This window comes from Acomys russatus, chromosome 20 (genome assembly GCF_903995435.1).
Source record: "Acomys russatus chromosome 20, mAcoRus1.1, whole genome shotgun sequence".
NCBI lineage: Eukaryota > Metazoa > Chordata > Mammalia > Rodentia > Muridae > Acomys > Acomys russatus.
In genome coordinates this window covers 6,330,424-6,474,602 of record NC_067156.1, presented here as the reverse complement: position 1 = coordinate 6,474,602, position 144,179 = coordinate 6,330,424, and positions in this window count along the sequence as shown.

The following is a 144,179-nucleotide window of genomic DNA, read 5'->3' as shown; positions in this document are numbered from 1 at the left end:
CACAAATCATGTAACTGTCAGTTTCTATTTGTTGTATTTTTCTGTGTGTGTGTTTGTGCATATATATTTTCAATATGTGGAATTAATATTCTTTCTGACATAAATTAAAACAAAACCTTAAGTTGTATAAAAATCACATCGAAAACGGTTGTAATTCTCTGAATTTACATCACTCTTTAGAACTAAAAGATTCTCTTCCTGATTATAGCCCAGGATAGACTAGACTTCAGTGCATATCCAGGACAACCTTGAAATTGCAGTGCTCCTCCTGCCTCGACTCCTTAGTGCTGAGATTTCAGGTGTAAGCTTCTTTCTCTCTCCTGCTCCTTCCACTTCCCACTTCCCAATTAAATCTCCATTCCTCTTTTCCACTTTTTTAATCATGAAAAATACCTATTTCATTTAGATTTTTCAATTTTGTGAAGTACAGACTTTGAAAGTAAGATGTAATGATTCTTTGGATTTCCTCAGTGTCTGTTGCAATGCCCCCCCCTAATTTCTAGTTTTGTTAATTTGAGTACAGTCTTTCTGCCTTTTGGTTAGTGTGACTAAAGGTTTGTCTACCTTGTTGATTTTCTCAAAGAACCAGCTCTTGGTTTCATTGAAACATGTATTGTACTTTTTGTTTCTAATTGATACCGTCCCAAAGTTTGATTATTTCCTGATTACTACTCCTCTTAGATTTGTTTGCCTCCTTTTGTTCTAGACCTTTCTGGTGTGCTGTTAAGTTGCTAGTAGATCTCTCCAATCTCTTTATGAAGGCATTTAATGCTATGAATGTCCCTCTTAGCACTTCTTTCATTTTGTCCTATAAATTTGAATATGTTGTGCTTTCATTTTCTTTTTTTCTTTTTTCTTTTTTGCAAATTCTTTTCTTTTCTTTTTAAAAAAATTTTTTTTATTAATTTATTCTTGTTACATCTCAATGGTTATCCCATCCCTTGTATCCTCCTAGTCATCCCTCCCTCCCTTTTTCCCCTTACTCCTCTCCCCTGTGACTGTAACTGAGGGGGACCTCCTCCCCCTTTATTTGCTCATAGGGTATCAAGTCTCTTCTTGGTAACCTGCTGTCCTTCCTCTGAGTGCCACCAGGTCTCCCCCTCCAGGGGACATGGTCAAATGTGAGGCATCAGAGTATGTGTGAAAGTCATATCCCACTCTCCATTCAACTGTGGAGAATGTCCTGTCCATTGGCTAGATCTGGGGAGGGGTTTGATGTTTACGGCCGGTATTGTCCTTTGCTGGTGCCTTAGTTTGAGTGGGACCCCTGGGCCCAAATCTGCCTATCTTAATGTTCTTCTTGTAGGTTTCTGGATTCTTCTACTTTGCTATTCTCCCATGCTTCTCTCATCTAGAGTCCCAATAGGATGTCCTCCCCTCTGTCCCAGTTTCCTGGTAAGTGAAGGCTTTCATGGGACATGCCCCTTGGGCTAGTATGCAGATATAAGTGAGTATATACCATTTGATTCTTTCTGCTTCTGGGTTAACTCACTCATTATGATCATTTCTGGCTGTGGACACTTTGGCCTGACCCAATGTGCTTTCATTTTCACTGACTTACAAAATCTGTAATTTCTTTATGTCTTCCCTGACCACTGAGTAGAGAGGTGTTTAGTTCCCATGAGTGGGTAGGCTTTCTGTTGTCACTGTTATTGTTGACATCTACCTTTAATTCATGGTGGTCTGATGGAATTCAAGGTGTTATTTCAATGTTCTTGTTTTGATTGAATTGTACTTTGTAACCAATTACAATTTTGGAGAAGGTTCTGTGAGGAAACTGAGAAGGTAAGTTCTTTTGTGTTTGTGTGAAAAAAAAATCTGTAGATATCTGTTCGGTCCATTTTTATTCATGATATCTGTTAGTTTCATTATTTCTCTGTTTGGTTTCTGTCTGGATGACCTGTTCATTGGTAAGAAGGGGGAGTTGAAGTTTCCCACTATTAATGTGTGGGTATCAATGTGTGATTTAAGCTTTAATGATGTTTCTTTTATGAATGTGGATGCCCTTGTATTTGGGGCATAGATGTTCATAATTGAAATGTCATCTTGGTAGATTTGTCCTTTAGTGGGTATGAAATGTCCTTCCTCATCTCTTTTGATTAAATTTGGCTGAAAGTCTATTTTATTAGATATGAGAATGGCTACTCCAGCTTGATTCTTGGATAAGTTTGCTTGCAAAATCTTTTTCCAGTTGAAATGTGTTTCTTGTATGTAGCAGAATATTGGTCCTGTTTATGCATCCATGCCTATCACCTGTATCCTTCTTGTCCCCTTCTATCCCCCTCCCCATTGTCCCTTTTTATTTTCCTGGTTTCTGTGATTACTTCAGGTTATATATTCACATCTGAATGTTTAGAGGTAGGAATTTCAGATAAGAAGGACATATCTTTCTGAGTTTAGATTAACTCTCTCAATATAAACTATTTTAGTCTCATCTACTCACCTGAAGTTTTCATGATTTCATTTTCTTTACAAATGAATAATATTCCATTGTGTATATGTGCCACATTTTCATTATTTACTTAATTGCTGAAGGACATTTAGTTGTTTGACTATATGTATCCTTTATCTCTCCCTCTCACTTTCCCTCTCATATGTATGTATATGTGTATATGTATACACATATATGTATATATGCATATGTGTGTGTGTATAATGAAGTTATGGCAGTTGAGCTGACAATGCTCCTTACACAAGCCATAGACCATCTAACAAAAAACTCCAATATCAGGAATGAGAAATCACTATACAAGTTGTTAGTCAGGGTTGTCCAAATGTTCCCCCAAATATAGGCTTTTGCTATTGAATTTTAAGGATGGGGGAGGGTGGGGGCGGGGCAGGGAGGGACAGGGTAGGGCGCGGGGCAGGGCGGGGCGGGGCAGAGGGCAGGGCAGGGCGGGCAGGGTAGGGGGCAGGGCAGGGCGGGACAGGGTAGGGGCGGGGCGGGGCAGGGGGAGGGGCAGGGGCAGGGCAGGGCTTAACCAATGTAACAAGTCTTCCTTGTTCTGATGCTTATCCTCGTTCTCATGTCTATTCAACTTCGCTAGAAATTCCATGAATTTATGCCCTGCTTCTACAGAAGGGGTGGGATGGTCTCTGCCTTGGAAATGGTGTTCTGTGTAAAGCAAGACTCCAAGAGGGAGATATAATAAGAGTGAAATGAATGTGGAGAGCATCTAACAGCTTTTCAAAACCTGTTTGTTATCCACGGACTGTGCAAGCCCAGACAATAGCTTTGAAAGGGGATCAACAAAGTCAGGGGGCAGGATCAAAGGTTACATGCATCAGAGCTTCAGCGTAACTCTGGACAACAGCCTCCCTGTTTCTCAGGCTTCAAGCATTGCTGTTATTGGCAATAATTAGGTATATGCAAAAGTTATAGCCACTTAAGTCTCCCCATTTCCTAGCCTTTCTGCTTAGGAGAGATTTACCTTATACACTATTTCTAGAGGCTCCTTCTTTGTTTATGCTGAAATAAACCCTCTGGGGTCATGAGCAGCATTTGGAGGAGCCCATCATTTATCTTAGGAGAAGGCCAAAGTGTTCTGTCTCAATTGAATTCTGTCCTAGAGGTACCTTAGACAGCATTGTCTCTGCCAAAAGTTGGCTATTTGTAAATTAAAAAGTAAGAGTGTACACAGGGTCATAATTCTTCTCTGTACCTATTTCTCCCAGTTACAATAATTTTTTTTTGTCTAGCAGAGCAAGAAAATAATATATACAGAGAGCTGGCATAACAAACTGAGCTGTCAGCATCCTGCATGTTAGCTAGGCAGTGGTACTTCCCTGCTATTGTATATTAAGTAAGTATGGAAGTAGAATGCTTGTCTCTGTGTAATACCATGGCATACCTTTCATAACTACCACAGAAAAGTGTCTTCTTACACAGACAGACAGTATCTTCTAAGTAGTGTCATGTTTCTATGTGAATCCTATGACATGGCAAATACTTTCACATTGTGTTGTTTGACACCACACAGTATGGTGACTGCAGTTGGTGAATTATTTATTATCACTTTAAAGGCAACAACCACCTGGACTCTGTGTGTGTGTGTGTGTGTGTGTGTGTGTGTGTGTGTGTGTTTAATATGCTGATGCATATATTTGTCATGAGTTTGTCATGTCACATGTATGCAGGTGCCTGTAGAAGTCAGAGGACAGCTTCTACTGTTGTTCCTTGAAAGTTGTCCACATTTTTTAGATACAGTCAGTGACTGGCCTGAGGCTGTTCTTGTGACTAGGCTGCATGGTTAGCCACAGAGATCTAGGGTTATATCTGTTACCTGGACAGGTCTGACATTACAACAGAAAGCAACTACACATACCTGTCTTCCTTCCTCCCTTCCTTCCTTTCTTTCTCCCTCCCTTCCTTCCATTCTTCCTTCCCTTTCCCCCCACTTCTCACTTTCTCCCTTGTGAATATGGGTTCTGGAGACTGAACTCAGGAACACATGTTAACAAGCAAGTGCTCTCCTGACTGACTTTCCTCCTAGAGTTCATCTTGATTTTCCTTTATCTTCTGTGTTCCATTTTCCTAATACATACACTAGAGCTCAATTGATGGACCATACACAAATTGCTTCCATCCACAGGGCCTCCACCTTGGGAAAACACTAGCAAATAAAAGCAGAAGAGCATACATCAGTGGTTCGCAACCTCTGGGTCCCAACCCCTTTGGGGATTGACAGACCCTTTCACAGGGGTAACATATGAGATCTGCTGCATATAAAATATTTACATTGTGATTCATAATGGCCACAAAGTTACAGTTATGAAGTAGCAGTGAAATAATTTTATGGTTGGGGTCACCACAACAGGAAGAACTGTATTAAAATATGGCAGCGCTAGGAAGGTTGAGAACCATTGGCATACATTTTGCCTCCCTAACTGATGCAACATGTGTGTATCAGGATTAGTCAGGATCTCATGCCTTGACTTAGTAGTAGGATGGATGCAAATGTGCTTTCTCATTTGTAGCACAGGCTGCTGGACAGTGGCTCTCAACATTGACCACACCTCAGGATTTGTTAAGGATCCTATTGAAGCCATAAGCTTCAAATCATTAAGAATGAGATTTACAAGGTAAGAGGTTCACAACTTTATGTACTTTGTAAACTTCTCAGGTATATTTTATGCATCTGAATAACCTTCGGCTTTTGTTTGGAAACCTTTAGATATGATGACTTTCAAGGTCATGTCTAGAGTTAATCATCCATGATTCTCAGTCAAAGAAATAAACAGGAAAAAAATTATAATACATAGCATGGGTTCCCAGGACTAATGTTTTGTCAGTGTGGGATAACCCAGTAGTGATGACTCTAACAGTGGTAACAGTGGTACCAAATGCTACCAGATATGCTTTAGGTACAGTATATTTGCTGTGTCCTGTAAACAGCCATGATAGAAGCTCTATAAGAGAACTATTGATATGCCTTGTTTCTCAGCTGTCTTGAAAATTTGGAGTGAGGATGGGGAAGAGGTTATGAAGTGGTAGAGAGAAAAGAGGGAGAGGAATAGGAGGTGGAGGAGGAGAAAGAGGAGGAGGAGAAAGAAAAGGATGACTAGGTCAAGTACTTGGAATCTGTCTGGTTCTATCATCCTTATTTTGATCCATTCAGTGCTCATGTCCTTACTGGATTCCCTCCAAAGCTACATCTGTTGCAAATACATGTAACTTTAGTATACAAAGAATAGGCTGTGGAACCCCTCAGCTCTTTGCTCTGCTCCACTTCAACAATCCACCTCCTTGCCCCACCCGACAGCATCACAAGAATAACTTCCCTACTTCTGTAACTTCCCCCACCACCTCCTCTGCCTACTTCACCCCATCCTGTGATGCCCATGTCACTTTTCAACTTTTGCAGGACACCAAGCTTTCTCATTACCAATTCCTACTCTTGGCTCCTCATGGCACTCTTTCTTCTGTATTGTGCAGTTATAATTAACCTCTTGGTGGGAACTTGCAGTTTTCCTGCTCCAGACACTACTGTATGTGCGATCACAGGTAGAACTATCACAAAAAGGACTATCTTCCTCCTCTTTGCCTGCATACAGTAATTTAATGGACATTACTTGGGGGACTACATAACACATACATCAGTGTCAATGTAAATTAATAACTTAAATTTCCAGTGAACTAGATGCAGCTTTTTTGGTTGGTTGCTACTCAGAAAAATTACCATTGAATTCCTTTCTCTATGTCTCCCCAATTCCTCAACACATTCATGAAGACAGCCTGGCAGCTTCAACTCATCCTCAGTTGATGGCTTTCTCTCAGAGCATCGACTATGAAAACATAACCACAGGATTAATATTCCTAAACATAATGCTCGTGCAGCGTCCTTTTCCACTTCACATAATCCATCTTCTCTTCCTTGCTCTAGGTAGGAGTCTACAATCAGCCTACAGGGACAGAGCAGCAGCTTCTGTCATTAAAACGAACTGACAGAAATGGATATCATGCTGTGCACATTTTTCACACTGGTGTTCCATCACTCAAGCATCTTTAGACATGGCCTTAGTTTACAGAATCTGCTCATTAGCCTACAGTCCCTCATTGGCACTGGTGTTTGTTCTCACCACTCCACAGAGATTGCTCTTTGCTTGCTTGATCAGTTTGGAATCATCTTTAAATTTACATTGATTTATTTTATCTGGGGTCTGAGCATTCTCTGGCATGTGTATAGAGGCCAGAAGACTATTGTATGTGTTCGTGGAAACAACTACCTGACCTGAGCTTAGCAGTTTTCTTTCCTTATCATTCATGTTTCAACTGAGACAGGCATGAAATGACCCCCCAGTTTCCATGGAATTTACTTTTAGCTTTTCTTACTTTCATTGGCTATACCTTCTCAGTCTTTCCTGGGTCTTGGCTTGCTTGATCCCTTTCCCTAGAGTAAGCTTCAAACATTTATCATTAAGCATTTCTATTCAAATGTCTAATGCCCACTTTAAGCTTATATTATAGATATTTTAAACTTTCTAGTGTGCTTCTGCACCTCTGATCTACCCTTTAAAAATATGTAACAACAATCAATTTTTTAAAAGGTCACTATTTTGAAAGAGAACAAGAAAGAGGAATATGGAAAGTTTGGAAGGAGAAAAAGAAAAGGGAAAATGACATAATAATATTGTCTCAAAAATAAAAGAACTAAATAATAAAATAAAACCCCGACATTCCAAGGCATTGTTTCTGACAGGTTCCACTTTCATTATTTCTCAAATTCAATTTATTAAGAAGTTCTGATGATGCTACCCCCAGGACACATCCCACAAGCCTCTCTCTCTTCTTCATCATCCAACTTATTTTAAAACCACTATTATTATCTCTCCCCCAGTCATCTGCAATAGCTTTTTAATTCGCCTCCCGGATCCAGGCTACATCCCACAACAATCCATTTCACGTTCAGCAGTGGTGACCTGCAGTAATGCCTGCTGTACAGTTCCCATTACATTTAAAATGCATTCAGTCTTCATGGCCTGATTTGTGAACATCGCCATGATTCAGCCCTGGCCAGCTCTCCATCCTCACATCATATATCACCCATCTCATTATCCACAAGTACATACTGACCTTCTTTCCATTTCCAACTCATTCTTCCCTCTAGTAATATATGCTGATGACTTCTTCATCAGGAAATGTCTTTTATATGTGTATCTTGTGTAGATATTTTTAAAGTGTCACGTTCTTAAAGCACTCTGAGCAAGACTGTCTGTTGTGTAATTATTTGCTTGCTTCTCAAACAGGAATCATGCCAGGGTAGATCCAACGGTATTGAATGAACTATGGGACCAAGCATGCATGAGGACCTGAGTGCCTCCACTCACAGAAAAAGCCCACTGTGATGGAGCATACTTTCCATCCCTGTGGTGAGGAAACAGTCACAGGGGATTACTGGGACTTCTTCCCAGCTATTCTTGCAAAATTGGCAAACTCTAAGATCAGCAAGACATCTTGCCTCAAAAAAGAGGTGAAGGACAATAGATGAAGAGAAGTGATTCTGACCTCTGGCCTTCACAGGCACAAGCACACACACACACGTGTATACACACAGAAACATACATATCACACACACATACAAGATAGGAATGTATAATTCAATAATTCATTGTGTCTTTATGGATAAGAATATTGTTACTTGAAAAGATGAAGTCATTCAGAGTCTTACAACTTGAGGATTGAATAACTAGATTGCACAACTAGAATGCAATCCCAGCCTTCTGTGACTGGTGCACGCTCACCCAACCACTGCAGTATCTTGCTGGAATTTTGTGGTGGGTCTATGTACTTTTCATTCCAGTCTCACTGTGGCTCTAATCTAGCCCCTTGTTTGCATTGACTAATTCTGCTGCTTTTTCTTTTTAATTCCCACCTTAGGAATTATGTTAATACCTCCTGGATTCTGGGTCTCCTTTTTATTTATTTCTTTAGTGATATATTCATTCCTTAACTTTACACTTATTAAGGATTAACTCTGTCTCAGACATGGATTCGATTCAGAGTTCTCCCTGTGATTAAATGCATCAGAAAAGGTATTTTCTACAACATATCAAGAGACAGTGCTGGTACCCCCAAAGCCAGACCCTAATGCACCTTTACTCTTCCAGTGGCTCAGCTTACCATTTCATGAAGGGGGGTTACTATTTGGCCTTGATTTGAAAGTTCCCAGGAAACCGATGGGAACTGCTCTGAGTCTTTCTACAAAGTGTACATGAACCGGCAGCTGTTCTTTGTTCTATCTATTCTCATCATGAACAGAATGAAAAGAGAAGTGTAAGAAAACTTCTAAGTGCTCCCAAACTTCCTCCGTGGAAAACCACCTCCATGCTGAGACAAACTTTGAGAAGTATGTCCTTTTAATGAAGTCCCATTAAAAGCATATACTCTGCACGGGTTGGCTTTTATGTATTTGTTTCCCATCTCTGCTGATTTCCCAAGGTACTTGTGTTCACAGGCGCTCTCCCTTTTCCTATCCTTCAATTCTTCCTGCCAAATGCATTCACTGAGGCCACAGGACAAAGATTTAGACAAATTGCTACCAGAGAAGCGAAATGATGCTTCAAAACAGCACAATAATTTGGAATCCTAGAGGGGGAACACATTGATTTTTTTTTGCACAGGGGGAGTTCATTTCTGTTATATTTGAGAAAATCACATCCAGTAATACAGAACAAGAAAAGAAAAAAGAGTAATGCATCCTTCTTTCTCATTTTTAAAAATACACCATTGGTAAAACATTAGTCCTTGGCAATTCTGTTAGGATTCGCCTTTCATTGTTTCAACAAATTTATGAGATTCTGCATTCTGAAATATGGTGAAATCCGAAGTTCATACTGTTTTATTTCACTGAAGCTAACCTACTGCTCTTCCCTGAGCATTCTGGAAATCCCTCTTCATAAGGACTAACATTCACTTTTAAAAATTTATGTTCTGGTAAGGACAAAGAGATGCATTTCATTGTGACTTTTCCATGTAAATCATTTGATTTGTCCATTTTCATGCCTCCCGCTACTCTTCACTGATCCCCAATCCCCCCATGTGCTGGTTCTCTTCCGCTACCCAACTATTATTCCCTCTGCTTTCATGGCATAAGAATTTCATCACACCCACAGCTTCCTATATATATGTTTATAATTTTTAATTTGTGTGTGTGTATGTGTGTGTGTGTGTGTGTGTGTGTGTGTGTGTGTGTATGAGCACACGTGTATGTGTACCAGCAGAGCTGAAAAGAGGGCAACAGGTTCCCAAGAGCATCCTAGCTTGAAGATGTTAATGACCTCTTAGATTGACAATTGTCAAAGACTCTCTGCTCTGCAAGCTGTCCTTCACTATGCTGATGAAGAGTTCTTTGCAGAAGTTTTTAAAAACATTTTAAGTAATAACACTTGTCAGTGTTTGGTAGTAGCTCCTGACCCATTGGGGACTTTTCAGAAATCCCTTGCTTTTGCCAACATTGTAGATGGTTTTGCCTGTGTTTTCCCTGGGAGTTTTAGTATGTGGGTAACTAATTTACTCAGATCCATTTGTTGAGAAGGCTGTTATTTTGTTGTTGTTCTAACACATGTTTTAAAGAAATATTCTATGGCTATAACTGTGGGGTATATTTCAGGTCCTCTACTTCATTGTTTGGTCTATTAATCTGATCGTGTGCCATGCTGTTTTGGTTACTATTGCACTATAATATCGTCTTTTTGGCAATGATAGGTTAGTATTCTAATGTTCTACATGCCTTTTATCCAGATAGAACTTTGCACATAATAAATGTGGCTTAGGACAGAAGTCCTCAAGGTTCAGAGTCTTTTTGTGGGTTTTTAAAAATAATATTTTCTTTTTAAAAATATATTTTATTAATTTATTCTTATTACATCTCAATGGTTATCCCATCCCTTGTATCCTCTCATTCCTCCCTCCCTCTCATTTTCCCTTTACTCCCCTCCCCATGACTGTGACTGAGGGGGACTTCCTCCTCCTGTATATGCTCATAGGGTATCAAGTCTCTTCTTGGTAGCCTGCTATCCTTCCTCTGAGTGCCACTAGGTCTCCCCATCCAGGGGACATGATCAAATTTGTGTTTTTTAACACATATTTTTTATTATAATTTATTTACATTACATCTCGATTCTAATCCCTTCGCTCTTATCTTCCTATTCACACCCCTTCCCTCCCTTTTCTCCCCTATTTCCCTCCCCTAGATCTCTTACCAGTGGGGTCCTCCTAGCCCACCATCTGACCAGAGCCTCTCAGCTGCCATCTGCACAGCCTGCATCCCCGTGCTCTGAGTTTCCACAGGGCTTCTCCACCAAGGGACAGTGATCAAATCACAGGCACCAGAGTTCCTGTCAGATGCAGTCCCTGCTCTCAAATAAAGCCTTTTGTTTCCTTCAGCCTTGCTCTTTCTCTTTCGAACTGCCTTGGCAATCTGGGGTGTGCTGTGCGTCTGGTTAAACTTTACAGCTGCTTTCACTAGCTCTGTCATTGAGATTTGGATGAAGATGTGTTGACTCTGTAGTTCACGTTCACCATTCGAATTCAGACAAATCCTAGAATATGCCTGTTGTTGTCCTCTGGTAGTGCGGTCCTCCTCGCGCTTGTGTGAGTGGAAGGTTGCACATAGCCAGGTCTTTCCCTCGGGCTCCCCCTCCTTTCTTTCTCTCCTTCCTCCTTTACAGACTCTCACACGAACTCTGGTGCCCCTTTTCTGACCATGTCCCCCGGATGGGGAGGCCTGGTGGCACTCAGAGGAAGGATAGCAAGTTACCAAGAAGAGACTTGATATTCTGAGAGCATATATAGGGGGAGGAGGTCTCCCTCAGTCACAGACATAGGGAAGGGGAGAAGGAGAGAAATGGGAGGGAGGGAAGAATGGGAGGAAACAGGGGAAGGGCTAACAATCGAGATGTAATATGAATAAATTAATAAAATTAAAGAATGAAAAAAAACAAAAAACAAAACTAATGTGGACTCCACGGCTCCCGGTTTATTCCTGGGAAGTTTGTTGCTGCTGCATGTATAGAAACGCTTCTAGTTTTGTTTTTGTGTCCTGCAGCTTTTACTGAAAGTGTTGTTTGGTTCTCCAAGGTTTCTAGTGGAGCTTTTGCTGTGCTTTAAGTCATTGTATCACAGGAGAGCAGTGGTGATCTAACTTCGTTTCCTATGCACACCTTTATATTTCTTTATCTCGATAAGAATTCCAGAACAGTATTTAATAATAGTGGAAAGAGTAGGTAAATTTTCCTCATTGCTGATTGTAGGGGAGATACTATCATTTCCCCCATGATGTCTTTAGGATGGCCATATATATTTTTTACTATGTTGAGGTATGATTTGTCCACTCCTAGGTTCTCCAAGGCTTTAAATAATGAAGGGATTTTGGACTGCCAAAAATCCCTTTTTGTGTCAATTCAAATTATTATGCAGTTTCTGCTCTAAAGTCTATATCTGTGTGGTCTAACATTTAATTACTTGCTTATGTTAAACCATCCTTGCATCTTTGAAACAAAATCAATGTTTTCATGTTTTATAATCTTTTTAGTTTGCCAACTGACTGTCTTCAGTGGAAGTAGATTTCAGATGTAAATTTCAGAAATGTGAATGATTTCAGTCCCAGGAGTTTTTCCTTCTAGGATAGCTGCAATATTAGGTGACCTGCAAATCCTGGTCTGCAATTACCACTCATACAATGTGCTTGGACATTTTTATATTGTCTGTGTATCATAAAATTTATGTTTTCTGTCAACTGAGTGAATCAAATAATGTCACAGTCTGTAAAGTGAGTGCATCCATCCTAAGCAGCAACACATAGGCTATGTGCTGAGGATGACAGAGCAACCAGACCAAAGTAATGTGGGTCTGTGCGAGTTGTAGGGCTTCTGTGGATAGTGGTGCCTCCTCTTACCTCCATATGATCTGTCCAGATTCTTATGCAAAAAGAAAACAACTACATGTTTGAAAATACAATTATTTTCATCTCTTATATCACACAAACTATTACCACAATGTATAATGAAATAATAATGTCAACTTATTTGGCTTCAATAAGCATTCCCCAAAATGCCTTATATTTATTCTTAAGTGTGCTTCAGATACTAAAAAAAAAAACAGGTTAATGATCGAAGTTAAAAATCAACACTGAGAGAAACTGCTGCCAATTTCGAATGTTTCCACCCTGATGCCCTTAATCTTCTGTGGCTTACTCTCAAAATTTAACAGCCCTAGAGTCCTGAGCTAAAGAACAATACATAAGAAAACGATTGGCTGGAGCATTTTACTGACAGCAGTTTTAATATCAATTGTAAGTGATATTGCCAATTGGCAAAAGAATAAAATGAAATCTAGAGTCAGCCTTGCCCTGAGAATAATTCTCTCAAACGTTGAAGTTCAAAGATTATGCGGCTAACCTGAGGCCTTAGACTTACTTTGAAATTGGAAATGGCAGTTGTACTATGAGGGCTGAAAAAGTAGTTTATGTAATTTTCAAGCTGCGAGAAAGCAATTATTTTCTCTAGTCAGAAAAAATTACACTAGGTGGTTTTTCGTTCTTGTTTTTCAAGCTAATGGCTTCCAGGTTTTCCAACTTCTAATATAGCCAGACTCAGTGTATTTTAATATTGGGAAAAGAATCAGTTCCTGGAAATTTTGGCAAGGAGTGTCTACGGGAGGTCTTGTAATAATAGGGATGAGTTATGAACAGTGCACCGCTGCAACACCATTTCCCAAAGCAAGTTCCAAGACATACAGGATACAGTATCTTAGGGCTGGATCCAAAGAATCTAAATATTCATGGAGATCCCCAAGAAACTTAGTTGCACAAACTCTTTAAAGATTAATAATGATGGTGATAATAGTTACCATTTACCAAACACATTTTAAGTGTTTATAGTATATGACTTAATTCTTATGTCATATCAATTCTACAGGTTACAAGCCACAATTTTTTAAACATGGAAATTAAGTACAGAGACTTGGAACAAATGAAAATCAGGCTTGAGACCCTTGGTTTTTGAGCTAGTTTCTCTGTGTAATAGCCCTGGCTGTCCTGGACTTGCTTTGTAGTCCAGGCTGGCCTCAAACCCACAGAGATCCACCTGCCTCTGCCTCCTGTGTGCTGGGATTAAAGTCATGCATTGCCAGGGCCAGTTTATAAATCTCTCTTATAATTTAAACAATTCCTAGGTCACTTATAATACTTAATACAAAAAATGCTATAAAGCTGTGTTTGGTGCTGCATGCCTTTAATTCCAGCATTCTGAGAGGCAGAGACAGGTGGATCACTGTGTGTTTGAGGCCACCATGGTCTACAAAGTGGGTTCATGTTGAAGGATGGTCTTATGTATTTTGATGCTAACTACTGCTTGCTGTCTGTGTGACCCACCTTTTGCTTAGTAAAAAGCCATCCCACCTGGGCAGGGCAAAGGAGATAGTTGGGGGTAGGAGAGAATGGAATTCTGGGAAGAAGAAAGGCCCCCACAAAACGAAAGGAGAGAGACCTGAAATGAAGAGAGGAAGGCTGCCATGGGTTAGATGGAGGAGAAGACATGGCTGGCTTGGATGGAGAATCTGGCCCAAATGAAGAACATGAGCAAATATATGGGATTATAGATGGGAGATAGCTTGAGAGAAGTTATTAGAAGCAGATGGCGTGGGATTGAGACAGGAATCCCATGCCTGAGGCCCAACTATGGATAGCAGTTTAGATTATTGATATTTGCCCTGCCCCAGGTTAACTAAGGCTATTTTAAAATATAACAAGTGTCTCTGTCTTGATTGATTGCTAGCCGGGCCTATAGGTAAGACAGATAATTTAAAAAATTTAATAAGTTCAGGTCAGCCAAGAATTCACAAATACACCCTGTCTCGAAAAACAAAGCAAAACAAAAATATATATATATAATAGTAATTTTCCCATATTGTTTCAAAAATAATGGCTGTAATAAAATATTTGTACGTGTCCAGCACAGATATAATTTTTTAGAATACCTTAGTGCACACTTTGCTTAATCTCTGGTTGTGGATTCTACAGATAATAGAGGGTCAACTGTTTTTATAAAAGCCATGTGAAAAAAAAAAGCCATGTGAATATTGTGTACTTATTGTCTCTGATGGCTAGATATGTTAGCTCTCTACAGGTGTTAAAGAGACAGAAAATGCAACACCTTTCATCAGTAAACTTGCAGTATAGGTGAAGAATGAGGAAATGTAGAGCACTGAGTCACTTGCCCGACAGCGCCAAGGAGGCTAACACCTCAAGAACCAGCTTGGACATGGTCTGTGTAAAGAGAAAAGAGGAAGGCGTTCCAAGCAGTTAATATCTGAGACACTTAATTGAATTTTGCCATCCTACCTACAGTTACTTATATTTAAATCATGAGCTAATGCATCATCCCAATTTTTAAGAAGCTTCCAAATAGAATCGTAACAGCTTATATAATGTTGTGTATAAATATGCCCATAAGAAATTACACTAACTGTTTGACATGTTAACATGTCTGCTTTATATTTACATTTTTAATTGGTATACATTCATTACTCACAGTGGTCTGTGTCATAACATAATTTCTAAGAAAACATATCATATACTTCTAAGACCTTGACTCTCCACCTCCTTTTTCTCGAACCTGCCCCATTCACAGTTCCCCGTCATTCTTCTAGGCTGTATAGCTCTATTTTTATTTTTTATTTTAATAAACTTTATGTATAGATATACATCTAAGATCCAGAGACTGGGGAGACAGCTTAGAGGTTAGGATCACTGGCCACTCTTCCAGTGGTCCATGGTTCAATTCCCAGTACCTACATGAAATCTCCCAGCCATCTATAACTCCAGTTCTAGGGGATCCATCACTATCTTTTAGCCTCTGCAGACACGGGCATACTTGCAGACAAAATACTAATACACATTAAATACACACACACACACACACACACACACACACACACATTAAAAGCTAGGGTCCATAAATGAGAGAAATTTGTCATTTGTCTTTCTGAGTCTGATTTATTTTGCTTAATTGATGATCGGAAGTGATAATACTTTTTCTATAAAGGACATGGCTTTTCTCTTTATGGATGAATAAAGTGCCATTGTGTATATGGATCCCATTTTCATTATCTATTTATCTGCTAGTGGACATTTGGGTTGACTCCTTAATTAGGCTATTATTAGTAGTGCTATAAGAAACAGATGTTCAAGTATCTCTTTATAAAATTGGATACACACCCTAGATTATTTCACGTGGTTATCCTATTTTTAGTTATTTTGTAGAAGAGTCATACTGAGTCCCATAGTGACTAAAACATACTACAGTTTCACTAGAAGCCCTTTTTTACAGCATCCTTGTCATCAGTTGTTGTTTTCTTAATGTCAACCATGTTGATTGACTTGGGGTGAGATGGAAGTTCAAAGTTACCTTAATTTGAATTTTTCTGGTGGTTAATGATGTTTGACATTTTTCTCGCATTGATTGGTCATTTTTACTTCATCATTAAATAAAATAATTTTATTAGTCCAATTATTAATTTGATGTTTTTGGTTTTCAGGTTTTAAGTATTTTGAGTCCTTTATGCATTCTAGATGTTAATCTTTTGTCAGATGCATAGATAGTAAAGATTCCATCAAACTGTCTCTTCATTCAAGTGTCTGTTTCCCCGTTTCCCTTTTTGGAGGAAACTTTGATGCTGGGCGATCTTACAGGTAAGCATGGCATCAATTGTTTTACTCCTATATATACAGTTGAATAAACTAAGATGTAAAAGACAAGTGATCATCCCAGGTACTTTTTTTACTTTTCCATTTGTCTCTCATAGTTAAGGGAGATAGTGTTATTGTTAGTAATCATCACTATGGAAATCTATTTTATATTGCACATTAGAAATAAAAGCTTTCCCATTTGGATACCCTTGATCTCCTTTTGTTGTCTTATTGCTCTGGCTAGAACTTCGAGTACTATATTGAAGAGATATGGAGAGAGTGGGCAGCCTTGCCTTGTTCCCGATTTTAGAGGAATTTCCTTGAGTATGTCACCATTTACTTTGATTTTGGCTATTGGCTTGCTGTATATAGCCTTTATTATGTTGAGGAAAGTGCCTTGTATCCCCGATCTCACTAAAACTTTAAACATGAATGGGTGTTGAATTTTATCAAATGCTTTCTCTGCATCCAAGGAGATGATCATGTGGTTTTTTATTTTCAGTTTGTTTATATGGTGGATTACATTGATGGATTTCCGTATATTAAACCATCCCTGCATGCCTGGAATGAAGCCTACTTGGTCATGATAAATGATATCTTTGATGTGTTCCTGTATTCGTTTTGCAAGTATTTTATTTAGTATTTTTGCATCTATGTTCATAAGAGAAATTGGTCTGAAATTCTCTTTCTTTGTTGAGTCTCTATGACTTTCTCACGTACTCTGGTGCCTCACATTTGACCATGTCCCCTGGAGGGGGAGACCTGGTGGCACTCAGAGGAAGGACAGCTGGTAGCCAAGAAGAGACTTGATACCCTATGAGAATATACAGGGAGAGGAAATCCCCCTCAGGAACAGTCATAGGGAAGGGGAATAATGGGAAAATGGGGGGGGGGAGGAATGGGAGGATACAAGGGATGGGATAACCATTGAGATGTAACAAGAATAAATTAATAAAAAAAATAAAATTAAAAAAAAAGAGAATATATTGTAACACTAACACTAATGATAAAAATAAAAAAGACTTGCTGGTCCATAAAAAAAAAAAGAAATAAAAGCTTTTAAAAATATATACTTGAAAAAAGAACACCTTCTTAAAGCCTTCTAGGAGCGCACTTTGGAAATGAATTATGTTTTTCTACCACTTCAGATTATTTGTTGCTCTGTTGCTTCCAGTTTAGAGTAGCCTGGGATTTACATTAACAAATAAAATGAGGACGAGATGTCACTTCCTATACATAGAGTGCAACTCCATGTCATCTCTATCTGGAAGAGGTTAATATCCTTTGCATGGTTAACATCACAGGATGCTGAGGAAAAAAAGATGTGAGGCATAGTCAACATCACAGGGTGCTGGGGAAAAACAATGTGAGTGTGACTCAGATCTCATTGTCATCTATTTCAGTGGTCAATTCCAGAAATCCTACAATGCACCAAAAGAATGACTGTTTCTTAATGAGAGCATTATTTGTTAAAGTCAAAATATGGGAACTTTTCACTTGAGTAATTTACTCATACTGTGAATTTAGAAATCTTTTACAGTGAACAGCATGGCTTAGGAAACTTGCTCCATCCTATAGATTAAATGAATAATAGCAAAAGTAAACAAGTCGTAATCTCAAGGAATGGGAAACTTAGAATGCTAGGAAAACTAGCAGAGAAATCAGCTAATGTATAGAAATCCAATCATTTGAAATGTAACACTATAAATGTTATGTTGACTCTATGAAAGAACAGTTGAAAGATTTATAATGTATGGAACAACTCGGCACACAGAGAGCTATTTGGTGGAGTATCAATAAAATTCATAAAGTTAACTTATAAAATATAAATATTACTCTACTTTTCTTCCATTTTTTACACCTAAGTTTGGTAAATGCATAGGAGATGTGAAATTCAGAATTTTGAATAGCACAGAGCTGAGAAAACCAGAATAGATGTTGGAATCCTAAGCAAGATCAGCAATGTAGAAGAATGAGTTGCTATTAACAAAAAGACACAATGGAAATGAATTTAACATGCTATTCCAGATTGGAGAAACATAAAACTATGTTTATGGAGCTACATTCACTAAGATTTTTTTTTTAGAAAAACACAATAATAATAACAACAACAACAACAACAACAACAACAACTCATGTATTGAGCATGCATGTCAGACACTATTACATGTAATTTGCATGTACTTAACTTAATCCTCACAATAATCATATTCAATGGTTCCTGTTGTTATTAATCTCATGTTGCAGATATGTAAATCAAGCTTTAAATAAGTTCTATGATCAAGGTCAAACTAGCTGGTCCTTGAGCCACCAAATTTGAAGCATGTGCTGGTTGTTATCAGAACAGAGTCTCTATGCCTTCATCTCTCAGTTGTACGTAAAATGAGTCTGTGGACACTTCATCATAATATAAAATACTAATAATATCTAAAAGTAGATTCTGAGCTCATTTTCAGACTTGCTAGAGTAAGATGTATTTAATCACTTCCTTATGAATAAATTTATGCAATCATTCCTAATTTCAAAAAGTTATAAAATTTTCAATAAAAGTTACAATGCTTCATGAATTATTTTTCTAAGTATGTTTGATGGACAAAAGTTCATGTCATTTACATTTCTAATAGAAACAATCCTTAATAAGATGTCATGATTTTTATGAAACCACTATTAATATCTCTGCTCAGTGACCTAGACATTTGGTTTAGCTTACACTGCATTTCTAGGACATTTGCCTTGTCATTCATTTGCTCTTCTCTATAGAGGGTGAACCAGCTCATTCACGGTAATTGACACAAAAGTATGTGTCTATCAAGTCTTTCAATATCAGGACCTATGTTTGCTGTTGTGACCATACAGTCAAATATACATTAAGGTAGAATTTTAAATTGTCTTACTTGTCTTCAGAACAGAATTTTGTTCTTTATCTTGGTGAGGATAAAGGATTTAAAGCATTGCAGACCTGTCTCATGTGACTATGTATTGCTGCCTTCCAACTATTAAGCACATTTGTATTGCACAGATGTGAGCAAGCAGTTGTTTGAACATGACCTTGTAAGATAAGTTCAAAACTGGTGTATTTTATCTGACAGTGTGATAAGGAATTCAAAAATATTGAGCGTCATAAAGCACAATATATTAACTTTGAAAGCACAGTTGGAATAAAGAATAAAGGCTGACTCTTATACATAAGAGTAACATCAAATACCCCAATTATAAAAACACGGAGATGTAAGGCAGTATTAAAAGGCCCAAAGTAGAGACCTCTGAACTTTGCTTTCAGCACTTTCTATCCTAAGTGCTCTTAGGAATAAAGAGATGTTTATGGGTGACAGGATAAATCATAGCTGCCTTTTTATTTTACTGTCTTCATTCCAAGCAGAAAAAGTTTAACTCAAGGAGGCTGAACATTTTAGTTGTGTGGAAAGAATTTTTTTCCAGGCCTTGGTCTTCAAAATAGTGATATCAAGAGAGCATTGAGGGGGAGAAAATTTGGTTCCTGTTCCTGGATATAAAATTGAAACCATGAAGCCAGACAGAGTGAAGACGCAACTATTTGTAGACACTTTGTGGAGTGGAGCAAGATTCAGAGATCTAAAAATATTGGGATGTGTATGAGAAGAACCCCACTTATCTATTCACTCTATAGTACTTATTGAAACATCCTGTGTATGTGCACATTTGAGTGCAAATGAGCATGCGCAGGTATACCTATAGAAGCTAGAGATTGACACTGAGGGTCTTCTCAGCTGCTTGCCATCTTATTTTGTGAAACAGAATTTCTCACTGATCCCACCACTCACCAATTTGACTAGAGTGTCTGGCCAGCAAGCCCAAGATACTCTCCTGTCTTTTCCTCTCTATCCTCTATGCCTGGCATTTTTACACAAGTGCAGGGACTTCAGGGACAAAAGCTCAGATTCTCATGCTTGAACAATAAGCAATTTACAGACTGAGCTGTCCCTACAAGCCCTATTTGTTAAAAAATCTTAAGTTACCAAGTTCTGATGTAGAAGTGAATGATGTATCACTAGTGAATCCATCAGTCACCAATCATTGCTCATGAGAAATTCAAATGTCAGCGGGAAATAACAGTTAATAAAGAACAGCAGTCATAAATAAACATGTAATAAAATTAACTACTTAAAAAGCATGGTAGTCAAGAGTACTGAGGAAGGTGAACATTTCAAATACAATTGTTGCAGCAGGCTTTGTTGAATCCTTCTCTTTGGAATAATAGGACTTCAGAAAAAAAAAACTTGAGACAAAAAGCTCAGCCATGGAAATATCCAAAGAAAATATACTGCTGAGAACATATCTAGGATTAGGCCTTTAAAAGGAACATTTTAATACTCTCCAAAAAAAAAAAAAAAAAAAAAAAAAAGACCAAAATGGAACATTCTGGTGTTTACTTTTATGGGAGATGGTGATAAGAAAGGTTTACTTTATTATTGGGAAAGGTAAAGCCACAGGATAGTTGCATATGATTACAAATGCATTATTGCTGGTTATACTGTATTTGCATTGTGAATGTGGAAGTGTTGAATTATAGGCTTATGTTGAAGCACAGACCACAGCATCATGCCATGGCTCTGGTTTTGTCTTAAAGTTTGAACAATTCTCCCTGAAGTTTGAAACGTAATCACCAAATCTATATTTTGGCAATATGTGCAGGTGGGGGGTAATTTGTAGCAGTAACTAGGATTAAAGGAAGCTAAACACCTGTGCCATCCCCCATGTTAACATTAGTGGTTTTGAGGGTCTTGCTTGTTTGCTTGTTTTGTTTTGTTTTGTTTTAAGAGGAAGCTGGGCATCTCACAGGCTTAGATTGCCTGGCCACATGCTGCCCTCATCCATGTTTGATACAGCAGTAGGACCTCGCTAGACGTGGCAGCAAGTGACAGCAGTAAGCTGAGGAGGATCATCCTCTCCTCCGGAGTCATGGGCATAATGAATACTCTGCATTTTTAAAACAGATATTTCTCTACCTTTGATATTTTGTATGTTAATGGGAAATGGATAAAGCCAATATGAGAAAGGATAAATTTAAATCCAGAATAAGGAAACTTCCACTTAGTCTCCAGGTTACATGGTGTTGACAGAAATCTGTCCATACCACATGTAGTAACAGCGACTGGAAAGAACATAGTGACTTGGAAAAGGACCACTATGCTAGTAACCATAGCAATGACGATGAAGTGTTTCCCCATCTCTGGATACCATAGCAGCGCCCCCCCCCCATCCCAGACCTCTTAATGTATGCCCCATAGAAGAGAGGAAAGCACTAATAATAACTGGATGTGTTTCCTTGCTAACTGTCGTATTGAATCTTATATGTTGAAATGTTATAAAGACACAGCCTATGTACACATGCTGATGACACATATGATACATAAGAAGGCGTTCAAAACACTGTTTGACCCTCTCCCAGCAACAACACTGGAAGAGCATGACCAGCAGCTAGACTTCTTTTTTAAAATATATTTTATAATTTATTCATATTACATCTCAATTGTTATCCCATCCCTTCTGTCCTCCCATTCCTCTCTCCCTCCCATTTTTCCCTTACTCGCCTCCCCTATGATTGTGACTGAGGGGGACCTCCTCCCCCTGTATATGCTCATAGGGTACAGTAGCTAGACTTCTAAGACCATGGTTGACTGTATCTGTTTTGTGTGGTACTCGGGCTTAATGGGCACAGCTCCCTTCCCTTAGCACAGTGATTGGTAATACATTCATGCTCTTTCTCGAAAATGCCACATGTTTTGTTGTTGTTGTTGTTGTTGTTGTTGTTGTTGTGTACAGAGTTGGCAAACTTTCCATGAAAGCCCAAACAATAGGTACACAGGGTTCATAGATTGTGGACACTCTGCCACCATGTATTCTTTGAAGTTGTTGTCATTCTTGTTTATTTTGTAGGAGTCTCCTACGGCCTTTACATTAGAAAATTCATCCTCAGCACAAGAACAAGTAACAATATTGCCCATGCCAGTTGTGCAGGATTGTGATACAGGCAGGCGACAACATGTTTACCCATTCTTCTATTGAGGAGCATTTATTTGCTCAGTGTCCAGTTTGGGGCCTGGCAACATTCTAGTAGGTGTCTTTTATCATAGAATTTTCCATTGGACTAAGCTTATGTTTAGGAATGAAATTGTGAGTTATGCAATGGGCCCTTGCTGCAGTTTAGCAGGCACCTTCTTAGATAGTAACACGCTTGAGTAGCTTCTGATCATTTCACGTGTCATTTTGAAATCGAATTAATGATAATCCAGTGTTAAAATGTGAAAATCACTAAATGTGATTCCTTATTTTAGTTTTTATTAGCTTATAAAGAATTAGGTTTCATTATGGCATATTTCCAAAGAAAATGTGTTCCTATTGTTTTGGTCCCACACTTCTGCACCCTCTCTGACCCCTTCCCTTGCTCTCGTCATCAGCACCAGCCCCCTGTGCTCTCACACATCTTGCATGCTCACACTTCATGTTGCCAAACAGAAGCTAAGGTGGTCCTCAGGAAGACAGGAGGGGGCTTATCTCCAAGACTGCTAATTTAAGATGGCTTGATCAAGAAGTCCTTTCCCAGCTTAACCCTTACCTGGGGCATGACATGGTTTCTGTTAATTTACTTTTTCTTGCCCTGTTTCCTTGTTCCTTTGCAAGTCACTGTCATCACAGAGCATGATTATACTGTCTAGTGCATAACCCAAAAAACAAAAGACACTCTCCTGAGAGTTTCATTTTATAAAACTAGTGAATTCTCCTGAAACACTCAAAATCTAAACTTAGTACCCAGATCCCTGGGCCCATGTAATTATGACTCCTAGTAGTGGAACTTCACAGACTTACACTTGAGTAAAATTTACTCACCCTTTGTTGTCAGTATATTTAAACAAATTATTACTCATATGCAAATGAAGCTTACTTACAATCACTGTAGTGGCGTAGGGGTGAATATTTAATCATGAGTTGATTTTTACTTATTTTTAAAATGAGATCAATTCACCAATAATCATTAGTTAATAATACTTACTTGAAGCTATTTGGTGTAGGAAACAGTATATATATATATATATATATATATATATATATATATATATATATATATATATATATATATATATATATATTTTACAACAAAATTGGAGTGTGCGGCATCTTGTGTTCTGCAAGCCCCTGTCTTTGTGGTAGTCAGTGGGCACCTGGTATTTCAGCGCTAATCGGCAGCCCCCGCGGCGCGCACAGCAGCCTGCACCCACTCAAGGGCAATCACAGGTAAGATTATTTGGCTATAATTAGACCAGCTCTCTTCAGTGATTCATTATTCTACTTTGCGCTTAAAAGCGACAAGCTCATCCTGATTTCTTCCATAGGGAGTCACAGAGTTGTGAACTAAACGAAAACTGTCAGCAATAACAATACCCAGATAGGAAAGAGGAGAGAATAGTGCCTGGTGTTCCTCCGTTCCCAAACTGCAAATTGCAAAGTAGACAAAGGCAGCCAAGCCTCTCTGCCTGCGCTGTTTAACAATGACCTTCATCCACTCCGCTCCCAAGGGAGAGTTGGCTGACAATTAAACCTTGAGAGCACTGCTGAACCTTCTCATGAAATTGCTTTTGGTCCTAGTTTCCTTTCACTTAAAAAAAAAAAAGAAGAAATACTGTAGTCATGAAATTCACGTGTTACATGAAACTCAGCTGGACACAGTCTCCTGTCGTGTATTTAGCATCTCAGTTTCTCAGCTCACAATGGAACTGAAACAAATATGTATCTGTGGTCACTGTCAAATGAATATGAGAAAGCACTTGCAATAAGAAATGTATCTGATGGTTTGCTAAAATCAGCTTTCACTAGGTGTTAACTATACTCTCAAATATACCATAAGCGTTGAACAGCCATGGTTGCAAAGACAGGGAGAATTAAAGAACCAGCATCTATACTGACATTCTACTAGAGCCAAGAACAGATGTCTTCAACCGTCATAGGGATACATGAAGGTTGGAATATTCTACATGCAGACTGTGATGTAGTGTCTTTGGTTAAGTGTCTAATACTCTTTGTTTCCACAAGACCCTCTTGCTGCATTATTGCCAGGCAGGGGAACAAAATCCTGAATAGCAAGAGTCTACAGGTGTGCTCAGTTGAACCTATAGCATGAGCCACTTCTGCTGCTTGGCAGTTTCTAGCAGCCACATTTAAAGTGAAAAATGAAGGTAATTTTCATGTTTTTCTTTGAAACCATCTATCTAAAATATTATTTTAGCATGTAAAGTTATGTGTGTGTTTATATAAAGATTGTGTGTGTGTGTGTGTGTGTGTGTGTGTGTGTGTGTGTGTGTGTGTGTGTATGCTGTGCCTTTAAAACCTGGTGTGTCCATAACATTGAAAAGTCACCTCAATTTGAACTTGAAGTTGTCAGTAAATCTCTAAGCCTACTGACTGCTGTTTTGGCGATATGCATCAAGTGGGTGAGTCTTACCATGAACCTCAAGATAGCCATGAACCCGGATAAAGGTATTCATTTGCTATTTATTCAAATGAGTTCTGTAAAGTTCACCAACATGCATTTAAGGAGTAGAATTTTACATATAGCTAATTATTCCAGCTTCACCATGAGAAGCTATTTAAAGGTGGGGGAAGTAAAGACAGGTAGTCACAACTAGTTTTGATATCACATCATGGGAGAAATTAAATATATATATGTATATATATATATGTATATCATTAAATGTTGTGAAGCATACACAGGCATCAGATCAGATATACTCTGGTAGGAAGCAGTAGTTAAAAGGAAGGAGAAGTGGTCTAAGAAGTAGACTAAGAAAGACAAGATGAAATGAAATGAGATTTCCCAGTGGAGCTATGGAGGGAAGACTGGGTTTGGAAGCTTCTGACGATGATGTACAGAGTTTGGGAAAGGAAAGTGGTCATCTTGGACTGTGCAATCTCACCAATAATTCAAGTAAAAGGACTTTTTCTTTGATTCTGCTCTAGAAAAAGTGCCATGCTAGAGTATACCATTGAAGTTTACATTTAAATCAGTATGTGATTTAAACTCAGTGACGAGAATCAGATTCACACTTTGTAGAGTGACATTTGTAGCACACTCTATTGACTCCTTGTTTCTTACCCCAGCAAAGCACAGGTTTGGCATGACTTGCTCTCTATAACTGTCCTATGGCATGCCTGTGTCATTTAGAGTCATTGATTTCTAATAGTTCAAATGACACTTTGTTTATTATAGATAAATGAGTAATTATTGGACACAAAAATAGATAGTAATATTAGTATTTCAATTGAGTTATCTGTTCATTCATTTATTCATATTCTCTTGATGTAAGGTTTGACTTATTCATAAAGAATGAATATATTAGTCTTTACCACTTTGAGATTTTTTTAATTAAAAATAATTGAAAGAGTTCATTACATTATGTTTTCCCTAGTTTTAATCCCCCTTCCCCCTTGACATGGCTTTGAGTCCACCTCTACTTTCTTCTTCTTTAAATTTATTTATTTATTTATTCATTTTACACCCCAATTGTAGCCTCCGGTCTCCTCTCACCCTGGGCCCACCCTCCCTCCTTTGTCCCCCCCTCCCCTATTCCTCAAAGAATGGGAGCCCCTCCCCCATCCTCCCACCCCAGCCCCTTGTCCTGGTGAGGCAACCCCACCAAGGAGTGAGTAATCAAAAAGCAGGCAAGAGAGTCCATGTCGTAGACAGCCCCCACTCCCATTCCTAGAGGACCCACATGAAGACTCAGCTGCCCATCTGCTACATCTGTGTAGGAGGCCTAGGTCCAGTCTATGCATGGTCCTTGGTTGGTGCATCAGTCTTTACAAGACCCACTGGACCAAGGTTTGTTTGCTCTGTTGGTCTTCTTGTGGAGCCCTTGTCACCTTTGAAGTTCTTCTATCCCTCTCCAAACTTTTCCACAAGACTCCCTATGTTTCACAAAATGTTTAACTGTCAGTCTTTGCATCTGTTTGGATTCAATGCTGGATGTTGCCTCTCAGAAGACAGCTATGCTAGGCTCCTGTCTGCAAGCATAGCAGAGTATCATTAATAGTGTCAGAATCTAGAAGCAACCTAACTGTCCCTCCACAGAAGAATGGATTAAGAAATTATGGTACATTTACACAATGAAATACTACTCAGCTATTAAAAACAAGAAAATCATGAAATTTGAAGGCAAATGGATGGAACTAGAAAAGATCATCTAGAGTGAGGCAACCTAGACTCAGAAAGACACACATGGTGTCACTTATAAATGGGTTTTAGCCATATAGTAAAGGATAAACATACTACAATTCATAGATTCAAAGAAGATTAAGTAACAAGGAGGACCCAAGGGAGGATGATGAGGTATCACTCAGAAGGGGAAATGAAATAGATGGATGTAGTGGTTGAAGAGAGGGAACAAGGTAGGAGAAGAAACATAGAGAGAAATGAGGGTGGAGATCAGACCTGAGGAGAACAGGGGCGGAGGAACAGAGGGCCTGCAGAGGGAAGAGAAACTGTGGGTGGAGGCATCTCTGTGACAAGCTGGTGACCTAGGACAGGGTAGGCTTATGGGAAGACATGAAGATGACTCTAGTTTTGACTTCCAGTTGGAGGGGCCATGGAGACTGAAGAGGACACCTAGACTGGACACCTAGTGGAGGAAGGACAACAGCAACCCACCTACAAAAACCTGGACCCAAAATACACCTGTCTATAAGATGTCCAGGGAAAAAGATACAGCAGAGATAGATGGAATGGCCAACCAGTGCCTAGCCCAACCTGAGACCCAGACCCACTCCATGAGAGTTTTTGCCTATTTTAATGGCATGTTTCATAGTCAAGATAAGTATCTGCTTATACCACAATAAAGGTTACATACTTGTGTTTACCATAACACAATCTAGTTAACTGCACAACTTCAAAAAATAAATTTGATTACAAAATTTTAATCTATGGTCATACCAAATTTTACTCAGTAGATAAATTCATAAATAATCTTCCGCCCTTTCATAAACTCACTCTAAAGTTACTCACATTTTCCAGAATCCTCCAGTCATTAACTGTGTATATATGTAACACTGGACCAGGAAGTAAAATTTATTATAAGCCCTCCCTAAAATTGATACTCTATTCATTTAAGACACCAGACAAATTAAATCTCTTCTGGCTGTTTTGTCCTATATACCACAGGTGATAAATAATTCCCGTAAAAGTTTTCAAATTGTGTTGTAAGTTTACTATTAAAATCTACCACACAATCAAGGTATACAGGCCATTTCATACACTGAGTGACTAAGATGGATTTGGGGATCTTGATTTAGTACCTATTTTTTTACTTAAAATGTTTCATAGAAAACAGTAAAAAAAAAAAAAAAGTGAGAAGGTAAATGAACTTTGTAGTTAGGCTGACAGTGCCGCTGCTAACCAAGGCTCTGTCCTTGGCTTGACAACATATCCCCTAAAGACAAGGCCCTATAGTAGACTCCAGTCAGTAACTGGTATCCCATCTCTTTTTTGCTCATGAGATAACACTCCAACTTTTTTTGCTTGGTTTAAAGACATCTGAGTAGACTTTTCAAATGTGCTTTTAGTCATGTCATCTACTGTTGTCAATGGATGCTCCATCCAATATATGGGTGAATGTCATAATCGCTCTTCTGTCTGTGGGCCCTGTTCACATGGTTTATAAAAATTACTTTTCAGCCAGGGTCTACTGCTTGGCTGCCCTTGAGAACTCCAGGGTTATGTTGTATTTAAAGAATTGTGTTGCTTCCTTAGCTTAATGGGTTATATTTTAGAAGTTCATGCTCCTCTCACCTAAAGTATACATTACTAAATGATCTCTTTTTAATTACTTTTCTGCTATGTCCATCACCTTGCTATAATGTCTCTTCATGCACAATTTGTTAGCTATTTTAATGAGGAAAATAAGCATGCCCTGGTCTTTCTTCTGAGCACGAGGATTGGCTGGGTCATTCAAAATTCACTAATAAGGGAAAGCTTCTGTCCATTTGGAAGCCTGCTAAAACAAAACAGAGAAACATCATAAATTGACAATTACAAAGAGAGAGAGTGGTCTAATTGTAAGTTAAGGCCATTTTCAATGTAGTCAGATAGAGCCAAAAGCCTCTAAGGAGTGTTCTTTTGATGTATCTCCTTGTCTCTGTCACTGCTCTAAACTTTATTACTATATTAATATGGTTCATAACAGTTATAGCTTTGATAGGTTACTTTTGATAAATGGACTTTAAAAAACAATTCTGTTAGACTACCTTAAATCTGCACAACATGGGGAAATCTTGTTATTTTTCTTCTCTCCTGTCATTTGGCATTTTTTAAAATATCCTGATATTATGATTTTCCATGCATTTCTAACCTATTTATATAACTAGTATATATTAATTGTAGAAATGTGTGATTGTCATACAAGCACACAATATATATTGATCGTACTAACCTCTTCCATTACCTTTTATTTTGTTTGTTTGTATGTCTGTTTGTTTTGAGACAGGGTCTTACTATATGGCTCAGCCTGTCCTAGAACTCCCTATGTAGACCAATCTGGCCTAGAACTCGCAGAGATCCTCCTGCCTCTGCACGAAAAGTGCTAGGGTTGAAAGTGTGCATTGTCTGTCTTTCCTTACCCTTTCTTAATTCCTTACATTTTCTCTCACTTTCTATTCCACACTTTCAGTAGATTTCTTTCTATTTTTCATGTGTTTCTCTCCTTAAATTCCATACATGAGAGTAAACATGTGATCCTTGATTTCTGAATTTGGTTTATTTTCCTTAACATGATGGTTTCCATTTCCATTTGTCTTCTTTCAAATAGTGTGGCTTGATCCTTTAAGATTGGGAGAATACCACTGTGTATTTGCCACAATATTTCTACCTATTCATGGTTTTTTGGAAACCTGGGCTGAGCATGCAGTACTGACCTTACACTGATTTCGTCCTGCATGATCTAGTTGATGTTGCTACCCAGAAGTGGATTGAGGTTGTTTTCTCTCCCACATCTGAATGTGTTAGTAGTTTGTAGAGTTGCTTTTTCCCTGCTTTCCTTGATATGGAAAGGCTCTCAGTGTGGTTTTAATTTGCACTTTGTTGATAGCGAAGAGGGTATAACATGTATCTACTGAGCATTTACTCTTCTTCTTTGAGACGACCAAAGTTCTCATGCTCATTTACTGAGTAGGGTGCACGGAACTTGAGCAGTTATGTATTTATGTCTCTTACCTATTGTTTATACTAACTTCTTGTCACATGGTTGCCTCTACTGATGTAAGTTCTCTCTTCACTGTAATTGTTTGTTTTTCGGGAATAAAACAAAGAACCCAGAAATCAACCTGTACCATTTCTTCAACAATGGTGAGACAAAAGCTAGATATTTATATGTAGAAGAATGAAATTAAATTCTTATTTCCTGTGTTGTACAAAAGTCAACTCAAAATTAAAGAACGATGATGTTGATGTAAGACAGAATTTAGAAACTATTAGTGGAAAGCATAAGAAAACACTTCAAGATGTAGGGAAAGGTCAGGAGCTTCTAAATAAGATTTTAGTCTTTTCAGTGACAATAAGAATAGGCTATTTTGTTTAAATAAAATTAAAATGTTTCTGTTGCCTTAGATGTATTTTCTTCTAAATAAATACAAACAAAATCAAAATCAGCACATATTTTTTCCTGTATTAAGATACAACTATTACCAATGTATTACTGAAAATATTTCTAAGACAATATACATATTATACACTAGGAATCTGACAGACAGGGCTAGAATATTGACATTTCTTTGATCTGCATGATTGCATAGACTTTTCTTGCTGTCTATAAGTTTGTAAATTGGGCACCAGCCCTGAGGGACGCAGCACTCTGTTTCTGCAAGGGAATCTATATGCTCAGTGCTGGGATTAAAGGTGTGCTGCACCATGCCCTGCTCTCACCTGGCTCTAAATTGTTTGTCTCTACATTATATTTGGACATCTTGATATTATAAATTCATTGAGATCCTCTGTCCCATTATTTTTCTTCAGAAGCAAAGTATAGATTTCTTATTAAATGTCAAAATTATATTCGTGTATCTTTAAGCTACCATTTGTTTAAATGCTGTCTGGAGGCAGCACTTAAAGTTATAAAAGGAACTTTGGATGGGCTTTCAAAGATTAACTTCCAACTCAGTGAGCCACTGTGAGTTCTTATTACTCAACATAATAATAGACTCTGCCTTATTGGGTCATTTGTTAGAATCATACCACTTCATTTGAACAATGCTGTTTCTAGTCATTCCTCAACCTCAGACTGGCCTTGGTGTGCAAACCATTTCTCTTAGTCACTCCTACTTAACTCTCGAGCTTATTCCATACAACAGCTAACCTGAACACTTCCCACTCATCCCTGCTCAGAGCTGCAGAATGCAGCCCTTCCCGTCTGCTTCAGTGGCGCAATCTGTGGAAGGCACAGTGCATATTTCCAGCTTTTGTAAGTCTCTGGCTTGACTCACTTTTCCAGCTCCCTCTTCCTGCGGTCTTGCTTTTTAGTCCACTCATTTCTCCACCATTCCTCTTCTCTGAAAACTTTTCTAAAACCTACTCCTTTGCATTATCACATATGTAGTGGTGACTCTCCTTTCAGTCAAAAGGCCACAGTGCCCTCTCTATTGAAATCAATGATGATCTTTACTTATTTCTTTCTAATCAGCCTTCTCATACCTTGCATACTAAGTTAGGGCTACAGACCTTTAATGTCTTTCCTCATTGTACGACCACTGACTACAATGTTCACGTTATGAAGAGCCAATAGAAACTATATTCTCGCTCTAATAAAACAGCTTCTGAGGTAGCAGTCTGTCTATCAGCATTCTTTCTTGTCCCTGAGAAACTGTTACATGAAATTCTGTGGGTCTTAGCGGCTACTGATTATCTACTTCTTCTCTCACTGCCTCTAAAACTGCTTTTGCCCTCTCTCCTATGCTAACTCCTTTTGTTTCCACTAACCCTGATGGTTATGCTAAGGATCAAGATTCAGGTCAGTGCATTTATTTCTTAACTTTCAGTGATCACAGTGATGTTTAGCTTTAATGGCCAACCTCACACAACCTAGAAATACAGAAAAAAGGAGGGATTGTCTACATGGGATTGGTCCCTGGCATGTCAGTGTGTGTTGCTGAGGTGGAAGTTGTCTTAATCAATTGTATTGTTGTGAAAAGGCCAAGCCCACTGTGGGCAGCACCACTACCTAGGCATGGAGTCCTGAACTGTGTAAGAATGGAAAAATCAAGCTGAGCACAAGCAAGCAAGTGAGCATGTGTGCATCCATTTCCCTGTGCTCTTTACTGTGGTTGTGATGGGAGTAGCTGTTTGATGTTCATGTCTTGATTCTTCACAATAAATTATAAGCTCATGTAAAGTCCCTTTTGCAGTAAATTGGTTTTTCTCATGGTATTTTGTCATAGTAACAAAACTGAAAAGTAGGAAATCACATTTCTTCTAATCATTCCCATATTTTTTTGTTCAAGTTTTCATCTTACTTTTTAAAAATTAACCCCTACATTTACATAGCACTTTACCTTTTAAACAGCTCATTATGCATTTACGTATCTATGCTTTATTGGCAAAATGAAATCTACTATGCTTTATATTGTAATGTACTCCTTGAATTTAATCTGATTCCCATTTTCACTTAAGAATTCAGTGTATTCTTATAATCTTCCATGAACATTTCAGTTTTATTTTTCCTTCAGTTGTTCCTCACACAAATAACAAAACTCTATTTAAAATCTGTGCCTCCAGCTAAGCAGCTAATTCCTTTTTAATCTGAGGTGTGGTAAATGTTGTCATTTTATATCATTACATAGAACAGATGTTCAAGTTTGTGTTTTTCTTGTTTGGGTTAGTCACCACAACCCGAAGCATCTGGAGGGAAAGGTTTCTTTGATCTCATAGGTTATATAGGTCACCATGCAGGGAAGGCAGGGTCGGAGCTAGCCAAGACCTTAGAGACAAGAGCTGAAGCAGAGCCCATAGAAGACCACTGCTTGGCTGGCTTGCTTGTTCTGGCTTACCCAGCCAGTTTTCTTAGACACGTCAGGCCTCCCTTCCTGGGAATGGTATATTCCACAGTGGGCTTGACCTTCCTGCATCAATTGGCAATTTTAAAAACTGGCTCCACAGACAAACAATCTGATGAAGGAAATTCTTCACTTGATGTTTCCTCTTTTCAAATTTGTCTAGATTTGTGTCAAGTCAACAATAAAACTAACTAGCAGATCAGGTAGAACCAAAAAGAAGAGAATCTTTCATCTTTAAAGAAAAAAAAATACTGTTATTTTAATTGTCACCCCCAAAGTCTTCCTTAATCTCTAGACAAGGATCGAAGTTCACTACAGTAAGCTTTCCTGAAGATTGCATCCTGTTTTGTGATGTGTTAATCATCCGTGTTCTACATTCAATAGAGCGAAGTGAGCTGATTGTTCCTGTGTGGGTGAGAGGAACATATTAACAGTAGGGACATCAATATTTCTTCTGTGACTAAGTGAAAGACTACGCTGAGAACTTTGCAAAGTCTTATGTTTAAACTTCACAGCTAGACCGTGCTATTTCTATTTGGTAACAAAGAAACTGAGATCCAGAGATCAGCTTCCACAGATTATTATTATTTTTTTAGTGTCCATCTTCCAACATTTATTTTAAGAGAAATAAATTACAGAAGATTGATATATGCGCTGAGAAAAGAGTTTTCTCTTTCATGTCTTTCTGGCTTTGTACTCTTTTAAAAATTTATTTATTTATTACTTCATTCACATTACATCTCAGTTGCTACCCCATCCCTTCCATCCTCCCACAAGCTTCCACAGAACTTACAGGGACTAAATGGCCAAGCTAAGGTTTGATTTTATATCTGTATACTTCCAAAACCTACGTTCCTCCTCACTGTGGGGAAAAGAACAGAGACTCGTGTTCACTGCAGGCCTTGATTTCAGCTGTGCCGTCATTGAGCTCTCTACTTTTTAACCTATCCAAATCTCAGCAGACTATAATGGACACACTCCCATACACACAACGTGGGTGTGAACATAGGTCCCTTATCATCCAAGACCTTCAGTCTTATTATATCTCAACCACTGTTCTTCAGGTGAATGAGTCGGACTTGAACTTCAGGGCAGTATCAATAGCTTCCATGCTTTGAAAGAAAAGCTGTTCTTTATATTATTTCAGAGGGAAAAAGTCTTATGTTGCTATAGTTTAAGTCACTTGGGATTTTAATTTATATGATCAGCTTTGGACAGACAATTGTGAAAATGCATATATTATGTTATATATTTCCTCTTGCTTTCTATGATACCTTAGGAAAATTAGTCACAGGCCGCCTACTTGTGTGTTAAATACTACACTAGTTACTGATGCACCCAGGTTTCCTACATACATCCTGAGGATGTTCTTTCACTTTAGCAAGGTGACTGCTGCCAGAGATACAAAATAAGAAAATGAGCCTAGTCTGCTGGCCTGTCATCTTGTTGGGGGCATGGCCTTGCAAACCTGGCATAATTTTTCTCATTTAATGGAGAAAAATGATTTTTTTCCTTCCCAGCTCACCATCTGCATGTAATGATACCTTTGCTGTCCTTGGGTGTTTTAATAATGATGTATTCCCCAAACAAATGATTAAAAATTTTAAAAGCTTGAAAATGTGTCAGCAAGTAAGTTAAATCCTACCAAACACATTGAAGAATTTGAAGAAAAGTAATTTAGCAGCTGGAAATTCCATTTATCTTTCCACCAAAAATTGCCTGTTAAAATTATTTATGGTATAGATGAAATTCATCTCTGTTTTCTAGTTATGATTTATTTTACTTTTATTTCTGTTACTGATAGAGAAGCACAAAATATTTGCTCTGTATGTTAAATAATATCAAACTAATATTATTTTATAAAATATAAAATTATTATTAAACATTCATATTCTAGCATTGAAAACAATGCACTTTGGCTAAATAAATTATTTTAATACGTAAGCAAACTAAAAATTAGGAAACTGAATAGTTGGCTAAATAATTTTGTGTATGTACGTACTGAGTGTGTAAATACATATCATATGTACATGTCTGTATGTTCGTGTGTGTGTGAATGCAGGTGCTCCCAAGAGAAGGTCAAAGGATACCTTCATGTGTCAGCCTACACCTTCACACTTTAAGGGCTGTGTTTCTTTGTTGTTTACTTCTTTATAAGGCAGAATAGCTGGTTCATTGGATCTCTATAATTCTCCTTTCTTTCTCTCCCATCTCCACATAGGCTGACAACCACATCATACTTCATGTCGGGGTACAGAATTCAAACCCAGGTCCGCTTATATTCTCCCAGCAAGCACTTTAGCCATAAAGAGATTTTTATGGTCCCAAAATAAGCAGTTTTAAAGAGAGGAGTCTCATGACTCCTGGAAGACCCTGATGGAGTGGAGCAAAGGAAGGAAGGTTTAAATTACAAGAAATTTGCATTTTTGTTTGTTTTGCTTTTTTTTTTTTTTCATTTGTTTGTTTGTTTTACTAACCTTTTATCAGCTGGCATTAAAGAGTAGACTTCAGATTTCCCGGGTCCCAGATCTACCTGCAACTCCAGAGAGAGTAGCCATCAGTGACTACCAGATGAGACCCCCTCTTCCAATTCCTTACCTTCTGGGTTCCTCTGGGCAAACACAACAGTGGTGAGATCTGCCCTGTGCCCTCTGCCAGCCAGTTCTGAGGCTTCAGCTCTACCTACAATCCCAAAGGCAAACAGCCATCAGAAAGTACCAATCAGGTCCCTCTGAGAAAACCCAGCAGCAGTGTGGTCTGCAACATGCCCTCTATGACCCAGTTCCCAGGCCCCAGACCTGCAATGCCAGAGGTCTACTGCCATCAGGAACCATAAGGTCTGCCAACACTAGGGACAACCAGATGGCTAAAGGCATTCAATGTAAGAACACACTCAATAAAACCCAAGGCAGTATGGCACGACCAGAACCTGGATATCCTACTACAACAAGCCTGGATACACTAACACACCTAAAGTGTAATATCTAATAAAATAGACTTTTAGCCAAAAGTAATCAAAATAGAGGGGGAAGGACACTATAGTCTCAGTGAAAGAAAAATCCACCAAGGTAACTGCTCAATTCTGAACATCTCTGCCCTCAATGCTAGGGCTCCCACATTTTAAAAGAAACATCAATGAGCCTTAAATCACACATTAAACAATATACATTAATAATGTGAGGCTTCACCACCATACTCTCACCAATGGACAGGTAAACAAGACAGAAACTAAATAGAGAAATAATAAAATTAACCCATATTATGAATCAAATGGACCTAACAGACATATACTGCACATTTCACCAAACACATATAACTTCTTCTCCACACCACACAGAACCTTCTCCAAAATTGACCACATAGTCAGTCACAAAGCAAATCTCACTACATACAAGAAGAGTGAAATAACTCGCTGTATCTTATTATACCAACATGGACTAAAGCTGGACCCCAACAAAATCAGAAACAAGAAAAAGTATACAAACTCATGGAAACTGAACTAATTTCTACTCAATGACCACTAGGTCAGGGAAGAAATAAAGAAAGAAATTAAAGGTTTTATAGACTTCAATAAAAATGAAGGTACAACACCCTCAAACTTATAAGACACAATAAAAACAATTCTAAAGCCAGGCATGGTGGCGCATGCCTTTAATCCCAGCACTCAGGAGGCAAAGGCTGGCCGATCATGGTGAGTTCAAGGCTAGCCTGGTCTACAAAGTGAGTCCAGGACAGCCAAGGCTACACAGAGAAACCCTGTCTCAAAAAACCTTTAAAAAAATGAAAACAAAACAAAACAAAAATTTTAAATTAAAAAAAAAAAACAATGCTAAGAGGAAAGTTCAAAGCACTATGTGTCTTCATAAAGAAGTCAGAGAGATCACATACTAACAACTTAAGAGCTCACCTGAGGATAAGATCTTTCCCATCTTGGTGAGTCTACAATTCTGAATATAAATCAGTATCTATCATAATTCATCTCTATCAACTTAAAACATCTATCTAGACCTAAAAACATCTTAACCCCCTAAACAAGTAAGCTTAATTGTGAAACTAAACTAGCTTGTCTCTGTATGTACTTTATTGTATTTATGTGCAATAATATAAATGTATATGTAACAAAGAAAAATAATAATTAAAAAAAGTTTTAAAGAGTTCACCTGAAAGCTCTAGAACAATAATAAACAAACACACCAAAGAAGAGTAGGTAGCAGAAATAATGAAACCCAGGGCAGAAATCAATAACTTAGAAACAAAAAGAACAATACAAAGAATCAATGAAACTAAAAGCTGATTCTTTGAGAAAATCAACAAAACAGACAAATCCTTAGCCACACTAACAAAAAGCATACAAATAATACTCAAATTAACAAAATCAGGAATTAAAAGGGGGAAATAACAACAGAAAGTGAGAAAATCCAAAGAATCATTTTGTCTTACTTCAAAACTGTATACTATACAAAACTGGAAAATCAAAATTAAAGAGACAATTTTCTTGATAGATTCCACTTACCAAAATTAAATCAAGTTCAGATTAACAATCTCAATACCCTATAACTCCTAAGGGAATAAAAGCAGTCATTAAAAGTCTCCCAACCCACCCTCACCCCCCCCCAAAAAAAAACCCAAACCAAACCAAACAAACAAATAAAAAATTCAGGGCCAAATAGTTTTAGCTCAGAATTCTACCAGTCTTTCAAAGGAGAGATAATACTAATACTCTTCAAACTATTCCGCAAAATAGAAACAGAAGCAACATTTCCAAACTCATTCTATGAGGCCACAGTTACTCTGATACTTAAACCACACAGAGATTCAACAAATAAATAGAATTTTAGAGAAATTTCCCTTATGAACATTGATAAAAAAATACTCAATAGAACACTAGCAAACCAAGTCCAAGAACAAATCAAAAACATCAACCACCGTGATCAAGTAGGTTTCAACTCTTGGTATGCAGTGATGGTTCAACAAAGGAAAATCCATCAATGTAATCCACTATATAAACAACCTGACAGAAAAAGGAACATATTATCATCTCATTAGATGTTGAAAAAGCCTTTGAAAAATTCCAACATCCCTTCATGGTAAAAGTCTTAGAGAGATTTGGGATATAATACCCATAACTAAACACAATGAAGGCGATGTACAATAAGCCTATAGCCAACATTGAATGAAATGGTAAGAAACTAAAAGCCATTCCACTAAAATCAGGAACAAGATAAGGCTGTATATTTTCTCCGTATCTACTCCACATAATACTTGAAGTTCTAGCTACTGCAATAAAAAAGGTAAATGAGATTAAGGGGATACAAATAGAAAAAGAAGAAGTCAAAGTATCTCTTTTTGAGATGGCATGATACTATGCGTAAGCATACATAAGTTCCACCAGAAAACTCTTACAGCTGATAAACACCTTCAGCAAAATGGCCTGATAGAAATTCAACTCAAACTAAATCAGTACCCCTCCTTTATTCAGATGGTGAATGGGCTGAGAAAGAAATCAGGGAAGCCACACCATTTACAATAGCAACAAATAATATAAAATTTCTAGTGTAACTCGACCAAAGCAAATAAAAGACTTGTATAACAAGAACTTTAAGTCTGAAGAAAGAAATTGAAGAAGATGGAAAGATCTCCCATGCTTATGGATCTGTAAGATTAACACATTAAAAATGACCATCTTACCAAAAGCAATCTACAGAATCAATGCAAGTCCCACCAAAATTCTGACATATTCTATACAGCCATTGAAAGAGAAAATTTGAACTTCATGAGAAAAAATTAAAAACCCAGGATAGAGAAAATAATCCTGCACAAAAGATCTTCTGGAGAGATCACCATCTCCAATTTAAAGTTGTATTACAATATCATAGTAATAAAAAAACCACATGATATTGCCATAAAAAATGAAGAGTAAATCAATACAATGGAATTTCAGACAAGTAAATAAACCCACACACCTATGGACACTTGAAAACCATGCAATGGGGGAAAAAGAAAGCATCTTCAACAATTGGCACAAGTCTAACTGGATGTCTGCATGTAGAAGAGTGCAAATAGATCTGTATTTGTCACCCTGCATAAAAGTTAAATCTAAGTGGATCAAAGACCTCAACATAAAAAACTGATGTTCTAAATCTAATAGAGAAGTAATAGAGAATAGCCTTGAACTCATGGTAGAAGGGACAACTTCCTGAAGAGAACAACAAAAGCTCAGGCTCTATGATCAACAGTTGATAAATTGGACCTCACAAAACTGAAAAGCTTCTTTAAGGCAAAGGACACTGTCAATAGAACAAAACAACACCCTACATACTGGGAAATTATCTTCACAATACATTCTGCCAAGGGCTTATATCCAAAATATATAAGGGACTCAAGAAATTAAACACCAACAAACCAAACAATCCAACATTTTGTGGGGAGGAAGGGTCTGAAACAGATTTCTTTATGTAGCCCTAGCTAGCCTCAAACTCACATAGCTCCGCCTACCGGAGTGCAGGGATTAAAGGCATGTGCCACCACGGCCCACCTTTCCTTGGATCTTAAATGAGACACTGAATGTGGTTTTCGAGCCATGCTGGCACCCTTAAATTTCCCTTAAGAAAAAAATCCAGACTGACTTACAAATTTGTATAGAAGAAACCAACCAACAGAAAAACCCAAATCCCCAAAATATTTGTAAGGTTAAAAAAAAAAAAAAAATCAAAGATGGAGGGCTTAGACTAGCAGGTTTCAAGACCTACCACAATGCCATGATGTGTTGCTTTGGCCTGAAGGAGATGTCCACCCTAAGACTTCAGAATTTGAATACTTGATCCCTACTTGTTGGCTGTTTGGGAATGATTAGGAAACATGGCCTCCCTGGAGGAACTTGTCACTGGGAGCTGGTTTCAGGGTTCAGAGGGCTTGCATCATTAGCTCTGTTAGCTTTCTGTTTATATTTGAGGTGTGAGCTTTCAGTTGCTGCTCCAGCGGACATGCCTGCTGCTTACTGCCACCATGGGGCACTACCATAATGGCCCCTTCCTGTTATAACTGTAAACCTCTAACTAACCCCTCCTTCGATAAGTTGTCTTGGTTATGGTGTTTTATCACAGCAATATAAAAGTAACAAAGCTGTGTTCTAGTCATCAGTATAGGCAAATAGGTCAAAGATAAGGAATAGAAAATATGAAAGTAACCTAACTCCACGGTCAGTACAGTGTTGCCACCAGCCACTCTTCATCAGAGTTAGAGACAAGCTAAGAGTGTCAGGGATGTAAATGTAGGGCTTTAGATTTGGCAATAGATTCTTATATATTATTTTTAAAAAGCAAAAAACCAAAAAGAGGCATGACCTGCTACATGAACATTAAATATTTTACTCTTGAAAAGTCATTATTAAAAAAATGGCAAAGCAGCTTATACAAATGGAAACAATATTTGCCTAGCAGGCATCAATAAGCATCTGGTATTCAGAATATAAAAAGTGCCCTTTGAGCTGGAGAAGTGGCTGAACATTTCAATGCCTGCTGTGTAATCATGAGGTTGGCATTTGGATCCTAGTACCCATTTAATAAACTGGGCCTCTGGCAAATACTTGTTCCTAGACAATCAAACACCCTCTTCTGGCCTTTATGCTCATACAGGCAAGTGCATGTGTTCAAACTCATGCATTTACTTACATGTACAAAAATACACAGATAAACAAACAAATGAACATATCAATAAAATCATTCTGGAAAAAGTCTCCTTGTGAGTCAGCCTGGGCATAGTGGTGCACATACCAAGGCCAGCATTCAGTAAAAGGACCACAAGTTTAAATCCATCTCTATCGCAAAATACAGGATCTCAAAAGGAAGTAGAGCAGGCAAAGAGAACATAGAGAGCTTAAACACAAGAACTCTTGTTTTAAAATAGTATGCTAAACACTTGAATACCTTATTCCCAAGGAATAAATTTACAAAACATTTGCTCACCCAAGTCTTGGGAACATTTCAGAAGAAAGGGCAGGGAGATTATAAGAACCAGGGGCCCAGGGAGTTTGCTGTGAGAGTATTGTCTCCTACTAATAGTAGAAGCTACATTCATAACATCTCAAAATCATGACTACCCAAATATGAGCTAAATAAGGATGACACCAATGGGTGTAAAAATGTGGCCAGGAGGAAAGGCCAATGAGACCTCAACCCTACACACAGAATTCTAAGCAGCTAAGGAAAGCTAGGAGTAGAAGAAATGGCCCTTTCCAGGAATGAACACACCAATTGGTCATCCCGTACCAACAAGTCAACACTGAAAACACAGAAACACACATACAAGTAACAAATGGATTAAACAGGATATTTTTAGTCTCTTTGTATATGTGTATGTTTCTCTGTGTGTGTATGTCTGTGAATGTGTGTGTGTGTGTGTCTTATGTATGTGTGTTTCTGTGAATGTGTCTGTGTGTTTTTGTGTGTGTTATTGTGTGTTTGTATGTCTGTGTCTGCTGGTGTGTCTGTGTTTGTATTTGTGTATCCGTGTATGTATGCTTCTGCGAATCTGTGTTTATGTATCTATGAATCTATGTGTGTTTGTGTATATGCATGTGTCTGTGTTTTTCTCTGTATGTGTTTATTTGTCTCTGTATGTATGAGTCTATGTCTCTGTGTGTACATGTCTGTGTGGCTTGTGTCTGTGTCTTCATTGCTGTTGTCTGTGTGTCTATATACTTGTGTCTAATCATATTAATGTTAGTACTATTCGTAATATCCCAATAATAAAAAAGCCTGAATCAAGAAATTATGGGCACAATTAGTAGTGAGATACAGTATAATATTTTTAAGCCACAAAAAGTCATAAATCAATGATCCAATCTGTAATGCATATAGATTCTGCAAACCATATGCTCATTGAAAAAAGACAAATACATCAGGCTTCACAGTATATGATTCCATTTGTTTGAAATATATATATACATACGTATATATATATAATAGTTAAATCCATGAAAACATAAGATGGATTGGTGGTTGCCAGAAGTTGAGAGGAAAAAAATGGATAGCGCAACAGTTAAAGGTTGAGTGATTTTAATGTTGAAGTGAATGAGATACTTGGGAAGAAGCTATAGAAATCAAAAAATATTTTGAGAACACTAAATAACACTGAATTGTTCACTTTAAATTTGCTCAGTATGTGATTTTTCTCCAGTACGTATTACAATTGCCACAAATGATTCGATTCATTGCAACCTTTTCTCAGTCTCTAAATCTATGGAATTGCACAGCAGCTCTTTGCAACTAGAGCATATCCCAAAGTGTGAGCTTTTGATCCATTTCATTCATAACTTCTCAGGAATGGGCACGTCTCTGCTTGAATCACCACCTACCCAGCACATGTATGTGACTGATGCTATGACCAAGCCAGCACAGGTATGTGGCGGATGGCATGACCTGGTCAGCACATGTATGTGGCTAATGTCACAACCTAGCCAGCACATGTATGTGGCGGATGGCATGACCTAGACAGCACATGTATGTGACTGATGGCATGACCTAGCCAGCACATGTATGTGACTGATGCCATGATGACTTACTCACACTCTCTGTTGTCTTATGTCGTATTTTGTTTTATAAATTTTTACCATTTGTTTCAAAATCATAGTATAAAATACTCATAATGTTATCTTTATTTTCCTGTAGCTATGCATGTGTGTGTGCATGCACGCGCGTGCACATGCAATGCATATGCATCATCTATTTTAACCAAATGTAAGATATATACTTAAAAACACACGTGTATGTGTAATTTCCTTTTGCAAATGGTTGCATGTCATTTTTCCATAATTGTACTTTGCATCTATTTTCATCCTCAAACGTCAGGTGTGGGTTTTGTAAGCATCATGCAACTGGACTTTTAAGTCTCCCAATTTAATTGGAGAACGTAGTCCATGTATATTAATGTGAATGAAGATTTTTAAAGCTTCTTTTAAAATTATCTTCTTCCTTGACTGATTCTTATCATTAATTGGTTGTTTTACGTGTCACTCTACAATAATCCATAACATACACACCTTCTTTATTCTGTGCTTTCAGTAGAGATAGAAACATGAGCCAATGCACTAATAAAAATGAACTTAATTGGTATTTTATCTTCATTTGAGCTTTTGACCTAACTTCTTGACTCATTTAGTTTATCTGGTTTGTAATTTAATATTCTTTCTCCTTTACTTGTTTTTGTCTTCACAAAGATACAGAAACACACACACAAACACACACACACACACACGAATTGTATTTGTTTAGCAGTTTTGTTAAAATAAAAAAAATGTGCCCTATAAATCAACACCAGTCTAAAGAACATAAGGATGAACCATAGTTCTTACTTTGTTAACAGTTAGCCAGCCAGCACCATGCTCAATTTAGAATGTCTTTTATCACTCTTAAATGAAGGCCTTCAGCTGTCTGCCCTCATTTGGTATAGTTCCTAAGCCTTTCATCCCACACCAATATTAATCTGCATTCATTTTGTATGGACTTAGCTCTTCTGAATGTTTTACCTAAGTGAATTGACAGATGTGTAGTTCTCCGATGGGCTATTTTTACTTACCCTGGTGTTTTGTGTGGTTTGCTTAAGCCAAACCATATAGAGTTATTTTAATCCTTGTGATTGTAGGTATCGAACACATTTTATTTGTTTACTCATCAAAGATTGAGGCATTGGGTTCTTTCCTACATTTATATATAGAGGCACTGGAAGCTGCACTCTGGGTGGAGTGCTGAGAGAGGTAGGGTGGGGAGAGACTGGGGGCAAGGATCGTCCAGAAGGGAGCCGGTGCTACACTGGGAGACTGTCGTAGCCAGAGGATCTGGATAACAGGGGCCCTGCACAAACTAGTGCACCAACCAAGAACAATGCATGCGGAGAACCAAGATTCTCTGTTCAGATGTAGCCGATGGAGGGACAGCTCGTTCTCCATGTCTGGGAGAGGGGACTTCTGCTGAACCTCTGTCATGCACTCTGGTGCCCATGATTTTGTCACTGGCCCTAGGCAAGAAGGCCTTGTGGGCACACAGAGGAAGGGGATGCAGGCTATCCTGATGAGACCTCATAGGCTGTGGATAGGTAGTGGGGTAATGGGCACATTAGTGAGTAAAAGCACTTGATACCAAACCTAAAGATTTGGGCTCCATCTCTGTAACCTACAGAGTAGAAGGTAAAAAACTGATTCCAACAAATAGTCACACACACACACACACACACACACACACACACACACACACACACTCACTCACTCATTCACTCAAGTATTTTTAGGAAACCTTTGCCTTATACAGGGCTATCTAGTTTTGTAGTTTCAGGTTTTACTTTTTACTACTGTGATTCATTTAGAATTAATTTTGTATGTGACATGAGAAATGGTTTTGATTTTACCTAGATGTTTTTGTTTTGTAAAAAAAAAAAAAATTCCCCAGGGAACATTATTTTGCAAAATATTACACAGAACAACATCTAAATGAAATCAAAACCATTCTTCTCATTCTTGATATTTTCTATTAACTAGTTTTTCCTTTTGCTGCCCGCTCTTTATCAGTATCAAACTTGTGGTTAAGCATAGACTTTACTTAAGATTTTGATTAGTGTCCTATAATTTCCTTTTGTCATTCTTCATTCTCTGCCAAGTTTTCAAATTGGACATTGCTTCTTTTGAAATGTATACCCAGTGATCCAATAACTTGGATTATCTGGTATTCCTCATTGATTTTTAATACACTGGTTCATATTTTATTTGTTTTCAGGGTATAAGGAAAGTTGTAAAGTAATTTGAAGTCCATAATGTCTTTCACCTTCATAGAGAGAAAGAGTCTGAGCTGGTAACTGCTCACAACCATTTTAGTTAAGTTACAGGACTTGCAAATACATGAAGTCATACTTCAGGATATTTGACAAATGTTTATTTCTGATTCACACTTTCAGTTAAAATGCAATTCTTTCAATTTATATCCAAAGTCTTCCATTTCTGCAAGAGCTCCACGTTTTGGGGAGATTCTGAAGTGCAGACTCTATACTAGCTGCAGAGCAGTATACCTTCGTATTCAACGTCTCACTCTCGTAAATGCTCCTTGGTGTAGACCTGCTCCTGACATCTGCCTCTCTTACACGGTCTCATCCAACATGGGTCAAAGGCCATAATTCCCCCACGGGTTCTTAGCTCTGTAATGTACTCAAGCAAGTGATCTGTGCATCTCACCATCTTTTCTTGCTGCAACTAGCATAAAATTTATTCTGCTTTTGTGTCCCAAATTGCCAAACCAGAAGTTCTTCAGTCTAATTTCCAATTTAGACAATATTTTTAAAACTTTAAAGCGAAGTTGGCTTTCAGTGTATTGAAAATAAAATGCAAATGCCCTATCATATGCTACTGGACCACAACAGAGCCTGTTCGTAGTTTATTCCAAGTCAGTAGTCTTGTCTTAATTCACTGACTTCTTCAAAAATACCCTTCTTTTTCCATTCCTTGTGTAGCTCAGTATTTTGTGACAAACTTTTCCATTTTGTCCCTTATCTTGGAACACTGTCGTCAGAGCCTTCCATGTCATTCACACTTACATGTCTTGTCTTTGTGAAATTATTTCTTCAAAACACTCTAGCCTGTCCAGCCTACTAAAAGCATCCCCATTCATTTCATCCTTTGCAAAGATAGACTGCCTTTCTTATAAAATGCATCATGGTGTATTATTTTCATATTTCTTTAATTATGTTTTATAGGAACAGAACTTTATAAGTGACCCCCATGGCTTTGCCTCAGTGACTGATGCCTGACACAACCCCACTCATTAAATAGCAGTTGAATCTGAATAGAAACTACTCTCTATATAGAGGAATCACAGCCCATGACTCTGAGTGAATTAATTATCTTCTTTAACCCTCACCTTTCACTTAAAATGAGAGTGATCATCCTAATAGTATCCAATATACATAGTTAATAAAATATTAAGCATAAAATTATTTGACACCACAAAAACATCCAATTAGTTTATTTCCTTTTCTTTCTCCCTTTCTCTTTTGTTTTTCCATTTTACTCAGTGACAAAGAGACTAAGTATTAATTTTGTGACACACCTTGTTTGTCTTCAAAATATAGGAAGCAGTCATTTAATACAATAAAATTGCAGGTTTGAGGTGGAGTACTTCATATTTCCTTAGAAGAAAATGGGAACTTGACACTTTTGTGATCTTGGTAGACTGATGTTTTTTAAGACCTTCCTGCTCTTAAAAATGTCATTGAATATGTGAAAAAATAAGGCAAAATAAAAAGGTTGTTTTCTTTGACTTGAGTTTGGCTTTAATTTGTATGTAACAGCAGCTTCGGAAAGGTAGCAAAAAAAGTTTGCCTCTTCTATGCATCCATTACTGGCTGTTACCTCCTGCCTTTAGCTGCTGTGTAGTGAATGCATTGCCCAAAACTGAGGGGGACAGAATACATTTACTGTGGTAGCTCCACAGTACACTGCAGCTAACTGTTCTGGGCATATATGGCTGTTTATTACATACAGTTTGTTCAGATTTATGCCATGTTGATGTTGAGATATTATGGAAAGCCTACTCCCATGCATCCTATTATTTCTCTTCTTAGGGTGTTAAGAATAATTTTATCAAGTGGATCTCATTATCAAGGATCCATGGAGATTGAAAGAATCTTTCCACAAAGGAGCAATGCACTTTGTTATGTGAAGACTTTCGGGTCCCTAGTCTGCTCTTATTGAGATACAGGAAGCATGGTAATGCGTACCTAATATATTAACAATTTGAAATGCTTCTTTCTGTACTTTGTACATCCACTATATAGAGAGAAACTCTTGCTCCACATTCCTCTATTAAAGACAAGTTAACACATTGCCTCAGATTGTCTCTGTGGCTGATATCTGACAAGAGAAACATGAAATTCTTATTTATTTTAGGTTCACACAAAAGCCTACCCATTTTGTCTTGTTTGTAGATAACAGACTGATTACAAATCCCTTACACTTCAATACTTTGTGACCCCATTAGAGGGAGAGAGAGCACATCATAAAATCTGCAATGTGTTATAGACACAGTCATTATTTCTAGTACATGTTGAAAATTACCAGTATCAACAAGACTATGGAAACCTTTAAATTAAAGCCACAGATGAAACAGTGTTAATAAGCATTGCTTTCCTGTAGCTGTGAGGCTGCAAATCTATCAGAGTGAAACTAGAACTGAATATGCTGTGAAGAGAAATTTAATGTGTCCTAAGAATTCTGGCAGAGGTAGAACACATTGCTTTTGTTTCTGATACCACCTCGTTATAATTAGTACTATCTGAAAATACCAATTCTCAGAGTAAGTTATTGTTAATACTATGAGCTGATTTTGAAACCCTTCATGAATTTATTCAGATGAATGTGTTTCTGTTTTGGATAAAAGATGCATTTGTTTGGTTGTTTGTTTAGACACAGAACTTACCAATCCTGATGGTTTGGTCCAATGTCATCACAGTGCGAAGTATGGCAGCATGAAGGCTCACTTGGTGCTGGAGAAGCTGAGAGTTCTGCATCTGGATCAGCAGGCAACAAGGAGAGAAAGCCACTAGGCCTGGCTTGGGCCCTTAAAACCTCAAAGTCAGGTCCCAGTGACATACTTCCTCCAATAGGGCCACACCTCCTAATCTCTGTCAAGTAGTGACACTCTAATAACCAAGAATTCAATTCTATGAGCTATGGAGTCTATTCTTAATCAAACCCCCTCACCAAATATAAGCAAATCCATGCTACATTTATGTTTCTGGGTCTGGGTTATCTTACTCAGGATGATTTTTTTCCTAGTTCCATGCATTTGTCTGCAGATTTCATCATGTCAGTTTTTATTATTTATCATTCTCTCATATATTACATGCCAATTGCAATTTTCCCTCCTTCCTCTCCTCCAATTCCACCTCCCAACATGCCCCCCTCCAAAATTCCCTGCTCCAGCAGAGCCAGGCCTCTGCTGTTTTCCTTCTGAAAAGAGCAGGCTCTCAGGGATGTCAACCAAACAGACATACCAAGTTACAAAAAGACTAGCCCTATTTCCTCGGATTAAGGCTGGACAGAGCAACCCAGTAGAAAGAAAGGTTTCCCCAAAACAGGCCTAAGTGTTGAAGACAGCCCCTGGTCCCACCATTAGATGTTCCATAAAAACAGCAAGATATACAACTGTAACATATAAATAGAGGACCTAGCGCAGGCCCATAGAGGCTCCCAAATTGTCAGTTCAGTCTCTATGAGACTGCAAGCCCTTATTGGTTGATTCTGTGGGCCATTTTCTTGGGCACGCAACATTTTAAAGAAAATTTATTCTAGTTACAATTTTGTAGATTTTATTTTGCCTCCCAATCTAAGAGAATATTTTGGACTTTTGTGAAATCTGTTGCCAGCAATTTGTTTCATAAAAAGTCTCCTGTGTTTTCAGAACATTCGGTATGGTTTCCAACAATTTATAATCAATTTATCCCAAAGAATTGATTGATTCTTACCCACTTGTCCATTATTACTTTCTAATTTCTTTATTCATTGATTCATAATAAAATGAAATTAGCTGTATCTGGGGTTTCATCTGATATTATCAGAGCTCAGTAACCAGTGCTGTAGATATTGATTTAGCCATTCAATCAATTATAGCATCCATTGTGGACAAAAAGGTGTGATGTTAAAATTACCACTGGAACCCATTAGCTCTACCATGGAAGAAAGCCACTCTGGGAGTGAATCAGTTATACGAATACAAACAACTGGGGAGTGAGTTGTTGTTGTTTTTCCTTTAGCCATGACATCAGAATGCATCCAAATGTCATGCCCTTTTCAAAATACTTCTTGTCAGTAACATATCTCCTTTGCTTAAAAACTAAGAGCTCAAGGATCTAATAAAAGTTGTACATCTTTCAGTTCAACCCTTTCAAGTTATGAGTAGTCTCTACTTTCTGGTCTCTCTAATAGAAAAGTCCCTGCATTGTGAGCTAGTAAAGGCAGTTCTAAATGGTGTTTACAAGACCTTGGGAGGTTATTTCACACCATCAAGTCAAGATGGCGCCAACTGTAATAGGTCAAGCCAATAGCTGAAGATCGGACCTAGAGTCAATGCTTCAGAAAGCCCACCAGGAGGCCAAGTTGTTTGTTGCTGGGTGAGTGACAACAATAGATCTTTCTACATAAGTATGTGAGTCCTATACATTGAACATGTTTTGTCTTAAAATGGTTTTTAATAATGTGCATTGTTAATTATATATTATTTTTATTCAGAAAAGCCTCTACTAAGTGGCACCTGTTCTTTATCAACCAGACCCATCAGTCTTTCTACTCCTCAAAACTTGCCATGTTTTGAACATAACTTTTTAAGATGCATTCTTTTTGTGTGTGGGAAGGGTATGAGACAAGGTTTCACTGTGTAGCCTTGTCTGTCCTGTGAGCCTTGCACTCACTTTGTAGACCAGAATAGCCTTGAACTCCCAGAGATCTATCTGCCTCTGCCTCCCTAAATGCTGGGATTACAGGTATGTGCCTCCACACCAAGATACCTTTCAAAATTTAAGTGTTAAGAATATGATGACTCAAAAGGGTGAGTTAGCCTTTTTGATTAGATACTAGGGCCCCTGCAGCACAGGCCCATTTTGAATTCACTATATAGCAGAAGAGGACTTTGAAATTCCAATCCTCCTGCCTCTTCTCCGAGGTGCTGGACTTATAGTTATGTACCACTGCACCTAACTCCTCATTCAATTTTATTACTGCTTTTATTTTTCATAAAAATGTGTTGGATTCTGTTCTAAGTGTGGTTTTCTAAAGCACACCCTATGCTAGTCACCCAGTTGCCAATGCAATGGTTATCCTCGGCTGCACACTAGCTGCAGTACTGTAAGCAACCATCTTTAATCTCTTAATAATTTCTCTCACAGTAGTACATTTAGATTGTTTAGTCAATTTGGTATCTTCCTACCTCTGCTGTGATCAAACCGGTGTAGCAGGCTACTCACTCCAAATTCTTTTCCAGTATATTACCTCCATGGTCTTTGCAAAACTAAGCAACATAAATGATATTACTAATAAAAAGCGTCAGCCTGAAAATACTGCATGCTATGTAATTCCAATATTCTGGCAAAGGCTATTGATCCACTAAAGAACCAATAGAAAAAATTTAAAAGGACACTTGAACTAGTGAGACGGCTCAGTAGTAAAAGATTCTTAACAAGCTTGATGGCCAGAGTTAGATCCCCTGACCTCACCTTCTGGAAAGAAAGAAAGGACTCTGACCTCCACATGTACATCTGTACACCTGTGCACACATATGTGTGCACACATGCACATTTTAAGTAAATACATAGATAAATGTTACCTAAAGTTCATGGCTATGGTCTACAAGGGAGGGAAGAAGGTGGAGCACAGAAGAGTTAAGGGTGTGATCACAAAAACACAACCACACAAACTCCCTACTGTAAACAGCATCAAAATTAAGGTACTTAACAGTTCTGGTCATTAATATCTCTCAACATCAATGGACTAAATTCCCCAATAAAAAGACACAGACTAATCGAATGGATACATAAACAAGATCCAACATTCTTCTGCATTCAAGAAACACATCTCAGCCACAAGGATAGACATTACCTCAGGGTAGAAGGCTGGAAAAAATATTCCAAGAAAACAGTCACAAGAAGCAAGCTAGTGTAACCATTTTAATATCCAATAAAATAGACCTTCAATCAAAATTAATTAAAAGGGACGAGGAAGGACACTTCACACTCATCAAAGGTAAAGTCAACCAAGATAACATCACAATTCTGAACATATATGCTCTCAACACAAGGGCACCCACATTTGCAAAAGAACTATTAACAAAGCTTAAAACACACATTGATCCTCACACATTAATAGTGGGAGACTTCAACACCCCACTTGCACAGAAGGATTGGACACTGAAATAGAAACTAAGCTGAAAATATTGAGATTAACCAACATCATGAATTAAATGGATCTAACAGATATTTACAGAACATTTCATCCAAACACAAAGGATTATACTTTCTTCTCAGCACCCCATGGAACCTTCTCCAAAATTGATCACATAGTAGGACACAAAGCAAGCCTCAACAGATAAAAGAAGATTGAAATAATGCCTTGTATCCTATCAGGTCACCATGGTCTAAGGCTAGACTTCAACTACAATAGAAATAACAAAAGCCTACGCACACATGGAAACTAAACAACTCTCTACTTAATGACACCTGGGTCAGGGAAGAAATAAAGAAATTAAGGACTTCCTGAAATTCAGTGAAACTGAAGAAACAACATACCCAAATTTGTGGGACACTTTGAAAGCAATGCTAAGAGGAAAATTCATAGTACTAAGTGCTATAAAGAAATCGGAAACATCCCGCATAAGCAATTTAACGACACATATGGAAGCCCAGGAAAAAGAAGCACATACAGCCAAGAGGAGTAGACGTCTGGAAATAATCAAACTCAGGGCTGAAATTAATAAATTAGAAACAAAGAGGACAATTCAAGTAATCAAAAAAACCAGGAGCTGGTTCTCAAGAAAATCAACAAGATAGACAAACCATTAGACAAACTAACTAAAAGACAGAGAGACATTATCCAAATCAACAAAATCAGAAATGAAAAGGGAGACATAACAACAGACACTGAAGAGATACAACAAACTACAAGATCCTACTTTAAAGGTATATATGCCACAAAATATGAAAATCTAAGGGAAATGGACAATTTTCTTCATTGATTCTACTTGCCAAAGTTGAATCAAGATCAGATAAGCAAACTAAATAACCCCATTTCCCCTACAGAAATAGAAGCAATCATTGATAGTCTCCCCCCCCCCCCCAAAAAAAAGGCCATGGCCAAATGGTTACAGTGCAGATTTCTACCAGACCTTCAAAGAAGAGCTAATCCCGATACTCTAAAAGCTACTCCAAAAGATAGAAATGGATGGAAGATTACCAAATTCATTCTATGAAGCCATAATCACTTGGATACCTAAACCTCACAATGACCCAACCAAAAAAATAGAATTTCAGACCAATTTCTCTTGTGAACATTGATGCAAAAATACTCAATAAAATACTCTCAAAACAAATACAAGAAAACATTAAAGATATCATTCACCATGACGAGGTAGACTTCATTCCAGGCATGCAGGCATGGTTTAATATATGGATATCCCTCAATGTAATCCACCATACAAACAAAGTGAAAGGAAAAAAACCACATGATCATCTCCTCAGATGCAGAAAGAGCATTTGATAAAATCCAACACCCATTCATATTTAAAGTTTTGGAGCGATCAGGGATACAAGGCATATACCTCAACATAATAAAGGCTAGATACAGCAAGCCAATAGCCAAAATCAAATTAAATGGTGAGATACTCAAGGAAATTCCTCTAAAATTAGGGATGAAGCAAGGATGCCCACTCTCTCCATATATCCTCAATATAGTACTTGAAGTTCTAGCCAGATCAATAAGACAACAAAAGGAGAACAAGGGCATCCAAATGGGAAAGGAGGAAGTCAAATTATCCCTATTTGCAAATGATATTATAGTGAACATAAGTGACCCCCAAAAATTTCCCCAGAGAACTCCTACAACTGATAAACACCTTTAGCTAAATGGCTGGATACAAAATTAACTAAAAAAATGTCAGTAGCCTTCCTTTATACAAAGGACAATTGTGCAGAGGAAGAGATTAGAGAAGCTACACTTGACATGATAACCACAAGTAATATGAAATATCTAGGAATAACTCTAATCAAGCAAGTAAAGGACTTGTTTGAAAAAAACTTGAAATCTCTAAAGAAAGAGATTGAAGATGACATTAGAAGATGGAAAGATCTCCCTTATTCGTGGATCAGGAGAATTAACATAGTAAAAAATGGCCATCTTACCAAAAACAATCTACAGATTCAATGCAATCCCTGTCAAAATATTCACACAAAATTTTTAAAGACATTGAAAGACCAATTCTCAACTTCTTATGGAAAAATAAAAACCCAGAATAGCTAAAACAATCCTGTACAATAGAAGATCCTCCAGAGGAATGTACATACCTGATCTCAAGCTGTACTATAGAGCAACAGTAATTAAAACACCATGATACTGGCACAGCAATAGGCTGGTTGACCAATGGAATCGAATCAAAGACCCAGATATGAATCCACACACATATGGTCACTTGATTTTTGACAAAGAAGCCAAATCTATTCAATGGAAAAAGGGTAGCATCTTCAACAAACGGTGCTGGTCTAATTAGATGTCTACATGTAGAAAAATGCAATTAGATTCATATTTGTCACACTGCACAAAACTCAAGTCCAAATAGATTAAAGACCTCAACATAAAACCAGAGACACTAAGTCAGTTAGAAGACAAAGTAGGAAGAGCCTGGAACACATTGGCACAGGAGACAACTTCCTGAACAGAACACCAACAGCTCAAGACTTAAGGTCAACAATCAATAAATGGGACCTCACGAGGCTGAGAAGTTTCTGTAAGGCAGGAGACACTGACAACAGATCAAAGTAACAACCTACAGATTGGGAAAAGATCTTCACCAACCCTACATCTGACAAAGGTCTAATATCCAAAATATATAAAGAAATCAAGAAATTAAACACCACCAAACCAAATAACCCAATTGAGAAATGAGGCTCAGAACTAAACAGAGAATTCTGAACAGAGAAATAACAAATGGCTGAGAAACACTTAAAGAAATGCTCAACATCTTTAGTCATCAGAGAAATGCAAATCAAAACAACTCTGGGATTCCATCTTACACCCATCAGTATGGCTAAGATAAAAAACTCAAGTGACATTACATGCTGTTGAGGATGTGGAGAAAGGGGAACACTCCATCATTGCTGATGGGAATGCAAAACTAGTACAGCCACTTTGGAAATCTATCTGGTGCTATCTCAGAAAACAGGGAATAAGGCTTCCTCAAGACCCAGCTATTCGACTCCTTGGAATATACCCAGAAGATGCTCCACCACACAAGAAGGACATGTGCTCAACCATGTTCACTGCGGCCTTATTCATAATAGCCAGACTGTGGAAACAACCCAAATGTCCCTCAGTTGAAGAGTGGATAAAGAAACTGTGATACATTTACACTATGAAATACTACTCAGCCATTAAAAACAAAGAAATCTCAAAATTTGTGGACAAATGGATGTAACTAGAAACAATCATACTGAGTGAGTTAACCAAGAAGCAGAAAGACTCACATGGTATATACTCACTTATAATCGGACACTAGGCCAATAGGCATGTACCATGAAAGTCTTCACTTAACAGAAGATTAGGATAGATGTCAGTACATCATTTTGGGACTCTAGAGAGAGAAGTATGGGGAAACAGAGAAATAGAAGGACCCAGTGGGTCCTAGAAACTTAAAGGAAGAACATCAGGATGGATGGAACTGGGCCCAGGGGTTCTGCTCAAACTACTGCACCAACCATGGACAATACATGCAGTAAACAGTGAGCCCCTTCTCAGATATAGCCAATGGACAAGACATTCCCCACACTTGAGTGGACAGGGGGAACTGACTCTGACAAAAACTCTGATGCCTCATATTTGACCACTTCTCCTTGGTGAGGAGGCCTGATGGCACTCAGAGGAAAATAGACAGGCTATCAATGTGAGACTCAATAGCCTATGATCACATAGTGGGGGAAAAGGTCCCCTAGGTCACTGACATAGGGTAGGGGAATAAGGTGAAAAGAGGGAGGGAGGAATGGATGGATACAAGGGATGGGGTAACAATTGAGATATAACCTGAATAAATTAATTAAATAATAAAAAAAGGAAAAAACAGTTAAGGGTGTGGCGTGTAATGCTGCAGTGGAGGATGGTCATGTTTCCTATATTTAAAGCCTTCAGAACTCCAAGAGTAAGCATCACTGTAAGCTCCATGCTTCCCCTGGAAATCAGGTAAATATATTGACAGATTCATTCTAACAAACATACTGTTCAGTAAAACCCCTATATCATTTTAGTGTGGGGAGTTCATGACAGTGGCTATGCATATGTAGAGGCAAGGGAAACAGTTTTATGTTCTTTTCTGTAACAAACATAAAAATCCTTGTCTTGCTGTTTGTTTAGAGTAAATGAACTATAACTGCCAGGAGGTGAAACTTCTACTCCATACTGTCCTCCTCATGATAGCCTTGGGCATTCTATGGCTATCAAGGCTAGTGTGAGTGTAAGTGTGTGTGTGTGTGTGTGTGTGTGTGTAGATTAGAGGTTAACATCAGGTGCCATACTATATGACTCTCTACCCTTTAATAAAGCAAACTTCTTCCTCAGCTTTGTACTCATTGATTGGCTAGACTGGCTGAATAATTCACTTTTAGATCTACCTGTCTTTGTCCCATAATTATATGGTTACATATATATATAGCCATGCCCAGCTTTTTATGTGAAAACTGGGCATCTGAATTCTGATTTTCACTCTTATATAGTGGACACTTAATCCACTAAGCAATTGCCCCAAACTCTAGAGCATATTTTCTTAAAGGCAAAATAAAAATGTGTCCTTCCATTTAATTCAAAGTGGAAATAAATCTTTCGGTGGCATCGTGGGCATTGCCACTAAAGCAAATCCTACTTTAATTAGTAATTGATCAACTTACACAGGTGCTACATTCAAGATTTACTTGTATGTAAACTATTGGAACTCAGGATAAACACTACCATAAGAAAAGCATTTTCAGAGTTTTAAAATTGTTATCACTATTTCTCCAAAGCCTTCTTCAACACTTCCATGAAACAATTTGATTCACACTGAAAGATCAGAAATATTTAGTATGTTTTATGCTGTTTCCATGAACGCCTCTTAAGTTCTGAGTGACTGGTGTTCATAACCTTGCCTTAGCATTCCTGAGAAATCATAGGATTAAGAGTCTAGATTTGCAAAACAACTCTGAGATTCCATCTTACACCCATCAGAATGGCTAAGATCAAAAATTCAAGTGACACCACATGCTGGCGAGGATGTGGGGAGAGAGGAACACTCCTTCATTGCTGGTGGGAATGCAAATTAGTACAGCCACTTTGGAAATCTATCTGGTGCTATCTCAGAAAAATGGGAATAGGGCTTCCTCAAGACCCAGCTATTCCACTCCTTGGAATATACCCAGAAGATGCTCCAGCACACAACAAGAAAATTTGCTCAACCATGTTCATAGCAGCCTTATTCATAATAGCCAGAACATGGAAACAGCCTAAGTGTCCCTTAGTAGAAGAATGGATAAAGAAACTGTGGTACATATACACTATGGAATACTACTCAGCTATTAAAAACAAGGAATTCCCGAAATTTGTGGATAAATGGATTGAGCTAGAAATGATCATAATGAGTGAGTTAACCCAGAAGCAGAAAGAATCAAATGTTATATACTCACTTATATCTGCATACTAGCCCAAGGGGCATGTCCCATGAAAGCCTTCACTTACCAGGAAACTGGGACAGAGGGGAGGACATCCTACTGGGACTCTAGATGACAGAAGCATGGGAGAATAGCAAAGTAGAAGGATCCAGAGGGTCCTAGAAACATACAAGTAGAACATTATGATAGGCAGATTTGGGCCCAGGGGTCCCGCTCAAACTAAGGCACCAGCCAAGGACAATACAGGAGGTAAACTTCAAACCCCTACCCAGATCTAGCCAATGGTCAGAACAGTCTCCACAGTTGAGTAGAGAGTGTGATGTGACTTTCTCACCTACTATGGTGCCTCACATTTGACCATGTCCCCTGGAGGGGGAGACCTGGTGGCACTCAGAGGAAGGACAGCAGGTTACCAAGAAGAGACTTGATACCCTATGAGCATATACAGGGGGAGGTAATCCCCCTCAAGAACAGTCCTAAGGGAGGGGAATAAGGGGAAAATGGGAGGGAGGGAACAATGGGAGGATACAAGGGATGGGATAACCATTGAGATGTAACAAGAATAAATTAATAAAAAAATAAGTAGAAAAAAAAGAGTCTGGATTTGGGAAAGGAAGTGGCACCTCCATGCATTCTATGCCATACAACCTCTATAGGGTCTTGCAAACAGGGACCCATATCTGTAGGGTTTAGAATTGCTATTTGAGAGATGGACGTGTGCGATATTGGTAAGCTTTTGGTTTCTTTTGGTAGGACTTTCTAAATTACAGTATTCTTTGAAAGATAAAAATCATATGCATTGGGTGGAATTTGCACACCTGCAATTAAAAAAGTAATGTGCACTGCGCATACCAGCTAATCCTCCCAACATACCAAGGCACAAGTAACCCCATTTTATAAGACGTTTTAAGGTTGAATAACTTCTATAAGTTGCTCATAACCTCACACTATGTGGTTATGTTGGATTTATTTCTCTACATATTTAGTTTGTTAGTTATTTAGTTTAAGAAACAAGATCTCACTGTAACATTGTAGCCCAGTCAGGACTAAATCTCATTCTGTAGCCAAGGCACACCCAATACACAAGACAACCATCTTGCCTCAGTGCAGGGATGACAGATATGGGCCACACAGCTGCCTGTACTTAGATTTAAATGTTAAGTCTGATGGTAGAACTGAAAGCCTAAGCATGCTTTATCCTTCTTTTTATTACTGAGAATCCCGGCTATGAAATAGTGTATTAATGTGAAGATTCAGAACACTATTCAAAGGTCAACAACAGAAGAAATTTATTGTTCAGGGGAAAAAATGTCCAGAGTCAGTATTTGGAAGCTGCAAAATCTTTCTTCCCTTTGACTCCAGAAGAACCATTGATCCTGTTCACACCCAAGGGTGTTCAGTGACAAAGTGAACCTATGCCTGAGCAACCCTTTGTTTCCTGGGTGATTCCTTCTTAATGATCCCAGGCTAAATACTACAGAGGATGCTTGCTGTAAAAGGAGCCACAGCAGAGGCAGTAGATGACCTAACCATGGAGGCTGTTAGCTCTTTCATCCTCTGATCTGGTGAGCTCTCTGATGGATGCAGCCTGCAGAGGTATGGGTCACACTTTGCCTCTCATCTGCTAGTCAGGCAGGGCTTTGCCCAGCTGCCACTCAGGGGCAAGATCCAGCTGAAGCTGGAGGAGAGGAGGGAAGCCAGCAGGAACCCAGGCATGCGCAGAAGCCTTCACACTGGGCTGGGCGGCTTGACCCAGAAGACCGCTAAGCAAGGCTCCTAACAGAAGCCCAAGTGTCTCCCCAAGCGAGGAAAAGGCTCAGCATCTGCAAGCCACCTCCTGAGTTTTTCTATCGCGCTGTAGGAACAGCTGCACCAGTCTTCAGCCACGCTGTAAACCTGTCATCAGCACCGCATTGTTTACATATGGCTACAAGGTCTTTATGCCCAGGATCCCTTAGCTATATAGCGGGCGGGGTGGGGGGGGGGTGAGGGAACGACATATATTTACATGACAGCTGTGTCAGTTGGAAGCAGCCTCTGTAAGCTTGTTTGCTTCACCAAAGCAAAGCTCGCCACTGCCCACCCCTCCCCCACCCACCCCAAAGACAGGAATCCGTCTCTTCTCTCTTTTCTAAATGAGTGCTGTGTTAATAATAGAACCGCACTGCAGATGCTCAGAATGGAAATAGCTGGCATTTTCCTAACAAGACTCATAATTCTGCTAGAAATAATGGATTTCAAGTGAAATAGCTCCCGTCCAAGAAGAGTGGTTATAATTCATGACCAGACATCCAAATGAAATCAAAATCCGGGAAACATGCAAAGTGCTAATTTTCTACATCAGTGGAATTTATCAAGTCCGTACTGATTAATTCCAACAGTGGGTTGGTTGTTCAATCGATAGAGCTTTGTTTGTTTCCCAGAGACATCTGAATGACATTGATTTAAATATTACAACTTCCTAGTTTTCTTTTTTAAAAAGAAAGAAAGAAAGTTTTAAAATTGTAAATCAAACCCCTCTGCATCACAAGTGGCTGATATTAAATATTTTTATTTTTATTCTGTACCATCTGAGGCAAGACTCCTATTTATTTCATAAATGGGGTAAATAGCAATATACTTGGGAGGAACTATTTATTATGCATATCTCTAGGAAGTGAGGGATAATTCATTTCTAATGCTTTGGTTTATTTACTATTAGTTCTCCTAAGAACATACTTACAATGTAATAATGACAATTTACAATTAGCATGGTTGGAAAATAAACCACTCCTAAAACACTCAGGAATAGTTCAATGTCCAGAGGATGCTTGCTGTGGATTGGGTGAGCTTTCTAAACTTAATTTATTTGAAAAATGGATTGGAGATGCATCTGTAGGTTTAATAGGAGGGGTTTAGATCATGAGAAACACCCACCATGGATAAATTAATCCTACAATTGCAAAAGTACGTTTAATATCGCAGATGTAGTGATTTTGTTTGTTTGTTTGTTTTTATAAAAGTAACAGTAACCTTTGTAAGTCTCTGGATATGCAAGCCTTCTTAGTTCTGCCATGGGGTGATGCAGCAGGAAAGCCCTTGCCAGATGCTCACACTTGGGTCTTGAACTCCCAGCCTTTATGTTCACTGTGTACTACCCAGGGTGCAGTGTTCTGTGCAAAATGGACTAAAACATGCCCCCAACGCTCTTTCACTATCTCACCATATGAAATCAAAAAGTGCTTTCTATATGAGCTGGATTAATCGATGTCTTCTACTGTTGATATATTATGTTCATGTCTTAACCTTAGAATTTGTAAAGATTATTTCATATTTAAAAAATTTTATTTTATTGCTATCAGATTTCCGGTGGCTATGAGTAGCATGAACATGCTGGAAATCAAACCTAAGTTCTATGGGAGGACAGCAGGTTCTCACAATAACCACTGAGTTCTCCTCCAGCCCAGGGTTGTTGTTTTATATGGAAGAGAAACGTGCAAATACAGTTTACTTGGATATTTAAGATGGAGAAGCAGTCCTGTGCTGTCTTCTATTACTCCAGTGCTGTTGCAGATCCTCGTGGAGGGAGGTCAATGCATCGGGGAGATGAAGGTTGCAGATAGAAGCAGAGAGGAGCTTTGAAGATGCTCCACATTAAGGACGGAGAAGCAGGGCTTAATCCCAGATGCATCTCTGGGTGTTTAGAGGGGCAGAGAAATAAATACTTCCTCCCCCTAGAATCTTCTGAGGGAGTACTCCCTTGACAATGCATGTCAATTCAGTGAAACTCATGTTGGCTTTGGAGCTTTAAGAGGATAAATGTGCAATGCTGGGTGCAGCCAACTTTACCGTGATTGGATACCAGGTGGCACAAAGTGAATGCACAGACTCATTCTAATACTTAAGACCAGAGGAGACAAACAGATTCTTTCATGTGAACTTGAAATAAACAACGAAGACTTAATACATTGACTTAGTTGAAGATGCAAACTCTTACACTGGGCATAATGGCACACACCACATGGAAGAAGAATGCTTAGAGTGAGTAGTTCAAGCTACGCTCTGCTCCATAGTGAAGTCCAGACCAGCCTGCGCTATGTAAGACTACTGGATAATGCACCAGCTACTGGTTAATGACACAGAGACTTATTATATTTATTATAAGCTTAAGTACTATAGGTGGGCAGATTCTTAGCTATTCTGACCGCACAATACTTGCCTGGCCTACATACTGCCACATAGTCTGTTACCTCTCCTCAGTACCTTAGTCCTGGTACTTGTTTCTTCCTCAGTGCCTGGCTGGTGACTCTACCTGCCTCAAATTCCTTCCCACAGTTCCTCTCTCCCTGCCTATCTCTCCTGCCTCCACTATTGGCATTCAGTTCTTTATTAACTCAATCAGACAGTGTTGAAGGGAGTGTTTACAAAATATAGTACAGCCATAGGAATAACAATACAAAGTCCATCTCTCAGCAAGTATAACAATCAGTGTTTGCATAACACAAAGACAGCAGAGAAATGTCATCCAACATCAAACCCTACCTCGATGGACCAAAGACACAAGACTTACTGGGTCCTTGGAATGCTCAAACTATACTAGAAAGATCAAAACAGTGAGTAAGCTATGCAATTGTTGAAGAAATTTGAAGAGTTTCTGTCCAGTTCATCCTCTGTTATTATACATTATACTCATCAAATTAACAGCTTTAAATTACTGAAATTCTTATTTATCTAAATCTTTTTTTAAAATCCAATATACCAGTAAATTATGTCCCTAGCTTAAAGAAAAAGCAAACAAAACAGAACAGAAAAGTACACAAAGCCCATGTAAAAACACCATTTACCTTGTGAAGATGGAGAACAGATTGCTCAGGAGGACAGAGGCCTGAACTTGGTTCTTGAAGTCAGACGCCATAGGTTCAGGTTCCAAGCCTGTTCTAATCACAGGTGAGAGGTGGGTAGAGGTTGTGAGGAGCATCTACCTCCTGCCATACATTATTTTGCATGTGCATTCTTGAAAAAAACAACACCTTATAATAATTTTATAAAATAAAAAGCTAGAGATACCCAGGGGGATCATCTACATAGAATGTCCATTAAGTAGAAATGACGGAATAGTGATCCAACTTATAGAATATCTGTTGTAAGCTACTTACAACAGATATTCTTTTTTATGATGGCCCTCTCAACTTCCTTTGGAAAATTAGTTTGCAACAATTAAATGCCATTAACTACAATGAGTCTACATTTTAGTCTCCCGATTTCTAGTTATAGTGCATAGGAAAAAAGGCATCAGTGAATAATGACCTAATTATTCTCTAATGTAGAGTATATATGGCTTAGCCAAGGAAAAATAATCAGATATGACTTGCTGTACTTTCTAGCATCCTTATGGTTATGAAGGCCTGGAGATGACCTTTCACTCAGATGCAAATCACCTACCAGGTTCCCAAAGCCATCATTACATTAAACCATGCTTCTCTAGGGGAAAATGAGATATTTGCAAAGTCATAACAGCACTATGTCATTAAGCAATGGCAGGAGGTGGAGCTTCAGGGCAGTTTCATTCTAGCGGAGAGTGGCAAAGAAAGCAGGTTCATACACTAAGTGCCATCGAGCATGGATGCTGGCCACTCTGAAGTTTACACTATACTAGACAGCATCAATCTGAATCCAATGCATATTTCCAATGTAAGCTTTCAACATACACTTTCATTCATAGTGATACTATTTAAATAGCTATGTATAAGAATTCTGTAAGGGTATGGCTACTTAATTTGTGTGTCTTTAAGAAAGCACTGGTTTGAGGGTTTTGTTTGGATGTTCTAGCTCAGGAATCTAAAGTAGTCCTAAACCCAAGACTGAGGAATGTTCCATCTCTACTTGAGGAAGGTCACCTCTTCATCCCAGTATGAAGCTTGGGGAGGGATGCACATGGAGTGTAGTGGGAGGAAGGGAACACCAGCCTAGCCAGGGACATCAGCCAAATCAAGCCCGGAGGTCAATGAGGTAACAGATGTCAAAGCCAGATCACCCTAACATCCGATGTCATTCAACTAAAGATTGGATAAAGAAAATGGAATATATTTACACAGTGGAATATTACTCATCTGTTTAAAAAATGCCATCATGAAATTTGCAGGCAAGTGGATATATCTAGAAAAAAGAATTGTCCTGAATGAGGTATATATAGAAAAAATCTGAAGGAGACAAATATATATGCATTCATTCATAAGTGGATACTAACTTTCAGTAAATGACAATGGAGATACAGTCCATGGACCAAGACATTTAGGTGAAGAGGAGAATCTGGGGGAAGGCGATGCATGGACTTATGAACTTCCTGGGGAAAAGGGAATAGAATAATTTTGAGATGGACTGGGATGGAAGCAGAAGGATCATGTGAGGAGTTGGAGGGAGAGTTTGGGGGAGTGATGGCAACAATTGGGCAGAATTTAAGGGTCAATGTGGAAACCCAGAGTAGTGTAAACTTCCTGGGACCTCTGATAGTGGGCCCTAATGAGGATCCTTAGTAATGGAGAATATAGAATCTGACCTGGTCATTTTTATGGCCAGGCAAGGGTTCCAGTGGTGGGCGTGGATGCATTCAGTTAAGTTGGCCAAGCAGTACCATGGAGATCCAAAACAACCCAAGCTGAAGCTAAGACGGAGGGATGCTTTCTGCAAACTGACATCAAGGCCCCATTGCTGAGGACAACATCCACATGGTTCATTGAATGTAAAGAGGTTGAGATGGTGCCTGATTAGAGCTTTCATCCCTACATTCTAGTCTCTTTGGTTCAGGAAGATACACTGCAGGCTATGGAAAAAGAAACATGAACACAAACCCGGTCACAAAACCTTAGACCTACAACCTGTCCTGCCTTCAAAATGTGCTGGAGCAAAGGTAGGCAGCCAATGTCTGGTTTAACTTGAGGTCCAGGGGAGCCTATGGCCTACATTGCCTAGATTTCTAGGAACCAGAGACTAGCTAGCCCAGAGACCTAGCATAGGACCAAACAGTACTGGCTAAAAATTAAAAATGAATTCAAAGAAATGACTCCAAATGATATTCTGCTATGTTCATAGATCAGTGTCTTGTCCAGTCATCATCAGAGAGGCTTGCTCTAGCTTCAGATGGGAGCACATGAAGAGACCCAGAGAGAGAGAGAGAGAGAGAGAGAGAGAGAGAGAGAGAGAGAGAGAGAGAGAGAGAGAGAGTCTAAATTGCAGGTCTCCATTAAGTCCCTTCTCTTGGAGTTTTGGGAAAGAAGAAGAGGGGAAGGAAAGATTGTAGTAGTGGTTATAGAGGATGAAGGCCATCAAGAGAACATGGCCAACCTCCACTGAATTCTCTCAGCAAGGCTCATATGGGCTCTCAGAGATGAAGTGGCAAGCATGGGGTCTCTGTGGGTCTGCGTAAGGTCCTCTGTGTATGTTATGACTCTTACCTTGCTGTTTTTGAGGGACTCCTAACAATGGGAGCAGGAGTACCTCTGACTCTTTTGCTTGCTATTTCTTTGCCTTGCCCAGCCTCAGTTTGAGGTCTTCTGCCTTGTATTATTGTATCGTATTTTGTCATGATTGGTTGTTTTTGTTTGATATCTGCTCCTTAATGAAGAAAAGGAGAGTGGAGAGTGGCTCCTGGGAAGAGGGGAGGTGATGGTGGGAGAGCCAGGAGGAGTGGAGTGAGGGGAAGCTGTGCTTGGAATAAATTGTATGAGAGAAGAATCTATTTGAAAGAAAAAAAAAAGAAAGAAAGAAAGAAAGAAAAAAGAAAGAAAGAAAAGAAGAAAAGAAGTACTGTCCCAAGCATGCCAGCCACTGAAAATAAAAGGGCTGGTAACCCAGAATATAGCCATTGAAAGGGTTTGGTAGCCCCCTGTTTGTTAGGAGACAGTGGCCTGGGTCCAGTCATCTCAGGAATAACCTCCATTTTGCTGGCAGGGTCAAAACTGACTTCATGTTCCCAGACGCTGGAACCAGCTCCTATCCTGTTTCCTCAGGTGTTCATGCTTGTCTGTTAACCAGTAAATACTGTAAAGAGAAAAGTTACCGATTTTCTAAACTAGGGCACACAAGTTGTAAATGTATTGGCTATCATGACTTGAATTCACTACTTGAAGCCTGCACACTCCTTTGTTCCCTTATCATCCTGAATTCTGGGCTACAAGTCCAGGAGGGGATGGGACTACAAAAGCTGAGTCAGGGACCCTGTAAACAGGCGACCCGGATAAGGACCAGTTGCTAACATTTATTTCCTAGCTCAACTTCTTGTGTCAAAATATAACTAGACAATGCTATAGTTGCCCACCTTCCCCCACTTTGGGGTTCTATCCTTTAAAACATGCTCTACAATTTCTCTTTGAGGCTGCTCCTCAGCTCCTGAGTCTGTTCATCAGCCCTGGCCAACCAGTACTGGCCTGAGTACAATAAGATTTTGTCAATGGTGTAAATACTAAGATGACCATTGAAAGACACAGTCAGTGCCCAAGTCTGTGCTATTGTCCCCGACTCCTCAGTTTTTTGCTGCCTAATTCAAATACAGATCTTGCCTTGTTGGACTTTTGTGACTCCTTGGGTTGTTTGGGTTGTTTGGACACCTAATTCACCAGAGTTGGTGCAAGACACACCTAGACACCTAAGACTCAGCACAACGGAGATTTATTTATTAACCAAAAGGACAAACAAAGAGTTGGGACTGTGATGTGATGGCTGCTTCTGTATCAGACAGCAGTGGGTGTTTTTGCATGAGTGGGCTTTTAAGGAGAAAAAGTGGGAGTTTGTGCTAGAGTGAGTTGGTAAGTCCTAATTAGATATCAGCCAAATAATAAGTTTTGCTTGTTGTAATTTAGTATTTTGTCCCAGGAATGAGTCAGTGGCCAAATGAGAGAATGGACCTTGGTGGCTAGATTTGGAATGTAATCTAACAGGAAGATAGAGAGAGCGGTAAAGGGCAAAACCTGTTGGCATCATGTGTGTCATGTTCAGGCTTGTCTGAGAGTCCATCATCCACTTTGTTTGGACCCAGCTTCCAATATTACAGAATGTGTTAACCTAGACCCCCTGTTCAGATCTAGCCAATGGATAGCTCATTCTTCACAGTTGTGAGGAGAGGGGGGACTGCCTCTGACATGAACGATGATGTCCCCAATTTGACCAATTCCCCCTTGGTGGGAAGGTCAGGTGGTACACAGAGGAAGGGGAAGCAGGCTATCCGGATGAGACCTGATAGGCTGTGGTCATATGTCGGGGAGGAGGTACCTCCTGTCAAAAGTATGGAAAGGAGAATAGCATGAAAGAGGGAGGGAGGGATGGAATGGGAAGATACAATTGAGGGGATAAATTATAATAAAAATCATCTTTCATAGGAATCATTTAGAATTACATTGCCCCCTCACAACTTCTGACTGATTTTTAATCTTCTGCCATAGTTTTTGGTTACAGAGCCTTAATTTACTCATCCTTAGTCATGCAAAAACTGTGTGTGTGTGTGTGTGTTTTCTAACCTTACCTTTGAGTTATCAAAATTTATGTGGGAGGGAACTGTAGTGACTATACACACAGGCTGGCTTTCTATAGCAATTTCTATATAACCTTTTCTAGAAGCATTATATGTAGGCACCATGCAAACAAATAAAAACATATTTATAATTATTGCTAATGTTATTTGAAGAAAGAGGTCAGTGTTTATGTAAATGAAGAATTCATACTGATCCTTAAATGAAGTATGGATGTGACATGATAAATTTTCTCACATTGACCCAATCAACCTCCATAAAGCAAGAAGGTCCATTCATTCCAAAGGGCTTAGCCATCTGGGAATCTCAAAACACATTACTCAACTTCTAAGAAGGTCTACCCTGTTTTACTTAAATAGAAAATGCAGGCTCTCAGCCCCTACTATTAATTGTCAGAAGTGGTGCTTAGCTTTCCTGGGTAGAGAAAGGACTTTGGCAATGACTCCAATCTCTGGTAACCACTTGCCTTTAGTATCTGGATTGAGAGGAAGATGCTTGGCCATCGTACTAGTCCCATTGTTGGTGGAAATATACCTCACAGCATGCAGGACATTTGATCTTAGAGTAAGTGGCAGTGTGTCTTTCTAGTTAGCACATTGTTTAAAGAGTATTGCATTTATATAAGTAGACAGGTCAATTTGATTGGCTCTATCTAAGCAGCAAGCTTCATTTGAATTCATTTCCATGATAGATTATGGTAATTTATAAGCAAAAAAAATTAGACTATTATTTCAACTTGTCAAATGTAATTATCACTTAGTGATTTTTCACTTTTAAGGGTCATAGCGAATACCCAGGACATGGAATAATTTGTTCTCATCATTGTTGGCATTTTGCTTTGAGATAGTACTGTGCTTTTATGACCAAATAAAAGGTAACAAATCCATCAGTTACTCTTTCTCAGTCCACTGTCCCCACCTCCTGACATTACTGAGATAGCCTCCACAGTTTTCTGGCAACTGGAAACAAACACAGGTGTGAGATCCTTCCTCATTTGAGCCCCTAATTATGAAAGCATTGTGGTATACCAGAAGCAACTGTGACTATATAAATCAGAAGTGCAAAGACATTCATTAATGACCTATATGTAATTTGTATTTTTACTATATTTTTCTTCCAATCTCTGTGGTAATTATCTGATATTATGATTTAAATACAAATTAATTCAACCAGAGACCCAGACTCTGTCCTAGAAGGCATTGTAGACTAATGAGTAAATATGTATTAGGATGTCTTCAAACTGCACATTATTGACCTGAGAGGCAACAGGGAAACTATAATGAGTGATTATGTAAATCCTCAATCACAGATTGTTGCAATACTCTATAATGTCATTAATTTACATTACTGTCAGTCTTTCCTTACTAGGCTCTTACTAATTAGCTGTTCCTTGACACACATTCTGATGTAGAAATTTTGTGCATCGTTAAAGTCCTTTGTGTGAGGACCTCCTTGAAGACCTTTTAGTTGGTGTATAATTGACAAACCAGATGACAGCTTTTACTCTGGATCACAAAACTGCAGCCAGTTGAATTGGACACTAGACTTGCCTTTCCAAGCCTTTCCTCTTAGCATCTTGCTAGGAAAAGGCTTCCATGCAGGTGTTGTTATTTGTGAGGTAGTCTAGAATATGCCCTTGGCTGCAAGGACAGCTTCAGAAGGGTTTTCCAACAAAATGCACGATTGCTCCTTGAGAGCTCTGTAATCAGCCACCTTCCTTAGAAGCAACTCCTCCACACACATACTCTTAAGCACACATTAAAAATTATGTCCCAGAACATTATTTAAAGGGGCTGGTTTTTGAGTGTTTTATCTGTCTCCTAACAGAGGTCAGGGCCCTGAGCATGCAATAAGTACTTCCGCCTCTGATGCAACCAACTTTGGTTGGACTCCAGCCTGTGCCCACCAGCCAAGGCTACTCTAGCTTTCTTACTGCATTGATTTGGGGTTGGTTTTAGGTGAACTAATTACTGTATTACAAATTACTGTGATTCATTCTCTTGTTCATCCAAAAACACTCATTAGGCATTAATTCTCTACCAAGTGTTATCACAACACTAGCGAACAAAACACCACACAAAAATATATCAAAAATGAAATCTACCTTCATTCATCTGACTTTCTGAGGTGACTGGGAGACATTAGATACTAAGTATCAAAATGTCATGGAAGCATAAGAGGTAATAAAGTAGGAAGGGGCAAAGGAGAGGAAGTAATATGTGATTCTGCCCTCTGTCTAAGCCTTTCTCTGCATAGCTAGAGGGAGATCTTAGGAAACATAGTAGACACCTCAAAGCCATGAAGACGAAAGCTGTTCATGCAAGATGGGGAACAGAAAAAGCTAGCAGCCAGTCCTCAGGGAATTGCAGAACTTCCAAGTACAGCAGCTAGATTCTCTATCTTTTATTTCTAGACACAGATTCTATGTTTGACCATATAACTAAGAGACTATTTTGTGTTGCTCCTCAGCAACTTGGTAGGCTTTGTTATAACATCATCATATTGCTGGTATCTGTGCCTTCCAAGTGAGAGAAGGTGACTACTACTCAACCATAACGTCAGGGCAGCAGTCCAGTTACCTCCAAAACCTTCCACTTAGAACACCTCAGAGGCATATTTTTAGATTTGTGGATGGGCATATTTTAGAATTGTGGAAGGATTCCAGTTAATACAGGCACCTCAAAAAGCCAGGTTGGGTAGCACAGGTCTGTAATTACAGCACAGGAGACATCAAGACTGGAGGAGCAAGCATTTAAGACCGTCTATGTCTAGAGAGCAAGTTGGAAGCCAGCCATAGAACATGACACCTTGTATCAAAATGACAGAAACAATACAACAAAAAGCAACCTTCTTCAAGAACAAAATTAAAACAACTCATTGTCTGTTAACTGGGTGGTGTGATTGTTGGACCCTAGAGTCCACTCGAGTAGGGGGTCATCGTGAGAGACCACTCGAGGACCAAAGTGTTGATGCAAAAGCACAAGGTTTATTGCTGACGCATGTCAGGGGACCTCAGCACTCACTCGGGAGGGAGGCACACCGAGTCACTGTTACAGGCTACTCTTAAAGGCTAAAACCGCAAAGGTTAGGAGAAGCTGAGTGCCCTATGTTAGGATTGGCTCTGGTGGTCGCTAAGGGTGCTTGTCTAAATGTTATTGGGTATTGTAGGGGTCGTTGGTCTTGGGGGCTATTCTTGGCAGGGAGGGGTGTTGGGGAGTTTCCAGAGAATTTCCAGATGGTATTTTTCTGAGAACTGTTTACCTTAGTTGAAATTGTTTATCTCGGTTGGCCACCTTGATCTCAGAAACTGAAACTGGCCTTCAATTCTTTCTGGGACACTTTCCCAAACTTGTCTGGGTCACGTTCCCAGGCTTAGGCTGTGAGAGAGAGAGCCTTGCGTTTTTTAACTGGCCTTAATCTTAAGGTGTGCCCCCATTTTTTATAATAGAATGTGGAAGCCCCCCCCCCTGCATTTGGCCACTATGGCTCTTGTTTGGTGTGAGCCAGGGCAGATGTAAAAAGGCAGACGTCGTAACAAGCTCTTTTTTTTTTTTTTTTTTTTTGTAGTGTCACATCCCCCCAGGGGTCAGGACCCAACCTCACTTCAGGAGACTCTTTGGTGGGAGCCTCATTGAGGTTTGAGTGTCCCTCGATATCTCAATTAGCAGGAGTTTTCATAGCCAATTTACATAAGTCAGGATGTAGTGTAGGCCACCAGGTCTATAAGGGGGTTATGGACGAAGTCTCTCATATGGGTTCTCTAATATGGGAGAGCACTTGCCAAGTTAACTTTATGGGCTGGTTGGATTTGAGGGAGAGTCATATTCAAAACAGGGTACAAGGGTGAGAAGCAGAATTCTTATAGTCAATCCCGTAATTTGGAAAGTCTTATCTTGAGTGGATCTTGGGAGCGATGGAGCTGCCATCGTGGTATCTCTGAGGCAAAGTCGTCGCCGGGGCAGCTTTGGCGTGAGAGGCGTGAACTCAGGCGGCTATTCTGTCGACCTTGAGAGCGGTGGGTGTGGTGAGCAGGACAGTGTAAGGCCCCTTCCAGTGAGGTTTGAGTCCTTGAGACCAGTGTCGACGGATGTAGACAGAGTCACCAATGCGGAAGGGATGTCCTGCTGTCTGAGAGTGGCCAGGTTTGTAAAGTTCAGCCAGTGGGGCCCAAACTTGGGCTTGAACCGCCTGGAGTCCTTTAAGGTGGGCCTGTAAGTCAGTTTTGGAAGCAGAAGGTTGATAAGAATTAAGCATAGTAGACAAAGGGGGTGGTCCCCCATACAGGATTTCATAGGGGGTCAAGTTAAAGCGTGAGGGAGTGTTTCTGGCTCTGAATAGAGCAAAGGGTAGGAGGTGTCTCCAATCTTTTAAGCCAGTCTCAATGGTCAATTTAGTCAAGGTCTCTTTTAGAGTCTGATTCATTCTTTTTACCTGTCTTAAACTTTGGGGTCTGTAAGCACAATGCAAATTCTAATCAGTCCCCAAGATCTTGGCCAGTCCCTGACTTACCTGGGAGACGAAGGCCGGCCCGTTATCTGACCCGATTACCTTGGGAAGTCTAAACCAAGGAAAGATGTCTTCCAGGATGGCCTTGGTCACTGTTTGTGCTGTTTTTCGCTGGGTGGAAAAAGCTTCTACCCATCCTGAAAAAGTGTCTATAAAAACTAATAAGTATCGATAACCCACAGCTGGGGGCTTTACCTCGGTAAAATCCAGTTCCCAGTAAGTTCCTGGTCTGTCTCCACAGACTCTGTTCCCTTCTGGGACTTGGTTCCTGCCAGCATTGACTTGTTGACAAGCCTGACAAGTAGTTACAGTTTTATCAACCAGGGCAGCAGCTCCAGGGATGATGAATTCTGTCTTATCCAGGATCTGTCAAAGCTTCTTTGATCCTAGGTGGGTCCAGGTATGCATTTGTTGGACCATGGCAGCCGCATTGAGGGCTGGCAGGACAGTTTTACTGTCTTTTGTCCAATTTTTGGAAACTAGGTCAAATATAGCTCCTAGGGCTTAGGCCTTGGCCTGGTCCTCGGGAGAGTAGTTATAAGCCTCAGGCTTAGGCTGTGAGAGAGCGAGCCTTACATGATGTGGTTTTTTTTTGTTTGTGATTGCCTTTATGTTTATGGAATATGTGAATGGCCAGAAATGATGTAAAATGAGGCAAAGTACCTAGTAAACTACTTTAGCTCATCTTTAAATTCAAAGAATACCTGGTTAATCCAACTGTCTTTGGTCCGGTTTTTTCTCATGTCATTACCAGAGATTCCATGGGGAGCTTCATTGCCTCAGCCTCTTCAGAATTCTTATCTCTGTTGGATGGGATACCTTGATGACTGGTGCATTAGACTCACTCTCATTTCCCAGGCCATAGTAAACAACTTTGTGCCTTCCTTTTCATGTTATCACTGGAGTGTTTGACATTATCTCTGGGCTGGGTATAAAAATCCCTTTCCAGGTTTGGTTGTTGTCTAATTATGTACAAAGCTATATCTGTACCTGATTTATTTTTATTAGATAATTTTCATAAGAGGCAGTTTTTATGTTGGCCCTGGGCATGTGGAGGAATAGATAGAGTCTCTTCTTTTAAAGGATTTGCAGTTTAATTAGGAGAGACCACAACTGCGGCATAGGAAAATGCCACATTATAAACAGTCTGCCTCCCAAAATGACACTGTGCATGTGCATTCTAAAAGTGAGCATAAGGTGACATCCAAATATGATTTGTGGAAATGATTTTTAAACTCTACTAATAGAGCTAATACTATTTTTTAAAAAAGATACTGTGTGTGAGTGTGTGTGCATGCTTGTGTGTGTGTGTGTGTGTGTGCGTGCAATTAGTGTAGAAGACAGAAGAAGGTCTTAGAGCCTCTGCAGCAACAGTTATGAGCTGCCAGTGCATGTGCTAGAAAGTGACCCACAAGGGCAGACTTGTACTTAACTGCTGGACTGGGGTACTGGGATGCTAATGGTACTGCTAACAATGGTAACTGGCAACCAAAGCACACATTAGTTATTTATCACATTCTAGATAATGTACTCAGCCATTTACAGAGATTACCCCAGCTTCATTACAACCTCTTGGTTTGCAATTTTAATTTTTCTTCCCATTTTAAGGACACAATTCTTGAGAATAAAAGCTGTATAAAACATCTTCAAGTTATTTGCCTCCTAGCTAATACAGATGGGACAGATGTAAGGTCAGGGTAGCATGGACCTGGGTCTGCCTCAATTCTAGGTGGAAGACTTTGCCAAGACAGACACATGTCCTTCGGATACACTTGCCATAGTTTAAAATTGTTAGCTCTTAAGCTCAAATTAGTTAACTAATTTCCCCGGCTTTCAGTAGGATGGCTTTACAATCAAGGAACTCTGCACTTGGGTTTACTTAATGGGCTGATAAACTGGCAGGATTGTGAGTTCATTGTTAAACATTAGCCTGGAAGTGAAAGATAAGCGCGTGCATGCTTTGTCTACAGATGAGGCACGATGTCATTCATTGCTGCAAAATTCAGCTAAGGCATTTAAGAACTAAGGGGAACATAAGTTCAAGACCCAGGAGGGGAATATGAGACCAGACAATATGCCAATTAATGGAATTAAACTGAAGACTTAAAATGAAGTCCCCTCAGGAGACAGTGTAAAAGAAAAGGCAGTTAATTCAATAAGGACAAAAGGATAAGCGAGCTAACTAGGAGGGGATCAGAACACTTACGGTTGATAGTGTAGGAGGAATTAGAGAACACTGGCTTGTGATTGCTGTGAATTTATTATACCCCAGTAGCTTGGTCTAATTTGGTCCCCTTCATCTTCTGAACAAATACACTCATCTTGACATTTCAGGACAAAAGAAATAATCCTTTTTGTCACAGCCCAGCTAGAAAACTGATTATGATCAGCAGCCATTCAGAGAAGAGTAAATAAAGGGCACACTCATCTTCCTGGTGAGTTTTCACTCCATCTGCCATTGGGCATTTCAAAATGGGCATTCCATTACATTTTGGTTGTTTGGAAAGACATACTTAAAAATAATAAATGAAACTAGATTGTACGCAATATGCTGAGAGTTTTGTGCATGGGTGTGATTTCTCTTTTGCTAAACAGGTTGTGAAGTGTCAAAGGCAGGGTAGCAGGTAGTAATAAAGTGCATCTCAGTGTTTTCATAGTAAAGAACTGAAAAGTGTGACTTTGGGAAATTCTGCGATGGGCTCCAGTCTCTGGAACAGCACTGAATCAGTGCCATTGGTCAGCTCAACATCAACAATGTTCACCTGAAAACCCAGAATCCAGAGACTACCAGGAAGTGGGCTTCCAAGGGTACCATGGTATCGAGCCGATTATCCCACCCAGGCAAGGGTGCCCTGGAGAAAGTGCAACTCCAAGGTTGCAGGGTGAAAGTGGCAGGATCCGATGAGGAATGTTAAGACTATAGGAATGCCGCTTAAGGAACCGCTGAGAGGAAGTGGCCAGTGGGACAAGCACAGCTGCACCTCAGGGCCTCTTCTGCTGAAGTGTGTATGGGGAGCCCATTAAGACTTACAGTTAAAATTTGGCGACATTCAATAAGCAATCTCTCTTCATCCTTTTATTGTGATTCTTCTTCACTATAGATGAAAAGGAGAGAAAAGAAACAATTATACCAGATTAATCTGCTTCCTACATTTAAGAATATGTTCAGTCTTTGTCCATGCCTGCTGCTTTTGTGCTATTACTCAAGTGAATTATCAAAGGTCAACATGCTTTCCCCTTATAAATCAAACCCATGGCTACCAAAGTGCTTATGCAACCAATCATGTGATTACACCAGATTTTTGGTAGTTGGTGTCTGTAGGGGTGAGGGCATGCACATGTGTATGTGCACATGTGTGTGCATGAAACCCTGTGCTCCGTACCTGAGACTCAAACTCATAGCCTTGCACATGCTAACCCCACCCTCTACCCCATGGAGCCAACACCTCAGTCTTGTTTATTCTGCTTGACAGGCTCTGTTGGCATGTAAAGGAATCCCTCTATCTATAAAAGCCAATACTAGGTGCACATGTGATGCTTCCTTACCCTCCAGACCTTTGGCTTCCACATAGTTCACCAGGCACTTAGCTGTGTGGACAAAAAGAGAAAGAGGAGAAGAGAAATTGAGCATTTGAAGAGATAGCCTTTAAATTTGTATTATCAATTTGGATCTAAATGATCCTATTAGGACTACATTTCTTTTCACTTGTATAAAATAAAAAACGTGACAACTAAATGAATATGTAGGTGTTAGCCAACAAAAATGGTCCTACTTGAAGTGTCTAACTGTTTTACAATTTGTCTGTAGTGCTCTAAAAGGCACTGATTCCTACTTGGTATAGGTAATGGCCTAAGTGTGGTGGAGCCCTGAAGATTCAACTGGGGCCTGGCCCAGCCTCTGCCACTGTTACTTCTGACAACTGCTCTCTAAACAGAGACTGATCTAGATGTGATAAGGGGTTGAGTCTAATAGGTTTACCTCTTGTTAGTAGTCTTACATTCCTGGACAATAGAACTTTGAATAGCAGGGACAACCAACAAGTTTTAATCACATTCTAAGACATGTTAGCAATAAACTTAAGGTGAATTTTGTTTGATTCAAAATAAAGTATTCCTCAATTAACTAGAATTTGAAAAGAAAAAAAAAAAAAGACTTACAGTTACTCCATGGCAATAAGTCACATGCCTTAATCTTTTAAAAAAAGATTTATTTGTTTTTATGTATATGAGTACACTGTCTTCATACACACCAGAAGAGGGCAATGAATTGTATTACAGATGGTTGTGAGTAACTATGTGGTTGCTGGGATTTGAACTCAGGACCTCTGGAAGAACAGCAAGTGTTCTTAACTGCTGAGCCATCTCTCTAGCCCCCAACCTTCATCTTTTAATGAAATCTCTATACACAGATCTCATCATCTCAGGCCTCCTAGAATGAGAGGGCTGCATTTCACAGCACTGATGTGTTTTATTTTGCTTCCCTTCTTTGATATAAACAAAGTGATTCTTGAGTAAATCAACTTTATGTTTAACATAACCTTTTGGCATACTTATTGTTAAAGGTGTGTACCTAGATAACTCATATTAGTCTTCTCAAAATAGTTTCACCAGTTCATAAAGGTATATGGTACGGTGATATTCTAAAGATCAGATAATTCTGACTTTAATAATGCTAATTCTTTCTGCTTTAAATCGTTCCCTTAAACTATTCTTCCCCAAATTGAGGGTAGAGGACAATTATTAAACTTTATTAGACAGGCGTGGCTAGTTATCATCAGTGTGTGTGTGTGTGTGTGTGTGTGTGCGTGTGTGTGTGTGTGTGTGTGTGTGTGTACATCAGGGGACAGTGTTGAATCTTTTCCTTTATTGAGACAGACTCTTTCCATCCCTTGAGCTCACTAATTGAACAGGATTAGCTGTGTGGACCTCTGCCTTTGCAGTACTAGAACTGTAGAATTCGACCTCACCATCTGTCTTTATTCTGAGTTCTATGGCTTCTAATACATGTCAGCATTGGGTGGTGGTTAGAATGAAAAAGGTCCCCATAGGCTCACAGGGAAGGGCACTACTAGGAGGTGCGGCCTTGTAGAGGTAGATATGTCCTTCCTGGAGGAAGTGTATCATTGGAGGGAAGTGTTGAGGTTTCAGATGCTCAAGCCATGCCCAGTGTTTCTCTCTTCCTGCTGCCTGTGGATCCAGATGTAGGGCTCTCAAGCTCCTTCCCCAGGACCATGTCTGCCTGCATGCTGCCATGTTGCCTGCCACAATTATAATGCACTGAACCTCTGAACTGTAAGCCAGCCCCAATTAAGTGCTTTCCTTTTGATGAGTTACTGTTGTCATGGGGTCCATTGACAGCAATAGAAACCATAATTAAGACACCTGGCACTAGCCTTGTATTTTAAGGCACTCACCAGGCACATTGCTGGTAGATACATGGCATGGAAGAATTTCTCATCCCCATTCTGCTAATGAGTCTCTACATATATCTTAGAGTAAATAGAGCATGCTTGGAGCTTATAGACACCTGGAAGGTTATCAGACAGGCCTTTCTCAGTAGAGGGCACATTTCACATCACCACAGAGCTGCTAGCATGGACCTTGTGAGCTATAGTTTCTAACGTATTCTGAAATTTGTCAAGGGGTCCAAGATGAGAGCACATAGGATATAGTACATGTGAAATTGTAATGTGCTTGAAATTGGCATGAATTATCATTCTTCACAGTGCAATGCACAGGTAGATGACAACTGTAGTTCCATTATTTGGGGTGCACTGAATTAAAATAAAGAGCTTTTTATAATAATGATCTTTGAGTATTTTTAGTTTAACATTTCTATACAAACCAGTGGCACTCTGAAAGTTAAATGGGTAAAGAGCTTTTCCCATTGTACCCTTGGCAGTATGGTAGACTTGATGCAACCTAGAACCATCTGGGAAGGGAATCTTCACAAATGACTGTCTAGATTAGTGTGGCCTCTGAGTATGCTTAGGGGGAGCTTATCTTAATTACATCTACTAAGTGGGAAGACATCTGTGGTGGCACCATTCCATAGAAAGGGAATCCTTAACTGTATTATAGTATTCACTGATTCTCTATTGTACTGCAGTAAAAAAAAAAAAAAACAAAAAACAAAAACAAAACCTGGGCTGAGCAATAGTGTGAATACATTAATTCACTAGTTTTTGCTGTTGATACTGGAATACCACAATAGCTTCTACCTCCACAATGGTGGACTCTCACGTGGAACTGTGACCCAAGGAAACGCTTTCTCTATTAAAGTCATTTTCAGGATATTTTATTGAAGAAGCAAGAACTAAAACAAAGACAAGCATTGTTTTTGATATATTCACAGTCTACATCAAATGCTAACTGGCAGGTAATTAATGATCATCTTATGACAGCATTAGACCTAAACGTTTTTTGGCTAGCCATAGGATAGTGACCAGAATGTTCCAGCACCCATATAGGGAACTTTATAAATTTGAGATAGCTTGCTGTCTAATAAATGATAGAACTTCTGTAATTCTGGACTGCAGTGGTGGGGATTGACTGTTTACTTGGTTTTGTGGAGAAGGCTTCATAGGTGAGCTGAACCTACAGATCTTACAAGTCAGGGAGGAGAGTATAGATTTGGGATATAGCGCATTAGTGAAACAGTTCTTCAAGATGGAGATTCCTATTGGTCAGGTAATAATTTGGGAAGAATGAGTGGAAAGTGTTTAGAAGATAAGGCATAAAGAGTCATGCACAGCCATCCCTCGTCACGACAGTGATATGTGAGTGATACAAAGGCTATTGATAATTCATGACCTGTTACTTGAATAGCTACAGATACAAATAAGGTTTGTTTTATTATTTTCACTTGTTATTTTTAGATGCACATACATGTGTTTTACACATGTTTTACAGGTATGTGTGACTATGCACATTTGGGTGGATACACATGTGTGCAATGTGTGAGCAGTGTGTGAACATGTGTGCACGTGCGTGCAGAGGCCACAAATTAACATACTCCATCTTCCTCGGTTGCGCTCTGCTTTCTCCATTAAGGATATTTCTCTCTGCTGAAGAAGCTAGAGCTGGTCAATTCGGCTAGTTTTACCTAGCCTGCTTGTTCTGTGAAGAATTTTTTTTCTGCCTCCCAAAGGCTAGGATCACTGGCAGGCTATAACAAATGCTAGGCATTTACACGGGGTACAAGAGATCCAAACTCTAGCCTTTGTGCTTGCATGGGAAACATGCTATCCACTGAGATAGCTCTAAAGCCTACCCTTCCTGTGTCAGCATTTATGGCACTCAGCCTATGGTGCTTTTACAGAACTGTATCCACACTCATAGTTCTACAAACCACACCTACTGTGTCCAAGCTGCTGTGTCTTTGTGAATGCTGGGAGGCCATGTCCTCTTTAGAGGGCTGGAGCTGCCTCAGTCTGAGATAAGGCATCTGACTTAAACAGCAGTGATTTGTTTCATCAGCAAGAGTTTATCTTTTAATATAAGTGTGAGATTGCTGACCAAGAATTCTGCTCAACTTACAAGAAGCCCTTAGGTTTTCAGCCAAAGAAAGTTCTGTGCCATCCATAATCACTGCAGTAGTGCGGTTCATATCCCCATGGTCACTCATGAGTGCCGGGGGGTGAAGCAATCAAGCTTTCAAGAAAAGAAAGGTAATTTTACAAAAATCTGTGGCCCAATGGTGAAGCTGTTAGTTTCTCCCCCTTTTCCTTCCCTCTCTTTCTTTCCTTTCCTTCTGCATTTGGCAATAAGGTTAGGACACAGGGCTGCCTGGTATGGGTAAAGTGATGGCTTGCCCATTCTCAGCTCAGCACTGGAAATCTAGAATCGACAACTGTGGTCTAAATAATCTCAGAATTCCCTGTCCTCTCCATTGCCAGCGAATGACTTTCCATTATTATCATTAGCACTGAGGAGATGCTCTGTTCTCCTTTTAGAATGTTTCAAAGGCTACAGAAGTGCCTACTGAAAACTGGGTGATACCAGTTACCTCCTGCTCTACACCTGGGGACCTTCCTTCACTCCCTCCTTCTGTATCCTGTCTGCTTCCTTCATGACATCACTAACTTGGGTCTGATTTGCCCATCACCAGAGAGCCATACAATATTACTCTCATGCCTCACAAACCCTACTTGTTGTAGTTTAAAGCAGACTCGAGGCAAAAGGAGATTACAAAAATCAAAGCTCACCTGTTTTCTTTTTGCTATTAAAGCTCTTCTGGTCATAATCTATTAAACACAGAACAATGTCTTGCTAGCTTCTGTCTTATGGTTCCCGCCATTGCCACCTTCCACAGCTCCTTTTATGCCTCAGTGCACAGTCTTTCATTTCTCATTTCTCTTCCTACCTCGTATATCCAAGAAGAAATTCTTATTCCTTTGTGAACCTTTAAAACGAATCTGTTTGCAAAAATGTGACCTCCATTTTTACCACAGGAAGGGTTTTAGCCCGATTTCTAGAGGTGTTCTTTCAGTTATTTCTACCCCTCTCTCCCTAGAAGATCCTGGACCAGAATAGTGCTGAAAGTACATCTCCTCTCTTCAAAAGTTCCTCCATGACATGCAATGCAGAAATAGCTATTGGCATCTTTTAGAAGAATAATGTGTGTTTTCATCTCTGGGCACAATCTAGAGCCAGGAAAAAGGCCAGGAATGAGTAGGAGGGATACAGGAAGAGACCAGACCACTGAATCAGTTGGATGCAAGCTGCTCTCAGATATTATAAAAATGGAGCGTAAAGGTAAACAGGGCTGTCTGAGGGATGCTGCAAGGCTCATCCAAGGACCACTTCTAGCTCAAATGAGGTTGCACAAAGACAGTAAAATGTTCTCTATGATATTGCCTGTGTTACAGAAGACAACTGACAGCCAGGATAGGGTCAGTTGTACTCAAATAATTTGTATATACCAATTATTAAAGTATTTAATATGCAAATATGTGCCTCCATAGTCCACAAAAATGAAGGACGAGTAAAATGTTAAAAATAGATTTTATTATATTCCAATTTTAAAACCAAATATATGGGAAAGCCAATTTGGTATCAATATAATGAGATATAACTGTCAAATACATCATTGCAAATTTTATTGGAATATAAGGCAATTTTCAATTGTGTATTAAAGATCCCATATATGTGTGTGTGTGTGTGTGTGTGTGTGTGTGTGTGTGTGCATGTTAAAGAAGTCGTTTTTCCTTCTGTCTGTAAGTGGCTGACCTAAATATAGAGTAAAATATGTACTAGTGAAGAGGCAAAATGACCTCACTTTCTGTGTTTGATCACACCTGTCAATCTTACTAACTTATAACTGTTTATTGTTTTGTCACTAGGTTTACTATACTCGGTGCTGAACATCATAAAACCTCACACATGAATATTAAAGCAACTAAGTAGTGCTGTTTTGGTTTTCATAGGAAAAAGAAATTGTCCACCTTTCTTTTTAGTAGCTGACCTTTCTAGACAGAAATTCCTCTTAAGGAGTCTCACCTTAATTATTTAATTTTTGTTGTTTTTGTTTTCTGTTTTTTTTGAGACAGGATTTCTCTGTGTAACCTTGGCTGTCCTGGACTTGCTTTGTAGACAAAGTTGGCCTCAAACTCACAGAGATCTGCCTGCCTCTGCCTTCCCAAGTGCTGGGATTACAGACATGCACCACCATGCCTGGTTTAATGACTTACATTTTTCAACTAGACTGGCACATCTCTTTAATGGCACAAGACTTTTTCATGGCACAGAGAAAAGGAATCAGCCCCATCTAAGTGATGCTGTTGCCATGCCAATTTGAGAATCATATCTGTTAACATAGAGTGTCTTGTACATGCTTGTGTCCAAAAGGTAGCTCTCCTGGTGAGAACAGGTCAATAGATAACACCTTGGAAAGATCTATTATATTGTTCCAGGAGAGTTCTTTCCTACCTCCTAAGGGAGAAAGGGCACACTTGAGATACATACCTCTGTTGCTTCAGGACAGAGTTTAGTGCTGGGCTGAAACAAAGAACTAGCTAAGCTGGAAGGCAGGACTGTGCTCTTCTTTATCCAGAATGCAGTGATACACATGGAACTCAGACCCTCAGACATGCCAGGCACATAAGTCTGCAGTGAATTACTGATCCAACCCTGCACAGATATAGCTTTATGTTTTGGTGATTTTGTGGCCTCAGTATCAGTCCTGAGATCAGAACAGCCCTGAGAGTAAATCTTGTCCAAAACTGCCCCCATGAGGTATGGTGAAAATAGTTATTTTGTCTTTTAGACAATACTTATCTGTACTTTTGAGTACAAAGTAGAATCTTGTGATAGAAAGATACTAATATACTTTGGTTTGTACCTTAGATTACACAGTTGAAAAACAAAAGTTATGCTTATAATTGTGTACAATTATATCTACTGGATTAGGGTTAGGGTTAGGATTAGGTTGTCAGATAAGGAATTTATATATTCAATATAGTAAGAGATTTTATAGAGCAATAATAATATGATAAATAACTTCATTGATTAAATATTGCAAAAGAATCTAGCTAGACATATCAAGACAGTTCTACAATATTAACCATTAAAGAAATAAAAGCCCAAATTATAATGAGTTAGCCCTTCACATGCAGTTGTATGGCTATAGAAAAATAATATGAATGAGACCAAGTATTCATGAGGAAATGAAGGAACTGGGTTCTCAATATGGTGCTGGTGAGAATTTAAATGCTTCGGCTAGTATTTTGTGTCTCACAAAGATGTCCCAGAGTTTTCACATGACCCAGAGATGTAATTCATGTTCTTATTTACTCAATAGAACAGGAAATCCATAGCTTACAATTGTCTGGAACTAAGTATTCACAGCAGTGTCATTTTAATAATTCAAAATAAAACAACTCCATTATTCACAAGGATAAGTACATATTATATACCTATAAAATGTAATGTTATTCAAATATTAAAAGGGAATGCTATTACCACATATAACATAGATGGATCTATAGATGGACCTTGAAAGCACTCCGCTAAGTGAAAGAAAACACATCAAAGTGCATCCTACACCATTTCATTTATGTGAAATGGTCAGATAAGCAATCTATTGAGATGGGGATTGGATCATTTGTTTCCAAGATAGCATGGATCATATAAGTTTCAAACAAAGAGTGAAACTAAGCAGAAACTCAAGCAACAATCTAGAGAACTTACCACAAAAGATTTGCTCTGGAATCCAGTTACAGGTTGAGGGCCAGGTGGTTCTGTGCATGCCATGAATTGCAGGAAAGAACAGAAGTTCTTAGCCCAAGGAACATATATTTTTAATTATGAGAAGCAAGCTAACTTCTTGACCTTTTGGACTAAGAGAGTCAGTGCATTGATTATCCTGAAACATAATGAGCCTAGCCATTGTGCAGAAGAAGGCAAATACTCTTTTCTAAGCAGGTTCTTACAAAAACACCACAGAGACAATAGCCTGGAACAGAAGTTTTCATCATTTCTTTTCTTCCCAAAACATATGCATAAATAAGAAGGGAGGATCGTCTCCATAGTCATGCCCCCGTATGCACTCAGGGAATAGACAGTCCAGCCTTCCTTGCAATTGGTGTTCACACAAATCACTAAATTTCTAAGAAACTACAGGTTTGGTTACTTGGTTTAGTCGAAGTATTTGTGCAAAGCATTGCTTTAAAAAAAACAATATTATTCTGTTGACAGTATCTCCTGCCTTACATAAGCTTCTCAGCCTCATGAGGTCTCATTTATTAATTGTTGACCTTAAGGCCTGGGCTGTTGGTGTTCTGTTCAGGAAGTTGTTTTCTGTGCCAATGTGTTCCAGGCTCTTCCCCCACTTTTTCTTCTAGCCGATTTAGTGTCTCTGTTTTATGTTGAGGTCTTTAATGCACTTGGACTTGAGTTTTGCGCATGGTGACCAATAGCCTAAGACCATATGTGGGGGAGGAGGTCCTCCTCGGTCATAGACCTAGGAGAGGGGAATAGGGTGAAAGTGGGAGGGAGGGAGGAATGGGAGGATATAAGTGCTGGGATAACAACTTAGTTGTAATCTGAATAAATTAATAAAATTAAAAAATGAAATAAAATAAAAAATAGGGTACAGAGCTAAACAGAGAATCCTCAACAAAGAAATATCGAATGGCTGAGAAACATATGTTTGACATCCCTAATTCTCAGGGAATTGCAAATAAAAATTACTTTGTGACAAAAAAACAATATTGATGCTAACACCTTAAAATTTTCTATTTATTTATTTGCTTGCTTTTTATTAATTTAATTATTCTATATCTTTTTATACTAGAACATTGTTGGCTTAATTCTTACCCTGAATACATAGCATCTGGAACATGTCTACCACATCAGAATTGTACACTGAAGGCTGGACAAGCATCTAAATGGTTGACAGCACTGTTTACACTGCAGAGGACCAGAGTTTGGTTCCAAGTACCAGCATCAAATAGCTGACAGACGCTTTTTGTTTCTTTTTTAAAATTATTTTTCTTTTTTACATATACATTCATATTATTACCAAGATACACAATAAACTACCTACAGCAAGAAGACCCACCATGAAACAATTAGGAATTACATAAATGTTACATTCATAGTATTCTGGGTATTTGTATGTGGCAACCTTGAAGAAAGCATCTTTCCTTTCTTGTTGTGCCTTTTAATGCCAGCTCTGGAGGATCTAGCACCCTCTTCTGGCTTCTACATGAACATCTACATATACATGTGAACACACACACACACACACACACAAATGAAAATTAAAAGTAATAGAAACATATACACGGAGACGTGTTGAATCGCTGATTGAATGAATGAATGAATAAACTGAAGAACTTAGAAAAGAAGCCAAGGAAAAGATGCTAAAAGTAGACGGATAAAATCAAATCATCCCTCTTGGGATATTATTTGCTTTGCGATATATTTCTTGAAGGTGTTCCTAGCTCTATTCAGCTCATGAGTCCACTTTTTCTAAATTCCAAACTACATTAACCACAACCTGTACCAGGAAAGATTGTCAGAGAAGGCGAGACAGACATACCAACGGATGCAAGCTTTGTCATGGCTGTGGCGTCAGGTGAGACCTTTCTGAATAGTATCACTATGACATGATGCTATTCTACAATGAGACAATGGTGGTAGTGGAATTTCTGCCAAAAATAATGTTTTAAGGTGTTCTCACCTGAAGTCCTTGGCCTCTTCTCCCCTCTCTTCAACCTAGCAGCTTTTAACATGGTCATAAATATATGTTTTCTCCTTTGAATTTTGTTAAGTGCTCAGAGCTGAGTTCCCAACACAGCAGTCAGGACACAGAATAGACCTACCACAAAGATCCCTCTTTTTACAAACCACTCTAAGTCCCTGGGGGCCACTAATCATTATCCATCAGAAATGTTATTTCCATAATGCTCCAACTCAAAATATGGAACTTTTGAGATTGGATATTTTTAATCTTTAATTTCTCTGAGATAACTCTAATTTTTTTTTTTTTTGTTTAAATAGCTTTTAAATTTACTGTTGAGGAAATATTTGATGATGTGAGTATACATCTGTGAGCTTAAGCATTTACCCTAAGAAGGGTACTTGGGTCTTTCAAGTTGGGTCTTTTGAAAAGAAAAAGCTATTTTTTCTTAACATTTTAAAGTGGCATTAATTTATTTACTTAGTACTCTCCTCTGTGTGACTGAGTGTGTGTGTATGAGTGTATGTGTGTGTATGTGAGTGTGTGTGTGTGTGTGTGCATGAGTGTGTATGTGAGTGTGTGTATATATGAGTGTGTGTGCTGCATGTGTGTTTGTATTGTGTGTGTGCATACGTGTGTGTGTGTGTGTTTGTGTGTGTATATGTGTGTGTGCATGTTCATGTACCACCATGTATATGGAGATCAGAGGACAACCTACGGGATTTAGTTCTCTTCTACCATGTGAGTGCTAGGGATTAAACTCAGGTTAACATTCTTGGCAGCAAGTGTCTTTACCAGGTGAGTCATCCCACCAACACTACTATTATGAACAACTTTTTTACAAATATAGGATTCAATCTTTCTCTTGGCCAAAATAATGAATTCAATAGCTAGATTTTGGCAAATATTTAAAGCTCATATTTATATTTGTAAATAATTTCCCACAGTGTCTAGACCATTTAATAGTCACCTGCAATGTGTGAATGAATAAGTTTCTCTGCACCTTCAACACTTTTTACTATTAATATAATTTAATTGGTCATATTGAGAGATGTACGGCCGTTGTTGTAATGTACATTTCTCTAAAGTATAATACCACGGCTTGATCACTGTTTCCGTGCATTTTTAATCAATTATGTGCTCTCCTTATTGAAATTTTTGTATACTTCTAGCCCAGTTCTCTAGTGAATTGTTGAATTATGATGATTCTTTACATATTCTAGATATTATACTTTGCCAAATATATGGTGTGTAAAAATTCTCACTTAGCTTTTCATTTAAGTCAAATTTTTTTACTTTTAATGAAACTTCACCATCTGTTACATTTATGATTCGTGCTTTTTTTGTCAAAAAATAATTTTCCCTATTGAGAAGGTCAGACATTGCTAAAAGGCCTATGGCTACAGGCACATAGCCTTCACAGGCTCCTGCTAGCCTCCATAGTCCTCAGCCAATCCCTGTTACAGTCACATAGCAACAGATAGGATTTCCCTAGGAGCCTTTAAAAGAGCCTGTGACCTCTCCCTTGTGGTCACCACCATTTTGTGTGAATGGTTCACATCTGCATTCAGGCTGTTTCTGTAGAATAAATGCTCTTTGTTTTTTAAAAAATATTTTATTAATTTATTCATATTACATCTCAATTGTTATGCCATCCCTTGTATCCTCCCATTCCTATTTCCCTCCCATTTCCCCTTACTCCCCTCCCCTATGACTGTGACTGAGGGGAACTTCCTCCCACTGTATATGCTCATAGGGTATCAAGTCTCTTCTTGGTAGCCTGCTATCCTTCCTCTGAGTGCCACCAGGCCTCTCCATCAAGGGGACATGGTCAAATATGGGGCACCAGAGTTTGCATGAATGTCAGACCCCACTCTCTACTCAGTGGTGGAGAATGTCCTGTCCATCGGCTAGATCTGAGTAGGGGTTCGAAGTTTACTGCCTATATTGTCCTTGGCTGGTGCCATAGTTTGAGCATGACCTCTGGACCCAGATCTGCCCATCATAATGTTCTTCTTGTAGGTTTCTAGGACGCCCTGGATCCTTCTATTTCCCCATTCTCCCATGCTTCTCTCACCTAAAGGCCCAATAGGATGTCCTTTGCCTTTACATACCATTTGAGTCTGGGATCTTCCTTCAGCAATTTTTGGACCATTACATTATACTATTGTTATGGATCAGAAAGATAGGTATTTATTGCCATCCCCGACTTCAATCTCCAGGATCCACATGATAGAAGGAAGAACTGGCTCCTACAAGTTGTCCTCCAAGATCTACAAACACTTTGTGATATGTGCAGGCAAACACACATACACGCCCACACACATACACATTGGGGGAGGTTGTTTCATAATTATGCTTCATATGTGTGTTTTATCTTGAGTTTATTTTAATAAAATGTGAGGCACCTCCATTTGTTGAGAGGTCTCCTTCTGTTCTGTTGGAGACCCGAGGTTGTCCCCCTTCCCACACACTGTCCTGTAAGTTCCTTTACTCTCTCCCTCTTCAAGCCCATGGGCCTCATCAGCCACCCTAAGCCCTGCCCTGGACAGCCATAGCTGGGCACAAGCCCAGTGTGTGGCAAATGCATCATTTTCCTTCTCCTATAAGCTATAGACCAGGACCATGGTCTGCCCAATCCTCTGAAGCTGGTGAGCTCCGTGTGAGTCAATTCTCAAATAAACCTGCCTTTTTAAAGCATTTAACTTGGCTTGAATTGGCTTATTTCTTGGGCAGAGATAACCTATCACTTTCTACATTGGGTTTGTTTGGAAACTCTGACAAAACCCAGCCAGTATATTTGTGAGTTTCTGCTGCTATGTTCTCCTTTCTGATTAATTGATCAATGTGTCACTAAATCAGTAATTCCCTATATTTCCGTGGCTACACAACATGTCATTTCACTGGGTTAAGTTACAGTTACCATGTATTCACATGTGTAGTTTGTCAACATTACATAAAACTTGCAATTTGACAGACATTGCATTTAGTCTATGGATACATTTTTAAGAAGACTTGACTTCTTGACTACTCAAGATCTCCTAGTCCATGAACATTGTATAACTTCCCCATTTAGATTTTTTATTTTTTTCGTCATTTTGTAGCTTAAGGAATAAATATTTTATGCCACCTTAAGCCCTGCCCTGGACAGCCATAGCTGGGCACAAGCCCAGTGTGTGGCAAATGAATTACACCAATGTATTTTATTTTTAGAGTAATAATAAATAAACTTTGATTTAAATTTATTTCTGAATATTTTTGTTTGTTTATAGAAATGCCATTTTGTTGTTGTTATTGATATGTTTTTTAGAGGAAGACTGAATTTTTGTTGTTGGTTGTTTTAAGTGCTGACCTATCATTTCCCCTTGCTGAACATTCTTATTAGTTCTATTGGGAAATTTCTTTGTAGAAATTTATATTGTTTATAAAAAGCAACAGTTTCATTTATCTTTCCAATGTGGGTTCCACCCACCTTATTCCAATTCCAAGACTATCTGTTAATTTGTTAGCTGATATTTATGCCTTTTGAACCTTATAGGAAAAAAAAAAACATTTAGTCCTTCACTATCAAGTATTGTAGTTGATATTAATTGCAGGAGGTCTGTGCATGTTTTTTGCTGTTTACATTGGTGAAGTTCTCTTCTATTCCTAATTTTCTGAAGGAGTATCACCATAAATATCTACTAGATTTTTATCAGACGATTTCTTTGCACCAATGGACAGGATTGTTTAAATTTTCACTTTGCTTATTGATAAAGTGGAACCTGCAACTTCATTCTTGAATGCAGGATGAGTCTTACACAGCAAGAGGAAATCCTATCTAGTGATATTTTTTTTATAGCTATGTCATTCTGTGCTTCTGGATTTGACTTGCAATTAGTAAGATGAGAATTTCTGCATCTAAATTCATGTGAGAAATTAATCTGTCACTTCTCTTTTTCTTTCTGTGGTTTTATTATTTTAGTCTGGCTTTAGTAACAGCCTCATAAACTGAGAACAAATAATAGAAAAAATTATCAAGTGGTGCCACCTGGCCTAGAAGTGACGTTTTAGGAGATTTTAAGTAGAAATTTAATTTTTCATGTAGGACCATTCGTGCTATTGGTATTTTTTAAATCTGTGTGTCACATGCAAGGGGTTGTGAAGGTCTAGTCTATGGTGATTATGGCATGGAAATGCCAGTCCACCAGTTACTGTGCCCTAGGACTCAGATCTGTGAAAAGTGACTTTCAGGACTACACAATGGCACTGACAGTGAATTTACAAAAAATCTTTCAAACTCATTTTTAAAAATCCCTTTCATACTGAAACATTAAAATGATCTTTATATTTTAAGATGAAATAAGGTGTCTATTAGGTGTAAACCAAAAATCTGGAATACAGTGTTAATAGTTTTAAGTGTCAGAGTAAGATAAATAGGGCCCTGTTTAGGCAGACATTTCGGTTGCATCAAATCAGTATGGCTTCCCCTAACCAGTGGCAGCTTGGAGTCCTCACCACTTTGAGTGTACTCGAATCTTAGCATTTAAGATACTGCAAATAAAAACTCCTTGGGATACTTTTAATCCCAAGATTTAATCCATTGCAGTAGTGAATAATCAGATTTGGAATTCTGGCAAGTCGGTGTTTTGTTTTGTTTTGTTTGTTTGGGTTTTTTTTTAGTTTTTTAAAATTGTTTTTTCCCTCATTTTTGGAATGTTCATAATTGTGTCTAATGAAAATAGTTCAGTTTTGGTAGGTTAAGAAGGCTTTAAAAATTGTGTCCCTCCCCCATACACCTGTCTGACTCACACCTGTCTGACTGAGTTCTCTGCCCATGACTTAAAGTTGTATTAATTGTATTCAGAGTAGGGTCAATCAGCTTGAGGTGGACAATCTGAAACAGACTTAACATCAACATACTTCTTGTGACCCCCACGCTCCTGACAGCCAGTCTGTTGCAGTCTCCGTGGAGATCTGCATCACTCTGGCCAGAGATTGACTTCCAGGAGCATTTCCGTGACTCCTGGTGCTTAGCTACGCAGCTGCACAAGGGGTCAGCTCCTGAAATGCACATCAGTGTCTTAGCAGGTGGGAACTCAAGTTTCAAGGAAATCTAAAGCTTGCCAAAGGAGCAAAGACATTCTAGCTTTCTAGATTTTAATTTAGGGCCAATGGGGTGATTTTGATTCCTTTTATAGTTTTCATTTGTGTGTATGTGTGTGTGTGTGTGTGTGTGTCTGTGTGGGTGTGTGTTTGTGATATATATATATTTGTGTGTCCAAGTGTACATGTGAGTATTGAGACCATAGGATAACCTGTTCATCATTCCTCAGACACTGTTGATATTAGGCATATTTTCAGTCAGTGTCTTTCACTGTTCCTACAGCTAGTCAAATAGGCTAGACTGTCTGGTGGCTGTGAAGCCCTAGATGGTGAAAACCAGCTCAGGCTGGCATCGCTCTTTCACATGGGTTCTTGGGGTTGAACTGAGGTCCTCATGTTTACAGGAGAATCACTCTTCTGACTGAGCTGTGTTCCCTTCCTGACCGCCTTCACGTAGTTCCTATTCTGAAGTGTTTCCAGGAGACTCCCTACTAGAGAATGGAAGGCCTGCAGGCCTCTGGCTGCCTGTCTCTACATCACCCGAGGGAGCTTCTATTTGACTTAATTCTCTTCTTGTCTGCTCATTGTTCTCAAACTACTGTCCCCATGGTTTTTCACTGCTGTGACTCATTCCAGGCTGTCCCTGCAGGGACAATATTTCTTTTGTCATCAGATCCCATGGTCCAATTTATTTTGAAGTGATTTGATTCTGTCTTTTGATACAGAAGACTTTTCAAACTTGTAGAAAGACGATCTTCATTATTTTGTTTACGTAATCCTCAAAACCGTAGGAAACTTTCAGGTGAAATTTGTTCCAATTTAAAAAATTGGAACCATTTTCGCCAGGCATGGTAGTGCACGCCTTTACTCCCAACACTCAGAGGCAGAGGCAGGTGGGCTTCTGTGAGTTCGAGGCTAGCCTGGTCTACAAAGTGAGGCAAAGGATAGCCAGAGCGGTTACACAGAGAAACCCTGTCTTGAAAAACAAAGCAAACAAGACAAAACAAACAAACAAACAAACAAAAAACCACAAAACAAAACAAAACAAAACAAAAAAAACCTTGAAATTGTTTATTTTTGTGGTTCCGGGGACTGAACCCAAGTCCTGCTCTTACATGTTCTAAGCACATCCTGGAGCGCGCGCCACACGCTACACATTTCATATACACTTCAACAAGCTTTTCTAGCTGATTTTGACTCCTCTGTGCTGCTCCTGTGGCTCTTGAGCTTATGACTTTTCTGCTTCAGTCTATCAGATAGCTTAGATTACAAGTGTGTACAAACATGCATGGTCTATGACTTCTCAGCCTTATGAAACCACACACTTGAGCATCCAGAAATGCATATCTAATTCTGCTGAGCCTTTCAATAAGCTCCAGGTTCTTAAAGAGAGATTTCCTGGCATATGTCTTGCATGGCAATAGCTTCTATTCTAATTTTCATGAACACTGAGTGAAATTCTAGAGACCGATGAGTATGAGAAGCCCTCAGCATCCCCCATGTGACTGAGCATCTGTACGGTTAATCTTGACTTCTGACTTGCGTGGGTTTACAGTCACTTAAAAGACACCCCCTGCGCATGTCTGTGAAGGCATGGCTCTAAAGGGTTAACTGAAGAGAGACGATGAACCCTGAGTGTGGGCAGCTGTGTCTCGCGGACTGTGGTCCTGGACTGAAGAAAAAGGAAGAAGTGAACTGAACTGATCTCCATAACTCATTGCTTTCTGCTTCCTGTGGTTACATGAACGGTAACTCATGCCATGACTTGTACCCTCAAATATATCCCAAACAAAAGCCTAAAAAAAACCACTCTCAAGTTGTTTTTTTCTCTTATTACATGATAAAAGTAATACAGCTACCTAATAAATTAATATTGTGCAGCAATTTCCTCTGCATTGATACATTCCATCTGGCAGAGAAGTTCCTATGACTCAGAAAGATTTAAAGAGTGCTTATTTGGACTCAGGAAACAAACAACTCAGAAACTTCAGGAAGTCCCTGAAACTTGCCAGATATACCAGGCCGCTCCCTCCCAAGCTTACATAAGCTTCAAGGACGCAGGCTTGGAACAGGAAGATCACCCAACCCAAACCTGCCTAGAAGATGTGTAGCACACATTACTGTGTTCCTAAGATCACTCTCCACAAGAATAGCATCAGGCACATTGAGAAAGGACTTTCTTTTCCTCATCCATGTTACATATTTACACCTGGAAACTTAGATAATCATTTCACACGTCCTGTCCCCTCAGAAGCTTCCTCACAGTTTTCTTATTTTCTCAGAGCAGAGAGAGGCATTCTTCAATCCTTTTCACCTTTCGCCCTCTTTTCCTCTCTTCAGTCAGCACCAGCAGCTTGCATTTACAGCATTATAGTGCACAAAATTGATAAGTGGCCCAGAGAGAAAAGCCACCGTAAAGCTCAGCCTGCGGGCGTTTCCCACCATTCCGCTCCCTTGTGCTCGTGCCTCCTGGGAAGAAAGGAAAGCCACAGTTCTTTGTTGGTCCCTCAGATTTTTTTCTATAAATGCCCAAAGCAAACTGCCTTTGGGGGTGCCTATTCATCTCTGGGCTCCTGAGACCACGCTCTAAAAACCAGCCTCTATTTCTTTACATTATTCTGCTGAAGTGGTGGCCCGTGTGGCTAATTTATATTCCAGGTGCCTGTTTTCTGCAGATACCAAATAGACAAAGACCTTTTGTTTCTATATTTTGAGCACATTTAGTCAGCTACATTTTCTGGAAAACTTTAAGCTGGAAAAATTCACCCTTGTGTCGGGTTTCCAGGGTCAGGTTCCAGGATGGAAGAGGCAGAAACATAGCTTCCTGTTAGAGTCTGAGGTGGAAATGTCCTCCGGGGGGCTCGTGTTTTGAGAACTTGATCCCACAGTTGTGGGACTACTTTGAAGGCTGTGGAAACCGGAAGAGGAAAAGCCTAGCTGGGAGAAGTAGGTCGCTGGAGCAGCTTTTGAAGGTTATCAGCCCAGTCCTGTGTAGCTACTTGGCTTGCTTGTCCGTCACATCCGGAGAGGGATGCAGCTACACACACCAGAACCAGTGAGAGCTGGACCATCACTTCCATGAGTCAAAATCAACGTGATCTTACTGACATTCATTCTCCCAGGTGTCTGAGTCACAGCCATGCAGGTTTAACTAAAGCCTCTTCCTAAGCCATGAGAGAAAAATGGAAAAGACAAGGACCGAACAGGAAGTCCCAATAAAATCATAAAGTACCACCTAGAATGTCATTCTAGAAGGGAACTATAGCTGGTATCTTTGCTGTCTGTCTCTTTAACAGCTCTCTAGCATGGAAAGAAACATGAAAGAAAAGCATGATGATGATGATGATGATGATGATGATGATGATGATGATGTACAGTGCTCTGCCTGCATGTACATCTGCAGGCCAGAAGAGGGCACCAGATCTCATTATAGATGGTTGTGAGCCACCACGTGGTTGCTGGAAATTGGGGCTGGGGAGATGGCTCAGCGGTTAAGAGCACTGTCTGCTCTTTCAGGAGTCATGAAAGAAAAGCTTTTATGTAAGGCCGAATCAGGAAGCACAGCAGTTTTGGGCTTTAAAGTACCCAGGTCTGGCTATCAAAGGCTTATGCCATTTACTAGTTGGAAGGCCTTACTGAATCCAAACCCTTAGCAATGCTTCGCTGGCCAGGGCTCTGCTGTCTGAGCCTGTTTTCCATTGCAATAGTTGAACAGACTAGCCCGGCTCTTATGATGACTATGTAACAGAAGCACAGCATTGCTCAGGGGAGGTGATTAATTTTAGTACTCCATTCCCTAATACCCCTAATACTTAGCATACATGATTCCATCTTAATTTTTATTTGTCCCATGGAATTTGTTTGCATTATTTATTATGCCCGCTATCTTGGTTAAGCAATGTCAAAATAATTTATTGTTTAAAATTATATCATAAATTGATTCATTATTTTATTTTTGTTTGTTTTATCTTCATTTTCTACTGTCTTTCAGTTCCCTAATTATACATCTCTTCTCTCCAGTTTTGTATATGTTTCTATTTGAATTCCTGGGGTTAGTGTGTGTATGAGAGGTACAGGTCTCCACTTAAATGAATCAATCAACAGGAGGACTCACCGTGGAAAAGCTCACCTCCTGTTGGAAAAGCTCAGTGTGTTTCACCAGACAGTTCCCCACTCCTCACGGGAGCTCTCTGCAGGAGGTGCCACACTGTCTAATCATCAAACCCTGAGCTCAGAGCAACGACAGCATCACAGAGGGCTCAAATCAAAAGTGGCCAATAAAACACTGTGTATAAAGCAAGGGCGTGCATAAGCTTTCACATTTATATCCACTTATGATCATATAGCACAAATTTATAAAATCATAGTCATATTTTATTAAGCATTTTAATATTTAATTTTATTGGTTTTTCAAGACAGTTTTTCTCTGTGTAGCCCTGGCTGTCCTGGACTCGCTTTGTAGGACAAGTGCGAGCATGCGCGCATGTGTGTGTGTGTACGTGTGTGCGTGCGAGTGTGTGTATGTGTGCGTGTGCATGTATGTGTGCGAGTGTGTGTGTGTGTGTGTGTGTGTGTGTGTGTGTGTGTGTAAATTTGTAGGAATTGGTTCTTTTCTTCTACCATATAGATTCAGGTAACCAATTCCTACAAGAGCCTTTACCTGCTGAACCACCTTGCCAGCCCATCTAGGAAATTCTTCATCAAATATTTTACAAAATAGTTCAATCATCTCCATAGTGGTAGGCTGGGATATTGCCTTTCCTCAGCTACTTCTTGCTGTCATTTCATTACTTACTTGTTTTCCTAGAGGTTTCAAGGTTTGTAATAGTCTTCAAAAGTAAACTGTAGTGACTTCATTAAGAAAATGCGTCCTTTGACCTTTGGAGGTCTAATTAAGGAGGTGTGATAAGGACATGACTTTATTCCTGTCACCAATCCCACACTTAGAAAAGACACTTGTTGATGATAAATCTCAGGTTTGATAGGAAATTGGTCTTACTTTGTACATATTACAGTTTTGTTTACTGTGATTTTTTGTTGCCAGCTTGCCTATGGACACATAAATATACAGGGATATAGGTATATGGAAATGTTTTTAACCATATAACAAATGGGACTTATTAATGTTAATATATTTTTGTATATTTTTAGGACTCCAATGTAAAACTCTTACCTGTAATTTGAGAAATATAGCACAAAGTTTCTCTTCTCTGTATGTCTTTACTTTCTCTCTCTTCTTTTCTTTTAAAAATTTTCTCCTGTTAGACATTATGGTACAATGCTGAGCATCATCTTTCTCAATTTTGGCTTCTAAAAGAAAGAGTTAAATTTTTTCACAGTGTAGTCTGAAGTTAAATTTGTGTTTTCTTTGATGGCCTTTCTGTGATTGACAGATTCACCTCCAAGATTTGCTGTCCTTTCAGGAATAAATGTCAAATTCTCTCAAATGTTTCTTCTGTCCCTATTAGGGAAATTATAAATCATTCTTGTTTTTCTGTTCACAGAATGAATTGTAGAGATGTATGCTTTAGTAATAGCCAGTTTTACATTCAAATGACATTCTCAACTGAGTATACAGTATTTTTTCTCCTGATATTTAAATGTCTTATTAGTATATAGTTATTATACTTAATAATGGGCTTAATCATGCACATAATATGTTTTGATCATAGGTAGTTTAGAATTTTGTCAGTGTTGGATCGATGGCTTATCAGTTAAGAGTACTCACTCCCCATATGCAAGACATCTTACAACTGCCTGGGATGGGTCCCAGATGATCCGGTTTCCTCTTCTGCCCTCAACAGGCACTAGACATGCGCATGGTACACAGGTACGCATGCAAGTACAACACCCATACATGTGGAAAAGAAGCCTTAGAAGGACATTAGTACATGTCTTATGGTATAACACATGTCCTGAGGATGCTCCAGAATCTATGTGCTGTACATGTTCACTGTATGTGTCTATTTAACTTAATCAAGCTAGAGTCTTGTGTTGAGCTAAGGTTGTAAGTCCTTGCACTTTCTGTTAGTACAGAATGGGTCAGGCTGTTTTATTAAAAGTAAAAAAAAAAAAAGTGGTTATAAATTTCCCAATCACGTTCTTCACATGTCTACTTCTATCATTCATTTAAAATTTTTACTTTTGATGCTTTAGAAGATTGTTATGAAACGTATGTGAGTCAGGATTATATGCGCTTCTCCAATGAGCTCCCATTTGATCAGCTGATTGCAGCATTCTTATCACTGTTATTGTTCCTTGTCTATTCTATTTGACCTAAAGCTGTTCACAGCAACTTCCTTCTGCTTACTGTCTGCATTCTGTTCTCTTCATTTTCAATTTATCGGCATTGGTAACGTGCACATTTTACAGATTGCGCACAGTCTGTAATAGGAGTATTTAGCTCTATCATGTAAACTCATGGTGAGGTTGGAATGTCTGGAGTTATTTCAACAAATTTGTTATTTACTTTGTAGCTTTATAGCTTTGTGGCTTTTGGTCCTTATGCTTTTCTGCATGTCTTATTCTAACCTCCTCGCCCTCGTGTGTGTGTGTGTGTGTGTGTGTGTGTGTGTGTGTGTGTGTGTGCACGCGTGCCACCTTTGATGAAATAAACTTTTGAGATGGAATGGTGAGCTTGAAACTACTTCAATGCAAAATAACTTAAATCTTGCTTCCGATTCAGCCAATAGCTGTTGGATGCACGTTATGTAAGGGATTTCCCCCTTACTATCTGTCTTAGCTAGGGTTCTATTGTAAAAAAGACACCACGACAATGACAACTCTTCTAAAGAACAGCATTAACGGGCCTTGCTTACAGATGCAGAGGTTTAACCCATTACTGTCATGGTGGGAAGCATGGCAGCATGCAGCCACATGGTGCTGGAGAAGACGTTGAGTGTTCTGCATCTGCATCTGGATCTGCAAGCAGGAGAGAGAGAGAGAGAGAGAGAGAGAGAGAGAGAGAGAGAGAGAGAGAGAGAGAGAGATACTGGGCCTGGCTTTAGACACAAAATGATTTTCCAATTGGAAATCTATCAGTTCCTTACTGTAGAGAAAGCCCTACCAAGTTATCTGAACTCATGAGACCCTCACATTTTCTTGTCAGGTTGTAGGTTAATATATGAAACCATTCACCTTCAGATTCTGTTTCTCAAGTTACTTAGGCACAGATAATGGAATCTGCCCTGTACACATTGAACTGCCTCCCAGGCTCAGGTTTCAGAGCTATGTTCTATTTTCAAGGACAAATTAAGCTAAAGACTATGACCAGGCAAGATATTCGGTGTATGCTGAGTTGGAAAAGAAGACACTTCTGCCTTTTAAAGCATGCTTTTGTTGACAAAGTTAACATTCTAATAGGAAGTTTAATCCTGGGAGCTCTGTGTATCTTGGCCTTTCAAAGTCCTGATTCTCAGTCTTCCTTCCAGGCTAACTACCGAGTTCCCATTTAATTCTGTACTTCATAAACTATCTTATTTCCTTTTGTTTAAACTGTAATGCCTCCATCAATAAGAAACTCATTCAAGGTGCTCCCATCAAAATAGCTGGATTTTCACATATTTTGAGAATTAAGAAAACAATGTAAATGAAGATATCTGTTGAAAATCATTTTGAGACACTTATGAATATATTTTTAGAGAGACATCACTCATGGATGTGTAGATGTGGTGGTTAGGACACAGCCTAGAATTACCCAGAAAGAGTCTTATTGGGGAATTGTCTACATCAGGTTGGCTTAGGGCATTTCCATGAATGACTGGCTTAATTAAGTTTTTTATGTGGGAAGATGTAGCCTAACACTAGCTGGCACTGTTCTCTGGGTTCAGGTCCCTGTACCTCAGTAGAGAAAGCAAGGTGACAAGTAGATGTGCATGCACTGCTTTCTCTTTCTATTCTTGACTGTGGATAGGACTTGCTGTTTCAAGGTCCTGCCTTGACTTCCTCTACATGAGGGACTATAACCTAGAACCATAAGCTCAGTCAGCCCTCTCTCCCTTAATGTTGCTCCTGCTAGGGTGTTTTATCACAGCAATGTTAGGGAAGTTAAAACCAGGAGGGTAAAGGTGGCCCAAATGGTGCACAGCCTTGCTCAACTCACAAAAGTTTTAAGAAAGGCTTGCAAGTCAGGGTTAATGGCAGCTCCAGAGGATGCCCCTCAGCTTTCTGTTTGCAATAACAATACATCATGTGAACTTGTAGTTTCATGATAAGAAATGAAAATGGATGCGAGCAGTTTATAGAAGCGAATTACTGCTCTAATGGCTTCCTAATGAAGTCATTTGCTCACAGATCACAGAGGACACAGCAAAAAATAAAAACCTGCTAGAACTGAGTCCAAGCCATTATGTTTCAAGGTTTAAATATTAAGCAATGTGCATGCTATACATTAGTTCGTTGCCACCAAAGTTTTAGAAAGAAAAAAAAAGGTCAAAGGCAGAAGTTCGGGTACAATTGATTTCACCTAAAATGCAAATGTTGACTGAGAAGGGTCAGGCTAATAGTCCATGCCTGTTTATAAATTATTTTTCCACCTGTGGTCTAGATTATTAATAAAGAGATAAGTTCAAATTCTTACAGATCCAAGGATAAGGGAAGGGTAACATAACTTATAGAACATCCACAAAATACAATACAACCTATTCCACCACATCCTAAGCTACACACTAGCTCCATCCCAGGGTACCTAAACAGGAGACTTTAGTCTAATGATACATTCAAAAGTGTCTTGGCAATTACAAAATGTTATATAAATAAAGCCATTATGATAGTTAATTATTTTTCTCTGCAGATTTCAGCAAGTTATCCACCTTGCGCTTTCGTACTATATGCTAAATAGTTGTATTTACAGACAGGCATCACATTAACATGTTCTGCTTCAATGGTCCTTCAAACAAAGACACTGCATTGAACATTTGGGTCAACTGAACCCTTGGTATGTGTATTTCTTCTTCATTATTTTCCTTTGCTTTAGGAATGCTCTAAGAGTTATATTTTCAAGCATAGGAGAAAAATACTTTGAATGTAAAATGTACCTCTTAGGCTCAAACGATTGGACACTGGATATACCAGGAATTGGCCCTTGGCAGAGGCACACAGCCTGTGGCCCTGCTCTTAGCTCCACCAAACCATAAAACCTGCTTAGATAACCAGAGTATTGCTGCAAGGATATGAAAACATCACAGACCTTCACGTTAAGTGGATCTATGTTGGAAAATGAAAACAATGATGACTTTTCTCCCTAAGAAAGTATATCCACTCAGAAAACTAACTCCTTAGTCTCAGTTATAAGCCAACAAAATAATATCAGCCATAATACTACTTTGCAAAATTTTATTCATGGTTGAAGGTTATCACTGTTACATAGATGCAATTTAAAAGCTGCCCCTATTGAGCTTATCCCTAAAGTACCTCACTCTATTGAGTGATTACCCCATCAAAAAAATAGCATCTTTATTCAAAATTGGTAGCACCAAAGCTCTAAGAATGTCATGCTTAATTTCATGTGGCTTATAAGTAGAAGACTCTAGAAGAAGAAGTTGTAAAATTCTGGTTCTGCTCTCTGACTGTTAAAGTAGGTAGGTCTTCCAAGAATAAAAAAAGAACAGTCCCATTTTTTAAACTGCTGAAGTTCATTTGGGTAAATGGGTAGTCATAGTGGATGCCAGATCCTCTTCTGTGTGGACCCACATGTAGCATGGAGAAGAAATAGAAAGGAAGAATGGCTTTCTGGGCACTTGTAATGCTAAATGGTTGGTGGTTATAAAACAATAGGGGACAAAGAGTAAATGACAAGATTAAATGAATCTCTTGACTCACCTTATATACTCCTTTTTTTTTTTTTAACTTCTCCCTAAAATGTATGTTTTAAGTCTGGAGAGATGGTTCAGCAATTAAGAACACTGGGTGCTCTTCTAGAGGCCCTGAGTTCAATTCCCAGCAAACACATGGTGGCTCACAACCATCTATAAATGGATCTGATGTCCTCTCCTGGCATGTAGGTATACATGCAGACAGAAGACTCCTACATTTAAAAAAACACATGAAGAAATACATTTAAAATTTATATTTAAAATCTTAGCCTCCTCTCTTTGTTTTCTGTTGCTGTAATACAATACTTGAGATGAGGTCATTTATAAAGAATAATGGCCTAATTTGCATATGATTCTGGAGTTTAAGGAATCCAAAATTGGCATCAGCAGCAACAAAAACCTTGTAAGACTCAGGGAACCAAGAAAAGTACAGGACTCCAGGGTTCCTTGTAATTGCTGGGGAGAAGACTATCTTCTATGGAACTCTATACAAGTTGGACAAGAAGCTCCAGTTTTATAGTTTTCATCCATAATCCTTGCATGGAAACAATGAAGAAAAACCCACTTGAAGAAAGGAGCAAGATGTGCTTATGCAGACGATCTGGAGGCCTCCCTGTGTCTACAGGCAATGCCAGCATCTTTATGGTTTCATTGATTATACTCCTGTGATCTGTGACCAGGGCCTTATCTAGAGCAAGAAGACTCTTCCATAAAAGAAGCCCAACATTTGGCTAAGATGGTTACAAACCATTAGATAGTTTCCTACAACAGCTTGGAATGACAGAGGTGGTCTACCTATGCCTCCCACTTAGTCTTTTTCATTGTCAATCCTGGATTCTAAAAGAACCAGTCTTCATCTAGATAGATATGCAGATCATGAAGTTTGACAAAGTAAATTTTACATTTCAAACTTTCTGAGGAATTTGGTCTGTGATTGTAAATGCGTTGTGAGAATAAAGAATTGTGAATTCCATATTCCGATGCCCTGCCACTGTGCGATTGTTGTAACGTATTCAACAATAATGCTATAAATGAAACAATGAAGAAAATCACACAGGGGGGGAAGGGTAAAGGCTAAGAAGTAAATTGCTTTAGAAATACCATGACAATACTGATTTCAAGATAATCTTCATTCACGTCGATGAAGCTCTGATGTTGACTATCTCTTTGCATCAACTCAGAAAAGTTGTGAGACTTGAAACTTGCAGACGTGCAACTCTTCCCTTCAAAAGAATATAAGATCGCTATTCTGCAGTGGAAACAAGCGTCTCACAAAGATCACTATCTGGACTGTAAGCAGATGTGTCTGTAAGAGAGGAAAGGAGACTTGCAGGGCTCTGAGAGTATCTGCCTTTAGGAGACAAGATCTCAATCTTCTCAATATTCAAAATACTGCTAGTGTGCAGATGTGATGAGGGGAAATGACTTGCTAATAGCAGCTTTATTCCTTAAGCTTAAAATAAGGTCTGTGTTTAACAGTAGTTGCATTCATAAGAAAACAATAAGCTACAGTGTAATTATTTACCCAGGACAGTCTACCATGTATGCAAGCATATTATTTGGTACCAAGATTATGACAATAAAAGGATCTATATGCTTACATTTATGAATCATGGAGTTCAATACAACAGTTTTCAATATGGATTCTGTAGATAGTTTAATCCAGTGGTTCTCACCCTGTGGCTTGCGACCCCTTTGGACTTGAACCACTCTTTCACAGAAGTTGCATAGCAGATAGGCTGCATATCATATATTTATATTATGGTTCAGAACAGTAGCAAAATAACTGTTATGATGCAGCAACTAATATGGTTTTATGGTTGGAGATTACCACAACATGAAGGTCTGCAGTAAACTATAATAAAGCCTTAGGAAGGTTTACAATCACTGGTAGTCATCTATGTGTAGGTTTTAAATAGCTCACGATCCTTTTAAAGATTTGCTTATACTTTTGTGTCATGTTCAATTGTATTTGGTGGAGGAGCTAATTCTTTCATCAAACCTCTGTAAAACTGTCTATAACCCAAAAGGTTAAGAATTGCTGTGTTAAGTCAATATCAGTAATAATCTTAGAGCTTTCCTTTGGTCCTGCTAAGAGATGTTCAGTCATTTGTTATATTAGTTATGAGTGTGTTCATAAGGATGAGATTAGCATTTGAATCTTTAAATTCAACAAGGAAACTACCCTTAACAATGTGAACAAGCATCAATCACCATGATAAGGACTTGAAATTTTAAAAAGAAAGATTGATATCTGTATTCTCTGCCCCCCCCCCCCGTGTATGTGTGTGCATGTGCGTGCACTCACATTAATGTCCTCAGACACAGGAAGTCCTGGGGATCAGTCTTCCATCTATGACTCAGAGCAGCAGCCCCACTCCTACACCACTGGGACACAGTTCCATCCTTCAGAGTTGGACCATATCATACCTCCATCTTTCCTAGTTCTCGGATTTGCAGACAGCAGATGGTGGGACATTTCAGCTTCACAACTGCCAATTCCATTATATATATGTATATATATATATATATATATATATGTTCTGTTTCTCTAGAGAATCGTGAGAAATGCAGCATGCTTAAGTTGCATTTAATTTATCCTGAGAGTAATCTATTCCCTAGAGAAACAGAAAGAATAATTAAGAAACGGTAAGAGTGGCCACATTAAGTGCATACAAAAACAGCTCATGTTAACAATTTGTCATATTTTTTTCTGGATCATTTTGCTAGTTTCTTAAGAGAAGACAAATACTTGCTGGAGAGATGGCTGAGTGGCTGAGAGCACCTACTTCTCTTTCAGAGTATGCAGGGTAGAATCCCAGAGCCCACGTGATGGCTCACAATGAACTCCAGTTCCAGGGTATCCATAGCTTTCCTCTGCCCACTTCAGACATGCACATGGCGCGCAGACAGACACACAGAGTGACAGACAGAGAGACAGACAGACAAAACCTCATCCACACAAAATAAAATAAAAGCACAAATACAACTAGTGGAAACTGATAAATAGTAATCAACAACAACAATAATAATAAAATGGTCCAGCCCATATTAAAGTTGTACTATTGCCAATATTTTACCCATGAAAAATCCCCACCATCACCAAATGATTAGGCAAAGTTCTATTAGTAGACACATTTAAAGTAAACATCCTGTATTCAAATATTCACCTGTGTGTCCTCAGCTTCTTCTCATCTAATTAAAAATAATAAATAACCAAATTTTCTCGTTTCATCATTTGAATTTTTGCTATTTTGGAAACACTTGCATCCTAACAGAGTTAGGTATGAAAAAAAAGTTTTGTTCTAGGGAAAGTATTGCTAATGTTATAATTGTTTGGTATTGGTTTTATGTTACAATGTCACGTAGTCACACCATACCATTTTTAATCATCTCTTGTGCATTTATACATTAAATGCTTTTGTTTTCTTAATTAAGAAGTTGTTCTTCAGAGCATAATGGCTGCATATATGACTCACGGGAAAAGTCATAACTTAGCATCAAAGAGTCAAAAATCTCTTCCAAGCCCAGGATTTCTTGTTCAGTGTAGCATGGCTTTAGATGTGTCAATTAATGTCCCAGAGATTCAGATGATTATGGACAATACTGAAGTATCCCTTATATGTTAAAATGGACATTATGAACTTGTACTGTCAGTGTTATGGTCATGTCACTTATCTAGTGACTTATTTGGACCTGAGCTTGTAATGATGAAGACACATCTAAAAGGTTCTGAAGGAGACTGCTTGTAAAGTGAAAGTATCGAAGTGAAGTTGGTTTGGTCTTTGCATGCTAGTTGGGGAATGAAAGGAAAGATTAAAGAGGACTTATGTTTCTGGATGAAGTGAAAATAAGAACATGGTGCTGGCTACTCTTTTAAAAAACAGGGCAAATACAGACTCTAAAAGAAGGGTACCTGCAGGACAGGGCAGTGGACAATACTGATACTTCGTCAGTTAGAAAAGTGGACTAAGGAATAGAAGAGAAACCAATGTTCTGGGGTTTTTTGTGCTCAAATTCCTCTTAAATTATGGGTAATTTTGAATTAAAAAAAGAGAGATGTGCCATTTTGAAAATTCATAACCCATCCTGAATGAGCACTGATCAGCTAGAGAGGTAATGACCTTTCCTGGTTTTTGAGAAGAACAATTGAAAGAAAAGCTCATACTATTTTCAAACAATGTACTCTGTGCTTTTATTTTGTTGTTGTCATTTCATGATCATACCATGTTTTTTCTCCAAAGTTGATATTCTATATTAATGTTTTCCTGAAACCACCACTTCTAACGTGGTGCCACATGAAGACAGAAAATTTTGTTTCAAGTCAGGAAGTCATTTTAGGCAGTACAAAGGTCAACCATTACTCAACGACTGGTCACTTTGAAAGGAAATGATCTATCATGTGATCCTTGCAGAAGACCCAACAGCTGCTGGGCTTGAAAACTTTCAAAAGCACTACTAGTGAAAAAAAAAAAACCCTCAACTGCAATTCCCAAAGTGAATTTATGGAGCTTTTCATAATGATGACAGATGTATTATTTTTACTGAGCTTCTAAGAGATAATAGTTCTTGGAGAGGAAGTTTTTTATAATAGCCAAGACTCATACTGTTTGACTGTAAGTCTGAGAGACTATTTTAGATACCATGGTATTCTATAGATGTTTGGCAAGATCAATTAATACTGAAGTTGAGTTTACATCTGCAGTCTTTATTTTTTTTGCACTAATACTGCATAGTCAGGCTGTTTCATAAGTCCATGGGACAATGACATATTTGGCATATTTCAGATTTCTGATGCCCATTATGAATCAAACCAAGCTCTTCAGTCTACTTGGCTACGGAATCCAATATATGAAGTTTATAAAACTTACACAGAACGTCATCATTATCTACTTCAGGGTGTTAGAAAGTTTCTCTTTAGTTCAAAATTTTATAGGAAGTTATTTTAAAGCAATAATATTAAATGTAAATGCAAATACATATGTGCATTTTTATTATTTATCTCTTAATATATTTAAATCAGCTTTTGTATAATTCATGTACCCTCTTTTCCATAATGCTTCTATATACAAAACAAAAATGTAGAAATTTTGTAAAGCGAGTAAAATGGTTTTATATCTATGTCCTCTGTGTTAAAGAGGGGGAAGTGGGATCATGTATACTTAACATGACTGTATCTCATCGTAGCCAGTGTCAAAGATAGAGTGAGTACTTCACAACTCTGTGAAAAAAAAAATAGGTGACAGAAAACAAAATAGGTTTTCATTATCAGCCCTGAGATTTCATCTCCTGACAACTTGGAGTGCCCATGCTGTGAGTTGTGTTCCAACATTCCTGCCTTTCATGCCTCCAAGATAACTGATGAGAGACGGCAGAGCTAAGTCCCTTTTTGGTATTGCATAAACCAGATCACAGATAACCTCAGAAGTGACGGCCAGCTCTTCTCCACTTACTTTATTTTGTGGTACACAATTAGCTATTGGGGGGGGCAACAAATGAGCTTTCAATAGTTTTGTGAAACAGAAATAAAGTTCTCTCCTGCCCACCCACCCTCACAAACGCACACAGATACACACACATTCTTTGGGAACTACTAAAAGTGCATAGCATTATAATAAAAGACTTTGTTCATGGAAAGCAAATAAAAGTTTAGCTATTGATCCAAAACAAATATCATTGTCTGGGCTTGGTCTTTCTCATAGTTTTAGCCTCAGCTTTAGCCTCCCTCCGATCAGCCTGGCTACACACACTCTCTCATCATAATTTTTCTACCCCATTACTCTTAATTACTTTAATTTAAAACAAAATAAAAACATGTTTTCCAAAAAATGAACAAAAGGTTATTGTGTTCCATTTTTTATTAAAATATGTGTATATAAAATTTACTTTTATAATTGTAAAAGTGATATTGACTGTACTGCTTTGTCACTGATATAAAAACATTCTGTCTGGACCAGAATAAAAGAAGTTTTCTTTTCATAGGTGTTGTACAGGACTATACTCTATGCAAATCTGATGCCATTTTCACTGGATTAACTCTGCCTGCTGTTGATGGGTGACTTTCACAGAAAAGGGCCAGAGATAGTTGTGAGACCACCACCCAAATATCTAGTCACTCTTCCCCAAACAGTTGTAGCAATTCTTCCCTAAATATATGTGGCCTCAGGGAGGAGCTAGCATACATGGGCAGACAATGAATAGTCAAGGGTACCATTGGTGTAACAATGCGGATGTCATCCTCCTTGCTGGATACAGACTTCCCAGCATGTCTGCTTTAGTATCTGTCATCTCTCTGTCTTTACTCCTCATCCACTGCTTGTGTAAGCCTAATAAACATTGGCTCTCCCAGGTGAACTTTGGTGGAATTGAACCTTGGTTTTCATTGGGACAATAGAGATGAGGACAAGCGTTGTTTATATCTCCCACAGAAAATTAATTTAAGCAATAATGGCAAAACTTGGACTTGATATTATGAGGTTCCTAGACTAAATGCATACAAAAAGTTTGATCTTGTAAAAATTAATCGCCAAGATGAGTCTACTCAAACATGTTAACAGAAATATCAAATGTAGTGAAAGTTAGCAAAATAACATTTGGTGATCAGTTTAAACTGGTTTTGAAGTCAACGGCTGAATTATGGTGTTATAAACAGCAGACATATATTGGTTTGTTTCTCTGTTCATTTTCAACTTTATTAAAATTGAATCTATGAAAAGCCTCTTATATAAAATTACTATTCTATCATATTGAGATAAAGTAGCTAAGAAAGATATTTTAAAAGTTTTTAAAAACTGTATTAATTTCTACTACAGCTCAATAATTTGAATCACTGCAGTAAATATCATAATAGGAATCTAAACAGAGAAAGTAATGTTGTCATGCTATATTTATTAAATTAAAACAATAAAATTAAGAAAAATAAACTAAGGTAAAACTAAAATAATTATACATTTACTACTCAGTCATTAATAATCCTTTACATTGTTACATTTGACAATTTATAAATGCTTGTACTTTATAAACAATATTTTCCTATGTTCGATTATATATCAAAATATTAATTCATCCCTTTGTCTTCAGTGAGTTGCTTGATTATAGTTAAAATCATTCTTTTGAATTTTTTATTAATTAATTTATTTATTCACTTTACATCCTTTTCTTCCTCTCCCTCCTTCCCCACCTCCCTCTCCCCTATTCATCAGAAAAGGAGAGTCTCCTACCCACCTAGCCCAGTTCATCAAGTTGTATCAGGACTAAGTATGCTCTCTTCCTCTGTGGCCTGGCAAGGCAGTCTTGCCATGGGGAAGTGATCAAAAATCAGGCAACAGAGTTTATGTGAGGTAAAATCCACACTCCCCTTACTAGAAGGCCCACATGAATCCTGAGCTGCCCATCAGCTACATCTATGTAAAGGATCTACATCCAGACCATACATGTTCCTTTGCCAGTGCTTCAGACTCCACAGGCCCCACTGGGTCCTGGTTACTTGGTGTTGTTGGTCTTCTTATGGAGCTCTTGTCACCTCTACGTCCGCTTATCCTTCCTCTTACTTTACTGCTAGACTCCCTATGATTCGCCCAATGTTTGCTTGTGAGTCTCAGCCTCTGTTTGTAGCAGCTGCTGGCTGGAGCCTCTCAGAGGAAAACTCTGATAGGCTCCTGTCTGCAAGCATAGCAGAGTATCATTAATAGTATCAGGGATTGGGTCTCTTTTGTGAGGTGGGTCTTGGGTTGGGCCAGGCATTGGTTCAACATTCCCTCAATCTCTTCTCTATCTGTTCTATCTTTATCCCTGCATTTCTTATAGGCGGGGTAAGTTTTGGATCAAAAATTTTGTGGGTGGGTTGGTGTTCTTCTCCCCCCACTAGGATTCTAGTCTATTTAGAAGGTGTCATTTTTAGTCTCCATAACCCCTGCTGCTAAGAGTCTCAGCTATAGCCCCCTCTCAAATCCTGTCAGAGACCTATAATGACTTAGGTCTCCATCTTTTCTCTGTAGGCCTTCTGTTCTCCTGCCTCTGTTCTTCCCAGGTTGATCTCTACCCTTATTTCTCTCTGCTCTCCCTATTCAACCTTGTTCTGCCTATTTTATTTCTTCTGAGTGAGATTTAAGCATCCTCCTTTGCGTTGTCTTTGTTACTTATCTTTCTTGAGTCAGTGAATTGTAGAATGTTTATAGTGTACTAAATGGTTCTGGGTTTGGGTTACCTCACTCAGGATGATCTTTTCTAGTTCCATCTTTTTGCCTAAAATTTTCATGATTTCCTTGTTTTTAACGTCTGAGTAGTATTCCATTGTGTAAATGTGCCACAGTATCTTTATCCATTGTTTGGTTGAGATACATCTAAGTTGTTTCCAGACTCTGACTATTACAAATAAAACTTCTGTGAACATAGTTGAGCAAATGTCCTTGTTGTATGGTGGAGCATCTTTTGGGTGTGTGCCCAGGAGTGTTATAGCTGGATCTTGAGGTAGAGCTATTCCTAGTTTTCTGAGAAAACTAAATTGATTTCAAAAGTGGTTATACAAATTTTCACTCCCACCAGCAGTGGAGGAGTGTTCCCCTTTCTCCACATCCTTGCCAGCATGTGCTGTTACTTGAGTTTTTCATCTTAGTGATTCTGACAAGTGTAAGATGGAATTTCAGAGTCATTTTGGTTTGTATTTCTCTGAAGACTAAGGATGCTGTGTATTTTTAAAGTGCGTCTCAGCCATTGAAGATTCCTCTGCTGAGAATTCTCTGTTTACCTGAGTACCCTATTTTCTAATTGGGTTATTTTGTTTGTTGGGATTTTTTTGAGTACTTTATATATTTTGGACTTTATCGGTTATAAAATTGGTGAAGACCTTTTTCCACTCTATAGACTGCTGGTTTGTTGAATTTACTGTAATCTTTGCCTTACAGAAGATTTTCAGTTTCAAGAGGTCCCATTTATTATTGTTCTTAGAGGATGAACTATTGTTGTTCTGGTCAGGAAGTTGTCTCCTATGTCAATGAATTCAATGCTCTTTACTTTTTCTTCTAACTGATTTAGTGCACCCGGTTTTATGTTGAAGTCTTTCATCCATTTGAACTTGAATTTTGTTCAGGGTGATAAATATGGATCTATTTGAATTCTTCTATATGTAGACATCCACATAGATGTCTATATCATTTGTTGAAGATGTCGTCTTTTTTCTATTGTATGACTTTGGCTCCTTTGTCAAAAATCAACTGTCCATATTTCTGGGTCATCAATTTAATTCTGTTGATTAACCTGTCTATTTCTATGCCAATACCATGCAGTTTAATTACAATTTCCCTGTAGTACAGTTTGAAGTCAAGGATGGAGATACCTCCAGAAGTCTTATTATTGTATAGGATTGTTTTTAACTATTCTGGGATTTTTGTTTGTTTGTTTCTCCATATGAAGTTTAGAATTGTTATTTCAATGTCTGTAAAAATTGTTTTTGTATTTTGATGGGGACTACAGTGAATCTGTATATTGCTTTTGGTAACATGGACATTTTTACTATGTTAATCCTATCAATACATGATCATGGCAGATCTTTCCACCTTCTGATATCTTCTTCAATGCCTTTCTCCAGAGACTTTAAGTTCTTGTCATACAGGTCTTTGACTTTATTATTTGTGGCTATTGTGAAGGATTTCCTTCTAATTTCTTTCTCAGCCCATTTGTCATTTGCATAGAGGAGGGCTACTGATTTTTTAAAAATTAATCTGTATCAACCCATTTTACTGAAGGTGTTTATCAGGTTAGGAGTACTCTGGTGAAATTTTGGGGGTCACTTATGTAAACTATCATATGATCTGTGAATAGTAATACTTTGACTTCTTCCTTTCTGATTTGTTATCCACTTGATATGCTTTAGTTGTCTTATTGCCCTAGCTAGAACTTCTAGAACTCTATTGAAAAGATTTGGAGAGTGTGGGTACCCTAGTATAGTCCCTGATTTTAGTGGAATTGTTTTGAGTTTCTTCCAATTTAATTTGATGTTGGCTATCAGTTTGCTGCATATAGCCTTAATTATGTTCAGTAATAGGCTTCGTATGCTTGATCTCTACAAGATTTTTATCATGAAAACATATGGATTTCATGAAAGGCTTTTTCTGCACCTAATGAGATGATCATGTGATGTTTTTCTTTCAGCTTGTTTATATGGTTGAATATTATATGTTATATGAACCATTCTTGCATTGCTGATATGAAGTGTACTTGATCATGGTAGATGATATATTTTAGTGTGTTCTTGGATTCAATTTGTGAATATTTTAGTCAGTATTTTTGCATTAATGTTCATGAGTGAAATTGGTCTGAAATTCTTTCTTTTTTGAGTCTTTGTGTGGTTTAGGTGTCAGGGTAATGTGGCCTCATAGAATGAGTTTAGCAGTGTTTCTTCTTTTTTGTGGGATAGTTTGAGGAATATTGGTATCAGTTCTTCTTTGAAAGTCTGGTAGAATTCTGGGCTAAAACTATCTGGCTCTGTTTTTTTTTTTTGTTTGTTTGTTTGTTTGTTTGTTTTGTTTTGTTTTGTTTTTCTCTTTTGGTTGGGAGATTTTGATGACTGCTTCAATTTCTTAAGGGGTTATAGGGCAGTTTAAACTGTTTACCTGATCTTGATTTAACTTTGTTAGATGAAATCTATCAAGAAAAACATACATTTTCTTTAGATTTTCCAATTTTGAGGAATATAAGCTTTTGAAGTAAGACCTAATGAGTCTTTGGATTTCTTCAGTGTCTGTTGTTTTCCTTATTTCATTTCTGGTTTTGTTAATTTGGATATTGTCTCTCTGCCTTTTAGTTAATTTGCCTGGAGGTTTGTCTATCTTGTTGGTTTTCTCAAAGCACCAGCTCTTGGTTTTGTTGATTCTTTGTCTTGTTCTCTTTGTTTCTAATTTATTGGTTTCAGTCTTGTGTTTGATTATTTCCTGCCATCTACTCCTGTTGAGTGTGTTTACTTCTACTTTTTCTAAAGCTTTCAGGTGAGCTGTTAGGCTGCTAGTATGAGATCTCTCCAATTTCTTATATGAAGACATTTAGTGCTGTTAGCATTTCTTTTAGCACTGCTTTCATGGTGTCCCATAATTTTGGTCATGTTGTGCCTAATTTTTTCTGTATTTCTTCCTTGACCCAGTGGTCATTGAGCATGGAACTGCTCAGTTTCATGAGTATGTAAGCTTTTTGTTATTTCTGTTGTTGTTAAGGTTTAGCTTTAATCTGTGGCAATTTGATAAGGAACGAGTTGTTTCAATTTTCTAGTACTGGTAGAGGATTATGTCCTGATTAACTATATGGTTGGCTTTGGAGAAGATTCCACCTGTTTGATTGTTTTTTCCTGCCTTTCTTTGAAGGATTTATTCGTTTATTCCTTAAATGCTTCTAACAACTTCATAAGCATAGATTTAAGGCCATTTTCCTGTGTTTCAGCTGAATTAGAATATCCAGTGTTTGGTCCTGGGGGTGGCGGCCACGGGGGATGGGGAGAAGGGGGGAGTGGTTCAGGTGGAGCCACATCGCTTTTTGTTGATTGTATTCTTATGTTGGCCTTTAGCCAGTTGGTTGTCCTTTGAGTTGGTTGGTTCTTCTAGGAACCTGCTGGGTTTCTCAGGCCTTTGTGATCCAGTGAGGTCCTTCTGGTCTCAAGACAGTAAAACTGAACCAAAGCCTGGATCTGCATCTCTCTGGAGTCTGGAGTCCTCTTCAGGATGGCAGGGGTGGGGGTGGGGAGTTTTGGAACTAACAGGTCTTGTCTATTTGGAGTCAGCCTCTCCATTTGCTAGCGGAGCAGATGCTGAGCACCTGCCACTCAAATTCAGCTGGGCTCCTCCATCTAGGACCTGGAACCCTGTATGCTCCTATTGTCCAACCAATTTCCACAGGGGGACGACGGGAACTGTGGATTGGAGGTTGGAGTGCTGGCCCTGGCATCCAGGCACCGCGCATGGGGAAGCCTGAGGAATCCGGGGTCTGGTTATTGGAGTAGAGCACTCCTGAAACTGCGGGCCCACACTCATGTCGGTTGAAAGTGTTGAACACCATCAGCACAGGACTGTGCCCGACTCCTCGACCTGGGAGACGGCTGCAGGGGGTCTGGAATTATGCCTCTCCAGCTCTGGCGATGTCCACGTCAGTCTGGAAAGCACCGACCTTGGTGTTTTGGTCAGCTGCCAGGGACTCAGTGTAACCGCAGTCTCTGGTCTTATGCCAACACTTCTTTTGAATTCTTGAGGAGTTTCTTCCTTTCACTTTCATTAGGGGTCACTACTATAGGATTTGCCCATTTTTAGATGCCATTTAGATCTTTTTGTTTTGTTTTGTTTTTGTTTTTGTTTTTTTTAGTGTTTTGATTCCTGCCTTGGGATTTGTGCATCTGGGCTTAAGTTATTTTGGTTGAGTTCTTCTTTCCTTCCCCTACCCTCACTTTGTTCAAGTCCCTCTTTCTCTTTCTTCAGTGGTGTTTACAATGTTTAGGATGGGTCTAGTTCATAGCAGAGTTGAGATCTTTATTTTTTTGTCTGTCTAGTATTTAGTGATGTCAGTTCTTTTTTCGATACAGTAGGTCCCTTCATAATGGATAAGATGCCTAGAACGAGTTTATCCTGCCTTTGTTGCTACCTGCAGGATTTCAGATCTAGATAGGGCAACCAGAAGGTGCCAGTCAAGAGCTGTCAAGGCTCTGGGACTCTGGATCAAGTGTGGAAGGTGCTTGATAGAATCAGGCTGAGACCTGATGAGTCCCAGAGGGAAAGAAAGAGGCAGATTTCCTCAGCAAACAGCCATGGGACTTGCAGGAGCAGAAAGGCTTACCAAGGGAAGGAGGCACTTAAATGGCCTGCCTGTGTCTACACCACATGTGTTAGCTACATGATCTGTGGTAGCAAGAGGGTCTGGGGTCAGGTGAGTCCCAAAGAGTGAGCGACGGGCCAAGAGGAGGGGTCTGTCCCTGGAAAGGAGCCTCGGGATCTGGGATCTGGGTGACTGGAATGGACAATCATGTCTATTTTTGTTTTGACTTTCAATTGTCATTCTGGCACTTCTTTCTTTCTTTTTGTTTTGTGCTGGTTTTGTTGTTGTTGTTGTTTTGTTTTTTTGAGACAAGGTTTCCCTGTATAGCCTTGGGCTGTCCTGTACTAACTTTGTAGACCAGGCTGACATCAAACTCACAGTGATTCACCTGCCTCTGCCTCCCAAGTGCTGGGATTAAAGGTGTGCGCCAGATTTATTCTGATATTTCTATGTTTAAGTCATCCCATCATTTACAGGCTGTGTATTTATTGTGCTTTATCCGTATCTCGTTTTTTCCATCTCTCATGTGCCTGGTATTCCTTCTACTCAAGAATACTTTGGTGTTCAAGTCCTTGGAGAAGTTTGTGGATTAATGGCAACCTCTAGATTTGCTGTAAGACATCTTGGGAAGTGTAAACTGCTGTGTTTCTTAGAACTTTGCAGATATTACTCCCTGTCGTTAGGGGAAATGTTGCCTTCCACACATTCACAGCCAGACTTGTTTTCCCTCTATGTACAGTACATTACTTTCTTGTCATGTATCCACTGACTCAATAACTTTGCACAGATATAACAAAAGTACTATAGACCAACTGGTTTAGGCATCAGACATTTGGTTGTCTCTGTTGTGTCTGGTGCAAAGATGTCAGAATGTGTGCCTTTTGGATACTCCTGGATCTGTAGATGGCTTCTATCTCTTTGCAATCTTACATGATAGACAGAAAGTAGAGGGGGACAGATGAAGCTGAGCTTTGTCTTCTTTCGAGTTCTGGCTTCATTGTTTAGAACTCTACAGTCATGCTCACCTCACTTCCCAAAGTGCCATGGACATAAGAATTTGAGGCAGACATATTCAGAATACAGAACTCATATTATTTCTGCAGAATTGTGAAAACAAAGTATTTATTTCAAAACGTGCCTCATGATCCTGCCTCAACTGTTCAGAGCTAGAATGTGCCTTTTAATTTTTATATTTGAGTTTTTCTCCTTTCTGTGGCATTTACCTAGAATATTGCTTTATAATTTTGTTTCCTTCATGGAAAATTCATCTTCTAAAATACCACTTATGAGTACACAAGGTTTCCTTTTCTTTTATATCATTGAGAACTGTAGATAATATCTGTTCATTTCTGGTTATTTATTATTACTTCTAATATGACTTTCATCTTTATTAAAGTTTGGTTTTCTTTTATATTTTCCCTATGACTCATGACAGCTTCTAGGTTTTTTTTTTCCTTCACCATTCCTTATTTATTCACCTTAGGAGTCTGATGTCTATCTTCTCTTTTCTAGTATCATCATGCTGTTTGCATTTCTCCGAGGACCAGCAGTCTGAAAGCTTTTGCGATATAAGCATGCATGTTGTGCTATTCAGTAGGTTTTGTTACAGTTGGAAGTTTTGAAAAGTCCCTTGTTTTCTTAGAGATAAAAAGCTTTTATGTCTATCTCCCCCTTTTGTTCACTGTTGGTTTTGAGAAAAGAGAGGAAATTAAAAATGCTTTTACTCTACTATGTAAACTGAACTCTTCCAAAGAGGTTGAAGTTCAAAATTTTCTACTGCCCAGTGCCTATAATCATGTCACAGAAAGCCAATGGATGGAGGTGGTCTCTTGAAACTTGATATGCTAAAATCCTTAGAGGAGACCAATTGCAGACATTTATAACAAATGATTGCTGTTCTAGTTCATCCATCTACGTCTCTCTTAGGAATTTTGAGCTGTAGGAAGAGAGAGTCATTGACCCTGATATCAGAAACATAACCAGAGTATTAAACATTATAGAAGTGGCTTCCAACAGTATGCCCTTTGCTCAAGAAATATGAGAGAAATATGGCAAATTAAATTCTAGAAACTCAATGTCATATCTAAAAGATTTGGTTGCCTCTCTCTCTCTCTCTCTCTCTCTCTCTCTCTCTCTCTCTCTCTCTCTCTCTCTTCCATCTTCCACCTATCTCCACATTTTCTCTCTTTCTCTTTGTCCTTCTCTGCCCCATGGCTCTGTCCCTGTCTATCTGTCTGTCTACGTGTCCGATCATCCGCTTCTACCTCTCTTCCTGGAGTCACTAACTCTTCTTCCCTTTGCCCTCCCAAATAAACTTCCATATATCAGGAAAAAATGACTCGGTTGGTTTTGGCCATTTTAGCCAGAGGATGGAGGTGTTAGAAATGTAGCCAGATAGCATGAGTTCAGTCAGGCTCTGTATATTAGAATCTGAAGTGCTTACTTTTTACTGAACCTTAGTTTCCTTGTGAAAAATGTTCAAAAAGCTCTCATATAGATGTGGAACTATTTTAAAGGAAGTTACAACCCCTAAGTGAAGATATATTTCCATATATATATATATATACATGTATATATGTGTATGTGTATATATGTACACATATAATCACTTACATCTGAGTCTGGATAACCATAAAACATTATAGCTAGATTTGAAAAGTATAAACCAACATGCAGCATGTTGTACATAGAGATGGTACTAATTAATGTAATCAATGCTTTGCACTGAAAAAAGACCCTATGAGTATGTTAGCCAAGAAGGGTAAAGACAGTTCACAAATATAAAAGGCTCCTGGGTGCATTGTAAGCTAAATGTTGGGTCTTTCTTTCACTGCTCATGCATCTGTATAGATTCTGAAAATTTGAAAATTCCTCCCTAAAATGTTACCAGGGGTTATTCTGAGAAAATGTGAAATAGAAGTAAAGAAACATGGTTTTGTTTTAAAGCTTTGAGTATGTCATTAGATGAAGTTAGTTACACAAACTGCAGAAGGACCCCTCAAAATAATGACCAAGTACGATGCTGTCTTACCTCTTCTTGTCTCAGACTTGAATTAAGATGACACTGGACATACCTTACCAGACTAATATAAACTGTATTGTAGTGGTATCGTTTGTTGTTATTAGACTGCAATTTAAATTTTAGTTGGAGCTATTTCTTTGAAAGTGAAAGGGGGGTCTATGTATTTGAATTCTTTGTAGTTATTTTTCATATGGTCACCAGAAATGTATAAGGCATTCACAATCACCAGATTGACGGGAACAGTGACTCAGACACAGGCTTTGCTTGGCCTCAGGAGAGGTGATGCTATCCATACCAGTTAGAGTCTATTAACATGGCTTGAAAGTCCTGTGCTAAACCACTTCCACAAAGAACAGATGTTCCATCCAATATAACTCTCCTGTGTTCTCCCTAAATGTGTTCTTATATACATTGGTCTCTCCTTTGGTACCAGTTAAGGTGGACAAAGGTGTTCTATCAATATAAAGAGATATTTCCAGAAGTTATTCCTAGGCTTGTTATTTTGAACATGACTTGCACTGTGGTCGTTCAGTGTTTGTGTGACTTAATGCAATCAAGCCCACCTGTTATTTTTGGCTGCTTTATTTAGACCATCTGTTCCACAAAGAATGAAAAGCTCAACAGTGGATGGAGAATTGTCTAGTCCTCATGTGTCAATAATTTATTTATTCTCTCTATCCAAGCCTTCAGGTCATTGCAAATCTGTTTATCTATTTAGTTTCCAACACAATCCAATATTTAGGAATTTGTTTTATGAAAAAAAAATCATCACACAGCATTACATTTTTCCTATTCATAGCTTTTCCTCCCCTTTATAATAAAATGATTTGTTGAATGCATTTATCTGCAGGACTCTAATTTCCTCAGTGGCAGGGTTGAATGTCTGCTGAGGGTAAATTTTGGTAACGGCGGACAAGCCATACATCATTTTCAGTCCAGGTAGCTACACATAGAAGCATATCTAAATTACGATGAAGCCATGACCAGAAATAAGAATTAAGGGCAGGCATGTTGGTAGCCAGCCGTTGTTGTTGGATGGCATGGCTTTTCAGTCTTCACCCTGAAGCACTTTACAGCACAGGGTGCTTAGATCGCCCCTGAAACTTTTCTCCATCAGCCAACAGTGATATTGCTTTCACTGGGATTCAGGACATCTTTTTCCCACCTTTAACCATAGAAGTAATGGTAACAGCAGCTTTTACTTAACAACACTCCTCAAGTTATCATCTTTTGGTAGGTAACAAGTGTCATTATCTTCACCTCTAGCATCCTATGGGATGTTCCAGGATTGTCTACATGGATGGGTAGCCAATACTTTTGGCTGCTTACTAAATAACGCCCAGTGCCACCTTTTCTTCTTTTAGTTCCTGTAGCATTTGTAGTATGCATCATGCTTTGTCTGGTGCCTCAAATTTCTCCTTCTCTCTTTAATTGTTCAGCTGTTAGACAGGAAACTGAGCACAGAGACTGTACTACTTGACAGGGCTTAGTTTATAAGTTTGATGTGTGCTGTAGATGTCTCACTTTTTGACTGATGCAAGCTGTATAATTAGAACTGTTAGCCACCTGCTGCACACACTCACTGACACCACTGTGTTTGTGTCACAGGTCAAAGAGCGACCCACTTTTGACATCATATATGCCTAATAGGAAACAATTGGATCTATTTAAATTTTATGTTCTGAGTCTGTTTAAACTTTATGTTCTATACCTAACTCAGTATCCCAGGCCAAAAGAGATTGTCTCCAACTTTGGAACTAGCTCATGGTAACTCTGAAACTGCAATGCCTGTTTTTTAAAAAGTGGTGAAGACAAGAGATGAGCCATATTTCTTATCGATAATCACATTTCTTTCTCCTTTCCAAAGGGCATGCTTACAGAGGAATATTTGAAGAATTATAAAAGTCACCTCTATGCCAGAAATGTACTTTCTGATGGAACAGGGTGGAAAGATTCTGAAGACCAAAAAAGGTGTGATTTACTTCAAGTTCTTCTTGGCCTGAAACTAACACTTGAACTATGTCCAAGATAGTGACCTCTGCAGAGATATTTATTGTGCTGTGAAGACGATGGATGGTGTGACAATAAACATGGTAAATGGCTGGGAACTCAGAGCTCAGCTATCCTGATGGCTCTGCGTAGTCATCCAGGCAACCCAAATCACTGTAATGTGAGATCAAAGGGCAGTGGGTGGCTGAAATCTCTCCCCTCAGCAACTGTATGTGCTGCGCACAGAGAGCAGGAGTTTACCTCTTCAATATTTTAAAACACATTGGTGTCATTAGTGCAGGACCATTTAAAGGTCTATAAAATTCCAATAGGAAAATCAATGGCCAGCAGAGAAGAATACTAAGGTCACATTAAAAATGGATTGAAGTAGTAAGATCCTTCCCAATGGTTTGCTGGGTGACTCATGGGGCATCAAATAGACGAGTGATTAAGTAGAGTGAAAACTAACAGCCATCCTTCAGCTGTATATGTACATTAAAATTACATTTACATTTTCAGCATGTCAGATACATGATTTAAATAGTGAGGAGGTAGGAGCACAGAGATACTAAATGCATCCCAAAAAAAATGACAAACATCACTGTTTTCAGTGTTTGGCTAAACCACTGACAAATTTAACACTCCCAAGTCCTTGTATTTTTAATTTATAGATAGGAAAATTAATCTCTGGAAAGTGTCTTGATTACGTTTTACTGATAAGTTGATACAAACCTAGAATTACTTGGCAAGAGGGAATCTCAAATGAGAAATTTCCCAGATCAGATTGACCTGTTGGGTATATCTGTGGAGACATTTTCTTTACTACAAAATGATATGAGAGGACTCAGTCCATTGTGGGGAGCACATACCTAGTTAGGCAACCCTGAGCTGAAATATTTGCCCTTTTACCCACAGATAAACTTAGTTACCACCCTTCATGAAGGAAACTTGTCTTTACAACATATAAAAACCATTACAGAAAATCACAAACAACTGAAATGCAAAGTTGTGAACCCCAGCCTCAATGGATACTGTGGAGAGCCCCCGAGGAATGCACCCTAAGATGGCGCCTGGCACGCCGCCAGAGCCGCCTCTGTAGAATACAAACAAGTCCTTATTTGGATATAGCCCACCGCCTGCGGTAGTTCCGCCTTCGTGGACCTATGAGGTTGCGAGACGTGGCGTGAATGGATTGGATGATAGTATGTCTTATTAGTGCGTGACGGGTGTGGTTCGGGGGAGTTGCTTGCATGAAGAGCTTGAATAAACTGCTTGGAGAAAAACTGGTGGTTGCGTCTTCCTTGCTGGCCGAGTGAGGCGCGACAGGATACATCTACAAAGTGAGTCCTGTACCTAAGCCTCGGGGAACATTGCAAATGAGAGGACAGAGAGAGCTGTAAGAGCCAGAGGATATTGGAGCTTGCTGGGAAATTGTGCCTCCTAAGAATGGCAGAAACTTCATGCATAAAGGCTCACCAGCATCACTGACTGAACACAAGCTGTAGGTTCCTTTCTCTGGGAGACTGGGCTGAGAATCTATTCACAGTTTTCTTCGGCCTTCTGGAGGCTAGTTGATGAAGGTTCTGTCTGGGGAACTGGTCATAAGGATGGCCTTCCCCTCAGTGATGGAGCTTTCTGCTTTCCAGTCAGATCGCCTAGCTTGAGGGAGCGCAGAGAGGTTTTGTGCTTAGCCGGGTTGTCCATGTCCCTTCCATTGGGGAAAGGGAGCCTCGGGCTTATAAAAAGGCCAAATAACCAACCACATTTGGTTAAAGTAAAGACAGTCAAGAGTCAAGGAGCTAGATTTTACTTCACTAAGCTTACGGATAAAAGAAAGAAAAAGTCAGGGAGCTATGCAAGGAGAAATGGGGAGTGAGCGCTCCCATCCCAGACCTCTGGGTTTTAAAACCAAGGGTACCTGAATTGCAGGAGCCACACCCAGGACACTTCCTGGGGCTTGTCTCCAGGGCAGCTTTGATATGTGTTTCTTCAAAGAGCCAGCTTTTGACACCTTTTGGCCTAAAGTCTCTGTGGTTTGCTTTGGAAGTGTCCCTGCAAGGAACTAGTCTTTTAACACATTTTAGGGTGTAGTGGGCTGCTGCCAGCAGAGGGAACACCTGCCTATTTCCAAGCAGGAAGCTTACCTGGAGGGGGCGTCTTCTCCACCTACAGACAAAGGCCCACACTAAACAAGGATAACAACCATAGTGAGTGGGGAAAGATCGTGAGGCCTCGACTCTACACAAATAACTACAGGCAGCTAAAAACATATCAAGAATAAGAGAAACAATAGCAAATGGTCAGCTCTGAAAACATGCTTACAAATACCATTATACAGACTGAACTGGTTATCTTTACACACACACACACACACACACACACACACACACACACACACACACACGTAACAACAAAGGATCAAAAAGGAGATCATAAATTTGAAAATGAACACAAATTGTTATATGGCAGGGTTTGGAGAGAGGAAAGGGAAGAGAGAAATAGCTAGCGTCATTATTTTATAATCTCTGAAACAAAAAGAAAAGAAAGCGAGCTAGCAGAGCAGGAGGCCGAGAGCCAACCCGGAGGAAGCCAGTAAGCTGCATTTTCCACAGTTTCTGCTTCAGTTCCCACTTGAACTCCTGTGCTGTCTTCACTCAGTGCTGGATTGTGACCCGGACACAGAAGCCAAATAACCCCTGGGCTCCCCCGTGTCGCTTTGAGGCTGTTTCCCTACAGCAACAGAAAGCAAGCTAAAACAGAATGTCTAAATGATGCGTGAGAAGAATTTGGCTTTTAATGTTCACAGGAACACACAAGTGGGCTTGAAAGTGAATATGAACTGTGAAACTAGGTAGGAGACCATGAGAGGCAAAAGGGACATGTGCAAAGGGGAGAAACACAAAGGGACATATGGGACATGAGAGTGGTAAGGAGGTGATTGGGGCTGCAGGGCACAGGTAGGTGAGCAGGACTGAGAAGAGAAAGGTAGAGAGGAGAGGCTATAAACACAAGCTCTGTCTGGAAAGGTGCTATAAGGAAACACAACGTGCTGTACACTTGAAGAACAAGATTCAGCACCTTGTTGAAGGTCATGGTTACAAAGGGGATGAGCCAGTACTTGAGTCTGGAAGCTGTTTTACTTCCTTAACTTCCTTATTCAAGGCATCTAGAATTTCATAAATAAGTCTGTTGTTTATTATCTGTAATTGGGTTTGCCAAACTCTTCTGTGAAGTAAATTCTGTAGTCAATTGTACTTTATTTTAAGGACAAGGACCCTAATACTCTATGGAAAATACTTTGAAGGATGCTCCAGTGGGAAGTTGAGACATTTGACAGGGACCTCACCTCCATCTAAATTGCAAGGAATTTCCCAGGAGAGTTATTTATCATTCAGGGCTCAGGAAGGCATGCACATGCAACTGAGAATGTATGCCCTTGCCTTGGTGGCTTCAACTAGAAGCAAAGCCATTTCGTCTTCTAAAGTCAGAAGCTTGGCAGAGCTGCCAGACAGAGACTAACCTTGAATGAGTTATCAATGACATCAACAAATCAACTTCAGAATGGAACCCAATCAAGCAAAGAAATTTGTGGCTGATAACCATCTCCAATGGCCCTACGCCGTGTGTGAATTCAGCCAGTACATTTTCTGAGGGTATGTGCTTGTGAAGGCAGCCAATGGCACAGCATCTCGACTAGCTGTAAATGTAACTGAATAATATCTTCAAAATCAAGTCAAATGATCCATCTGGAAGCTGCTGGTTTCCACTGTGAGTTTTCAGAGGCCAAAATGTTTTATGCAGACAACTTCTTGCAACTATTAAGATACAGTCACACAGAAAGAGCTATTTTTCATGTGGCCTTATTATATCTTAACTCACCCACCCCACTGGTCTTACTTTGGTTCTGATCCACAAGGGTAGAAGAGCAGAACACTAAATATAGATTACATGAGGCTTAATTGGCAATGTTAATGCTCCCTTTAAAATAGTTCCCTTACAGATAGTGCTATATGTAAAATGCCCTTCACAAAGGAATTGAAGCTAGTTTCAATTATGTGACCTCTCTAGGCCAATGGCTATGTCTTATTTTACTTCCAAATAGCTAGCATAATACATTACACAGCAATGAAGAAACTCTAACAGAAAACCAAACTGTAACAAACTTGGAACTTGGCCATGGACGAAGGCTATGTAAAGAGGGCAGCCTTGTGTACGTATCTCTATTCCTCTGGGTTCCTTTTCCCTTGAGTATTCCTTGGTTTTTCAGCATCTAGTGTTGTCCTTGCCTCAAAGGTCACTGCCTCTTCTCTCTTCTACTTTACGTTCTTATAAGAAAATCAAAAAGAAGCTAGGTGGTGTAAAAAAAAGACTGCCCTCAGCCAGAACATTAGGCATGTAATAACACTGGAATTTTAATCAACTATTAAAAAATGAGATTGTGGTGTTTTGGAGGAGACATGTGTGAGCTAGAATTATGTAAGTGGAATAAGCCAAACTCAAAACAAACAAACAAACAAACAAAAAACCCAAAAATCCCACAAGCAGAACATGTTTTTGCACAAATGTGGGACTATATATCTAATTATACATTTAAAATTCAATATATGTGTTTGAGCATGTGTGTGGGTCATGAAAGTAGAAAGGCATATGCTAATGAAGGAAGGCACTGAGATATTAAGGAGGGAGAGAAAGGAAAAAATGGAACGCCCTTGACATGACGCAGAAGGATGGACATTGAGGGAGGGACAAGTAATAACAATACAGAAGTCCTGAGTTCAATTCCCAGCACCACACAATCTATAATGTGATCTGATTCCCTCTTCTGGTATGCAGGTGTACATGCAGACAGAGCACTTTATACATAATAATAATAAATAATAATTTAAAATAATAAGTAATTTTTAAATAATAAAATGACAATAATTCATGAAATGCCCTTTTAAGCTCATCATTGAAATATGCTAAATTAAGAAATAAAGATATATGAAATTTTATGAAAAATTACTTCAGGGCTTCTCTACAAGAAAACAGTAACAAAGAAACAGAGATCAACATATCTTAATGCAGGATACAATTTACTCATTTTCCTGTTGGGAACACTAGTCAGAGGTTCTTAATTTCATAATGAAAACACTTTCTTTTCTCATTTTAAGAACCAAAAATAAAAAACCAAAACCCTCAATTCTAACTTCTCTGAGGCCCAAGAAAAGGAAGTTAAAGCTCTCTTTCAGAGCCAAGAACTCCTTGACATAGTTTTGAGAACTGCTGGAAATATTGCTTCATTTCCCAAAGACCATGGAAGATTTCAGCCTAGGCAGCAAGTGCTCAGTGCAGGAGGCTGGCTCACAAATATCCCTGTGCTACATTATAAAATTCTGCAGGTGGCAACTGAGCTGAAGACAATCAATTCATCCTGTAAGAAAGCTGGCCCTGGGCCTGCCTTTAGCAAGTGTGTTTATCTGAGTATTTCCACCTCGTTTCAAATAATCTCTAAGCACAGTCCTGTGAAACACGCAGCCACAGGTTGGCACATTCTAAATTTGACAATGTTGCAACAAAATGTAAGACTCTTCAAGGGTTGTTCGTAAAGGTGATTTAGCAAGAAGTGCCAAAAAACAATTCATAGGAAGGGTTTTCTGTCTCTTGTAACTGATAATTTCAAGAAGACATTTGCTTCAGGTTATCGTTTTCTGTCAATACATATCTAAATGGGAGAGCTGCTTTTTTCACAAAGGGCTCTGAAATAACTAATGGCAGATGGTGTTGGAATAAATTGTTTAGATTTCCCGGTGGTTAGAGTACTTCCCACATAAGCATGAGGACCAAAGTTTTGATCTGCAGAACCTTTGTAAATTCCAGTCTCCAAAGGCCAAGATGTGGTGGTGGAGGTGGGGGTGGGGGCGTGCTGAAGATGAAGCTGATGAGAGAGACGGGAAATAACTGTCAGCTCTGGTTTTGATTGACGGAATATGCCTCAAAGAAATGAGGTAATACAATTATGGAGGACAATTCCTGACATAAACTGTATATCTCCACTCATCACACACATGTGTGCTCATACATGTGCAAGCATGCATACACACATGCATACCATACTCACAGAAGAAAATTATAAAAGGAAAAATGTGTTAAAGTGAATATCATTCTTTGTCTTATGCTTTACCAGTCTTTTATATGAAATGATATTTAAGCCAACATACACTTAGTTTTTCCTATAGTAAAAATGTCTGCTATTAACTGATTGCTTATTATCTACCTATAATCTACCATCTATTTATCTATCTGTTTATATCTATCTATCTATCTATCTATCTACTTATCTATTACTTGCTGTCTGTCTGTCTGTCTGAATGTCATATAATTCAGACAAAGAGCCAAAACAATAATACATATTCAACAAATATCTTTCAATTGCACAGTCCTTTTTGGAATGTTTATATTTCTCTGCTCAATTAAACATAGCCCTTTTAAGATTCAATTTTCCTTTAGCAAGTTTCTGAGGATGTAGTATCTTGGTTAGAGTAATGAGATTTCTTCAAGGAAAAGGCTCATTGGACAAGCGTAGAGAATTAACTAATGTCATCAAGGTTTATGTTACATTCCAGCATGCATGCACTGCTCAGGTTAGCACTGCCTGTGATGGTCAAATGGAGGCACTGCATTGTCTTTTCTTTGCTCCTAATCCATTTGGTACAGGCACTGAGAACTGGGACCATGCAGGTACTCGGTACACTCTCCTTTCCATCTCTCTCGGGCCCTTTAGTTTCTATTGCCGTGCCTTTGCAAGCTAAGAGTCTAACAATATTGTATTTGTGAGATATTGCAAAAAGCCAAGTGGGCCCTTCTGCTCCTGTCTCATTCAATTTTCTCTCACACTCAACATGTCAGGAAGGGGGAGCTCTTCCTGAGCATCACTTTATGGATGTTACCTTGTTCTTTCAGCTCAAACCTCCCTGTGTTGATTGAGCTTGCATATTGAACAACAAACACTAAAGCAGTGCAGACAGCCTCGGCTGCTGCAGCTCCAGTCTCTGTTCTAGAGGCCATGGCAAACCATGCCTCGCTGCTCCTCTCTCCTGCACCACCTCACTAAAGCTGCACTGCTTAGGGAGACTTCCTACTGCCTCGGCCATTCCACGTGGAAGAACTGGCAGGAAGGTGTTTCTTTGGCTATTGCCTAGGGCTCTCCACGGGAAATCTAAGATTGTGATATTCAAGTATGACACTATGGGAAGCCTAGGATTATGGCATTCCGATATGACCCAGCACTCTGATGGCTAAGGCACAATGAAGGGCTAGTAAGGTGTATGCTGAATAAACAGATGGCTACAGAAGAAGACGGGGGAATGGGCATTGCCTCTGCTCAGCTCCTGTTTGGCAATTCCTAATGAACAGGTATGTTACAGGCAGCCCATCTCTTGAGCAGTTCACACTCAGGGATAACTGATAGACAGTGCTCAGTTTTCTCAGTTATGGGCTTATAAGGAGCTCTTCCGTTGCTGGGTTTCTACTTTTGCTTTTAAGCCAAGTCTCTGGACTTATTGTTGCAGAGACCACAGATGCTGCCACATACACTTGGTTCTCCTATTTTCTGTTCCATTTTGTCTCAGCAAAATGTTTCTTTTCTCTGTATGGATTCCTACTGTCCCATTATCTATGGTAATGTTCGGTGGTGAAGAAGTCCTTTTACCAAGAGTCAGGTGGTATAAAGACGTGGCTGTACCCCTAGATACACTGTGCTCACCGACCTTTATCACTGTGGCCCTAGAACTAACACTTTGTTCTGAATTACTGGGGCATTCAGGTGTGTCTGGCGTTCAAGTTTTTTGTGTGTGTGACATCTAGAGGGAAAGTTATCCGTCTGAAAACACAGAATGCTAGAGAAGTATCTAGAACAACAGTCACTACATGTACAAGCTCAGGTCAGGTGTCTCATTGTAGCATAAGATCTTTCGATTTTCTGTGCAGAGCGGGGCTGCAGAGAGTCATGCTATGCACACACTTGTAGCGATACTGCTATTTTACTTTCTTAGCTTTCCATTACCCATCAAATACTATTTTGTCAATGTAGATCACAAAAGGATTGACTCTTTATGAAAAGGCAAACAAATGGGAAAATGTACAAACACCTTATATATTGGATCACAAAATACTTGACCTGTGTACAAGAAACACTTACAATGGGGAGTTTTCTATCACAAATGAATACTCTGTAATAGAACAGCAGAACAATCAGTAAGTCTCTTTTATTCTTGAACTGTTAGAGGTTGGTCTGATGTGTTTTTACTGCTTGCTGTCTCTGTGACCCACCTGTACCTTGCCTAAGAGCCTAACCTGTTTGACCAATAAAAGGCTATCACACCTGGGCAGAGCAAATGGGATAGGCATGGCTAAGGTTCCAGGGCTGGGGAGAAAGAGAGATTCTCGGGAGGAGGGTAGACAGGAAGAGAGGAGAGAAGGAGGCTGCACCATCATGGATTAGGTAGAGGAGAAGCACATGGCCAGCCTGGATGGAGAGTTGGCTCAGATGATAATTAGCAAGTATTTGGGATTATGGATGGGAGGTAGCTTGGTAGAAATCATTAGAAGCAGATGGCATGGGATTGCGGCAGGTATCCCACACCTGCCCCACTATGGGAAATAGTTTAGGGGATTGATATCTGCCTTGCCCCAGGTTAACTAAGGCAATTTTAAAATATAACAGGTGTCTGTGTCTTGATTGATTACTAGCAGGTTAGAAAATGCTGCCGTAATAATAATTATAGCCCCAATAATAATAGGCATACTGGTAATAAAATACAACACTGAACACTTGTCACAAATCCAGTTATTGTCATATACCAGGAACGGGGCATGAACGTTAGTTTAACAAAATAACCCACTGAGCTCCGTCTGTCTGGGGCCCTCAGTGATCTCAGCCTGCTCTCTCCTGCTGCCTATCTCAGCACTCATGGCTTCTGACTTGGTCATTCTTTTGACATTAGAGATTCAGTCTTTGATGAAATCTACTCCATTTTCAGGAGCAGAGAAACCTCCTAGTTGGAGACATTTGCTCTCCTGTTGGTCTTATGTCAGCCTGGAATTTTGTAGAAGGGACTGGAAGTATACAGACTATTTGCTCCTGGGGTTTTGTAATGGACTTAATACAATCAGCAGGGTACATTTATCCTGAAGGAACATTCAGTCTTGTAAATCACTTTGTGTTTATATTAGTGGTTGTCTCTTGGAGGTGTTTATGATTGAAGCCAACCTTGTGTGCCCTTGTGAGGCACAGGAAGAGTTAATCCTTTAAGCTATTGATGACCCTTTGCTACTGGTATTTGTTGCTATTAAATAATAAGTGTGAGATAGAAAAGGCATAAAATGGCCAGGTTCTGAGGTAAAGCTAAAGAAGACCAAAGGGGAAAATGCAAAAAAAAAAAAAAAAAAAATCAATCCCTAAGGTATCCTAGAGGCAGAGGGGTTTGAAAACACCAATTTAATATTTTGCTGGATGGAGTAGTCTACCACAGCCTTAAGGGAGCCATCCAAATACTGTTATCTAGATAAACAAGCCTTTTCAGTCTTAGCCTTCAAATTGGTTTTCAAATGTTTTAAAATCATTAGTTCTATTAGCATAGAAATGAATGAGCTATTAGCAGGCATGTGTAAATTGCAAATTAAGAGACAAGAAAAATCTGAACTTGGCAATGTCTTCTTTTGATTAAATACCTGCTTTATGCTTTTAGAAGAGGAAGAATAATGAAATGTTGGGTTTAATGCAAATGATTTCTTTTGGTAACCATCACTAAATGTGGAACATACATTTGCAGTGAGAGATGAAATCATATCCTATATGCAGAAGGAAAAGAATATTTCCATTAAACCAAACCATCTTGTCATTCAATGTGACAAACTTATGCATAGTCTTTTACATACACGAACAATAGGAATCTTGGAACAATATCAAATTACCATCTCAAAAGCTAGCACACTGTTTAAATTAGAGAACTGGATCCATAACAGAGAAGACCTGAAGCTGAGAAGGGGATGTGGGAAGTGATGTCTGGAAAGCACTGGAGCAGGGAAGGAAGCATGGGTATGATCTAAGCATGTAAAGTTCCTGTGTGGAATCACCAAGTAAAATAATAATTAAAAATAAGTACATAAAGTCATATACAAAACTGTGACACTTATTTTACATAGTTACATAGCATGTAACATTAAAAATGTTGATTGCATAAAATGAGAATTTAAAATTCAAAACTGAAAAACCTCATTCCTTTCTTCCAAATGCACCCTTAATAAGTAAAAAGGGTGTCATTCAATGAGTGATGAATGCTTACAGTTATTTTTCAGTTAAGTTTGATTGTTTGTTGGTTTGTTTTGAGACATGGTCTCACTATATGTTCCTGGCTTGTCTTTAACTTACTATACAGAGCAGCCTGGCCTCCAAACCACAGAGATCTCCATCCATCTGTATTTACTTATTTATTATTGTGGTTACTTTTTGTTTGTTAAGAAGGTTCTTGCTGTTTAGCCCAAGATGACCTTGAATTCCGGATCTTTTGTCCCAGACTCCCATGGGCTGGGATCACAGATGTGAGCCACCATTCCTGGTGACTAAACGTTGTTTTAAACAGTAGGTTGATGTTCAATACAACCGTGGAACTACAGAGACTACATCCTCGAACCTGGAACACCGAGGCCTTGCTTCGCTCTGATTGCCTTGGCAAGCTTCATGCCTGCTCTTCAGTGTGTGCCTCTCAAACTTTCCCCTCTAATGTATGATCAAAGGGAACTTCCACTTCCCTCTTATTTGCTTGGTGAATCATTATTGATTGTTCAACAACCAATACATCCAAGTGCTATAGATTTTACCCCTTACGGCACAGAACAGTTGCTGGCACACAGCAAGCATTTGCTTACTGTTTGTTGACTGAACAGCTCAATACTTCGCAGCTAGCACTTTCTTCTCCTAGAACTGCCTCAGCTGTCAAGGCTCAATCTCCTTTGACCTAATATGAAATAGATTTGCTAACACATGCCTTTGGGTCTTAACTTCTACACCACTGTCATGATGAAATTTGAATATGCCAACCTGTATCCACCCGCTGTGTCTCTGAAATCCACGGGTATCAAATGACCACGAAGGTCCATGATGTTTTCCTCTTCATTCACTGTTGTACAATTTCCTACCACATGCCTCATGGTCCAATCATGTCAGGGAGTAAGTAGCTGGGGCATAATGAATTTTAGAAGAGCCTACATTGTTTGATTAAAAGCTAAGTTCTCTTGTGGAAAGATAGGTCAGTTGGTAAAGTGCCCGTTATAGAAACATGAGGACCTGAGATTGGATTCTTTGTCACCCAAAAGAAAAATCAGGACACATCAGGACAAACTCAGCACTGGAGAGGTAGATACAGGCAGATCCCTGGGACACATTGACCTGTCAGGTAATCTAGCCAAACCGGTAAGATCCAGTGAGAGATCGTGTTTCAGAAGATCAGGTAGAGGGCACTGAGATAACATCTGCAATCATCTGTTGCCTCTGTATGCATGTGTGTATGTGCACACACCCACATGGACATGTATGACACACACAGCAACAGGAACAACACACATGAACATGTACAACACACACAGATACACATAAACATGTACAACACACACACACACACACACACACATTCTCATGGGAAAAAAAATCTAAACTTAAGAGAGCATATAGAGAAAGCTGTTTTTTACCTGAACAGCGACTGTCTCCCTGCACAATATTTTTAAACCAAGCACTATTTCCCATATTCATGCACTCACATTTGTGAAAGAGCAGATGAGAGTGGACGTTTGGACTTCTTTGCAGGATTTTATTGCATTTAGATTTTATTTCAAAGTTTTGTATTTTCATAATCATCTCAGTCATCACCCTTAGCCTGGCCAGTACTGCTTAATGATGATTTATAGGATCATGGTATATAAAGTACTTTCTATGTTTTGAATGTCCACATCAAGATTCATGTTAATAGAAATTTTATTATGGTATTTGGGTATCAGACCACTGCGGTGGCGGTTAATGGAGGCTATGAGAAGACACTTTTGGTCCCAGGGGACAGTGGCTTTAATAGGAAGAGGAGGAAGATCTGCAATAAGGCTTTCTGTCTCATCTCCAGTGATGCGATTTTTCTCTGTAGACTTCATGTCTTAAAATTCATCCTCCCAGCATCCACAGGATGGAGGGCCAAGTTCTCAACATGCCTTTAAAGACATTCAGGATGCAAACTACAGCAAGAATTTTCTTCTCAAATGTTTTCTTTCTCAAACTAGCATTTCTGCAGAAGAATGATGTGCTATCCTAACTCTAAACTGAAGGTATTGGTATATAATCTATACCCAATTATTATTTCTGGAATCTAATAAATATCACATCTCACAGAAACTGCTGTAGTATATCTGTAAATACAGTCCTGTTCCTGATAATGATATTTTAGTCAATGGCCCCTAGAATAACCCCATAGACTTATAATGAAGCCAACAATTTCCTCTTGCCTAGTGACATAATAGTTAAATAACATTGTAGTACAGGAGCTCAAAGTGTGGCGCAGTGGATAGAGTGTTTGCTTGACATGCACAAAGCCCTGGGTTTGATTCTCATTGCTGCATAATAACTACGCATCATGGTACCTGTCTGTTGTCTCAGCACTTGGGAGGTGGCGGTGTGATGATCAGAAGTAGAAATATCCTTGGCCACATAATGCTTTCTAAGCCCGCCCAGGAGACCACGTCTGAAAATACTACCAGTCCCAAAAACAAAATCAGGGCAGTACAATACATGGTTCATTTGTTTAGCATAATTCTGCTATGAACAAAACTACTATGTTGATACACATAGCTATATGATTATGCAGTGATAATGACAATACATGCCTATGGTGTTGACTTATTTACTCACAGTTCTATGCTTTCCTGTTATTTTACAGTGTTTTGTTATTTACTAAACTGTTAATTGTACAAGTCCCAGTGTTTTGATAGCAACAATCACATACTCAAACACACACACACACACACACACACACACACACACACACACACACACACCCGATATTGAGATCAAATTTAGTGACTGACACAAGCCACCCAGGCTTTTATTAAGCACATGCAGCAGAGATGCCACACAGTGACTAATTAGTCCCTAAGGCTCAGCTACAACTTACAACATATCTCACTGACATCTAATTTCTAGTGTCTTCTCTCTACAAGAAACTATGTTTCATTATCTGTTTACAAACCATCATCTTTACCCTATTTGCAATTCAAACATTCACCCCAAATTTTGCTCAAGAAATATCCAAGACATGTGTAGAATTCGGCTATGAAGTTTTATCTCAAGAAATGTCCATCCTTTTGGACCTTTAAGTAGCCAACTTCCCGAGCACATGCCTCTATATCAACAAAGTGTCATAACCCTTTTGGGGTCAAAGAACCATTCGCAGGGGTCACGTATCAGATATCCTGCATATCACATGTTTACATTACAATTTATAACTGTTGTAAAATTACAGTTCTAAGGTAGCAACTAAATAGTTTTATAGTTCTGGGTTCCCACAACACGAGGTGCTGTATTAAAAGGTAGCAGCACGAGGAAGCTTTAGAATCACCGCTCTACGACATTTTTCTTATATTTTCACTGGATGCACTTGCACTTCCTTCTATCTGTTCTATTTAAGAAATTCATATAAACCCTTCAACTATACCCGGTTATTCTCACTCTGTTTCTTCCTATCTATTTTCCTTATATTCTTTCTATCAGTCATCTCTCACCTCTGAGCTTTTTTTTAAATTCAATGGAACTTAGGGTGTTGTGTTTTAAACTTAAGGGTGCATGGGAAGGGTTCAGTAGATGTTCAGAGAGCCACTATTCTGACCCACTGAAACTGGAATGAGATCCAGAAAGGTTAAACTTAACAAATACAAGAGGTGACCATGACATTAGGCTGTGGGCTGTTGAACGTCACTCAGAGGTAGTCTCCCTCCTTGGCTTCTGAACACACTTGACCTTTCTTCTTTCTTACTGAAATACTGTGTATAAAACTTCCTCCTTTGTTTTCCAAGTTCATTATTTAACTTTCAGCTTTTAAACATTGACTCTCCATCCTGTCCGAAGTTGGAAATGTCGAAAGTGTTTAATGTCCCTTCTTTACTTGAGAGTGATCTCTGTCTTATTGTTTGGTGGCCAACCACTGACACTAGGACAGTGCCTTACTCTCCTTAACATATTTTGCATTGTAGTCCATTCTCTTAATTATTTGGTCACATCACATGCTGCTTTCACAGCTTTTAAAAACAACTCTGAAATAGAGGTTGAGATAGCCTTATGATCAGAAAAACATGGAAGTTTCTATTTATATACAACAAATTCCAAGTCCTCCTGGCTGAAAAATTATAGACTCCTTCATGGGCTACTTCACCTTATTAGGCCATGCTCAGAATCCTTAGGGTGAACATATGAATTGGTGCCCTGCAATTCTGACAATGTTGCAGGATCATTGTCATCTTTGTCCTCATGGGTATAGTGTCCTGATTTATGCCTCTTAAACGGAAACTCTTGTTTTTCAACAAATTTATTTATTTATTTTTTACCTAGATTGACATCCCTTGTTATTATTCAAAATGCCTGGGACCAAAGTGTTTGAGTTTTAGACTCTATAGGTTTGGGGACAGCACTCAAGTCTATATACAAACTCATTCAATTGTGCCTATTATGGACCTGATACACACAGCCTCAAATTCATGGTATAAGATTGGTTTACTACACCTATGTTTCCTTTCTTTCTTTCTTTCTTTCTTTCTTTCTTTCTTTCTTTCCTTCCTTCCTTCCTTCTTTTATTAGATCATTTGTTATTTAGTTCATTAGTTAGTTAGGGATCTTTTTGAGACAGGGGTTCTCTGTATAGCCTTGGCAGTTTTGGACTCACTTTTTAGACCTGCTGGCCTCGAACTCACAGTTATCAGCACCCACCACATGTATGTGGGTGCCCACAGGAACCAGAAAAGGGCACCAGAACCCTTAGAGCTGGCATCAGAAGAGATTGTGAAGCACCTGACTTGAGTCCTTGGAACTCAACTCAGGTCCTCTGGGAGAACAAGAAAAGTTCAGAATGACCACAGCATCTTTTCAGGCGCACGTTTGTGCTTTGACTGCCACTCATCATAAGGTCAGTTGTAGACTTTTCTAAGTGTAGTTGATGTCAGCACTAAGAAGTATTAGGTGGTTCTTAATCACTTCAGAGTTTGGATGTTCAGATTAAGGATGTCCAACCTGCTTTTAGATGAGCAATTAAAGTTCCCTTCTTCATTTCTAAGAAAGGGTAGAACAACAAACAGAGTGGAGAGGGCAACTACTGACTGAGTGGAGATCCCTAGTCATGTTTCCCAGGAAACACATCTCTAGTTCTCCTTCACTTTACTCACACAGCTGTAGCTGCAAATTCTGCATGCTTGGGGGATGTACCAGGATTCCCTATTGATCTCTTACGCTAACGGGCATTTATGGTCTTCCCGGTCACCATTAATCTTGATTGGTGAATCATTTGGATTAAGAAGCACCTAGTAGAGTAGTTAGGCACACCTCTGGGTGCAATGGTAGGGAGCTCTGAACAAAGAGAAAACCCAGCATAACTCCATTGGTTTCTGTCTCAGATAAAATAAAATAGAGAAAGAGAGCTCCTGCTCTAGCAATATTCTCTCTTAGTACTTTCCTCTCAGGTATTTATGCTATCAAAAACTCTGGCTAATCTGCTCATTTGGGGAACTACTCTCAACTTACAGGCATTTTTTAGGATAGTATTTGTGAATAATTTCAATTATATGAAAAATACCAATGGGAATGCAAACTTGTAAAAACACTTGGGAAATCTACCTGGCACTTTCTCAAAAAACTGGGACTACAGCTACCTCAAGACTCAGCTATTTCACTCCTTGGAATATATCCAGAAAATGCACCACCACACAACAATGACATATGCTCAACCATGTTCATAGCAGCCTTGTTCATTATAGTCAGAACCTGGAAACAGCTTAAATGCCCCTCAGTTGAAGAATGGATAAAGACACTGTGGTTCATTTACACTATGGAATACTACTCAGCTATTAAAAACAAGGAAATCCTGATATTTGTGGACAAATGGATGGGACTGGAAATGATCATAATGAGTGAGTTAACCCAGAAGCAGAAAGACTTACATGGTATATACTCACTTATAATTGGGCACTAGCCCAAAAGGCATGTCCCACAAAAGTCTTCACTTACCAGGAAATTGGGATAGATGTGAGGACACCCTACTGAGACTCTAGGAAAGAGAAATATAGGAGATCGGGAAATAGAATGACTCTTTTGGTCCTAGAAACCTATAAGAATAACATTGTGATGGGTGGATCGGGGTCCAGAGGGATCTGCTCAAACTATTGCACTAACCAAGGACAATACAATAGTACGCATCAAACCCCTACTCTGATCTACCCAATGGACAGGACATTCTCCACAGTTATGTGAAGAGTGGGAACTGACTCTGACATGAGCTCTGATGCTCCATATTTGGCCACCTCCTCTTGGTGGGGAGGCCTGGTAGCACTCAAAGAAAGAATAAGTAGGCTACCAACATGAGACTTGATAGCCTATGACCATATAGTGGGGGAGGAGATCCCCCTCTGCCATAGATGTAGGGGAGGAGAATAGGGTGAAAGTGGGAGGGAGGGAGGAATGGGAGGATACAAATGATGGGATAACAAGTGAGTTGTAATCTGAATAAATTAATAAAATTAAAATAAAAAATTTTTAGAAAAGAAAGAAAAATGCCTCATGTCATTATACTTTAAATATAGGACTATACATTTGGTTTCTTGTATTTGTTGTATTATTACCTGTTAATAATTTACAGCTTTTTCTGAGTAGACCTGAAAAGAACTCCAAATCAATGAGGAAGGTTCTTTTATTTATTATACGGGGCTTATGCACGTGTTCTATGTATCTGAGAGTGGTGTTATTTAAATCAGTGGCATCTAATCTTCTATTTGTCTTGTTCCAAGTCATGTCATCTACATTTCTAAAAGAAACTACTGCATATAACATTTTACTTTGTTAGGTAAAAACTCACATGTCTCCGCATCTGTGACTTTTACAATTACAAATATACCTGACCTCTTTGGCATTGCTTATCTGCCTAGATGATACTGCTACCAGAGTTCTTTCAACAACAAAATCCATACAATGTACTATCCACAGGCTTCAGAAGAGAGAATTTTCTGCAGAGCTTCTGATTATGATGAAAATATTGTGACTCAAGGTAAGTTCAAGGAAATGGCCTGTGATCCCCATGATTGACGAAGCAATTGAGAGGGTGGTGTTTTACACAACTATGTGGATGATTTATTCATGTTCCGACCCTGTCATTTAGAGGTACCTGAGCATGTGTAAGCTTTCATTTTTTTCTACGAAGGGGGAATTTGAATGTGTGATTTATAGTTTATAAACATGGCCACCTCCAGGTCACCCCAGAAGTTCCAAAGTCTCAGGCCTGTATGAACGAGGTATACTGAATTGTGCACCCCTAAAATATGTTAAAGTTCCACTCCCAGTTCCTCATAGTGTCATCTTTTTTCAAAAGAAAGATCTTTGTAGATATAATTAGCTAGGATGAAGTCATGTATTATACACACACACACACAGACATGTACACACACACACACACACACACACACACACACACACACACACACACACACACACACGACTGGTGAAAAGCCATGTAAAGATACCAAAAGAGATTGAAGTGATGCACCCCAATTCCCAGAATACCCAAGAGCCAAAGATGGTTGCAGTCCCCAGAAGATAAGAAAAGACAAGGACGTATTCTCTAGACATTTCTTAGTTAGCTTTGTCAACTTTGCACAGCCTATAGTCATCTGAGAGGAAAGTTTTCATTGAGGAACTGCTTAGATCAGATTGGTCTGTAGGACTGTCTGTGGGGAACTATCATATTATATATGAATGACATAAACACATGCATATACACATATACCCACATAAATCAGAGATGCAAATGATTGAAAGCCAATAATCCTTCACACCAATAACATAGGAGTCCCTCCTAGTTGTGGTCACTGATATAAGCCCGGCCCATGGTAGGCAGAACCACTCCCTGCATAGGTGATCCTCAGCCATCTAAGAAAGCCCAAGAGAAGGAACAAACAATATTTCTTTGTGGTTTCTGCTTCTAGTTCCTGCTTGAGTTCCTATCCTGACTTCCTCAGCAATGGACTGTGATCCTGAAGTGTGGGCCTAACGAAGCATTTCCTTCTCACCTTCTTCTGGTCGTGGCTTTTGTTGTATCAACAGGGTAAAACGAAGACACCAGGAAACATGGACATACTTAGGCTTTCATTTCAGACTCCTGCCTACGAAACTATGACATCTTTGTAGCCTACTTTCTAGCACTTTGTTATGGTAGTTACAAGAAATGAAGACAATTACTAACATAATGAATGTAATAAGGAAATCTGAAGTGTATTCCGGGGGAAGGCTGTTATGACTAGGTCTGCATAGATCTCAAATGCTGTGATTCAAGGTTATATATCCATTCATTCATCCTAATATATAGTATATATAACATATAATATAGATACATTTATATCCTAATATATAGTTTATATAATATATAATTATATTATATGTAATATAATAGATAATATTATACATATTATTATCTATATTATACATACTATATATTAGGATATAAATGTATATATATATACATATGTGTGTGTGTGTGTGTGTGTGTGTGTGTGTAGTAGATAAGATCGAGTTGAAAAATAACAAAATCTGTTGCGCAATTGCAAGAGTCCTGCCTACTTTTGATAGCTACCAAACTCTAAAATCTCTGTTCTATAGTTGCTAGCTAGAAGTACAAGATACTGCAAGGTCAATCCAATTTCATCTTGACAAACACATCTGTTTGAACTTACTTGCTCTTGGAGATATGATGCTTATTCAGTTCTCAGGTGGTAAGTGTTGGGGTCCTGTTTATGATAGATTTGCCTCATAATGGGTAATCTTTCTTCTATATATAAACATCCAGTTCTTTTGCAATTGTCTGCGGTGATTGATATTGAACCATCATTTCTTGGTCTGTGGCACCAAGCACAAACTTATCTTTCCCATTACTGACTCCAGACAGTCCTCTGTGCTGCCTGGGTCTGCCCTTGAGACACAGTGGCATGCAGGGCAAAGTACTGAGACAGCATCAGGGATTCACAATGTGCCCAAAGCTGACAGGGAGCCTTGAGTGATGGCGGCATCCATCTCAAACCAACATCAGGACCTCCATCCATAGCTGCCCAGACAACAATGACCCCTAACTCCATAATCCATCCCGTTCATCATCATTCACTTAAGCTCTCATACTATAATTTTAGCTTTAATGTAGCTCGTTCTTATGAATGACCAACAGGAACCTTATAGGAAATGTAATTCAGTGAGGGGAAAATGCAGAGGAAGATAAGGACATTAGTGCCTTCTACCCTGCAGCATATTTTAGCAGTTGAACTTAGAGAGTTGTCAAGGGCAGGCACTTCAGAAATAGGAAGAAGCTGTCTTTCATAGCTCTGTCTCCTCAAACACGTCACTGCACACTCGGTAGGTGGTACTCCATGTCTATCATTATGATGAACAAATGTGCCCACAAGGGCACACAAATGTGTTCCAGGGATTATTATTCATGGTCTTGCAAGGCCTCCTGGTCTGGCCTAACAGCTTATGTGAGAGTTCCTCATCAGAGTTAATAACTATTCTTTCTCCATCCTTTGCCTCATCAGTGAATAGTTTTGCATATATTCACTGCAACAAATATATTATAGTCTGTCTTTATTAGAATTGACAGTATTTGTGTATGGGAAGTATTCATTATAAAATGAAGATTATTGGCTTAGAAGCATGGCAGCCACAGTGTATTGTCAGGTCTCTGAGATCAGGGCACATGGCTCAGCTTGTATTTGTTGCTCAGTCCCTGAGCCCGGTGCCTGACACACAATAGCAACTCAATGCACTTAAGTTTATGTGAACTAACTCTGTTCTTCTGCCTTCTAATGAAATGAAGGAAGAGCACACAAAATTCTGTCCACTGAGGGCACTTCACCTGAATACACCAAAAGTAAGTTTAAAATGATGGTCCCTCCATCCATCAAAGCCATATATAGAATCCATGTCACTGAGTATTAGTGACCTGCAGAGCTCAGACCAGAAAGGAGGAAGGACCTAAGCTGTCCCATGCACATTTAGAGGCATAGAGACGATTGGGAAATTTTGAGATGAAAAGCAGTGGGCGGAGCCCAAATCTGAGCAGGTCCATGAGCTGGGAATCACTGGTAGCAGGCAACACACAGAGGAGTCCTGACTATTGTCAAAGACCGACCTAGGCCAGCTAAAGCACTGGGCAGCGGGAGGAGAGAAAACCATTTCATGTCTTTGTCTAAGATGAAGAAAAGCCTTGCGATCAGGGACTGCATGTGCAGTTTGTGGTAATAGTAAACATATAAATGCCTCAAGAAGAACGAAGTCAAGTACAGAAACCTTCAAGATGTCAAGATTTATAATTTTTGGTTCATTTGTTGTTGTTTTTGTTGTTGTTTTTAAGTATTCTTTTTAAAAAAAATCCCTGAAACCATTCCAAAAAAATCAGATATTTAAAAAAATAGACAAGTAGCAGCCAGGATTCATTTTTAGCAGCCGGACTAACAGTCTATATTCACACAACCTTACTCAGGAGATTCTATCTGCACAGTGCTTTAAGGGGAACAGCATATATAATTCCAGTGAAGTAGTACTCATGGGATTTGTTGACATTTCTGATTTATGAAATAAGGATCGACACAGTTTAAATACTTGTTGCTTAGACAGTAGCGTGTCCGTTCGCATCCATCAAAACCCTCTCACTCAAAGGGGCAGTTTTGAGTAAGACTCCGTAGCAATGTGAAACCAGCAGCCTGGTATTTTAAACAGTAAAAACTAAATCTTTATTGAGTGGTAAGAAGTCCTAAACCGTGGGAATTGGCCATTTGACATAGTTTACGAAGCCAAAGATCAGGCAGACCCAGCATTCACTTAAGTAACCTGAGAAAATGGTGCAGCACGAGCCACGTGCAGAGTGTTTGCTTTCAAAAGCAAAAGAGCTACGTAAGCAACAGTAACGTGAGTAGTTGTGATTTTATTTGTGTTCTATTGGGGTATGATTTTCATGTGGCAAAATGACACATCCCGAATAGCAGAAGGACTTTTCTGCAAAGTTACCACTTATTTTAAAATTACAGAACATTTTCACACCCTCAGAAATAACATGCACCTTATGAGAACAGGAGTACTGAAAAAGCCAGTGAAATGACTACTCAAAAATCTTAAGGCACGTCAGTAGGAAAGTATAATTCAGTTTCTATTTTCACATACTTCTAGTACATATGAGCATCTTGCATACATCTAAACTCGCTCACTGCTGTCCTCATTGTAATTTACTAAAGAATGTTTAAAATATAAGCATTGTGTTTTAAACAATGACATGGTCTTTGCTGAAAGAGCCCCTGTCCATTGTTGCTTGGCTTGCCTACATTTCTTCATCAATAGCTAGCATTCCTTTGCCTCTTCTGAAAGTGTGGATAACTGTGGTTAAGAGTGTGCTAGCGACACCTAGTGCTAATCTGCTAAAATGTCTGAGCTTCAGAGTGAATTCCTTTTCTCGCGGTTAGCTACTGTTAATCACAATTTTGTTTATGTGCAGAGAGTGACAATGACAATCTAAGTGCCATATCATGCAGTTAAAGACTAAATGGATAACCTTCCAGCATAACCTCTTAACATAATTAAAGCAAACAGATTGACATTAACATCGTACATTAAGAACAAGAGCTGAGCCTGAGAGCATCGTAGAGTGAGAAGGCATATGTCTGAATTGCATTTTATTATTCACAATCAGATATGAATGCCAAAAAAGTTGTGCCATACTAGCATGTTCCACTCATTAGGAACCGGCTTGAGGGTGACATGGAGGACAGAGGTGAGACCTCTGCTCACAATGAAGAAAGCCACAGCTAAGGCTGCTCATTATTAATGCATTGCTTTTGAGAATTTTGCACACCGCAGGTCAGACTCTGCAATATAATAGAGCCCACCAGGCAAATAGAGTGAGGAGTGTACTTCAAGGCTTGCCCCTTAAACTAGATAACTCATCTTCTCTCTTTCCTTTGTCCAGTAAGAAAATCTCAGCTCTCGGTCTCAAGCTACAAAGAGCATTACCTTCGTGGAATGGTAAGAATGATGCCAAGGAATTTCCTGTCGTAGGTATTTTTCTTGCTGCTGTAATAAAACATCTGATAAGAAGCATTTTACAGGAGGGAAGGTATATTTTGACTTAAAGTCAAACAGATGAAGTCACTTATGGTAGCAGGAAATGAAATGGTTACTCACACTGCATCTGCAGTCAGGGGGTACAGAATAGTCAGGAAGTGAGGTCAGGCTGCTACCCAAACTCAAGGCCCTATCTAGTGTCCTGCTTCCTCCAGAAAGGCTCAACCCCTAAAGGCGCTATAACCTTCTAAAAACAGCACCACCTGCTGGAAACAAGTGTTCAGACACAAAAGCCTGTAGGGATTTCACAGTCGAAGTAGAACACCTCCTCATACCTAACCCAACAAAATAGCCCCTTCCACAGATGCTCACAAGGAGAAGAGGAGATAAGATAATACAACGCAGAGTGACAAGAACGTTGCAAGGATGCAGAATTATTCTCAGATTTCCAGAGGCGTCCTCTCTGAGGAAATGGCACTTGAACTAAGAGCTGAATTATAAGATATTTGAGGGGAAATGAAGGCCTGTCAGGCACAAAGGCTCAGAGATGGGAAGCGAACTGACAGCAAAGAGAGAAGTTCTTGTCTGATGGAAAGGCTATAGGGAGATGCTGGGTTACTGTAGGCTGCAGCTGTGTTCAGAAACCTCCATGCTGAACACAGAACAACTCCATTTGGGGATGCAGCACTTGGGAAGAGATTAGTATAGATGTGCATGTATAGACCAAATTCTCAGGAGAAAATTGTTGGCCTTGGAAGATTATGCTTAAGAGAAATTCCACATGCACACACACACACACACACACACAAAATGGCCATCCACAAACCAGAGAGGTGAGCAGCTGTCAATCAACGAATCTACTAGAATCTTGAATCTGAACATCCCAGGTTCCATAGCTGTAAGGAAGTGAATGTCTGCTATTTGAATTGTGTAGCCTGTGGTATTTTGTTACAGTACCACAAATAGACTGAAAAATTGCTGATAGCTTAGTTTAGAATCTAAGGACAATGGGGAGTTATTGCAATTTTTTTAGTCAAAGAAACATACCACGAACATATGCATGTAGACATGTATACATAATGCAGCCTGCCTGTGAAACGTTCTTTGGTCCGCTGAAGACTCCTCAGTCGACCCTTCCATGATTTTCTTGTAATGCACTTATACTTGCACTGCCCAGCTTAGCGTAGTTTGCTCTTTGCCTGTATGCATTTCTGTGTTATATTCCCCTGAAAAATGAGGATTTGACTTATCTTCCTCTTCGTCCCCTAACAGAAAAGAATGTGTGATGTAAGTTTAATCCATTCAGCATTACCAGTTGAAGAGCTAGGCTTCTCCCAGGAGTCAGCTTGACTGCTATGTGAAACAGTGCCTCAAAATAATCTGATTCCCTCTCTTGGAGTATAAAAGTTATTCACCTCAAAAGAAACAATTCATTTTCTTGAATATATGTGAGTAGAGTATATTGCATAGAGTGCTCACATGTTCTGAAATACCCAGTCATGTCAGGATTATAGCAGCAGAACTTAGTCCCTGTGATCACACACTCTCACATGTAGATGATAATGATTGGTGACAGAGGCTCCAGGTAGCCAGTCCAAGGTCACAAAGATGATCAGAGGCAGAGCTCTGCTTAGAATCCTGGTAGTCTGGTTCCAAACTCTATGCTCTGATGGCTTCTGTCTTACCTGCCAACCTGAGATTTCGCTTAGTCATTTACTTAGCAGGTGTATTCATAGCCAGACAAGCTGCGCTGCCAACTACCCAAGCCAAACTGTAACAGGAGCAATCTCCTATTGTTACTTTTCTTTCAAAGCTTTACATATTAGTTCCCCGAAACCATGTTCTTCAACCCCTGCTTTTATTTCTCTATAATCTTGAGAGTGTTCCTGTTAACTTTCCAGCTAACCAATACAGATCTCATTACACTATTTATTTTCTTGCTTACCATTCAACATACTGCACCTTCTGGGTTCCAATCACCTTGGTATCTCATACTAGATCTGTTCCCCTCTTTTAATTATCCTGGTCCTCTAGGCCTTAAGAACAAGGCGTGGTACTTGCCGCCTAGAGTCTGTGGTTCTGGCCTTTATTTTGCTTAGTCCCTTCCAGCAGTTCTGACTGTCCACCTTAAAAAAAATCCCTGCATATATTAAAAGAGATGAAAGGCTCCAAGAAGTCCTTGCTGGGCCTTCCAGCCAATGGTGAGTACCACAGCCCTTCCTTTGGCATTGCTATAATTGTCTGATCTATACAAATCTTATTTAAAACATTGGATATATCATGTAATGATGAACATGACAAGCTCTGCAACTGTGATGCTGGACTCTGCAGCTCTGAAGCTTATGCATGGTCTGAGAGGCCCAATACACTTTGCCATCTCATCAATAACACAGGCATGGTAAAAACAAAAACAAAAACAAAAAACAAAACAAAACAACAACAACAACAACAAAATCCTTATGCAACAGGGAACCAGACAACTAACATCTTAGTGGTTTAAGATCACAATTAGATTAGAAGTGCCTAGCACATAACATTCAACACATGTTTATTACTACTATTCCTCAACTGTCTATAGAGTCCAGTAACCTCTCAGATGATGATATTTAACTCCCAAATGGTTTCTTATCTCACCCTCTGTACCATTGTTTCACACTGTCGGTTTTCATATTGCCCTTACTGCTTTTACAAAATGTCTTCGGTTTGGGGCTTTATTTTTGTTTTGCTTTTTGTTTGTTTGCTTGTTTCTTTGCTTGTTTTTGGACTGTACTTGAATCAGATCTGAAACGCACCCAGTAGATTTGATTTCATTTCTGGATTTTCTGAGGATTTTCACTAGTTCTATGTTGAAACAACTTCTGTTTTCATTTTCTCATATTTGATACAGTGCAGAACTTATTGATTCTCAATGATCAGGTTTAAAAGATTGGTCCTTATTCTTGACACATGAATGAAAGTGGCATCTTTAATAGGCAAGATCTAGTGAGTGTTTGAGTTACTGAGGGTGTGCCTCTAAACTATGTGTACCCATCATGATGTGCCAGCATGACCATGAAGCAGAAGACCATCCAGCTACTGATTAAATAATCATTCTCTACATACATTGACTATCTCTAATGTGATAATCAGTGATGGGACTATGACCATCACATTATGGACACAACTGATTCTTTTTTCCTAGTATCCTTTAATACCAAGCCATCTAGTAATGTCCTTCCTACAAGCTCCTGGCACCCAGCCAATGACATTTCCAAAAGACTAAGAAAAGGAAGCTTCACTTATTAGTAGTCCTCACAGTGTTGAGAATACACAAGATGCCCCAGAACAAAGCAGGAGGAGAACAGAAATATTCACTTATCATCAATCATCATTCATCTTCATCATCATCACCAACAGCATCACATCTATATTATGGTTCGACTAAGAGATATAGCTCCACAGGCTCATGGTAACTAGCAGGTAGTTCAATTTTGGGCAGTAGTAGAAACTTTAGGACATAGGTCCAAGCTGGAAGAAAGAGGTCACTGAAGATGTCACTCCAAAGGTTATGACTATTCCTCAGTCCTTCCCAGCTCTCTGCTTCTTGTCCGCAATGCTTCAACTAACCTCAGTAGCTACTTGCTTCTGCCACCATAAGTTCTGATTATACGCATGGAGCCAATCAATCAAACACTGAACCCTTTGAAATCGTGAGCAGAAATAAATCACTTTTAAGCAGGTCTCTGCTAATTGCTAAGTCTGAATAGCTGACAAACACACTTAAGGGATTAAGTATTTTTCCTAACTCACAGTTTCATGGCAGGGAAATATAAAGATTTGAATGGAACAAGCTATTGATAGGATCACATGTTTGAACACTTATTACTCTGTTGGTAATGTTGTTTGAGAAGCTTACGGAGACTTTAGCAGAAGGGACTTTATTTGAGGAAGTACATAATTGGGGATGGCCTTTGATAGTTTATAGCTTCATTGCACTTCTACTTTTCTGTCTCTATTTCTTGTGGTTGCAGATGTGATCTCTCACGTTCCTGCTACCACCTAGTGCCATTCCTTCTCTTCTTAAGGATTTGTTCTCTGGAAACATTAGACAGAGTACACTCTGCTTTATATAAGTTACATTGAGCCATTGTAGTTTATTACAAGATCAGAATGTAACTAATATAAGAAGACATGGCCAGCATGCAAGCTGCTCTGACTATATGCCTACAACTCAGTTCACCTTCTGGTACTAGGACAACTCAGGACATCTTGCTGGGCTGTGATTACTCAGTACATCTTGCATCTTGCTGGACTAGGAAGCTCAGAGCTCACCTGAAATGTGGGGCATAGAGAGGTGGGAGGTGTAATAGTGTGTAATCTTTTAGACCTACCTGTGTTGTCCTGTGTCGAAGGGCTGTGCTGTAGCTTCTAATGGGTCTACAGCTTTCCCAAGGCACTCCACTAGTTTGTGACCAAGTGTTAAACACACAAGACTACAGAGGAAATTTTATATGCACACAATTTCCAAAAAAATATAATTTATATAAGTGTAATTTCATAGACACCTGAGAAAATTATATTTTAGTAGACCCAAAGAGATAATCAGAATATTTTTTCATTTGACAAATAACAGATAATATCTTTTTTTCTTACCAGCAATAACTCTTAAAAGAGTCTCTATTCTATTACTTGGGAGAGTTTTATTTGCTTATGCCTCCTGGAGGACAAGAATTTTATATTTATTCTCAGGCAATTGGAAAATTGATTTGACCCATTTAGAAGTTTAACAATGGATTCATAATAAGTGTTCTCAAAGAGTACAAAAGAACAAGTATGCCAATCGATCAATAATACATTTAAGAAGATAAAGGGCTAAAGATCAAGGAATTTAAAGATGCTTTTGAAGAGCCCTTAAGTCAAAGACTAAATCATAGGCATTAAAGAGAATACCGGAATATGAGGAAATGTCGCTTTAACTATTTGACATCAGTTTCATTGTCATTCACATCAGAGTTAGAGCAATGTGACTCAAAACCTCTGAGTCATTAAAATTGGTTCACTTAATCTTATAATAATATCTGGTGACTTTTTAAAGCAACTTTTGATTCTAAATAAGTGTGTGTGTGTGTGTGTGTGTGTGTGTGTGTGTGTGTGTGTGTGTGTGTGTGTACACCTTCAGGACTTGATTTTTTCTTTCCATCACATGGGTCTCACAGAGGGATGAACTCAAGCCATTAATGTAGGAATACGTGTCCTTACAAGCTGAGCCATCTTGCTGGTTCAAAATGCATGCTCTTAATTCTCTATAGGGATAAACAAGAGTCACTGATGGAAACACAACCCCCAGAGGCCCTGTGGAGAAAGGCTTATAAGGGAAATTGCTAGACAGTTGCTTTCTGGTAAGCACTGTGCATAGGAAACAAGGAGAAATATGCTCTGCTTCTGGTTTCTTCTAGAAGAGAACACTAGCATTATAGTAGACAATTTTATGAGTCTTTATCAAAAATTACAAATCAAAGGTTGTGGGTTCAAGTCCAAACTGGGCCATATAGCAATAATCTGTCTCAAATTCCCAACTTGTGATCAAGTAGCTTCCAGAAAATTCCAGTTTTATCTGGCTGGATTCTGATTTTCATAGAATAATTAGTTTCATTCTCCATCATTAAAGATTTCCACCATCGGTAAACTACCAGCCTTGTGTGCTCTCTTAGAACTATCCATGAGCTTGGCAATTCTACCTCTTTGAACGCTGTTGCTCCTCTGATGCTAGATCTGACAGAACCAGATGGATACAACAATTGGAATATTATCTGCACGACAGGATAAGACACTTACCACTGTACCAGGTCACAACAAAGAGGTTTGTTCTGCCCCTTAAAGCCAGCTGCAGGTGAGATGGCATTACTATGTTACACTACAGTCCATCTGAAATGGCAGTGTCTGCTGTGGCTCCTTTTCCCAGGATGTCACAGGATGTTCTTCAACAACTTCTTCTCTAAGGGACTCAAGTACTTCCCTTGGCCTGTACAGAAATTAGATGAAGCTTGGCGTGTTTGCTCAGATGGTAGAATGTTTGCCTACCATTCATGTAACCTTTTGTTCAATTCCCAGGAAGTCATACACAGGGCATGGTAGTATACACTTGTAATCCTGGTACTGTGGATGTGGAGGTAGGAGGATCAGGAATTGAAGGTCATTCTTGGCTACATAGGAAGTTCAAGACAAGCCTGGGCTATGTGAGTTTCTATCTGCAATGAAAATAAAAATAAAAA